Source organism: Ranitomeya imitator, chromosome 2, assembly GCF_032444005.1.
Source record: "Ranitomeya imitator isolate aRanImi1 chromosome 2, aRanImi1.pri, whole genome shotgun sequence".
NCBI classification, from domain to species: Eukaryota; Metazoa; Chordata; class Amphibia; order Anura; family Dendrobatidae; genus Ranitomeya; species Ranitomeya imitator.
The window spans coordinates 459,669,199-459,813,377 of record NC_091283.1 but is presented as its reverse complement, the minus strand read 5'-3'; the positions used below and the strand labels follow the sequence as shown (position 1 = coordinate 459,813,377).

The window sequence follows — 144,179 nt, the reverse complement described above, 5'->3', positions numbered from 1 at the left end:
TTGTGTCCCCTAGGTGTGTCATGGCTGGGATAGACCTAAAAGATGCCTACTATCATCTTCCCATACATACCGAACACCAGCAGTACCTAAGAGTAGCAGTCATCCTGGCGGGACAGGTTCGTCACTTTCAGTATGTAGCAATGCCCTTTGGGCTTTCAATGGCTCCACGCATCTTCACGAAAGTGATATTAGAAGTGATGGCTTATCTACGCCAACAGGACACTTTGATAATACCTTACCTGGATGATTTTCTGGTGGTAGGAGATTCTATATCTCAATGTAAAATGCGATTATCTAACGCAATCTCGTCCCTACAGGAGTTGGGCTGGATCGTCAACTTCCAAAAGTCCAGACTGAACCCAGACACCGTTCAGATATTTCTAGGGATCCAGCTAGACTCCGTAAGTCAAAAAAGCTTCCTCCCACATTCTAAAAAAGTAACCATTCAGTCAAAGGTGTCAAAGGCAATAAAAAATCCCCATATGACTCTAAGAAAAGCTATGTCCTTATTAGGATCATTATCTTCATGTATTCCAGCTGTACCGTGGGCTCATTTTCATACCCGTCAGTTACAGTATGAAGTTTTATCAGTCCAGGGGAAGAAGCCACATCTGGAGAGTAAACTAACTCTTTCCAAAAATGTCATAGAATCCCTATCATGGTGGCTAGATATGGGACACCTTTCAGAAGGTGTACCTTGGATAGTAGACCCTTCTAAAATAATTACTACCGATGCCAGCCCTACCGGGTGGGGTGCACATATGGAGGATTATGTGGTCCAAGACACCTGGAATCAGACAGAGTTGTGATGTTCTTGCAATTGGAAGGAATTAAGAGCGGTGGAAAATGCCTTAAATCATTTTCTTCCACAGATCCAAGGAGCACAACAGACAAGTAAAAAGATTCGCTTCTCTGAACCTCGGAGATCATCCAGACATGTTGGACTCTCTACACCATCCCTGGAAGTTCAAACTGGCGTACGCCTTTCCTCCAATGTCTCTGATTCCACTAGTGGTCAGAAAGATCAGGAGAGAACAAGCGAGGGTAATCCTAATCGCACCCTTTTGGCCAAAGAGACCATGGTTCTCTTGTCTCCAGAGCATGTGTCTATGCGACCCGTGGATTCTTCCGTCAGACAAGAAACTATTGTTCCAGGGGCCCTTCTTCCACCCGCAAGTGAAAGGACTTCACTTGACGGCGTGGAATTTGAGCGGCAATTGCTAAGCTCAAGGGGATTCTCAGAACAATTAGTGAATACCCTGCTACTAAGTAGAAAAAGATCTACCACCCTAATATACAGTAGGGTCTGGAAAAAATTCTTAAACTTTTATACGTTACCATTCACTAGACAGGTTCCAGTGACACCTATTCTAGAGTTCCTACAAAAAGGCAGAGAATTAGGATTATCAGTGAACACCTTGAGAGTCCAGGTCTCAGCATTGGGAGCTCTATATGGTTCTAATATAGCAGCTGATAGATGGGTCTCCAGATTTATTAAGTCTTGTGAACGTAGTAACGGACTCTCAATTCTAAATATTTTTCTATCCACTGGCTAACACGGTACCAAGATATATTTCTTTCCTGTATCAAAATGGAGGATACCAGAATGTACCGCATCCTTATGGAACTAAAACCACTTCTGAAGAAACGTGCACAACTGGACAGCGACATTTTTTTCCTATCTAAATGCAAAAAGGAGAATCTAATTCCCAAAGGACTCTGGATTACAAACCCAATTCTTCATACCTACAATACCGATTATGCACAGAACCTGTGTCGCAGGACTTCTGAGAGATTAAGGAATCATCTTTTGCATGTCTGCTACAGCATAAAGAGTAAAGTCCAAGGGCAATTTGAAACTCTGAGGAAAACACTTACAGAAGACGCAGAGCAAAAATTACAACAATATTACAACAAACTACGGACCCATCTAATTCATAACAAGGAAAAGAAACTGCACAGATTGAGCCTCAATTCAGGACTCTATGCAAACAGATACAAAAAGCCAAAATCTGACAACTTGGACAACCACTCCATTCCAGGCACAAATAACTGTGTCATTAATCTCTCAGATTATAAACCCAACAAAGTGGAGCTGGCCGTGCTTTCCAGAGGACTCTCATTTTGTCCCACTAAGGCCCTGGATAAAACTGAACTCTGCAGTGATATGGAACATTTTTTCAGGAGACTGCGCCTGAGGGAATATTTCAGTGATGCAGAAGATTCAGGACCCACCTGGACGGAAGGAAAAGGGATCCTAACAACAAAGAAGAGGTCAGAGTGGACACCTCCACCTGGACGCAATCCTCATTTGGATAACTATATAGACTCCTTCAGATATTTGATAAAATCCACCATCATAGATACTAACAGGAGACAAGCATCCAACATCAGTGCCCAGGAGAGAAAGGCCATACAGTCTCTGAAAACCAGCAAAGAAATCATCATCAAACCTGCTGACAAGGGCAGTGCAATAGTCATGATGAACACATCAGACTATATGAGGGAAGCAAACAGACAACTTATGGATACGCGCTACTACAAAAAATTGGAGTCGGATCCTACACAGGATTATTACAAGGAACTAAACAAGTTGGTATCTTGTCTGCCCGACGAATCCATAAGAACCAATGACCTGATACCAGAAAGTCCAAGAACAGGGACATTCTACATGCTTCCCAAAATCCACAAATCTGGAAACCCAGGAAGACCAATTATTTCGTGTGTGGGCACCCTTACTGAGCAGGTATCTGGATGGGTAGAGGGTATTCTTAAACCCCTGGTAAAAGATACACCCAGCTTCATTCAGGACACAACTGACCTATTGAATAAACTATCAGCAATAGGTCTTCTACCAGAAGGAACCATCCTGGCCACCATGGATGTGGAATCTTTGTACTCCAATATCCCACACCAGGATGGATTAAATGCCTGCAAATTCTTCCTGGAAAACGCAGGGACTGATGCAATTCTGTGGTGAAACTTATAAAATTCATCCTCACCCACAATTACTTTGAGTTTGACAAGAAGATCTATCTACAGGAGACTGGCACAGCAATGGCAAGTTAAATGGCCCCACAGTATGCAAATGTTTTCATGGCCAAGCTTGAAAGCGACTTTTTGTCCTCATGCCCCATCAGGCCTCTGGCGTACTACCGCTACATTGATGACATTTTAATCATCTGGACGGAGTCTGAGCCACAGCTAAAGATGTTCCATGATCAGTTTAATCAATTTCACCCTACCATCAACTTGACACTCAACTACTCCTGCACTGAAATTAACTTTTTGGACACCATCATTAAGCTGCAGAACAATAAAATAGAGACATCCCTGTATCAGAAGCCAATCGACCGCCCAACATACCTTAAATGGGACAGTTTCCATCCAAAACACATAAAAAACTCTATTGTCTACAGCCAAGCCATCAGATACAATCGTATTTGTTCCAACTCCATGGATAGGGATGAACACCTTGGTCGCCTCAGAAAGATCTTTTTGAATCAGGGCTACCATCCAAGAACAATTGAAAATCAGATCACAAGAGCCACCAGAATATCAAGGAATCACCTGCTACATTACAATAAGCTAAAGAAGAAAATAACCGGGTACCTCTAGTAGTTACCTACAATCCAAATCTGGAGGTGCTAAGGGGAGCTGCACGGAAATTGCAACCTTTACTGCAAAAAGATGCCCACTTACAATCCATTTTTCCAGACCCCCCACTACTGTGTTTTAGGCAGCCCCCACATCTAAGAAGCATCATTGTCAAGAGCTCCCTGTCCTCTCCAACAGCTGCAGGAACCTTTCCTTGCAACCAGAAAAAATGTAAAACCTGTCCATTTATAATGACCACAGACAAGATAAAGATCCCCAATTCACATCAGGACTACAAGATCCCAGGTACTTTCAGCTGCGTCACTTCTAATGTGGTGTACCTAATTATATGTACTAAATGTCCAACTGGGGGTCTGTATGTGGGGGAGACAGGGCAGAAGCTTAGAACAAGAATGAACTCCCATCACCATACAATAAGAGAAAAAAGAATGGATCTACCGGTGGCAATACATTTCTGTCTCCCAAATCATAACATTATGGACATGAAATTACTTGTATTGAAAGGAAACTTCAAATCGCAGAAAGACAGGAGAGTCTGGGAATATAAACTGATGACGACCTTTGACACTCTTAATGCAGGAATGAATGTGTCACATGGATTTATGTCTTTTTACATCAACTAAGGAACTTGCCCCTCAGACCATGAAGGGTCATTACAACAGAGACCCTAATCACAGGACAATAAAACAATCCTTATCTAAGAATTGGCCCAATATTTATGGACGTAACTGTTTATCACCCATGGTAATTCTGCTTCATGTCACCTGGCTTATCCATCGTTTTTTTTCCCCTCTTTTTTTTTTTCCTCTATACTATGTTGTGCATAAATATGTGATTCTTCAGAATTTGTTTTAGTCTTTGCCTGATGAAGAGACCTGTGTAGTCTCGAAAGCTTGCAATTTGTTACCATCTTTTCAGTTAGCCATTAAAAGGTATCAACCACTGAGGACTCTCAATTCTAAATATTTTTCTATCCACTGGCTAACACTGTATCAAGATATATTTCTTTCCTGTAAACAAGAATGAATACTAACACTTTTGCGGTTCCCTTTTTATACTCTGTAAACTAAACTGAGGAGGAGAGGGGACCGCCTCCTTTTATTCTGTAGGTTTCCTGTTCCTATGGGCGGATCCCTCTCTCTCATGTGGGGTGCTGTCGTGGACTCACTAAAAGAGTATTACCGGTACGTAATCCGGCTTTTCTTGCCTTATAAATGGAGTTGGGATCATCAGTTGTGTTGTGCAGAAGTCTGGTGGATACACAGCTGATAGTCCTACTGAATAGACTGTTAGAATTTGTATTATGGCAAGAAAAAAGCAGCTAAGTAAAGAAAAACGATGGCTATTATTACTTTAAGAAATGAAGGTCAGTCGGTCCAAAAAATTGGGAAAACTTTGAAAGTGTCCCCAAGTGCAGTGGCAAAAACCATCAAGCGCTACAAAGAAACTTGCTCACATGAGGACCGCCCCAGGAAAGGAAGACGAAGAGTCACCTGTGCTTCTGAGGATAAGTTTATCTGAGTCACCAGCCTCAGAAATCGCAGGCTAACAGCAGCTCAGATTAGAGACCAGGTCAATGCCACACAGAGTTCTAGCAGCAGACACATCTCTACAACAACTGTTAGCAGGAGACTTTGTGCAGCAGGCCTTCATGGTAAAATAGCTGCTAGGAAACCACTGCCAAGGACAGGCAACAAGCACAAGAGACTTGTTTGGGCTAAAAAACACAAGGAATGGACATTAGACCAGTGGAAATCTGTGCTTTGGTCTGATGTGTCCAAATTTGAGATCTTTGGTTCCAACCACTGTGTCTTTGTGAGATGCAGAAAAGGTGAACGGATGGACTCTACATGCCTTGTTCCCACCGTAAAGCATGGAGGAATAGGTGTGATGGTGTGGGGGTGCTTTGCTGGTGACACTGTTGGGGATTTATTAAAAATGGAAGGCATACTGAACCAGCATGGCTACCACAGCATCTTGCAGCGGCATGCTATTCCATCCGGTTTGCGTTTAGTTGGACCATCATTTATTTTTCAACAGAACAATGACCCCAAACACACCTCCAGGCTGTGTAAGGGCTATTTGACTAAGAAGGAGAGTGATGGGGTGCTGCGCCAGATGACCTGGCCTCCACAGTCACCAGACCTGAACCCAATCGAGATGGTTTGGGGTGAGCTGGACTGCAGAGTGAAGGCAAAAGGGCCAACAAGTACTAAGCATCTCTGGGAACTCCTTCAAGATTGTTGGAAGACCATTCCTAGTGACTACCTCTTGAAGCTCATCAAGAGAAAGCCAAGAGTGTGCAAAGCAGTCATCAAAGCAAAAGGTGGCTACTTTGAAGAACCTAGAATATAAGACATAATTTTAGTTGCTTCACACTTTTTTGTTAAGTATATAATTCCACATGTGTTAATTCATAGTTTTGATGCCTTCAGTGTAAATATACAATTTTCATAGTCATGAAAATACAGAAAAATCTTTAAATGAGAAGGTGTGTCCAAACTTTTGGTCTGTACTGTATGAGGTATCGGTGTACTCAGGAGAAATTGCCCAAAGCATTTTAGGATCCATTTTATCCTGTTGCCCAGGTGGAAATGAACAAATTGAGGCTAAAAGAAATTTTTTGTGAAAAAAAAGTACTTTTGCATTTTTACGGATCAATTTGTGAAGCACCTGGGGGTTCAAAGTGCTCACTATGCATCTAGATAAGTTCCTTGGGGGGGTCTAGTTTCCAAAACGGGGTCACTTGTGGAGGAGCTCCAATGTTTAGGCACACAGGGGCTCTCCAAACGCGACATGGTGTCCGCTAAAGATTGGAGTCAATTTTTCATTGAAAAAGTCAAACGGCGCTCCTTCCCTTCTGAGCCCTGTCGTGCTCCCAAACAGTAGTTCCCCCCCCCCCACATATGGGGTATCGGCGTACTCAGGACAAATTATACAATAGCTTTTGGGGTCCAGTTTCTCTTTTTACCCTTGGGAAAATAAAAAAATTGTTGCTAAAAGATCATTTTTGTGACTAAAAAGTTAAATGTTTATATGGTATAATGTTGAGTGTTGATCAGGGCCCCACATGCATGTGGCCCGCCTTGTAAAACATTCCTTACTGTTATAAGCGTCCAGTGCCCATAACCGTGATAACCTTTATGAATAATTGTTTTGCCTCACTGCCCATATTGTTATGTTTAACTCTGAATTTAATCCAGACAGTTTCGTCTGTTAGTTACGAAGTTTGATTTGACTTTTCATTACTTAGGTTGCGGGGGTGGCGAATAGGGGCGGGTTCTCACCTTTGGCCTCTTCCCACCCCGATTGCTGTATTTGGTGGCTCCCACCAGATGACCGCATTATGACTTCCTACCCTAGGTGTTAATTCACCATGCACTCAGTTTCATATCACCACTTTCAGTTCACTCATTTCTTTTCTTCTCTCTTCTTTCCTTTCTACACCCTTCTTTCCCCAACTCCCTAACCTGCCCTCATCCCAACAAACACTTAGAATCCTTCTCAGGTTCTGGTCCCGGTGTCCACACTACCAATTCATTGGAATTCACATCAGTCATGACTGGAATTAAATTTTGTTCCCATAATGTTAAAGGGTTAAATGTGCCCGAGAAAAGGAGGCAGATCATGTACTCCAATCATAAACAACATGTATCAATTCTGATGCTCCAGGAGACACACTTTAAAACAGGGGTGACTCCCAACTGCACCTCCTACCACTACCCAAAATGGTTCCATAGTTCCAATCCTTGCTCTAAATCTAAGGGAGTGTCTATAGGCTTTCATAAATCCTTTCAACCTGAGATTCTTGACTCATCAATAGACACGGAGGGACGGTACATTTTCTTGAAGGTGGCCTGGGGCACACGCACCCTGGTTTTGGCGAATGTATATTTCCCCAACCAAGGCCAACAGAAGTATAGCTTCATATGTAAAAGACTTTTGGAAAAATTTGCAGGTGCACTGCCGATAATCCTTGGAGGTGACTTTAACCTCCCAATGGATCCCCAGGTTGATGTCTCATCGGGCAGGTCCTCCTACCCCCCAACCTCCATCAAAAAAGTGAAAAAACATATGTATGACTTACATTTGGTGGACGTGTGGAGGGTCCTTCACCCAGGCGCAAGGGACTATAGTTTTTATTCTTCAGTACACTCCACTTACAGTAGAATCGACTACTTTTTTATATCCCATTGCCTATTAGACTCTGGGGTGAGGGCAGATGTGGGGTCTGTGTTGTGGTCTGACCATGCGCCCATCTACTTCTCGATCCAGTTGGACCCCTCCATGAGGTTCGGCTTCTCGTGGCGGCTAAATGATGGGCTACTACAGGACCGGATTTGCTTGGTAGAGGTGAAACGTGCGATTGAGGGTTTTGTGGCGGATCATGCTGGGGACCCAACATCCCCCTCCATACAATGGGAAGCCCTAAAGAGTGTACTTCGGGGCGTAGTTATCTCACAGGGAGCTCGTCTAAAGAAGGAACGCCTGACAGAAATAGCCGACCTTTCATCACAGATCCACGAACTAGAAAAGCAACATAAAAAGGACCTCTCCCCGCTTACGTTGTCAAACTTGTCCACAGCTAGACAGAAATTACTTACAATCCTAGACCAGAAATCTCGCTGTTTTCGAGAAAAAGTCAGAAGCCGTTTCTACCGTCTAGGGAACAGAAGTGGCAAATTCCTGGCACGAGCCTTACACCCTCGAGGCCCACAAACATTTATCTCACACATTAAAAATGCTAAAGGTAAAGAGGTTCATAGACCTGGGGATATACTAACTAGTTTTCATGATTATTACAGATCCCTCTACAACATTAACGGCCAATATAAAGATCTCCCTGTCCACTCCCTGAAAGAGAAAATCAAACTTTACATCCACCAAAATAAATTACCCACAATTTCTGAGGAACTCCTAGCTAATCTAGAAGACGATTTTACCTTAGAAGAGGTCTCCTCTGTAATAAAAAACCTAAAGCTAGGCAAAAGCCCGGGCCCTGACGGCTACACAGCAGGCTTCTATAAGCAGTTCGCGGATTTACTGAGCCCCCCATTCTTATCAATGTGCAACTTTGTTTCCTCTGGGGGCTCTTTCTCTCCACAGGCCTTAATTGCCCATATCACAGTTATTCCTAAACCAGGAAAGGATCCGTCCCTCTGCAGCAATTATCGCCCCATCTCACTCATAAACTTGGATGTAAAAATCTACGCCAAAATGATCTCAAAGAGACTCAATAATCTCTTGCCCCACTTGGTTAACCAAGTTCAGGTGGAGTTTGTACCCGGAAGGGAAGCAAGGGATAACACTAGTAGATCTATCTCTTTGATTGATAGCGCAAGTAGAAGGGGTGATCCCTTATGTATTTTATCGATCGATGCAGAAAAAGCATTCGATAGAGTGGGGTGGGAATTTATATACCAAACGCTTGAGGGAATCGGTTTGCGGAGAAGGGCATTGTGGAGTATCAGGGCCCTCTACGAGTCTCCTTCTGCTCAGGTCAGGGTAAACGGCTTGCTGTCAGACCCTTTTCATATTCATAACGGTACAAGACAGGGGTGTCCCTTGTCCCCCCTGCTATACGTACTAACCATGGAGCACTTGGCAACTGCAATCCGTAACAACCCATCTATAGCGGGAGTGAGGATCCAATCGGAAGAACATAAACTAGCTCTGTTTGCTGACGATGTACCAGCCTACCCAATATCCTATCAGAATTACATAAATTCGGCTCATTAAGTAATTTCAAAATAAATTCACATAAGTCTGAAATACTAAACATCTCATTACCGCCCTCTCTAGTCTTCCAGTTAAGCTCCTCTTTTCCATTCCAATGGCGATCCGACTCGCTTGACTATCTGGGTATAAAACTAACAGCCAACCCTCTACAATTATAAGATGCCAACTATAAAATAGCCCTGAATAAAGCAGAGCTTGATCTGAAGAAATGGAACAAACTACATCTATCATGGCTGGGCAGAATCAATGCCATTAAAATGGATTTACTCCCACGTCTCCTTTACTTCTTCCAGACCATTCCTCTGTTCCTACCAGTGTCATTCTTCTCCAGGCTCAAGACAGCAATAACAAGGTTTGTTTGGTCAGGGAAGCATCCACGCCTGGCATACCGTCTCCTGAGCAGAACTAAATTAACTGGTGGGTTGGGCCTCCCGGATTTCTCACTCTACAACTACGCATCCCTCGGAACCTGTCTCCTAGATTTATTCCACCACAAATCCAATAAGAAATGGGTTGGTTTGGAAATGAGGCTCACAAGCAAAAACCCTCTAACCTATATTTGGAGGGGGGAATCACGAATGCCCAACGAAACGACCTACCTTATATAACAAGGAACCTAATTGGAGCGCCCCCAGATGCAGGGCCGCGGATTACTCGGTACCGGTCCACTGCTGGCTCAGTTCTAGGGATGTCACGGTGGCTGGACCCGGTCCGTGACCCTGCTAAGGGGTGTCCAATGAAAGGTGATGGGTGCGTGGTGCGAGGAATAACGAGGACACAGAATTGCAGTCTCTTTACCTTTTACTGAAGGTTTCAGGATCCTCAATCCAGGGCACGGTCAACAGGGCTGTCTGAGACCGGCCGGTCCGAAGGCACATTCAGAGTTCCCTTTGCAGGTGGGAATCAGTGCCTACTACTAGCGCCTGTGTGTTGTAGTTCTTCCCTGCTGGGCATTCGGGATAGTTCTCACAACTTCTGTTCTCGTTCTCTCTAGATCTTTCTCTCTCCGTCCCCCAAGTTTGTTATGGCTAGGACGCACCTTTATGACAGGTAGGCCTGAAGTTATACTGGGACCCTAGTGTCGCCCCTCTCCCACGATTGCCCCCTATGGCCTTCTTAGGTGATGTTTGGTAGACAGCCAACCTGTAATTAACTGTCCTGCCGCTGTTTGAAGTAATGCGTGGAGACTGTTACTTCCTCGGTGCTCCGGCCACCGGCTATGCGCCTCAGTAGGATGTTGCCGTTCTTGGGGCACGACTCCTACTGGTTCTCCTTTGTACTTGATCTCTTTTCTCACTGTCCACAATATCCTTCGCAATGTCCTTTCTTTAGATACCGCCGCAAGGTAGTGCAGGCGCGGTTCCGTAACAATCTGTCCTTTCAGCTAGGTACCTGCCAGATTCCCCAGTTCTGACAGGTCCTCCCTGGAGCTCTCCCAGGCTGTGTTCTCCCTGACTTCCTGTCCAACCCCTAGTTTTACCAGTGTGAGGAGTGACCTAATAAATAGGCCTTTTGCTCCCCCTAGTGGCCGGAGTGTGAAGTGTAATGTGTGCTGTGATACCTGGTCAGAAGAACTCCTTTAGTGCCATCAGACGTACCATCACTCCCCTTAGTGGCAGAGCGACGTTACTGCAACAACCAGATCTCTGGGGCGCTGCAAAAGCTTAACACCTCTTCCATTCCAGGCCCCTTAACCCCAATCTCCGATAATTTAGACTTCCCAGTGGGCCTAGACAAAATAAATTTTTTACACAAACATAAGGACGACTATCCAGTAGTCCATGACTATTTAGATCAGGACTCGGTAAGACCCCTGAGGATGATTTTTGCGGGAGCTGAGCCACCACCGGGCTCTTGGTTCCTCCACAAACAAATTAAAAGCTACCTCATCAGGCTATCCAAACAGACTGACATCTACAGACCACTTACTCCCTTTGAGTCTGCGTGCCTGGGTGGGGACCCTCCAACACACACGGTATCATTATTATACAAAATGTTTCAGGGTCACCAAATAGCCCCAGATAACGCCACTGTATTCTTTTCAAAATGGGAGAATGAACTAGGTAAACAACTATCTCCGGAGGATCGCCATAAAAGCCTCCTCTTCACCCTCAGGTCCTCTCTTTGTTCAGACTACCAGGAGAGAAGCAATAGACTTCTGTCTAGGTGGTACAGGTGTCCATCAAATATCCATATTATCTACCCCACCACCCCGGATACTTGCTGGAGGTGCTGGGAGGCTGAGGGGACATATTCACATGTCTGGTGGTCCTGTCCACCTATACATGATTTTTGGGTAGACATCTTTGAACTTCACAATAAACTATCCTTCCACAAAATCCAACCTACAATGGAATTAGCCTTATTATCCATTTGTGACCTCTCCATTTCCAAATTCAAGAAAGGCCTGTTGAGACACTTCCTAACGGCAGCTCGTAACCTGATTCCCCGCTACTAGAAGCAATCTAAATCCCCTACGTGCTCTGATTTCATAATGGAACTCAATCACATCTTTGGAATGGAGCAACTGATTGGTCAAGACACTGGAACCTTGGAAGGAGTGTTTGGGGTCTGGTCTCCTTGGCTCGCCTTCAGGGAAACTGATAATAATAATAATAATAATCTTTATTTTTATATAGCGCTAACATATTCCGCAGCGCTTTACAGTTTTGCACACATTATCATTACTGTCCCCAATAGGGCTCACAATCTAGATTCCCTATCAGTATGTCTTTGGAATGTGGGAGGAAACCGGAGTACCCGGAGGAAACCCACGCAAACACGGAGAGAACATACAAACTCTTTGCAGATGTTGTCCTGGGTGGGATTCGAACCCAGGACCCCAGCGCTGCAAGGAAGAGCTAAATAATTGGTTACACTAAATAACTAGCCCAGTTCACCAGAGACCCATACTCACCATTTACCCTGACAATGGGACTAATATTATACCATCATGAAAAACCTTAGACTCCAGTTCACTTGGACCAGAAACCGGATTCTTATTCCCATCCAACTACACCCTCATCCTCTCCACCCATATCCCTTCTCCCCCTCCCCCCCCCCTTTTTTTTCTCTCTCATTTTCTTCTTTCTTCTTCCCTCTTCCTCCTTTCATCTCATCTTCTTTCTTCCGACTGCTCGTCTTCTCTTTTCATAACCTAGGTCATCCATAGAATCTCCTATAGGAGTCAAGCACTATGGAGAGCCTAGTCTCCACTACTCCAACTTAATAAACTAATAATATCTCTGTAACTCATAATAGTGGAGTAGCGGGAGTTCGGGGATTGTAATGTCTACAAACCTTTCCTACAATCATTAATAAATCCTTAACGTTCTAAATGTATTATGTCCATGTTCATAGGACTAGAATTATAATAATTAGCTTGCAATACCGACTTCCTTTTCCTTTTTTTATTTTCTTTATACTCTCTTTGTTGAGACAGTTACATTTTTATTACAATATTGTAAGAGTGACAAATATTAGATATACATTGTGATTTGAATAATGATTATCTTACATTTATGTACGTGTTTATAAATGCAAATTACTACTGTGATTTTCATGTTTTACCATAAACAACTCAATAAACCTGATTTACAAAAAAAAAAAAAAAAGTTAAATGTTCATTTTTTCCTTCCATGTTGCTTCTTCTGCTGTGAAGCACATGAAGGGTTAATAAACTTCTTAAATGTGGTTTTGAGCACCTTGAGGGGTGCAGTTTTTAGAATGGTGTAACTTTTGGGTATTGTCAGCCATATAGACCCCTCAAACTGACTTCAAATGTGAGGTGGTCCCTAAATAAAATGGTTTTGTAAATTTCGTTGTAAAAATGAGAAATCGCTGGTCTAATTTTAACCCTTATAACTTCCTAGCAAAAAAAAAATTTTGTTTCCAAAATTGTGCTGATGTAAAGTCGACATGTGGGAAATGTTATTTATTAACTATTTTGTGTCGCATAACTCTCTCGTTTAACAGAATAAAAATTCAAAATTTGAAAATTGCGAACTTTTCAAAATTTTTGCCAAATTTCCATTTTTTTCACAAATAAACGCAAAAATTATCGACCTAAATTTACCACTAACATGAAGCCCAATATGTCACGAAAAAACAATCTCAGGACCGCTAGAATTCGTTGAAGCATTCCTGAGTTATTACCTCATAAAGGGACACTGGTCAGAATTGCAAAAAACGGCCAGGTCATTAAGGTCAAAATAGGCTGGGTCATGAAGGAGTTTAAAAGAGAAAACACAGTATTTTGACAATCAATGGATTCATCCATCCACTAATCATGAGTGGAGAAAAAGGTTTAGTAAACCCTTTGAGCACAGCTGTACATCTGACCCCACTGGGCTTTTTTTCCACTAAACTCAGGGCCTATTGGACAGGGCCTGTAACATGGTTATCATAAAAACACAAGAGAGGAAGTTTGTATGGGTAGAACATCCGCTAACATCTACGTTCTACATGCTGCCCAAAGTGCACAAGAACATCTCTAAACCTTCCGGCCATCCTATTGTGTCCAGTATTGGCAGCCTGTGTGAGAAGGCTTGCACATTTGTAGACTTCTTTCTGCTGGCAATGGTGAAGCTGCTTCCCTTATTTGTGAAGGACAACTCACACTTTATCAAGATCTGTTGCGACATAACCCTCCCTGCCCAGGCACTTCTGGTCACATGTGATGTGGAGTCATTCTATTCCAACATCAATCACTCTGGTGGGATGAAAGCAGTTATTTATTTTTTTGACCAACAACTGAATTCTGACAGGATGCATGACTCCTTTGTTATCTATCTGCTTGATTTTGTCACAATTAATTTCTGTTTGATATGTCCTCCTATTTGCAGGAGTGGCCATGGGGGCCCTCAGCGCCCCAGCCTTTGCTAACCTATTCTTGAGATGGTGGGAGTCCATGATGGTGTACCCTTCTACTGGTTCAGGAATAGGGTTTGATACTGGCTACGTTATATCGACAACATATTTTTTTGTCTGGTCAGATACGCAACAATAATGCCTCATGTTTCTAGAATTCTTGAACCAGAATTCCTTCAACATATTCCTTACCTATTTCATGTCTCTTGTTTCAGCAATTTTTCTGAACCTTACCATCTTAGCGCAGGACGGTCAATTGATGACCAACCTATATCGCACACCCACTTCAACAAACAGTCTTTTGCAATATCACAGTTTTCATCCGCTGCATACAAAAAAGAGGTTGCCATTGGGCAGATTTTGAGAACCATAAGAAATTTCACGAGGGACACGGACTTTCGCAACCAGACACAAGAGCTGACGGATAGATTCGGTAGAAGGGGCTACCCTAGCAAATGCATCTCATCAGTCTATCAATGTGCCAAGTCACATGCACAGGACTCATTGTTGACCACCAATTATAGACTGCAGAATGGACACAGGTGAGACAGATTCTACAAAAATACTGGAGTATTCTTACAGCTGATCTCCAAACTACCAATATTGTGAGTGATCAACCATTGCTCAAAGCAAAAAGGCCTCCTAACTTTAGGGACATTCTCACTAAGAGCCATTACTCCAGGTCTACAGCCAAGTAGAATCACGGTGTGAACTTGAGGGGGGTCTTTCCCTTGTGGAGACTGCAACATCTGCCAGTACATGCACCCAACACTGGACACGTTTTTAAACCCACAGGACTTGGTACAACACTCTTTTTGAAGCCTTACAGCAACTGCAAAACCACACATGTGATTTATACTACAGCTCTGGCAAGAATTAAGAGACCACCACATCAAAACCCTGTCATGGGCAGCCCAATCTCCAGACCTGAACCCCATTGAAAACCTCTGGAATGTAATCAAGAGGATGCTGGATAGTCACAAGCCATCAAAGAAGAACTACTTAAATTTTTGCGCCAGAAGCAGTGTGAAAGACTGGTGGAAAGCATGTCAAGATGCATGAAAGCTGTGATTAAAAATCATGATTATTCCACAAAATATTGATTTCTGAACTCTTCCTGAGTTAAAACATTAGCATTGTTGTTTCTAAATGATTATGAACTTGTTTTCTTTGCATTATGTGAGGTCTGAAAGCACTGGGGTTTTTTTTAATTTTGACGATTCCTCCTTTTCAGAAAAAAAATACAAAATTTAGTGCTTGGAAATTCGGAGACATGTTGTCAGAAGTTTATAGAATAAAAGAACAATTTACATTTTACTCAAAAATATACCTATAAAGAGAAAAATCAGACAAACTGAACATTTTGCAGTGGTCTCTTAATTTGTGCCAGAGCTATATTTTCTGTCCCTGTCAACAGGTCTACTTTGGATAAACATCTCAGGAACTGAGGAGGAAGATCCAAAAGCACTTCTCCACCATCAACCTGGCCTTCATTGACCTTCACAAAGGTAAAACTCTTACCTCTGTGGCCGCACATTTTCTGACCTATCATTCAGGGAGATATACTAACATGCATGTGGTTGGCCTAGACAGAATTATAGGATCATGGAGAGGTGGTAATCTACAGAGACCCCTATTACAATCAGAGTCACAATGGATTTTTCTATTGGGCTCTATATGTCCGACAGGACTAAATGAGGAACTGCTCTTCAGAGGATTTCTGGGCTGACTTTGATGTACCCTGTACTTGGCTGCACAGATATATCTTTGTTTACTCACAGGACCCCCAGGTTGGAGCACAGTCTATCTTCATGATGATCTCAGATTCAACTTCCAGCAAACATTGGATATATTACCTACTCATGGATCCTCCACTTGTTGCCAAAGATATTCAATCCCTACCACATCTATACTCAATTGCTGCCTGTGTGCCTCTCCATAAGTTCCATGGGATGTTCCATACCTGGGCACTTGGGGCCTAGCTCAGCTACTCTGGTGTCAGGCTTCACACCAGGGTTCCTCCCCCCTATATTAGCCCTTTACTCAATAAATTACCGTTATCATCTTTCTGTGGACAGCAGGCTTATTTTGGTTCTTTTTGGCCCACATGCTTTCTTAACAAACCATCTGCATTTGTTTACATCCGTTATTCTTTTTTAATAGTTCTTGTGCTTTACTCTGGCATACATGGGTTTATATTCACAGCCTCCATGCATGCATTTTTGGTTGCTGCCAGTTTTTTCTTTTCCTTTCAGTTACCATTGGCATGTACGGTAAAAAAAAAAATTTGGTTATTACTCTGCTGTTATACAGTGGAAAGAGTTACACCACAACCGGTTAACAGCTTGTTCGAAGTTCACTGGTCAGGCTTAATATATGCCTCATGTTACCTGTTATAGGCAGTATCTATGCATGCCTCATTTCACCTTCTATGGGTTATATTTATTCTTGGCCTTTCTCCATATCCCGCATTTTGAATGGACTACAAAGCATAGTAGGTAGCAACGATCTTTTATGGACACTTATAGTGGTTGACATTTATTGGCTTTATTCCCCCCACTATATACACATAGTAACATAGTAACATAGTTAGTAAGGCTGAAAAAAGACATTTGTCCATCCAGTTCAGCCTATATTCCATCATAATAAATCCCCAGATCTACGTCCTTCTACAGAACCTAATAATTGTATGATACAATATTGTTCTGCTCCAGGAAGACATCCAGGCCTCTCTTGAACCCCTCGACTGAGTTCGCCATCACCACCTCCTCAGGCAAGCAATTCCAGATTCTCACTGCCCTAACAGTAAAGAATCCTCTTCTATGTTGGTGGAAAAACCTTCTCTCCTCCAGACGCAAAGAATGCCCCCTTGTGCCCGTCACCTTCCTTGGTATAAACAGATCCTCAGCGAGATATTTGTATTGTCCCCTTATATACTTATACATGGTTATTAGATCGCCCCTCAGTCGTCTTTTTTCTAGACTAAATAATCCTAATTTCGCTAATCTATCTGGGTATTGTAGTTCTCCCATCCCCTTTATTAATTTTGTTGCCCTCCTTTGTACTCTCTCTAGTTCCATTATATCCTTCCTGAGCACCGGTGCCCAAAACTGGACACAGTACTCCATGTGCGGTCTAACTAGGGATTTGTACAGAGGCAGTATAATGCTCTCATCATGTGTATCCAGACCTCTTTTAATGCACCCCATGATCCTGTTTGCCTTGGCAGCTGCTGCCTGGCACTGGCTGCTCCAGGTAAGTTTATCATTAACTAGGATCCCCAAGTCCTTCTCCCTGTCAGATTTACCCAGTGGTTTCCCGTTCAGTGTGTAATGGTGATATTGATTCCCTCTTCCCATGTGTATAACCTTACATTTATCATTGTTAAACCTCATCTGCCACCTTTCAGCCCAAGTTTCCAACTTATCCAGATCCATCTGTAGCAGAATACTATCTTCTCTTGTATTAACTGCTTTACATAGTTTTGTATCATCTGCAAATATCGATATTTTACTGTGTAAACCTTCTACCAGATCATTAATGAATATGTTGAAGAGAACAGGTCCCAATACTGACCCCTGCGGTACCCCACTGGTCACAGCGACCCAGTTAGAGACTATACCATTTATAACCACCCTCTGCTTTCTATCACTAAGCCAGTTACTAACCCATTTACACACATTTTCCCCCAGACCAAGCATTCTCATTTTGTGTACCAACCTCTTGTGCGGCACGGTATCAAACGCTTTGGAAAAATCGAGATATACCACGTCCAATGACTCACCGTGGTCCAGTCTATAGCTTACCTCTTCATAAAAACTGATTAGATTGGTTTGACAGGAGCGATTTCTCATAAACCCATGCTGATATGGAGTTAAACAGTTATTCTCATTGAGATAATCCAGAATAACATCCCTCAGAAACCCTTCAAATATTTTACCAACAATAGAGGTTAGACTTACTGGCCTATAATTTCCAGGTTCACTTTTAGAGCCCTTTTTGAATATTGGCACCACATTTGCTATGCGCCAGTCCTGCGGAACAGACCCTGTCGCTATAGAGTCACTAAAAATAAGAAATAATGGTTTATCTATTACATTACTTAGTTCTCTTAGTACTCGTGGGTGTATGCCATCCGGACCTGGAGATTTATCTATTTTAATCTTATTTAGCCGGTTTCGCACCTCTTCTTGGGTTAGATTGGTGACTCTTAATATAGGGCTTTCATTGTTTCTTGGGATTTCACCTAGCATTTCATTTTCCACCGTGAATACCGTGGAGAAGAAGGTGTTTAATATGTTAGCTTTTTCCTCGTCATCTACAACCATTCTTTCCTCACTATTTTTTAAGGGGCCTACATTTTCAGTTTTTATTCTTTTACTATTGATATAGTTGAAGAACAGTTTGGGATTAGTTTTACTCTCCTTAGCAATGTGCTTCTCTGTTTCCTTTTTGGCAGCTTTAATTAGTTTTTTAGATAAAGTATTTTTCTCCCTATAGTTTTTTAGAGCTTCAGTGGTGCCATCCTGCTTTAGTAGTGCAAATGCTTTCTTTTTACTGTTAATTGCCTGCCTTACTTCTTTGTTTAGCCACATTGGGTTTTTCCTATTTCTAGTCCTTTTATTCCCACAAGGTATAAACCGCTTACACTGCCTATTTAGGATGTTCTTAAACATTTCCCATTTATTATCTGTATTCTCATTTCTGAGGATATTGTCCCAGTCTACCAGATTAAGGGCATCTCTAAGCTGTTCAAACTTTGCCTTCCTAAAGTTCAATGTTTTTGTGACTCCCTGACAAGCCCCCCTAGTGAAAGACAGGTGAAACTGCACAATATTGTGGTCGCTATTTCCTAAATGCCCAACCACCTGCAGATTTGTTATTCTGTCAGGTCTATTAGATAGTATTAGGTCTAAAAGTGCTGCTCCTCTGGTTGGATTCTGCACCAATTGTGAAAGATAATTTTTCTTGGTTATTAGCAGAAACCTGTTGCCTTTATGGGTTTCACAGGTTTCTGTTTCCCAGTTAATATCCGGGTAGTTAAAGTCCCCCATAACCAGGACCTCATTATGGGTTGCAGCTTCATCTATCTGCTTTAGAAGTAGACTTTCCATGGTTTCTGTTATATTTGGGGGTTTGTAACAGACCCCAATGAGAATTTTGTTACCATTTTTCCCTCCATGAATTTCAACCCATATGGACTCGACATCCTCATTCCCTTCGCTAATATCCTCCCTTAAAGTGGACTTTAGACAAGACTTTACATAGAGACAAACCCCTCCTCCTCTCCGATTTTTACGATCCTTTCTAAACAGACTGTAACCCTGTAAGTTAACTGCCCAGTCATAGCTTTCATCTAACCATGTCTCGGTTATTCCCACTATGTCAAAGTTACCTGTAGATATTTCTGCTTCTAGTTCTTCCATCTTGTTTGTCAGGCTTCTGGCGTTTGCGAGCATGCAGTTTAGAGGATTTTGTTTTGTTCCAATCTCCTCACTGTGGATTGTTTTAGAAATGTTCTTACCTCCCTTCTGAGTATGTTTTCCTGGGTCGTCTTTGTTCGAGTCTAATGTTTTTCTTCCCGTCCCCTCTTCTTCTAGTTTAACGCCCTCCTGATGAGTGTAGCGAGTCTTCTCGTAATAATTTTTATTTGCCTCATTGTGGCATCATATCCAGACTGTCCAGACGCTATCCATGATGGGGTCCTGTGCACCGTATACCTCTGTACATATTTTGGTATACCTGTGTCCTGGCCATTAGCAGCTGTATGTTTAATCCTGCCTCCTGAGAGCTGTGCATGCCCTCTATTTGATCATATCTGCACCTGCGCGTCTTGCTACTTTGTTGCCTTCCGCACCATCCACCATCCACACCATCAGCGGTCTGTCCTTTGCAAATATGCACTAATTGTGTCAGGGCAGAAACGCCTGCCCCCATTGACACAGCACGTCATGAAGCATCCGCTTTTATTCAGCAGCCCCACGATCATCACCGGTGTGCTATTATGCTTAATCAGACTTGTATTTAGTTTCTGACTGGCTAGAGTGATGACACTTCCCATGACGAAGCCATGCTTGACACGGCGATACACGTGGGGCCATGTCCTTGGTCCACTCATGCTCTTCTGCTCCATGTGCCAGCAGATGTTTCCTCTGTGCCTAGACTACCTTCTTTAGAGGCTGACCTTCGACACTATCGGCCCCATCGCACTTTACCATGGGTGCCATTGCTTGTCCAGCTTGAACATCTTTTCTATTCTTAGTGGCCAGAGACACATGCATGTCCTTGCCTTACCCCTTCCTGGGTTGGTGCTACCCAAGGTTTTAACCCACCACATGACCTAATAGGAGGGTTCTGGCTTTATTAGCTTTATTTTTGAGGTTGGAGTACTACTGCCTTCTCTTTATTAGTCTCGGTTGGGGACTGTAATATTAATCGGTTCAGATTTGATGACAAATACTGGTCTGGATCTCTATATACTTGACACTGTTGGGGCTCTATTTCATCCGCATACATTGGACGGTACACAACATACTGTAACATAGTAACATAGTAACATAGTTAGTAAGGCCGAAAAAAGACATTTGTCCATCCAGTTCAGCCTATATTCCATCATAATAAATCCCCAGATCTACGTCCTTCTACAGAACCTAATAATTGTATGACACAATATTGTTCTGCTCCAGGAAGACATCCAGGCCTCTCTTGAACCCCTCGACTGAGTTCGCCATCACCACCTCCTCAGGCAAGCAATTCCAGATTCTCACTGCCCTAACAGTAAAGAATCCTCTTCTATGTTGGTGGAAAAACCTTCTCTCCTCCAGACGCAAAGAATGCCCCCTTGTGCCCGTCACCTTCCTTGGTATAAACAGATCCTCAGCAAGATATTTGTATTGTCCCCTTATATACTTATACATGGTTATTAGATCGCCCCTCAGTCGTCTTTTTTCTAGACTAAATAATCCTAATTTCGCTAATCTATCTGGGTATTGTAGTTCTCCCATCCCCTTTATTAATTTTGTTGCCCTCCTTTGTACTCTCTCTAGTTCCATTATATCCTTCCTGAGCACCGGTGCCCAAAACTGGACACAGTACTCCATGTGCGGTCTAACTAGGGATTTGTACAGAGGCTGTATAATGCTCTCATCATGTGTATCCAGACCTCTTTTAATGCACCCCATGATCCTGTTTGCCTTGGCAGCTGCTGCCTGGCACTGGCTGCTCCAGGTAAGTTTATCATTAACTAGGATTCCCAAGTCCTTATCCCTGTCAGATTTACCCAGTGGTTTCCCGTTCAGTGTGTAATGGTGATATTGATTCCTTCTTCCCATGTGTATAACCTTACATTTATCATTGTTAAACCTCATCTGCCACCTTTCAGCCCAAGTTTCCAACTTATCCAGATCCATCTGTAGCAGAATACTATCTTCTCTTGTATTAACTGCTTTACATAGTTTTGTATCATCTGCAAATATCGATATTTTACTGTGTAAACCTTCTACCAGATCATTAATGAATATGTTGAAGAGAACAGGTCCCAATACCGACCCCTGCGGTACCCCACTGGTCACAGCGACCCAGTTAGAGACTATACCATTTATAACCACCCTCTGCTTTCTATCACTAAGCCAGTTACTAACCCATTTACACACATTTTCCCCCAGACCAAGCATTCTCATTTTGTGTACCAACCTCTTGTGCGGCACGGTATCAAACGCTTTGGAAAAATCGACATATACCACGTCCAATGACTCACCGTGGTCCAGCCTATAGCTTACCTCTTCATAAAAACTGATTAGATTGGTTTGACAGGAGCGATTTCTCATAAACCCATGCTGATATGGAGTTAAACAGTTATTCTCATTGAGATAATCCAGAATAACATCCCTCAGAAACCCTTCAAATATTTTACCAACAATAGAGGTTAGACTTACTGGCCTATAATTTCCAGGTTCACTTTTAGAGCCCTTTTTGAATATATACTGTATACTGTAGCGTCCCTAATACTCGACAAATCCCTATCACCTTTTTTGATTTCGGAGGTTTATTTTGCACATTACCGTATATTGTTCTGAGCATTAGGACCTGAACCATTGTATGGTTTTACTTCTTTTTAAATGTACCGTAAGTCTCTTGTTTGCCAATAAACACTGTGTATATTTTTCTGTATATTCCTGAGTGTGCACAGTTTATTTTTTTCTTCTTTCATATTGCATTCTTGTCCTACTACTGGATGTAGCACCCACATTTTACTTGTATATTATTGTGGTGCACCCTGCTCTCATTACTTTCATTTGCAGATCTCTGTCCATCCTGTCATTACCATAATTCCACAACTTTTTTTTCTTGATGTGGCAATTTCATTGTTGAGGAGTGTATACAATATGTTCTAAAGTTGCAGTTCTTTAATTCTTCATCGTAGTCACGATGGTGTGTGGGCAGTTATGCCCATTAGTTAAGGTTCAGGAGTCATCTGCCCTGGTGACAGGCTACCTTTTGCATGTGCATATCATTAAGGTAGAGGGTCAGTATGTAGCAGCAATGTCCATCAACTTTACTAAATTAATATTGTCTCCTTCTGGCACATACAGTTGCGTTTTGGTAGGTAGGAGACAGTAACAGAACATCGAACAGGTCATGTGCATCTCTTCGCTGGCAGCCGTCCGATGCTGTGCTTCTACCTTTATTACTGCCAGTGTCCCTTCTCATTAGCAATTACATGAATAGTCTTCTGTGCCCAATTGTTCTAGCGGGACTGTGTAAAATTGATCCATACTCGCTTTTATCAGTCGGCTTTCATCTCTTTATCTTTTGTATGTCACTTATGCTGTCACCTGCCAAGCCTGAAATAGCATCATTATATAGAGAAAAGGCGGGGTGATATACCAGATAGTCACCATCCTCTGCCTTTGAGTCTTTATTGAGTTATCAGTAAATGGGAAAATCTATGTCTGGCTATGTGAGTGTGTAAGAGACATGTTTAGCATCTATTACGTCAGTGGCCGCGGTAATGAGTAATAATGTTTTTTTTGTGCATATCATCTTTTTTTCTAATTTAGACTACATTTGGAACCCCAACCATAAGTTGAATGTTCATCCCATAGCCACAGTTCATTGATTTTTAAGCCACCAGTCTCTCCATAGAAGTTAATGAATGGAAGCTTCACATGCTTGGCTCTTTTCATACTCCTAATTGACTTTGATAGGGAGGCCTGTGTAAGAGTTGTGAACTGTGCTTTTTCTCAGAAGAGGCAATTTCCATATAGAACTGTGCTATGGCATTCCTACACCTGTAGACACCAATCACGTTATGTGTTGTATTGTAGTGTGAATAATGTCTTGTGTTGTGAATTCTGCTCTTGGGTTCCCTCCAGTGGTTGTAGGTGGGAATGCAGTTGTCTCTGAGTCGCAGTCCTGGCCAGGTGAATCTGCTGATTGCAGTTCTGACTGGGATATTTGGGTGTGCAGGATTCATTGGTCCTTGCCAGTTGTCAATGTTTCTTGTGAAGTGTTGGATCACTTTCTGGCTTCTCCTGCTTAGCTGCCAATTCAGCAAAGATAAGTGTCTGGTTTTTGTTTCTGTGGCACACATGCAGTGTGCTTATATTCTGTGCTATTCATTTGTTTTTATTTTGTCCAGCTTAGACTGTGTCAGTGTTTTCGCAGTCTTGTTGGATTCTCTGGAGTTGCAGATATACGCTCCACATCTTTAGTTAGGCTACGTTCACATTTGCGTTCTGCCGGGCTGCGTCGGGAGCAGCCGCGGCGACGCATGCACCATGCGCCCCTATATTTAACATGGACATGCGTTGTGCTGCATTTTGCGATGCATGTGTTTTTTTGCCGCAAGCGTGGGGCGCAGAAAACGCAGCAAGTTGAATTTTTTTTTGCGTCCAAATTTCGGCAAAAAAGGACGCATGCGTCGCAAAACGCTGCGTTTTAGCGTGCATTTTGTTGTGTTTTTGTTTGCAAATGTGAACGTAGCCTTAGATGGTGGAGTTTATGTATTTTCTGCTGTGGATATTTTTGGAAGGATTTTTAATACTGACCGCTTAGTATCCTGTCCTATCCTTTCCTATTTAGCTAGTGTGTTCCTCATTTGCTAAATCCTGTTTCCTGCCTGCGTGTGTCTTTTCCTCTACTACTCACAGTCAATATTTGTGGGGGGCTGCCTATCCTTTGGGGTTCTGCTCTGAGGCAGGGTAGAAATTCCTGTTTCCATCTATAGGGGTGTTTGGTCCTCCGGCTGTGTCGAGGTGTCTAGGTTTTGTTGGGCATACCCCATGGCTACTTCTAGTTGCGGTGTTAAGATCAGGGTTTGCGGTCAGTATAGTTACCACCTACTCCAGTGAAAGTTATTCATGCTGCTCCAAGGTCACCTGATCATAACAGTACAACTGGCCCATAATGAGTTAAATGCATCTCAGAAGAAGGGAAGAAAGGTCTTGAGCCATTTTTTTCCTTCAGTCTACTTTGTCCTCTCCTCCCTCTTTATCTCTGGGTGGCTGAAAAGCCTTGTGCTAGCATGAATGTTCAGGAATTAGCTTCTCGTGTAGACCAGCTTGCTGCTAGGGTACAGGGTATTTCTGATTATATTGTTCAGACTCCTGTTTTAGAACCGAAGATTCCTAATCCTGATTTGTTTTTTGGTGACCGGTCCAAATTTTTGAGTTTTAAAAACAACTGTAAACTGTTTTTTGCTTTGAGACCTCGATCCTCCGGTGATTCCATTCAGCGGGTTAAAATTGTCATCTCCCTGCTGCGTGGCGACCCGCAGGATTGGGCATTTTCCCTGGAATCTGGGAATCCGGCTTTACTTGATGTAGACTCCTTTTTTCAGGCTTTGGGATTGTTATATGATGAACCTAATTCTGTGGATCAAGCTGAGAAGACCTTGTTGGCCCTGTCTCAGGGTCAAGAGGTGGCAGAATTGTATTGTCAGAAATTCAGAAAATGGTCGGTGTTGACTAAATGGAATAATGATGCTTTGGCGGCAATTTTCAGAAAGGGTCTTTCTGAATCCGTTAAAGCTGTTATGGTGGGGTTTCCCACGCCTTCTGGTCTGAGTGATTCTATGTCTCTGGCCATTCAGATTGACCGGCGCTTGCGGGAGCGCAGAACTGTACGCGCTGTGGCGTTATCCTCAGAGCAAATTCCTGAGCCTATGCAGTGTGATAGGATTCTGTCTAGAACGGAACGACAAGGTTTCAGACGTCAGAATAGGTTGTGTTATTATTGTGGCGACGCTTCTCATGTCATTTCTGTCTGCCCTAAGCAGACAAAGAGGGTCGCCAGTTCAACTACCATCAGTACGGTACAACCTAAATTTTTGTTATCTGTGTCCTTGATCTGCTCATAGTCATCATTTTCTGTCATGGCGTTTGTGGATTCAGGCGCCGCCTTGAACTTAATGGACTTTGAGTTTGCCAAGCGTTGTGGTTTTCCCTTGCAGCCTTTGCAGAACCCTATTCCTTTAAGGGGCATTGATGCTACACCCTTGGCTAAAAATAAGCCCCAGTTTTGGACACAGGTGACCATGCGCATGGCGCCAGTCCATCAGGAAGATTGTCGATTTCTGGTGTTGCATAATTTGCATGATGCTATCGTGCTGGGTTTTCCGTGGTTGCAGATACATAATCCTGTGTTGGATTGGAAGTCCATGTCTGTGACTAGTTGGGGTTGTCGGGGGGTTCATAATGATGTTCCTTTGATGTCAATCTCCTCTTCTTCCTCTTCTGAAATTCCGGAGTTTTTGTCTGATTTTCAGGATGTATTCGATGAGCCCAAGTCCAGTTTCCTTCCACCACACAGGGACTGCGATTGTGCTATTGACTTAATTCCAGGCTGTAAGTTTCCTAAGGGTCGACTTTTCAACCTGTCTGTGCTTGAACATACCGCCATGCGGAGCTATATTAAGGAGTCTTTGGAGAAAGGGCATATTTGACCATCTTCTTCACCGTTGGGAGCGGGGTTCTTTTTTGTTGCTAAAAAAGATGGTTCCTTGAGACCCTGTATTGATTATCGCCTCTTGAATAAGATCGCGGTCAAGTTTCAATACCCTTTACCTTTGCTTTCTGATTTGTTTGCAAGGATTAAGGGAGCTACTTGGTTTACTAAGATTGACCTTCAGGGGACATATAATCTTGTTCGTATTAAGCAGGGTGATGAATGGAAAACTGCGTTTAACAAGCCCAAAGGCACTTTGAATACCTTGTGATGCCATTCGGACTCTCTAATGCTCCATCTGTTTTTCAGTCCTTCATGCATGATATCTTCCGGACTTAACTTGATAAATTCTTGATTGTATATTTGGACGATATTTAGATTTTTTCTGATGATTGGGAGTCTCATGTGCAACAGGTCAGGATGGTATTTCAGATCCTTCGTGACAATGCTTTGTTTGTGAAAGGGTCTAAGTGTCTCTTTGGGGTGCAGAAGGTTTCTTTTTTGGGCTTTATTTTTTCTCCCTCGTCTATAGAGATGGATCCGGTTAAGGTTCAGGCCATTCATGATTGGATTCAGCCCACATCCGTGAAGAGCCTTCGGAAATTTTGGGGTTTTGCAAATTTTTATCGCCGTTTCATTGCTAATTTTTCCAGCGTGGTTAAACCCTTGACCGATTTGACAAAGAAAGGCGCTGATGTGGCGAATTGGTCCTCTGCGGCTGTTTCTGCCTTTCAGGAGCTTAAATGTCAATTTACTTCTGCTCCGGTGTTGCGCCAACCGAATGTTTCTCTTGCGTTTCAGGTTGAGGTTGACACTTCTGAGATTGGGGCAGGGGCCGTTTTGTCTCAGAGGGATCCTGTTGGTTCCTTGATGAAGCCGTGTGCCTTCTTTTCCCGTAAGTTTTCGCCTGCTGAACGCAATTATGATGTGGGCAATCGAGAGTTGTTGGCTATGAAGTGGGCGTTTGAGGAGTGGCGACATTGGCTTGAGGGAGCTAAGCACCGTATTGTGGTCTTGACCGATCATAAGAATCTGATTTACCTCGAGTCTGCCAAACGGCTGAATCCTAGACAGGCTCGATGGTCCTTGTTTTTTTCCCGTTTTGATTTCGTGGTCTCGTACCTTCCGGGTTCTAAGAATATTAAGTCTGATGCCCTCTCTAGGAGTTTTTTGCCTGATTCTCCTGAGGTCTTAGAACCGGTCGGTATTCTGAAAGAAGGGGTGGTCCTTTCTGCCATTTCCCCTGATTTACGACGGGTTCTTCAGGAATTTCAGGCTGACAAACCTGACCACTGTCCTGTGGGGAAACTGTTTGTTCCTGACAGATGGACTAGTAGAGTGATTTCTGAGGTTCACTGTTCACTGTTCACTGTTGGCTGGTCATCCTGGCATTTTTGGTACCAGAGATTTGGTTGGTAGGTCCTTTTCGTGGCCTTCTTTGTCGCGTGATGTGCATTTTTTTTGTGCAGTCTTGTGGGACTTGTGCGCGGGCCAAGCCTTGTTGCTCCCGTGCTAGTGGGTTGCTTTTGCCATTGCCAGTCCCTGAGAGGCCCTGGACGCATATTTCGATGGATTTTATTTCTGATCTTCCGGTCTCCCAGAAGATGTCTGTTATCTGGGTTGTTTGTGACCGCTTCTCTAAGATGGTTCATTTGGTGCCTTTGCCTAAATTGCCTTCCTCTTCAGATTTGGTTCCGTTGTTTTTTCAGCATGTGGTTCGTTTGCATGGTATTCCGGAGAATATTGTGTCCGACAGAGGTTCCCAGTTTGTTTCTAGGTTTTGGCGGGCCTTTTGTGCTAGGCTGGGCATTGATTTGTCTTTTTCTTCTGCATTTCATCCTCAGACAAATGGCCAGACCGAGCGTACTAATCAGACTTTGGAGACTTATTTGAGATGCTTTGTGTCTGCTGATCAGGATGATTGGGTGGCCTTCTTGCTATTGGCCGAGTTTGCCCTTAATAAATCAGGCTAGTTCAGCTACTTTTGTTTCACCTTTCTTTTGTAATTTTGGTTTTCATCCTCGTTTTTCTTGTGGGCAGGTTGAGCCTTCTGACTGTCCTGGTGTGGATTCTGTGGTTGACAGGTTGCAGCAGATTTGGGCTCATGTGGTGGACAATTTGGTGTTGTCTCAGGAGGAGGCTCAACGTTTTGCTAACCGTCGTCGGTGTGTTGGTTCCCGGCTTCGGGTTGGGGATCTGGTCTGGTTGTTTTCCCGTCATGTTCCTATGAAGGTTTCTTCCCCTAAGTTTAAGCCTCGGTTTATTGGTCCTTATAAGATTTCTGAGATTATTAATCCGGAGTCTTTTCGTTTGGCGCTTCCGGCCTCTTTTGCTATCCATAATGTCTTCCATAGATCTTTATTGCGGAAATATGTGGTGCCCGTTGTTCCCTCTGTTGATCCTCTGGCCCCTGTGTTGGTTGATGGAGAGTTGGAGTATGTGGTTGAGAAGATTTTGGATTCTCGTTTTTCGAGGCGGAGGCTTCAGTACCTTGTCAAATGGAAGGGTTATGGCCAGGAGGATAATTCTTGGGTTTTTGCCTCTGATGTTTGTTGTTAATTCTGCTTTTGGGCTCCCTCCGGTGGTTGTAGAGGGTAATGCAGTTGTGCCTGGACTGCAGGAGTGGACAGGTGTATCTACTAATTGCAAACTGACTGGGGTATATAGCTTTGAAGGATCCTTTAGTCAGTGCCAGTTTTCCATTGTTCTTGAAGGATTCACTTCCCTGCTGGTCTCTCCAGTTTGCTGTGTTTTTCTACAAAGATAAGTCCTGGCTTTGTTTTTGCTGTCCACCTGCTGTGGACCTTATAGTGCTGTGCATTTTCATGTTTTTGTCTTGTCCAGCTTAGTCTGTGAAGGATTTTTTGCAGTTTAGCTATTTCTCTGGAGATGCAGATATACCCCCCATGTCTTTAGTCAGATGTGGTGATTCGTATTTTCTGCGGTGGATATTTTCTAGTGTTTTTATACTGACCGCATAGTACTCTGTTCTATTCTTTCTTTTTAGCTAGTATGGCCTCCTATGCTAAAATCTGATTTCATATCTGCGTGTTATTTCCCTCTCCTCTCACAGTCAATATTTGTGGGGGGCTATCTATCCTTTGGGGATTTTCTCTGAGGCAAGATAGGTTTCCTGTTTCTGTCTTCAGGGGTAGTTAGACCTTAGGCTGTGCCGGGGGGTCTAGGGAGTGTTAGGTACCCCCCACGGCTACTTCTAGTTGCGCTGCTAGGTTCAGGGTTTGCGGTCAGTACAGGGACCACCTTCTCCAGAGTCCATCTCATGCTGCTCCTAGGCCACCAGATCATAACAGATGTCCATGCTGCTGATTTGGTCCGTGCCTTTCATCTGGCTCATCCTGATCGTCCTGGGGGCCCTGGTGAGGGTTCGGTGACCCCTCCTCAAGGGGGGGGGGTACTGTTGTGAATTCTGCTCTTGGGTTCTCTCCAGTGGTTGTAGGTGGGAATGTGTTATGTTTACTAATGACAGGTGTTATGAAGGCAATCCAGAAACACAGTGTGCTTAGCGATCAGAGCGCAAACAGTGATCTGACAAATACCCAAAAATACAAGAACGAGCTCTGAGACGTGGAAACTCTGTAGACTGCACACCTGATCCTATCCTAAACACAACTAAAAGCGGCTGTGGATTGCGCCTAACAACTACCTAGGCAACTCGGCACAGCCTAAGAAACTAGCTAGCCTGAAGATAGAAAAATAGGCCTGACTTGCCCCAGAGAAATTCCCCAAAGGAAAAGGCAGCCCCCCACATATAATGACTGTGAGTAAGATGAAAAGACAAAACGTAGGGATGAAATAGATTCAGCAAAGTGGGGCCCGATATTCTAGGACAGAGCGAGGACAGTAAAGCGAACTTTGCAGTCTACAAAAAACCCTAAAGCAAAACCACGCAAAGGGGGCAAAAAAAACCCACCGTGCCGAACTAACGGCACGGCGGTACACCCTTTGCGTCTCAGAGCTTCCAGCAAAACAAAAGACAAGCTGGACAGAAAAAAAGCAACAAAAAAGCAAAAAGCACTTAGCTATACAGAGCAGCAGGTCACAGGAACAATCAGGAGAAGCTCAGATCCAACACTGAAACATTGACAAGGAGCAAGGATAGCAGCATCAGGCGGAGTTAAGTAATGAAGCAGTTAACGAGCTCACCAGAACACCTGAGGGAGGAAGCTCAGAAGCTGCAGTACCACTTGTGACCACAGGAGTGAATTCAGCCACAGAATTCACAACAGTACCCCCCCCTTGAGGAGGGGTCACCGAACCCTCACCAGAGCCCCCAGGCCGACCAGGATGAGCCGCATGAAAGGCACGAACAAGATCGGAAGCATGAACATCAGAGGCAAAAACCCAGGAATTATCTTCCTGAGCATAACCCTTCCATTTAACCAGATACTGGAGTTTCCGTCTAGAAACACGAGAATCCAAAATCTTCTCCACAATATACTCCAATTCCCCCTCCACCAAAACCGGGGCAGGAGGCTCAACAGATGGAACCATAGGTGCCACGTATCTCCGCAACAACGACCTATGGAATACATTATGTATGGAAAAGGAGTCTGGGAGGGTCAAACGAAAAGACACAGGACTGAGAACCTCAGAAATCCTATACGGACCAATAAAACGAGGTTTAAATTTAGGAGAGGAAACCTTCATAGGAATATGACGAGAAGATAACCAAACCAGATCCCCAACACGAAGTCGGGGACCCACACGGCGTCTGCGATTAGCGAAAAGTTGAGCTTTCTCCTGGGACAAGATCAAATTGTCCACTACCTGAGTCCAGATCTGCTGCAACCTATCCACCACAGAATCCACACCAGGACAGTCCGAAGACTCAACCTGTCCTGAAGAGAAACGAGGATGGAACCCAGAATTGCAAAAAAATGGAGAAACCAAGGTAGCCGAGCTGGCCCGATTATTAAGGGCGAACTCAGCCAACGGCAAAAAGGACACCCAATCATCCTGGTCTGCAGAAACAAAACATCTCAGATATGTTTCCAAGGTCTGATTGGTTCGTTCGGTCTGGCCATTAGTCTGAGGATGGAAAGCCGAGGAAAAGGATATGTCAATGCCCATCCTACCACAAAAGGCTCGCCAAAACCTTGAAACAAACTGGGAACCTCTGTCAGAAACAATATTCTCAGGAATGCCATGCAACCGAACCACATGCTGAAAGAACAAAGGTACCAAATCAGAGGAGGAAGGCAATTTAGCCAAGGGCACCAGATGGACCATTTTAGAAAAGCGATCACAGACCACCCAAATGACTGACATCTTTTGAGAAACGGGAAGGTCAGAAATGAAATCCATCGAAATATGTGTCCAAGGCCTCTTTGGGACCGGCAAGGGCAAAAGCAACCCACTGGCACGAGAACAGCAGGGCTTAGCCCTAGCACAAATCCCACAGGACTGCACAAAAGTACGTACATCCCATGACAGAGATGGCCACCAGAAGGATCTAGCCACTAACTCTCTGGTACCAAAGATTCCAGGATGACCAGCCAACACCGAACAATGAAGTTCAGAGATAAGTTTATTAGTCCACCTATCAGGGACTAACAGTTTCTCTGCTGGACAACGATCAGGTTTATTCGCCTGAAATTTTTGCAGCACCCGCCGCAAATCAGGGGAGATGGCAGACACAATGACTCCTTCCTTGAGGATACCCGCTGGCTCAGATAAACCCGGAGAGTCGGGCACAAAACTCCTAGACAGAGCATCCGCCTTCACATTTTTAGAGCCCGGAAGGTACGAAATCACAAAGTCGAAGCGGGCAAAAAATAACGACCAACGGGCCTGTCTAGGATTCAAGCGCTTGGCAGACTCGAGATAAGTCAAGTTCTTATGATCAGTCAATACCACCACGCGATGCTTAGCTCCTTCAAGCCAATGACGCCACTCCTCGAATGCCCACTTCATGGCCAGCAACTCTCGATTGCCCACATCATAATTACGCTCAGCGGGCGAAAACTTCCTGGAAAAGAAAGCACATGGTTTCATCACTGAGCAATCAGAACCTCTCTGTGACAAAACCGCCCCTGCTCCAATCTCAGAAGCATCAACCTCGACCTGGAACGGAAGAGAAACATCTGGCTGACACAACACAGGGGCAGAACAAAAACGACGCTTCAACTCCTGAAAAGCTTCCACAGCAGCAGAAGACCAATTAACCAAATCAGCACCCTTCTTGGTCAAATCGGTCAATGGTTTGGCAATGCTAGAAAAATTACAGATGAAGCGACGATAAAAATTAGCAAAGCCCAGGAACTTTTGCAGACTTTTCAGAGATGTCGGCTGAATCCAATCCTGGATGGTTTGGACCTTAACTGGATCCATCTCGATAGTAGAAGGGGTAAAGATGAACCCCAAAAATGAAACTTTCTGCACACCGAAGAGACACTTTGATCCCTTCACAAACAAAGAGTTAGCACGCAGGACCTGAAAAACCATTCTGACCTGCTTCACATGAGACTCCCAATCATCTGAGAAGATCAAAATGTCATCCAAGTAAACAATCAGGAATTTATCCAGATACTCACGGAAGATGTCATGCATAAAAGACTGAAACACAGATGGAGCATTGGCAAGTCCGAACGGCATCACTAGATACTCAAAATGACCCTCGGGCGTATTGAATGCAGTTTTCCATTCATCTCCTTGCCTGATTCTCACCAGATTATACGCACCACGAAGATCTATCTTAGTGAACCAACTAGCCCCCTTAATCCGAGCAAACAAGTCAGATAACAATGGCAAGGGATACTGAAATTTAACAGTGATCTTATTAAGAAGGCGGTAATCAATACACGGTCTCAGCGAACCATCCTTCTTGGCTACAAAGAAGAACCCTGCTCCCAGTGGTGATGACGATGGGCGAATATGTCCCTTCTCCAGGGATTCCTTCACATAACTGCGCATAGCGGCGTGTTCGGGCACGGATAAATTAAATAATCGACCTTTAGGGAATTTACTACCAGGAATCAAATTGATAGCACAATCACAATCCCTATGCGGAGGTAGAGCATCGGACTTGGGCTCTTCAAATACATCCTGATAATCAGACAAGAACTCTGGGACCTCAGAAGGGGTGGATGACGAAATCGACAAAAATGGAACATCACCATGTACCCCCTGACAACCCCAGCTGGATACCGACATGGAATTCCAATCCAATACTGGATTATGGGTTTGTAGCCATGGCAACCCCAACACGACCACATCATGCAGATTATGCAACACCAGAAAGCGAATAACTTCCTGATGTGCAGGAGCCATGCACATGGTCAGCTGGGCCCAGTATTGAGGTTTATTCTTGGCCAAAGGTGTAGCATCAATTCCTCTCAATGGAATAGGACACCGCAAAGGCTCCAAGAAAAACCCACAACGTTTAGCATAATCCAAATCCATCAGATTCAGGGCAGCGCCCGAATCCACAAACGCCATGACAGAAAACGACGACAAAGAGCATATCAAGGTAATGGACAGAAGGAATTTGGACTGTACAGTACCAATGACGGCAGACCTAGCGGACCGCTTAGTGCGCTTAGGACAATCAGAAATAGCATGAGTGGAATCACCACAGTAGAAACACAGACCATTCAGACGTCTGTATTCCTGCCGTTCAACTCTAGTCATAGTCCTATCGCACTGCATAGGCTCAGGTTTAACCTCAGGCAGTACCGCCAAATGGTGCACAGATTTACGCTCGCGCAAGCGTCGACCGATCTGAATGGCCAAAGACAAAGACTCATTCAAACCAGCAGGCATAGGAAATCCCACCATGACATCCTTAAGAGCCTCAGAGAGACCCTTTCTGAACAAAGCTGCCAGCGCAGATTCATTCCACTGAGTGAGTACTGACCATTTCCTAAATTTCTGACAATATACCTCTATCTCATCCTGACCCTGGCACAAAGCCAGCAAATTTTTCTCAGCCTGATCCACTGAATTAGGCTCATCGTACAGCAATCCGAGCGCCAGGAAAAACGCATCGACACTACTCAATGCAGGGTCTCCTGGCGCAAGATAAAATGCCCAGTCTTGAGGGTCGCCGCGCAAAAAAGAAATAATAATCAAAACCTGTTGAATAGGATTACCAGAAGAATGAGGTTTCAAGGCCAGAAATAGCTTACAATTATTTTTGAAACTTAGAAACTTAGTTCTATCTCCAAAAAACAAATCAGGAATAGGAATTCTTGGTTCTAACATAGATTTCTGATCAATAGTATCTTGAATTTTTTGTACATTTATAACGAGATTATCCATTGAAGAGCACAGACCCTGAATATCCATGTCCACACCTGTGTCCAGAATCACCCAAATGTCTAGGGGAAAAAAAAAAAAGTGAACACAGAGCAGAAAAAAAAAAAAATGATGTCAGAACTTTTTCTTTCCCTCTATTGAGAATCATTAGTTGGGCTCCTTGTACTGTTATGTTTACTAATGACAGGTGTTATGAAGGCAATCCAGAAACACAGTGTGCTTAGCGATCAGAGCGCAAACAGTGATCTGACAAATACCCAAAAATACAAGAACGAGCTCTGAGACGTGGAAACTCTGTAGACTGCACACCTGATCCTATCCTAAACACAACTAAAAGCGGCTGTGGATTGCGCCTAACAACTACCTAGGCAACTCGGCACAGCCTAAGAAACTAGCTAGCCTGAAGATAGAAAAATAGGCCTGACTTGCCCCAGAGAAATTCCCCAAAGGAAAAGGCAGCCCCCCACATATAATGACTGTGAGTAAGATGAAAAGACAAAACGTAGGGATGAAATAGATTCAGCAAAGTGGGGCCCGATATTCTAGGACAGAGCGAGGACAGTAAAGCGAACTTTGCAGTCTACAAAAAACCCTAAAGCAAAACCACGCAAAGGGGGCAAAAAAAAACCACCGTGCCGAACTAACGGCACGGCGGTACACCCTTTGCATCTCAGAGCTTCCAGCAAAACAAAAGACAAGCTGGACAGAAAAAAAGCAACAAAAAAGCAAAAAGCACTTAGCTATACAGAGCAGCAGGTCACAGGAACAATCAGGAGAAGCTCAGATCCAACACTGAAACATTGACAAGGAGCAAGGATAGCAGCATCAGGCGGAGTTAAGTAATGAAGCAGTTAACGAGCTCACCAGAACACCTGAGGGAGGAAGCTCAGAAGCTGCAGTACCACTTGTGACCACAGGAGTGAATTCAGCCACAGAATTCACAACAGGAATGCAGTTGTCTCTGAGTCGCAGTCCTGGCCAGGTGTATCTGCTGATTGCAGTTCTGACTGGGATATTTGGGTGTGCAGGATTCATTGGTCCTTGCCAGTTGTCAATGTTTCTTGTGAAGTGTTGGATCACTTTCTGGCTTCTCCTGCTTAGCTGCCAATTCAGCAAAGATAAGTGCCTGGTTTTTGTTTCTGTGGCACACATGCAGTGTGCTTATATTCTGTGCTATTCATTTGTTTTTCTCTTGTCCAGCTTAGACTGTGTCAGTGTTTTCGCAGTCTTGTTGGATTCTCTGGAGTTGCAGATATACGCTCCACATCTTTAGTTAGATGGTGGAGTTTTTGTATTTTCTGCTGTGGATATTTTTGGTAGGATTTTTAATACTGACCGCTTAGTATCCTGTCCTATCCTTTCCTATTTAGCTAGTGTGTGCCTCATTTGCTAAATCCTGTTTCCTGCCTGCGTGTGTCTTTTCCTCTACTACTCACAGTCAATATTTGTGGGGGGCTGCCTATCCTTTGGGGTTCTGCTCTGAGGCAGGGTAGAAATTCCTGTTTCCATCTATAGGGGTGTTTGGTCCTCCGGCTGTGTCAAGGTGTCTAGGTTTTGTTGGGCATACCCCACGGCTACTTCTAGTTGCGGTGTTAAGATCAGGGTTTGCGGTCAGTATAGTTACCACCTACTCCAGTGAAAGTTATTCATACACTCCAAGGTCACCTGATCATAACAGTCTTGCGTCTTTTATATATATTGTGTATTGTGCATTGTAATGTACTGTGGTATGGTTATGTATAGTGTGTAGTAATGTAGGATAAGTAATGTTAGTGATGTACAGTACAGACCAAAAGTTTGGACACACCCCATTTAAAGATTTTTCTGTATTTTCATGACTATGAAAATTGTACATTCACACTGAAGGCATCAAAACTATGAATTAACACATGTGCAATTATATACTTAACAACGTGTGAAACAACTGAAATTATGTCTTATATTCTAGGTTCTTCAAAGTAGCCTCCTTTTGCCTTGATGGCTGCTTTGCACACTCTTGGCATTCTCTTGATGAACTTCAAGAGGTAGTCTCCGGGAATGGTCTTCCAGCAATCTTGAAGGAGTTCCCAGAGATGCTTAGCACTTGTTGGCCCTTTTGCCTTCACTCTGCGGTCCAGCTCACCCCAAATCATTTCGATTGGGTTCAGGTCTGGTGACTGTGGAGGCCAGGTCATCTGGCGTAGCACCCTATCGCTCTCCTTCTTGGTCAAATAGCCCTTACACAGCCTGGAGGTGTGTTTGGGGTCATTATCCTGTTGAAAAATAAATGATGGTCCAACTAAACGCAAACCGGATGGAATAGAGTGCGACTGCAAGATGCTGTGGTAGCTATGCTGGTTCAGTATGCCTTCAATTTTGAATAAATCCCCAACAGTGTTACCAGCAAAACACCACAACACCTGTTGTGAATTCTGCTCTTGGGCTCCCTCCGGTGGTTGTTGATGGTAATGCAGTTATTCCTGAGCAGCAGTCTTGGACAGGTGTTTCTGCTAATTGCAATTCGGACTGGGGTATTTAGCTGTGCAGGACTCATTAGTCCTTGCCAGTAGTCAATGTTCCTTTGGAAGTGTTGGTCCTCTGCCTGGCCCCTCCTGCTTGCTGCCAATTCAGCAAAGATAAGTGTTTTCTTCATTTTTTTAGACACACTGCTGTGTGTTTATTTTCTGTGCTTATCTTGTTTCTATTTTGTTCCTGCTAGACTGTGCCTGATGTTTTTCTCCGTCAAGTTGGACTCGCTGGAGTCGCAGATATACTCTCCACATCTTTAGTTAGGTGGTGGAGTTTTTGTATTTTTCTGCTGTGGATATTTTGTAGTGTTTTATGCTGACCGCATAGTATCCTGTACTATCCTTTCCTATCTAGGTAGAAGTGGCCTCCTTTGCTTATCCCTGTTTTCTGTCTGCGTGTGTCTTTTCCTCTCCTACTCACAGTCATTATTTGTGGGGGTCTACCTATCCTTTGGGGGTCTACTCTGAGGCAAGAGAGTTTTCCTATTTCCATCTTTAGGGATATTTAGTCCTTAGGCTGTGTCGAGGTGTCTAGGTCTGGTTAGGCACACCCCACGTCTCCTTCTAGTTGCGGTGATAGGATCAGGGGTTGCAGTCAGTAAAGTTACCACTGCTCCAGCGAAGGTCATTTCATGCTGCTCCAAGGCCACCTGATCATAACAGTACTACTGGCCAACAATGAGTTAATTGCATCTCAGAAGAAGGGAGGAAAGATCTTGAGCCATTTTTTTTCTTCAGTCTGTTTTGTCTTCTCCTCCCTCTTTATCTCTGGGTGGCTGAAGAGCCTTGTGCTAGCATGAGTGTTCAGGAATTAGCTTCGCGTGTAGACCAGCTTGCTGCTAGAGTACAGGGTATTTCTGATTACATTGTTCAGACTCCTGCTTGAGAACCGAAAATACCTACTCCTGATTTGTTTTTTGGTGACAGGTCCAAATTTTTGAGTTTTAAAAACAACTGTAAACTGTTTTTTGCATTGAAACCTCGATCCTCCGGTGATTCCATTCAACAAGTTAAAATCATCATTTCCCTGCTGCGTGGTGATCCACAGGATTGGGCATTTTCCCTGGATTCTGGGGATCCTGCTTTTCTTAATGTAGACTCCTTCTTTCAGGCGTTAGGATTACTGTATGATGAACCTAATTCGGTGGATCAAGCTGAGAAGACCTTGTTGGCCCTGTCTCAGGGTCAAGAGGCGGCAGAATTGTATTGTCAGAAATTCAGAAAATGGTCTGTATTGACTAAATGGAATAATGATGCTTTAGCGTCAATTTTCAGAAAGGGTCTTTCTGAATCCGTTAAAGATGTTATGGTGGGGTTTCCCACACCCTCCAATCTGAGTGATTCTATGTCTCTGGCCATTCAGATTGATCGGCGCTTGCGGGAGCGCAGAACTGTGCGCGCTAGGGCGTTATCCTCAGAGCAAATTCCTGAGCCAATGCAGTGTGATAGGATTCTGTCTACAACGGAATGACAAGGTTTCAGACGTCAGAATAGGTTGTGTTATTATTGTGGCGACGCTTCCCATGTCATTTCTGTCTGCCCTAAGCGGACCAAGAGGATCGCCAGTTCATTTACCATCAGTACTGTACAGCCTACATTTCTGTTATCTGTGTCCTTGATCTGTTCATTGTCATCATTTTCTGTCATGGCGTTTGTGGATTCAGGCGCCGCCTTGAACTTAATGGACTTTGAGTTTGCCAGGCGTTGTGGTTTTCCCTTGCAGCCTTTGCAGAACCCTATTCCTTTAAGGGGCATTGATGCTACACCCTTGGCTAAAAATAAGCCCCAGTTTTGGACACAGGTGACCATGCGCATGGCGCCAGCCCATAAGGAAGATTGTCGATTTCTGGTGTTGCATAATTTGCATGATGCTATCGTGCTGGGTTTTCCCTGGTTACAGGTACATAATCCTGTTTTGGATTGGAAGTCCATGTCTGTGACTAGTTGGGGTTGTCAGGGGGTTCATAATGATGTTCCTCTGATGTCTATCGCCCCTTCTCCCTCTTCTGAAATTCCGGAGTTTTTGTCTGATTTTCAGGATGTATTCGATGAGCCCAAGTCCAGTTTCCTTCCACCACACAGGGACTGCGAATGTGCTATTGACTTGATTCCAGGCTGTAAGTTTCCTAAGGGCCGACTTTTCAACCTGTCTGTACCTGAACATACCGCCATGCGGAGCTATATTAAGGAGTCTTTGGAGAAAGGGCATATTCGGCCATCTTCTTCACCGTTGGGAGCGGGGTTCTTTTTTGTTGCTAAAAAATATGGTTCCTTGAGACCCTGTATTGATTATCGCCTCTTGAATAAGATCACAGTCAAGTTTCAATATCCTTTACCTTTGCTTTCCGATTTGTTTGCTAGGATTAAGGGAGCTAGTTGGTTTACTAAGATTGACCTTCGGGGGACATATAATTTTGTTCGTATTAAGCAGGGTGATGAATGGAAAACTGCGTTTAACACGCCCGAGGCCATTTTGAATACCTTGTGATGCCATTCGGACTCTCTAATGCTCCATCTGTTTTTCAGTCCTTCATGCATGATATCTTCCGGACTTAACTTGATAAATTCTTGATTGTATATTTGGACGATATTTTGATTTTTCCTATGATTGGGAGTCTCATGTGCAGCAGGTCAGGATGGTATTTCAGATCCTTCGTGACAATGCCTTGTTTGTGAAAGGGTCTAAGTGTCTTTTTGGGGTGCAGAAGGTTTCTTTTTTGGGCTTTATTTTTTCTCCCTCGTCTATAGAGATGGATCCGGTTAAGGTTCAGGCCATTCATGATTGGATTCAGCCCACATCCGTGAAGAGCCTTCAGAAATTTTTGGGTTTTGCTAATTTTTATCGCCGTTTCATTGCTAATTTTTCCAGCGTGGTTAAACCCTTGACTGATTTGACGAAGAAGGGCGCTGATGTGGCGAATTGGTCCCCTGCGGCTGTCTCTGCCTTTCAGGAACTTAAGCATCATTTTACTTCTGCTCCTGTGTTGCGTCAACCGGATGTTTCTCTTCCATTTCAGGTTGAGGTTGACTCCTCTGAGATTGGGGCAGGGGCTGTTTTGTCTCAGAGGGATCCTGTTGGTTCCTTAATGAAACCGTGTGCCTTCTTTTCCCGTAAGTTTTCGCCTGCTGAACGCAATTATGATGTCGGCAATCGGGAGTTGTTGGCTATGAAGTGGGTGTTTGAGGAGTGGCGACATTGGCTTTAGGGAGCTAAGCACCGTATTGTGGTCTTGACCGATCATAAGAATCTGATTTACCTCGAGTCTGCCAAACGGTTGAATCCTAGACAGGCTCGATGGTCCCTGTTTTTTTCTCGTTTTGATTTCGTGGTCTCGTACCTTCCGGGTTCTAAGAATATTAAGTCTGATGCCCTCTCTAGGAGTTTTTTGCCTGATTCTACTGAGGTCTTGGAACCAGTCGGTATTTTGAAGGAAGGGGTGGTCCTTTCTGCTGTTTCTCATGATTTACGACGGGTTCTTCAGAAATTTCAGGCTGACAAACCTGATCGTTGTCCTGTGGGGAAGCTGTTTGTTCCTGACAGTTGGACTAGTAGAGTGATTTCTGAGGTTCACTGTTCTGTGTTGGCTGGCCATCCTGGCATTTTTGGTACCAGAGACTTGGTTGGTAGGTCATTTTGGTGGCCTTCTTTATCACGTGATGTGCGGTCTTTTGTGCAGTCCTGTGGGACTTGTGCGCGGGCCAAGCCTTGTTGCTCCCGTGCTAGTGGGTTGCTTTTGCCATTGCCGGTCCCTGAGAGGCCCTGGACGCATATTTCTATGGATTTTAATTCCGATCTTCCTGTTTCCCAGAGTATGTCGGTTATCTGGGTTGTTTGTGACCGATTCTCTAAGATGGTTCATTTGGTGCCTTTGCCTAAGTTACCTTCTTCTTCTGATTTGGTTCCGTTGTTTTTTCACCTTTTGTCCGTTTGCATGGTATTCCTGAGAATATTGTGTCCGACAGAGGTTCCCAGTTTGTTTCTAGGTTTTGGCGGGCCTTTTGTGCTAGGCTGGGCATTGATTTCTTTTTCTTCTGCATTTTATCCTCAGACAAATGGCCAGACCGAGCGTACTAATCAGACTTTGGAGACTTATTTGAGATTCTTTGTGTCTGCTGATCAGGATGATTGGGTGGCTTTTTTGCCATTGGCCGAGTTTGCCCTTAAAGGGAACCTGTCACCCCGAAAATCGCGGGTGAGGTAATCCCACCGGCATCAGGGGCTTATCTGCAGCATTCTGTAATGCTGTAGATAAGCCCCCAATGTTACCTGAAAAAGGAGAAAAAGACGTTAGATTATACTCACCCAGGGGCGGTCCCGCTGCTGGTCAGGTCGGATGGGCGTCTCCGGTCCGCTCCGGCGCCTCCTATCTTCATTCCATGTCGTCCTCTTCTGATCTTCAGCCAGAGGCTAAGGCGCAGGCGTACTTTGCTCTGCCCTGTGGAGGGCAGACAAAGTACTGCAGTGCGCAGGCGCCGGGCCTCTGACCTTTCCGGCGCCTGCGCACTGCAGTACTATCCTCTGCCCTCAAGAGGGCAGAGCAAAGTACGCCTGCGCCGGAGCCGTGGCTGAAGATCAGAAGAGGACGTCATGGAAAGAAGATAGGAGGCACCGGAGCGGACCGGAGACGCCCATCCGACGTGACCAGCAGTGGGACCGCCCCTGGGTGAGTATAATCTAACGTCTTTTTCTCCTTTTTCAGGTAACATCGGGGGCTTATCTACAGCATTACAGAATGCTGCAGATAAGCCCCTGATGCCGGTGGGATTACCTCACCCGCGATTTTCGGGGTGACAGGTTCCCTTTAATAATCGGGCTAGTTCGGCTACTTTGGTTTCGCCTTTTTTTTCTAATTTTGGTTTTCATCCTCGTTTTTCTTCTGGGCAGGTTGAGTCTCCTGACTTTCCTGGTGTGGATTCTGTGGTTGACAGGTTGCAGCGGATTTGGGCTCAGGTGGTGGACAGTTTGGTGTTGTCTCAGGAGGAGGCTCAACGTTTTGCTAACCGACGTCGCTGTGTTGGTTCCCGGCTTCGGGTTGGGGATCTGGTTTGGTTATCTTCCCGTCATGTTCCTATGAAGGTTTCTTCTTTTAAGTTTAAGCCTCGGTTTATTGGTCCTTATAGGATTTCTGAGATTATTAATCCGGTGTCTTTTCGTCTGGCGCTTCCGGCCTCTTTTGCTATCCCTAATGTCTTCCATAGATCTTTGTTGCGGAAATATGTGGAGGCTGTTGTTCCCTCTGTTGAGCCTCCGGCCCCTGTGTTGGTCGATGGGGAGTTGGAATATGTGGTTGAGAAGATTTTGGATTCTCGTTTTTCGAGGCAGAAGCTTCAGTACCTTGTCAAATGGAAGGGTTATGGCCAAGAGGATAATTCTTGGGTTTCGGCCTCTGATGTCCATGCCGCTGATTTGGTTTGTGCCTTTCATCTTGCTCGTCCTGACCGGCCTGGGGGCTCTGGTGAGGGTTCGGTGACCCCTCCTCAAGGGGGGTACTGTTGTGAATTCTGCTCTTGGGCTCCCTCCGGTGGTTGTTGATGGTAATGCAGTTATTCCTGAGCAGCAGTCTTGGACAGGTGTTTCTGCTAATTGCAATTCAGACTGGGGTATTTAGCTGTGCAGGACTCATTAGTCCTTGCCAGTAGTCAATGTTCCTTTGGAAGTGTTGGTCCTCTGCCTGGCCCCTCCTGCTTGCTGCCAATTCAGCAAAGATAAGTGTTTTCTTCATTTTTTTAGACACACTGCTGTGTGTTTATTTTCTGTGCTTATCTTGTTTCTATTTTGTTCCTGCTAGACTGTGCCTGATGTTTTTCTCAGTCTAGTTGGACTCGCTGGAGTCGCAGATATACTCTCCACATCTTTAGTTAGGTGGTGGAGTTTTTGTATTTTTCTGCTGTGGATATTTTGTAGTGTTTTATGCTGACCGCATAGTATCCTGTACTATCCTTTCCTATCTAGGTAGAAGTGGCCTCCTTTGCTTATCCCTGTTTTCTGTCTGCGTGTGTCTTTTCCTCTCCTACTCACAGTCATTATTTGTGGGGGGCTACCTATCCTTTGGGGGTCTACTTTGAGGCAAGAGAGTTTTCCTATTTCCATCTTTAGGGATATTTAGTCCTTAGGCTGTGTCGAAGTGTCTAGGTCTGGTTAGGTACACCCCATGGCTACTTCTAGTTGCGGTGATAGGATCAGGGGTTGCGGTCAGTAAAGTTACCACTGCTCCAGCGAAGGTCATTTCATGCTGCTCCAAGGCCACCTGATCATAACACACACCATCACACTTCCTCCTACATGCTTCACGGTGGGAACCAAGCATGTAGGGTCCATCCGTTCACCTTTTCTGCGTCATACAAAGACATTGTGGTTGGAACCAAAGATCTCAAATTTGGACCCATCAGACCAAAGCACAGATTTCCACTGGTCTAATGTCCATTCATTGTGTTCTTTAGCCCAAACAAGTCTCTTCTGCTTGTTGCCTGTCCTTAGCAGTGGTTTCCTAGCAGCTATTTTACCATGAAGGCCTGCTGCACAAAGTCTCCTCTTAACAGTTGTTGTAGAGATGTGTCTGCTGCTAGAACTCTGTGTGGCATTGATCTCGTCTCTAATCTGAGCTGCTGTTAACCTGTGATTTCTGAGGCTGGTGACTCGGATAAACTTATCCTCAGAAGCAGAGGTGACTCTTGGTCTTCCTTTCCTGGGGCGGTCCTCATGTGAGCCAGTTTCTTTGTAGCGCTTGATGGTTTTTGCCACTGCACTTGGGGACACTTTCAAAGTTTTCCCAATTTTTCGGACTGACTGACCTTCATTTCTTAAAGTAATGATGGCCACTCGTGTTTCTTTACTTAGAATTTGTATTATGGCAAGAAAAAATCAGTTAACAGTCTCTTCAGTAGGACTATCAGCTGTGTATCCACTAGACTTCTGCACAACACAACTGATGGTCCCATCCCCATCTATAAGGCAAGAAATCCCACTTATTAATCCTGACAGGGCACAGCTGTGAATTGAAAACCATTCCCGGTGACTACCTCTTGAAGCTCATCAAGAGAATGCCAAGAGTGTGCAAAGCAGTCATCAAAGCAAAAGGTGGCTTGTTATGATTAGGTAATTCAGAACCACAATGGACCTTGAAGTTCAGAGCACACAAAGTGACCTGACAATAACCAAAAGACATAGGACAAGCTCTGAGACGTGGGAACTCTGCTGACCGCAATCCCTAATCCTATCCAACCACACTAGAGGCAGCCGTGGATTGCGCCTAACGCTCCCTATGCAACTCGGTACAGCCTGAGAAACTAGCTAGGCCTAAGATAGAAAAACAAGCCTACCTTGCCTCAGAGAAATACCCCAAGGGAAAAGGCAGCCCCCCACATATAATGACTGTGAGTAGAGATGAAAATACAAACGCAGAGATGAAATAGATTTAGCAAAGTGAGGCCCAACTTACTGAACAGACCAAAGATAGGAAAGATAACTTTGCGGTCAACACAAAACCCTACAAACAACCACGCAGAGGGGCAAAAAGACCCTCCGCACCGACTAACGGTACGGAGGTGCTCCCTCTGCGTCCCAGAGCTTCCAGCAAGCAAGAAAAACCAATTAAGCAAGCTGGACAGAAAAAATAGCAAAACAAAAATAACACAAGCAAAACTTAGCTTATGCAGAGCAGACGGCCACAGGAACGATCCAGGAGGAAGCAAGACCAATACTAGAACATTGACTGGAGGCCAGGAGCAAAGCACTAGGTGGAGTTAAATAGAGCAGCACCTAACGACTTCACCACATCACCCGAGGAAGGAAACTCAGAAGCCGCAGTACCACTCGTGACCACAGGAGGGAGCTCTGCCACAGAATTCACAACAGTACCCCCCCCTTGAGGAGGGGTCACCGAACCCTCACCAGAGCCCCCAGGCCGACCAGGATGAGCCACATGAAAGGCACGAACAAGATCGGCAGCATGGACATCAGAGGCAAAGACCCAGGAATTATCTTCCTGACCATAACCCTTCCACTTAACCAGATACTGGAGTTTCCGTCTCGAAACACGAGAATCCAAAATCTTCTCCACAATATACTCCAACTCCCCCTCCACCAAAACCGGGGCAGGAGGATCAACAGATGGAACCATAGGTGCCACGTATCTCCGCAACAATGACCTATGGAATACGTTATGGATGGAAAAAGAATCTGGAAGGGTCAAACGAAAAGACACAGGATTAAGAACCTCAGAAATCCTATATGGACCAATGAAACGAGGCTTAAACTTAGGAGAGGAAACCTTCATAGGAATATGACGAGATGACAACCAAACCAAATCCCCAACACAAAGTCGGGGACCCACACAGCGTCTGCGATTAGCGAAACGTTGAGCCTTCTCCTGGGACAAGGTCAAATTGTCCACTACATGAGTCCAAATCTGCTGTAACCTGTCCACCACCGTATCCACACCAGGACAGTCCGAAGACTCAACCTGCCCTGAAGAGAAACGAGGATGGAACCCAGAGTTGCAGAAAAACGGCGAAACCAAGGTAGCCGAGCTGGCCCGATTATTAAGGGCGAACTCAGCCAAAGGCAAGAAGGACACCCAATCATCCTGATCAGCAGAAACAAAGCATCTCAGATATGTTTCCAAGGTCTGATTGGTTCGTTCGGTCTGGCCATTTTGTCTGAGGATGGAAAGCCGAGAGAAAAAGACAAATCAATGCCCATCCTAGCACAAAAAGCTCGCCAAAACCTCGAAACAAACTGGGAACCTCTGTCAGAAACGATGTTCTCTGGAATGCCATGTAAACGAACCACATGCTGGAAGAACAATGGCACCAAATCAAAGGAGGAAGGTAATTTAGACAAGGGTACCAAATGGATCATCTTAGAGAAGCGATCACAAACCACCCAAATGACCGACATTTTTTGAGAGACGGGGAGATCCGAAATAAAATCCATAGAGATATGTGTCCAAGGCCTCTTCGGGACCGGCAAGGGCAAAAGCAACCCACTGGCACGAGAACAGCAGGGCTTAGCACGAGCACAAATCCCACAGGACTGCACAAAAGAACGCACATCCCGCGACAGAGACGGCCACCAAAAGGATCTAGCCACTAAATCTCTGGTACCAAAGATTCCAGGATGACCAGCCAACACCGAACAATGAACCTCAGAGATAACTTTATTCGTCCACCTATCAGGGACAAACAGTTTCTCCGCTGGGCAACGATCAGGTTTATTAGCCTGAAATTTTTGCAGCACCCGCCGCAAATCAGGGGAGATGGCAGACAAAATTACTCCCTCTTTGAGAATACCCGCCGGCTCAGACAAACCCGGAGAGTCGGGCACAAAACTCCTAGACAGGGCATCTGCCTTCACATTTTTAGAGCCCGGAAAGTACGAAACCACAAAGTCAAAACGGGAGAAAAACAGCGACCAACGAGCCTGTCTAGGATTCAACCGTTTGGCAGACTCGAGATAAGTCAAGTTCTTGTGATCAGTCAAGACCACCACGCGATGCTTAGCTCCTTCAAGCCAATGACGCCACTCCTCGAATGCCCACTTCATGGCCAGCAACTCTCGATTGCCAACATCATAATTTCGCTCAGCAGGCGAAAACTTCCTGGAAAAGAAGGCGCATGGTTTCATCACCGAGCAATCAGAACTTCTCTGCGACAAAACAGCCCCCGCTCCAATTTCAGAAGCATCAACCTCGACCTGGAACGGAAGCGAAACATCTGGTTGACACAACACAGGGGCAGAAGAAAAACGACGCTTTAACTCTTGAAAAGCTTCCACAGCAGCAGAAGACCAATTGACCACATCAGCACCCTTCTTGGTCAAATCGGTCAATGGTTTAGCAATACTAGAAAAATTACAGATGAAGCGACGATAAAAATTAGCAAAGCCCAGGAACTTTTGCAGACTCTTCAGAGATGTTGGCTGAGTCCAATCATAGATGGACTGGACCTTAACAGGGTCCATCTCGATAGTAGAAGGGGAAAAAATGAACCCCAAAAATGAAACCTTCTGAACACCAAAGAGACACTTTGATCCCTTCACAAACAAAGAATTAGCACGCAGGACCTGGAACACCATTCTGACCTGCTTCACATGAGACTCCCAATCATCCGAGCAGACCAAAATATCATCCAAGTATACAATCAGGAATTTATCCAGGTACTCTCGGAAGATGTCATGCATAAAGGACTGAAACACCGATGGAGCATTGGCAAGTCCGAAAGGCATAACCAGGTACTCAAAATGGCCCTCGGGCGTATTAAATGCAGTTTTCCATTCATCGCCCCGCTTAATACGCACAAGATTATACGCACCATGAAGATCTATCTTGGTGAACCAACTAGCCCCCTTGATCCGAGCAAACAAATCAGATAGCAGCGGCAAGGGGTACTGAAATTTGACCGTGATTTTATTTAGAAGGCGGTAATCTATACAAGGTCTCAGCGAACCATCCTTCTTGGCCACAAAAAAGAACCCCGCTCCCAATGGCGACGATGACGGGCGAATATGACCCTTCTCCAAGGACTCCTTCACGTAACACCGCATAGCGGCGTGCTCAGGTACAGATAAATTAAACAGTTGACCTTTAGGAAACTTACTACCAGGAATCAAATCGATAGCACAATCACAATCCCTATGCGGAGGTAGGGCATTGGACTTGGGCTCATCAAATACATCCCGGCAATCAGACAAGAACTCTGGGACCTCAGAAGGGGTGGATGACGAAATAGACAGAAATGGGACATCACCATGTACCCCCTGACAACCCCAGCTGGACACAGACATTGATTTCCAATCTAATACTGGGTTATGGACTTGTAGCCATGGCAACCCCAACACGACCACATCATGCAGATTATGCAACACCAGAAAGCGAATATCCTCCTGATGAGCAGGAGCCATGCACATGGTCAGCTGGGTCCAGTACTGAGGCTTATTCTTGGCCAAAGGCGTAGCATCAATTCCTCTCAATGGAATAGGACACTGCAAGGGCTCCAAGAAAAACCCACAACGCCTAGCATACTCCAAGTCCATCAAATTCAGGGCAGCGCCTGAATCCACAAATGCCATGACAGAATAAGATGACAAAGAGCAGATCAAAGTAACGGACAAAAGAAATTTTGACTGTACCGTACCAATGGTGGCAGACCTAGCGAACCGCTTAGTGCGCTTAGGACAATCGGAGATAGCATGAGTGGAATCACCACAGTAGAAACACAGCCCATTCTGACGTCTGTGTTCTTGCCGTCCAACTCTGGTCAAAGTCCTATCGCACTGCATAGGCTCAGGTTTATGCTCGGATAATACTGCCAAATGGTGCACAGATTTACGCTCACGCAAGCGTCGACCGATCTGAATGGCCAAAGACATAGACTCATTCAGACCAGCAGGCATGGGAAATCCCACCATGACATCCTTAAGGGCTTCAGAGAGACCCTTTCTGAAAATAGCTGCCAGCGCACCTTCATTCCATTGAGTGAGCACGGACCAATTTCGAAACTTCTGACAATAAATCTCTATCTCATCCTGACCCTGACACAGAGCCAGCAAATTTTTCTCTGCCTGATCCACCGAATTAGGTTCATCGTACAGCAATCCGAGCGCCAGGAAAAACGCATCAATATTACATAATGCAGGATCTCCTGGCACAAGGGAAAATGCCCAGTCTTGAGGGTCGCCACGTAATAAAGAAATAATGATGAAAATACAAACGCAGAGATGAAATAGATTTAGCAAAGTGAGGCCCAACTTACTGAACAGACCGAAGATAGGAAAGATAACTTTGCGGTCAACACAAAACCCTACAAACAACCACGCAGAGGGGCAAAAAGACCCTCCGCACCGACTAACGGTACGGAGGTGCTCCCTCTGCGTCCCAGAGCTTCCAGCAAGCAAGAAAAACCAATTAAGCAAGCTGGACAGAAAAAATAGCAAAACAAAAATAACACAAGCAAAACTTAGCTTATGCAGAGCAGACGGCCACAGGAACGATCCAGGAGGAAGCAAGACCAATACTAGAACATTGACTGGAGGCCAGGCGCAAAGCACTAGGTGGAGTTAAATAGAGCAGCACCTAACGACTTCACCACATCACCTGAGGAAGGAAACTCAGAAGCCGCAGTACCACTCGTGACCACAGGAGGGAGCTCTGCCACAGAATTCACAACAGTGGCTACTTTGAAGAACTTAGAATATAAGACATAATTTCAGTTGTTTCACACTTTGTTAAGTATATAATTGCACATGTGTTAATTCAGTTTTGATGTCTTCAATGTGAATGTACAATTTTCATAGTAATGAAAATACAGAAAAATCTTTAAATGAGAAGGTGTGTTCAAACTTTTGGTCTGTGCTGTACATTAAAGAATATATAGTGTAAGGTATAGTGTTGTAGAACAGGTAGCATAGATAGTGATGATACAGTAAGTTAGGATACAGTTGATGTTGAGTAGCCCACAAGGGTGGGGTTAGTGTTAAGGCAAGTCACTGCTTCCTGTGAGTTAGTGAGTTCAAGTTTGAAGTGCGAAGTGAGCAGTGCTGTCTAAAGGGTGATCTGGGATGAGAAGAAACTAAGGACAAGTGATAATGTGATCCTGAAGAAAAGTGACTGATATGTCTGAGTGGCCTCCAGAGACGTGTCCTTGGAGAGGACGCCAAGTCATGAACCTCAGAGCTTGCAATGCAGATGGTAACAGACCTAAGCAGGACTGGGTACCATAGACTAGTAGGGATCCAGAGTGTAAGGGTTTCAGGGCACCAGTAGTGGAAGAAATAGGATGTGAAACCGCTGGGCAAGTAAGGAGACTTACTGATTAGGACTGTAGCATTAAAAGCTGACTTGTGAAGGAGTAGAGTGTGGGGTTGCACGCGTTCAGCAAAGCATCGCATTAGCTAAGCATCAAGTTATAGCACTTATTCCATGGCAAAGAACTAATATCTATCTCCTCTCCTCTCTTCACACAGGTATGCAGTGAATATCCCAAACTCTCCCTGGATCCTGAATATCTCTCTATTTTGCAATGATTTTCTGTGTGTCAGCAAGCACCCTGAATGGTATGCAGTGAATATCCCCAGCTTTCCCTGGATCCTGAATGTCTCTGTATTTTGCAATGATTTTCTGTGTGTCAGCAAGCACCCTGAATGGTAATTTCATGTCATTCAACTCCTGTGCTAGAATTCATCATCAGTTACATGGTTTTCAGTACTTGCTGTTGTAGCTCCAGGGGGGGTCTCTGTAGATGCTTATCACAGAAGAGGTGTTAGTATAGAGATGTTATCAAGACTGCATCTTTGATCATCTATCCACACCAGGATGTGTTGAGCAGCTGTCCCTAATTTATAACTAACCAGCTCCCATAATCCCGCTGTCCTCTCCCTGCACTGGGGCCTATAAATTTAGATTCATTCTTAGAGGTGCACGCATGTGTGGGGTTGCACGCATTCAGCAAAGCATCGCATTAGCTAAGCATCAAGTTATAGCAGTTTTTCCATGGCAGTCAGGGCAGGAGTCAGGTAACCCACACTCTGCTCTCCCTTCTATCCATGTGCTATATTCCTATCCTCCTATGTTCCCTTGCAATCCACATCCACCGCCCAATCCCTTCTCCATCACAACTCATATACATCAGCCCCTCTATACTTCCCTCTCCCATGTACAGCTCCCATGCACTTCTCACCTTCATGAAAAACCTCAGTCCATCTTGCCAAAACACACTGCACAAAAAAACTTCTTACAATTCCAAAAACTTCTTGCTTTTTATCTTTTTACTCCTACTGATTTCAGGGGACATCTCCCCCAACCCCGGTCCACCATCCACCAACCTCAACCCCTACCCTACCTCACATCAAAACCATTCTTACCTTATTAATATTACTTGCACGCCCTCATCTCCTTCTTTTAATTGTGCCCTTTGGAATCCACGGTCTGTATGTAACAAGCTTCCTTTCGTACACAATTACTTTCTGAACAACTCTCTAAATCTATTGGCCCTTACTGAAACCTGGATACAGGATTCTGACACGGTCTCCCCTGTTGCCATTTCACATGGTGGCCTACAATTCTCCCATTCCCCGAGACCCACAACCAGACCTGGTGGTGGAGTCGGCATACTCCTCTCCCACAATGCACCTTCCAGGTCGTCCCACCAACTACATCACTCTCATTCCCTTCTTTTGATGTCCACACACACCATCAGGTTCTTCCGTCCCCTCTCCCTCAGAGTAGCGGTCATATACCGGCCCCCAGGCTCACCCACCCACTTCCTGGACCATTTCTCTGCCTGGCTGCCGCACTTCATGTCCTCAGAACTCCCAACCCTTATCCTGGGAGACTTCAACATCCCCATAAACAGCCCCACTTCTACATCTGCATCCCAGCTTCTATCACTAACCACTTCGCTCGGCCTCTCACAGCTCTCAAGCTCTGAGACACACAAGGACGGTAACACCCTTGACCTGGTCTTTGTCCGGCTGTGTTCAATCTCCTAGCTAAATAACTCACTGCTTCCCCTCTCTGACCACAACATTCTCTCCTTCATGCTCACAAATCCTCGCTCACCCCAGCACCCTCCTACCTACCATTCAGTCAGAAATCTATAAGCCATTAACCCTCAAACACTTTTAGACTCCTTACACTCATCACTGTCCCCAATCTCCTCTTTTTCCTGTCCTGATCTGGCGGTACATCACTACAATGACACTCTTAGAAGCACCCTAGCCAAGTAGCTCCCCTCACCCTCAGAACCTCCAAACACAGAGTAAAACAGCCCTGGCTCACATCACAAACCCGATTTCTCCAGCGATGCTCTAGGAGTGCTGAATGCTTATGGAGGAAAACTTGCACACCAGAAGACTTCATACACTTCAAATTTATGTTAAAAACCTATAACTCTGCCCTTGAACATCGCCAAACAGACCTATTTCACCACTCTGATCTCCTCACTATCCAACAACCTCAAGAAACTTTTTGACACCTTTCACTCCTTTCTCAGGCCAAAAGCTCAAGCACCTATCACAGACATTTGTGCTGATGACCTGGCCTCCCACTTTATAGAGAAAACAGACAATATCCGTCAGGAAATCCGCTCCCAATCACCAAGTTCAGTGACTCTCATCCCTCCCTGCATCTTCCCTGGCTCACTCTCCACATTTGATCCCATAACAGAAAAAGAAGTCTCCAGGCTCCTCTCTTCTTCTCATCCGACTACATGCTCTACCGACCCCATTCCCTCTCATCTCCTCCAGTCTCTCTCTCCAGTCGTCACTACTCACCTAACTACAATCATTAATCTCTTACCTCTCCTCTGGCATTTTCCCATCCTCCTTCAAACACTCTATCATTACTCCGTTACTAAAGAAACCCACCCTCGACCCATCCTGCACAAACAACTACAGACCGTTCTCCAATCTCCCCTTCATCTCTAAACTCTTGGAGCACTAAGTCTACTCCCGCCTTACCCGTTACCTCTCCATTCACTCCCTCCTAGACCCTTCACAGTCCAGCTTCCGCCCCCTACACTCGACAGAAACTGCACTCATCAAAGTGACCAATGACCTTCTGACAGCAAAATGTAACAGTGACCACTCTCTGCTCATTCTTCTCGATCTTTCTGCAGCTTTCAACTGCAAGTCACTTGGCATTAAGGACACTGCTCTCTCCTGGTTCTCCTCCTATCTTTCTGACCGCTCCTTCAGTGTTCTGTTCTCTGGCTCCACTTCATCTCCTCTTCCTCTCACTGTCGGGGTACCCCAGGGCTCAGTCCTTGGCCCCCTTCTCTTCTCCCTCTACACGGCCCCAATTGGACAGACCATCAGCAGATTTGGCTTTCAGTACCATCTTTATGCCGACGACACACAACTATACACGTCATCCCCTGGCCTTACTCCTGCTGTACCGCAGAACACCACTGACTGTCAGTCCGCAGTCTCCAACATCATGTCCGCTCTCTATCTGAAACTCAACTTCTCCAAAATTTAACTTCTTCTGCTCCCACCATCTACTAACCTCCCTAAACCTGACACTTCCTATGTTGGGTGGCACCATAATAACACCCCGGCAGCAGGCGCGCTGTCTGGGTGTTATGTTTGACTCCGATCTCTCCTTCATCTCCCATATACAATCTCTTGCCCGCTCATGCCGCTTACACCTAAAGAACATCTCTAGAATCCGCCCTTTTCTCACTATAGAAACAACAAAAACCCTCACTGTCACCCTGATCCACTCCTGCCTGGACTACTGCAACGCTCTATTACTTGGCCTCCCCCTCACTCGACTTTCCCCTCTCCAGTCTATCCTTAATGCAGCAGCCAGGGTCGTCTATCTAGCTAATTGTTACTCAAACGCGTCCGCTCTTCGTCAGTCATTACACTGGCTGCCCATTCATTACAGGATACAATTCAAAGTACTTGTTCTCACCCACAAAGCTCTTCACAGTGCGGCACCCCCTTACATCTCCTCCCTCATTTCTGTCTATCAGCCTAACCGACCTCTGTGCTCTGCAAATGACTTTCGACTAACCTCTGCACTAATCCATACCTCCTACTCCCTACTACAAGACTTCTCCCGTGCTGCACCAATCCTCTGGAATGCTCTACCCCAAGAAATTAGGACCATCCACAATTTGCATAGTTTTAGGCACTCCCTCAAAACACATTTGTTCAGAGCAGCCTATCATGTTCCCTAATCAGTTATTTTGTTTGTGTGTAGCCCATTCACTACTTCCATCTATCCCCAACTCCCTGAAGATGGCTGGACCATCATTGTAAATACATAATTGTAAATACACACCTGTACTTTGAATCTCCTCACCTCATTGTAGATTGTAAGCTCTCACGAGCAGGGGCTTCTTGTGTTGCTTTAATTATTGTATTGTTAACATTGTTACTTATGACTGTTGTGATTGAAGCTGTTAAACTGTAAAGCGCTGCGGAATATGTTGGCGCTATATAAATAAAGATTATTATTATTATTATTAGAGACAAACAGTGTGCCTCACTAGCCATGAAGCAAACTACAGAGGAAAGGATACTGAAAGTGGAAAATGCTTTATACGATAAAGGAAATGTCCATGAGACTTTGTACCCCATATCCCTTATATAAAACCTTTCTCAAGTTACCGTTCAGTCAAGAGTTTGTTTTGGAACGGAACTCTCTCTCATTGAACTGTGAAACACATGGTCCTGCCCAGCCCTCAACACTGGCTTCATGCAGCTTGCAAAGGCGTAAGGCCCTCCCAGCAGAAGTCCACACACACAGCAAGGACTCGCACTTTCATATAGCGCGCTAGGGCGTAAAAGGAGATGAGTGCATCAACCACGGCTATCTCATCGCTCTGCTTTACACATGGCGTAGTCAACAAGATCGAGTCTGAGAGAGAAATGCAGTGCAGGGAAGACTCGAGTTACAAGAAGGATAGCGACCGGTATGTGGTCTAAGATTGAGCCGCACTACAAAATGGCAGTGAGTGGCGTGGTACAGCGAGAAGGACCCTCCCTTTGTGGGAGTTTGGGAGGTAAAATGGCATGAGGGGGTGTCCAGCCTTTCAAGACGTATGCCTACAGAGGGGACTGCTGGTACCAAGAGCGATGTTCCACAGCAGTCATTGACCTTTGTCACAGAGTGAAGAGGAAAGAAGATCCGCCCAGTAAGGTGTGGCCTGAGGAAACAGGCAGGGATAATTGAGAAATGGGCTGGTGAGTCAGAGAGGACTCCACCCACTGAAAGGCTGGTCCATGATTGGCCTCAGGAGACAAAATAGATGGTGCCATTGTGACCTGGGGCATCATGATGTACTTCAACCTTGGGCGGGTGTTTGGTTTTGTAACAGAGGAGAATCATACCTAACAGACCGGACATTCAGCGTCTCCCACTCACACACCACCTCCTCACCTCACCCCCCCATATCTGTCGGAGTCGAACAAGGTTCAGTCCTTGGGCCCCTGCTCTTCTCCATTTACACCTGGGACAGCTCATAGAATCTCATGGCTTTCATTATCACCTCTATGCTGATGACACACAGATCTACATTTCTGGACCAGATATCACCTCCCTACTAACCAGAATCCCTCAATGTCTGTCCACTATTTCATCCTTCTCCACTAGATTTCTCAAACTTAACATGGACAAAACAGAATTCATCATCTTTCCCCCATCTCACGCGACCCTCCCAACGAACCTATCCATTACAGTAAATGGCTGCCCACCCTCCCCAGTCCCACAAGCTCGCTGCCTCGGGGTAATCCTTGACGCTGATCTCTCCTTTAAACCACATATCCAAGCTCTTTCCACTTCCTGCCGATTTCAACTCAAAAATATTTCACGAATCCGTTCATTCCTCAACCAAGAATCTGCAAAAACCCTAGTCCATGCCCTCATCTCTCGCCTTGACTACTGCAACCTCCTGCTCTGTGGCCTCCCCTCTAACACTCTCGCACCCCTCCAATCTATTCTAAACTCTGCTGCCCGACTAATCCACCTGTCCCCCCCGCTATTCCCCAGCCTCTCCCCTCTGTCAATCCCTTCACTGGCTCCCCATTGCCCAGAGACTCCAGTACAAAACCCTAACCATGACGTACAAAGCCATTCACAACCTGTTTCCTCCATACATCTGTGACCTCGTCTCCCAGTACTTACCTACACGCAACCTCCGATACTCACAAGATCTCCTTCTCTACTCCCCTCTTATCTCCTCTTCCCACAATTGTATACAAGATTTCTCTCGCGTATCACCCCTACTCTGGAACCCTCTACCACAACACATCAGACTCTCGCCTACCATCGAAACCTTCAAAAAGAACCTCTTCCGACAAGCCTACAACCTGCAGTAACCACCAATCGACCAAACTGCATGACCAGCTCTATCCTCACCTACTCTATTCTCACCCATCCCTTGTAGATTGTGAGCCTTCGCGGGCAGGGTCCTCACTCCTCCTGTACCAGTTATGACTTGTATTGTTTAAGATTATTGTACTTGTTTTTATTATGTATACCCCTCCTCACATGTAAAGCGCCATGGAATAAATGGCGCTATAACAATAAATAATAATAATTATAATAATAATACAGTGCACAAAGTATACGGAAATACTAGATCTCTCCAGTGGAGAGCCGGTCAACGGGAGGATGAGAGTGCCCAATCCATAATGGAGGACAGACTCCAAGGCTGGTTCGGAATCGTGCTCTCCAGGATGCGGTTGGCGGGCAAAAAGACATCTTTGACCATTCAGCCTTGCTTGAAGGTGACCGCTCACAAGGGCAAATTTGGAAACCCCAGTGGAGAGACCGCCCCAAGCTCCTGTAAAACCTCAATAGAAGGCGGAGTCACTGAACTGACAGAGGCAGCAAGTAATCCGTCTATGATATATGTGGTCTAAGGACCTCACTGGCAGTCAACGTGATAAGAGTGGAGGCCAGGGAAACCTAAGTCTGAACACGGCCACCTGAGGGTTTATCACAGAAGAAACAGAGGAGTCAGAGATTGAGTGGGCCCAGTTGTGCAGGTTGCATGCTTGTTTCTTGGCCCTGAGGGTGAGCGGTTTGAAGACCTACAGAACTCCCACATGTTGATAGCCGCGGACGACCAAGAAGTTGGTGATTTTCCCCTTCCTGGTTTTGTTGTGCTTGTTGTGCATCTCCATGCTGGATTGCAGAGACAATGCAGCCATTGGAGAGTTCTAAACTCTCAGTCAAGAACTGGATCATATTCAGTAGCGAGGGAAGGGAATGTCTCTGAAGGACTTAGTCACCGTCCTACGGACGGGCAGGGGCAGTGGACTAGTATCAATGGACTCAGTCTCCACCCACATGGACTGTGTATCCTGATCATAGAGACCAATGTTTGGGGGAAAGATGAAGGAAAACCTGACATCCCAACCGGATTGATTAAATTTGGACTGTGCTTGTGGACTGTAGGGGTGCTGTGGTGTTAACCTGAGGGCAGTTGTCCTAAAAAGAAATAGAACTCTATGTTCAATGGTCCTAACCTAGTGGGACCGGGCTCATGCCAATCCACCAAGGAAAAAGACCTTACTTGCCTCCGCAAAGAAGATTGTTGTATATGTGGTATGGTGCCTTGCATTGATGTCTTCCAGGTGTCAAGATGGTCGAGGACGACCATCATTATTAAAGATGGGAGGAATCATTATTTGCTGCTCTTGTATGTAATGAGGGGAGGGGAAGGGTGGGAATTTCTGAAACTAATGATCATTGTTAATGTAGTTTCTATTATAATTTTTTTATTGCTTTGTACCTTAAATGAGGTTAAATAAAAATTTATCTGATTTAAAAAAAGGGGAGGAATGTAAGGGTGTGGACTGCACTCTTGTGTTCCTACCCCTGTAGACACCAATTGCGTTATGTGTCGTAGTGTGAATGTCACGCGTCTTTTGTATATATTGTGTAATATGTATTGTAATGTATTGTGATATGGTTATGTATGGTGTATAGTAATGTAGGATAAATAATGTTAGTAATATACAGTATAGGATGTAAAGTGTAAGGCAGTGTTCTCCAACACCAGTCCTCAAAAGCCACCCACACGTCATATTTTCAGGATTTTCTTAGTATTGCCCAGGTGATAATTACATTACCTGCTCAAGCAATAATTCCATCACCTGTGCAATACTAGGGAAATCCTGAAAACATGACCTATTGGTGGCTCTTGAGGACTGGAGTTGAAGAATACTGGTGTAAGATACAGTGTTACAGGACAGGTAGTATAGGGATGTAGATAGTTGACTGTAGCATAGGTAGTGACAACAGAGTAAGTTAGGATACAGTTAATGTTTGGGACTAACCCACAAGGGTGTTAGGGCAAGTGAATGCTTCATGTTAGTTAGTGAGTTCAAGTTTGGAGTGCGAAGTGAGCAGTGCTGCCTAAAGGGTGATCCGGAGTGAGAGGAAACTACGGATAAGGGATATTGTGATCCTGAAGAAATGTGACTGACAAAACAGAGTGGAATCCTAGAGGTAGAATTTGCTTTTAACAGCTATAAGCCATTGATGGTGCATGCCCAAAACAAATGATTGCACATGCATCAATTCAACATGCCTAATCTAGGCTGAGAAAGCTAAAGTAATAGACATTAGTGTTCTTCAAACATGTTACAAAGCTATAACTCACATCATACCATGACAGCCAGCAGCTGTCAGGGCATGATGTGAATTATAGTTTTGAAATGTCTGGAGAGCAATAGGTTGGGTCAGGCGATTCAACGTCACACAAAAAATAGGAGCTGGGGTGCAGATAAACATCAGCAGGATCTCTGGACTGAGGAATCACAAGGTGAAATATTTGGCTGTAACAGAAGGCAGTTTGTTAACTGAAGAGCGGTACAATAATAAATGTTTGCAGGCAACAGTGAAGCATGGTGGAGGGTCTTTACAAGTTTGGGGCTGTATTTTAGCAAATTGAGTTGAGGATTTGGTCAGGGAGGTATCTGTTTGGCTCCAAACCTATTTTGCAGAAGAACAATGATTGACAAGATATGGTGGGACAATGACGGACAGGAAATGGTGTGACAATGATGGACAGGACATAGTGGGGCATCCTTGCAAATTTGGGGCTATATTTTAGTAAATGAAGTTGATGATTGGTCAGGGAGGCATCTAATTTACTCCAAATTTAATTTGCAGCAGGACAATGAAGGGCATGCACAGGACATGATAGGACAATGATGGTCATGGTGGAACAATAATGGATATGGTGGGACAATGGTGGACAGGACATGGTGTGGTGTCTTTGCAAGTTTGGGGCTCTATTTTTACAAATGGACTTGAGGATTTGGTTAGGAATTGGTCAGAATTTGGTCAGAGAGTAATCTGATTGGCTCAAAATTTATTCTACAGCAGAACAATGACTCCAAACCTATACCCAATGTCATTAAGAATTATGTTCAGTGTAAAGAAGAACACTGAGTCCTGGAAGTGATGATATGGTCCTCACAGAGACCTGATCTCAATGTCAAACCTTTCTGAAATTACATGAAGAGACAGGATGACTTGCACAAGCGATATCCACAGAAGATCTGTGGTTAGTTCTCCAAGATGCTTGGAATAACTTCCTGGCCAAGATCCCTTAAAAATTGTGATCAAATGTACCGAGAAGATATGATTCTGTTTTGAAGACAAAAGAGCGGTCACACCACATATTGATGTGATTTAGATTTTTCTTTTGATCATTCACTTTGCATTTTGTTAGATTAGTAATTACTAATACTTCTAATTGGAAGCATTCTTACTTTGCAGCATTTTTTCCACACCTGCCTACAACTTCTGCACAGCGCTATATGACACAAGGTTTCTGACATTTCATTAAAAAAAATATAAATGGGCATGTCCTCTTTACACCAGTTTATGGAATGCAATTTGGAAATTATGTTCCTTCAATGAACATCTATAATTTTTTACACAGAGTATTTGTTGGGATGCAATATATATGATAATGAGAACATGTTGAAAGTGATTATTACATTCAGTTAAGGCTGCAAAAAAAAGACATTAGTTGTCTTTATCACATACTGTAAAAATCACTTATTTATATTACGGAAGTAGAATTAAATTATGACATCTTCAGTGATTTGTGAAATAGATGCTATTTAACCCTTTTTAAAGGTACAGAAGCATGGACTTAATATAATATGATTTTAGTGTATGATGTACAGCTCTGGCAAAAATCAAGAGACCACTGCAAAATGTTCAGTTTGTCTGATTTTTCTCTTTATAGGCATATTTTTGAGTAAAATGTAAATTTATTCTATAAACTTCTGACAACATGTCTCCAAATTTTGTATTTCTTTTCTGAAAAAGAAAAATGGTTAAAATTAAAAAAAAAATCCAGTGCTTTCAGACCTCAAATAATGCAAATAAAACAAGTTCATAATCATTTAGAAACAACAATACTAATGTTTTAACTCAGGAAGAGTTCAGAAATCAATATTTTGTGGAATAACCATGATTTTTAATCACAGCTTTCATGCGTCTTGGCATGCTTTCCACCAGTCTTTCACACTGCTCCTGGCACAAAAATGTAAGCAGTTCTTCTTTGTTTGATGGGTTGTGACTATCCATCATCCTCTTGATTATATTCCAGAGGTTTTCAATGGGGTTCAGGTCTGGAGATTGGGCTGCCCATGACAGGGTTTTAATTTAATGGTCTCTTAATTTTTGCCAGAGCTGTATATTCGGCTATCTACAGATCAGGGGACAAAATATGTAAAATGAGTCTTAAAGGTTATTACAACTTTTCGTTCCCCTTTTAATATTTAACACAGAATCTACATAAACAGCTGAGTAATTTTGTAAATATTTTTCTTTCCTATTTTTGTACAGATTTTGCTGGTTACCCATGGAAACTGACGGCGGTTTAGCTGCACCTCTGTCAGACATGTGAAGTGACATCTGAGTTCTATGTATGGTAATTGTTACCTGAGGTCCCATGATGCACTGCTTTATGGTAAGAGGAAACCATCATTTTAGATGTAGCTTTAGTCAGAGAATAAGTCAGGATTTGGGTTCCATTGTTATATTCTTTGCTTTGACTGGAAGAATGACAATGAAAACAGCACAATCCTCCCTGTCAAGTAAAACGAGGATCTAAACTGAATATCTGATGCAAATGTGAACAGAACTCAAAGCAGATTACATGAGTTACATCCTGTATTATACCCCAGGGCTGCACTCACTATTTTGCTGGTGGAATCAATGTGTACATACATTACATTACTTATCCTGTACTGATCCTGAGTTACATCCTGTATTATACCCCAGAGCTGCACTCACTATTCTGCTGGTGGAGTCACTGTGTACATACATTACATTACTTATCCTGCACTGATCCTGAGTTACTGTACATCCTGTATTATACTCCAGAGCTGCACTCACTATTCTGCTGGTGGAGTCACTGTGTACATACATTACATTGCTTATCCTGTGCTGATCCTGAGTTACATCCTGTATTATACTCCAGAGCTGCACTCACTATTCTGCTGGTGGAGTCACTGTGTACATACATTGCATTACTTATCCTGTACTGATCCTGAGTTACATCCTGTATTATACCCCAGAGCTGCACTCACTATTCTGCTCGAGTTCATATGAGGGTGCCCTCTGCTGGTTGTCCTCATATGAACTCGAGCCTGGGAGCTTTCTAGGAAAGTTCCCATGCTCCAGGAACAGCCAGCAGAGGGCGACTCACCGCAAATGAAGGTAAATATAGGTCATTGACCTACTTTACCTTCATTCTTCGGGGTTTTGCAGCCACGATCACCGCTGCATTAACAGAGCTCCTGGCTGCAAAATATTTTAACCCCTTCAGATGGATTTACATCGTGGGACTTTACAGATCTTCGGAAGGTATGTATATTGTTGGTTTATTATTATTTTTTTGTTACAGAGTGAGGGTCTTCAGATGGATTGAGCGTAGAATAAATTATTACAACAACCTTTGTTTTTATTTCATTAAAATACTTTTAAATAATGTGTGTGTTTTTTTTATCCCTTTACTAGTATTGGATTAATAATGGATAGGTGTCATAATTGACGCCTCTCCATTATTAATTTGGCTTAATGTCACCTTACAATAGCAAGGTGGCATTAACCCTTCATTACCCCATATCCCACGTTCCCATCGCTACACGGGAATGGGAAGAGAGTGGCCAAGTGCCAGAATAGGCGCATCTTCCAGATGTGCCTTTTCTGGGGGAGCTGGGGGCAGGTATTTTTAGCCAGGGGGGGGGGGGGGGGGCAATAACCATGGACCCTCTCTAGGCTATTAATATCTGCCCTCAGTCACTGGCTTTACTACTCTGGCGGAGAAAATTGCGCGGGAGCCCACGCCAATTTTTTCCGCCATTTAACCCTTTATTTTAATAGCTAGAACGGCCAAATTTTGCACATACACACTACTAACATTAGTAGTGTGGAATATGCAAAAAAAAATGGTGATACGAGATGGTTTACTGTATGTAAACCATGTCTCATATCATGTCGGGTTTAGGAAGGAGATAGCAAAAGCCGGCAATTGAATTACCGGCTTTAAAGCTATCTAGCGCTGTATGAAATAATAATATATATACATATATGTGTCTCAATGACATATATATATATATATTTATATATATATATATATATATACCTATTCTATGTGTACACATTTATTCTACCTATTCTATTGTAAGCTGTCAGTGTGATTTTACTGTACACTGCACTGAATTGCCGGCTTTTCTCTCTAACACCGCTGCGTATTTCTCGCAAGTCACACTGCTGGTCCGCGTGTAATCCGTATTTTTGGGGCTTCCATAGACTTTCATTGGCGTTTTTTTGCGCAATACGGTGACAAACGCAGCATGCTGCGATTTTCTATGGCCGTAGAAAGCCGTATAATACTGATCAGTAAAATACGGCAGATAGGAGCAGGGGCATAGAGAATAATTGGGACGTTTGTTAGGAGTGCTTTACGGACGTATTTTATGCGCTCATACGTCCGTAAAACTCGCTAGTGTGACGCCTGCCTTATACTCCAGAACTGCACTCACTATTCTGCTGGTGGAGTCACTGTGTACATACATAACATTACTTATCCTGTACTGTTCCTGAGTAGTGATGAGCGAATATACTCGTTACTCGAGATTTCTCGAGCATGCTTGGGGTCCTCTGAGTATTTTTTTAGTGCTTGGAATTTTAGTATTTCTTGCCGCAGCTGAATGATTTACATCTGATAGCCAGCATAAGTACATATGTGGGTTGCCTGTTTGCTAGGGAATCCCCATATGTACTTAAGCTGGCTAACAGATGTAAATCATTCAGCTGCGGCAAGAAAAACTAAAACTCCAAGCACTAGAAAATACTCGGAGGACCCCCAAGCATGCTCAAGAAATCTCGAGTAACGAGTATATTCGCTCATCACTATTCCTAAGTTACATCCTGTATTATACTCCAGAGCTGCACTCACTATTCTGCTGGTGCAGTCACTGTGTACATACATTACATTACTTATCCTATACTGATCCCGAGTTACATCCTGTATTATACCCCAGAGCTGCACTCACTATTCCGCTGGTGGAGTCACTGTGTACATACATTACATTACTTATCCTGTACTGTTCCTGAGTTACATCCTGTATTATACCCCAGGGCTGCACTCACTATTCTGCTGGTGCAGTCACTGTGTACATACATTACATTACTTATCCTGTACTGATCCTGAGTTACATCCTGCATTATACTCCAGAGCTGCACTCACTATTCTGCTTGTGGAGTCACTGTGTACATACATTGCATTACTTATCCTGTACTGATCCTGAGTTACATCCTGTATTATTCTCCAGAGCTGCACTCACTATTCTGCTGGTGGAGTCATTGTGTACATACATTACATTACTTATCCTGTACTGATCCTGAGTTACATCCTGTATTATACTCCAGAGCTGCACTCACTATTCTGCTGGTGCAGTCACTGTGTACATGCATTACATTACTTATCCTGTACTGATCCTGAGTTACATCCTGCATTATACTCCAGAGCTGCACTCACTATTCTGCTGGTGGAGTCATTGTGTACATACATTACATTACTTATCCTGTACTGATCCTGAGTTATATCCTGTATTATACTCCAGAGCTGCACTCATTATTCTGCTGGTGGAGTCACTGTGTACATACATTATATTACTTATCCTGTATTGTTCCTGAGATACATCTGTATTATACTCCAGAGCTGCACTCACTATACTGCTGGTGCAGTCACTGTGTACATACATTGCATTACGTATCCTGTACTGATCCTGAGTTACATCCTGTATTATTATCCAGAGCTGCACTCACTATTCTGCTGGTGGAGTCACTGCGTACATACATTACGTTACTTATCCTGTACTGATCCTGAGTTACATCCTGTATTATACTCCAGAGCTGCACTCACTATTCTGCTGGTGGAGTCACTGTGTACATACATTACATTACTTCTTCTGTACTGATCCTGAGTTACTGTACATCCTGTATTATACTCCAGAGCTGCACTCACTATTCTGCTGGTGGAGTCACTGTGTACATACATTACATTGCTTATCCTGTGCTGATCCTGAGTTACATCCTGTATTATACTCCAGAGCTGCACTCACTATTCTGCTGGTGGAGTCACTGTGTACATACATTGCATTACTTATCCTGTACTGATCCTGAGTTACATCCTGTATTATTCTCATGAGCTGCACTCACTATTCTGCTGGTGGAGTCATTGTGTACATACATTACATTACTTATCCTGTACTGATCCTGAGTTATATCCTGTATTATACTCCAGAGCTGCACTCATTATTCTGCTGGTGGAGTCACTGTGTACATACATTATATTACTTATCCTGTACTGTTCCTGAGATACATCTGTATTATACTCCAGAGCTGCACTCACTATACTGCTGGTGCAGTCACTGTGTACATACATTGCATTACGTATCCTGTACTGATCCTGAGTTACATCCTGTATTATTATCCAGAGCTGCACTCACTATTCTGCTGGTGGAGTCACTGCGTACATACATTACATTACTTATCCTGTACTGATCCTGAGTTACTGTACATCCTGTATTATACTCCAGAGCTGCACTCACTATTCTGCTGGTGGAGTCACTGTGTACATACATTACATTACTTCTCCTGTACTGATCCGGAGTTACATCCTGTATTATACTCCAGAGCTGCACTCACTATTCTGCTGGTGCAGTCACTGTGTACATGCATTACATATCCTGTACTGATCCTGAGTTACATCCTGTATTATACTCCAGAGCTGCACTCACTATTCTGCTGGTGCAGTCACTGTGTACATACATTACATTACTTATCCTGTACTGATCCTGAGTTACATCCTGTATTATACCCCAGAGCTGTACTCACTATTCTGCTGGTGGAGTCACTGTGTACATACATTACATTACTTATCCTGTACTTATCCTGAGTTACATCCTGTATTATAGTCCAGAGCTGCACTCACTATTCTGCTGGTGGAGTCACTGTGTACCTACATCGCTTATCCTGTACTGATCCTGAGTTACCTCCTGTATTATACTCCAGAGCTGCACTCACTATTCTGCTGGTGGAGTCACTGTGTACATACATTACTTATCCTGTACTGATCCTGAGTTACATCCTGTATTATACTCCAGAGCTGCACTCACTATTCTGCTGGTGGAGTCACTGTGTACATACATTACATTACTTATCCTGTACTGATCCTGAGTTACATCCTGTATTATTCTCCAGAGCTGCACTCACTATTCTGCTGGTGGAGTCACTGTGTACATACATTACATTACTTATCCTGTACTGATCCTGAGTTACATCCTGTATTTTAACCCAGAGCTGCACTCACTATTCTGCTGGTGGAGTCACTGTGTACATACATTACATTACTTATCCTGTACTGATCCTGAGTTACATCCTGTATTATACTCCAGAGCTGCACTCACTATTCTGCTGGTGCAGTCATTGTGTACATACATTACATTACTTATCCTGTACTGATCCTGAGTTACATCCTGTATTATACTCCAGAGCTGCACTCACTATTCTGCTGGTGGAGTCACTGTGTACATACATTACATTACTTATCCTGTACTGATCCTGAGTTACATCCTGTATTTTAACCCAGAGCTGCACTCACTATTCTGCTGGTGGAGTCACTGTGTACATACATTACATTACTTATCCTGTACTGATCCTGAGTTACTGTACATCCTGTATTATACTCCAGAGCTGCACTCACTATTCTGGTGGAGTCACTGTGTACATACATTAGATTACTTATCCTGTACAGATCCTGAGTTACATCCTGTATTATACCCCAGAGCTGCACTCACTATTCTGCTGGTGGAGTCACTGTGTACATACATTACATTACTTATCCTGTACTGATCCTGAGTTACTGTACATCCTGTATTATACTCCAGAGCTGCACTCACTATTCTGGTGGAGTCACTGTGTACATACATTAGATTACTTATCCTGTACAGATCCTGAGTTACATCCTGTATTATACCCCAGAGCTGCACTCACTATTCTGCTGGTGGAGTCACTGTGTACATACATTACATTACTTAACCTGTACTGATCCTGAGTTACATCCTGTATTATACCCCAGAGCTGCACTCACTGTTCTGCTATAAATCGGGATCAGTACAAGATAAGCAATGCTATGTATTTATGTCGTTGCAGAACTTTATATGTTGATTATATTTATATGTAAAATGTTTTCTATTTTCCACCTTTTACATTGTGCACTATGTTGGCTGTAGTTGGATACATTAATAGTTTCGAGGACTAGTGAACTATTTTTTAGAATACTAAATTTATGAAACTTTTGAAATATACAAATATTACACTGGAGGAGGGCGGAGGAGGGTGATAAGCAGCAAAGTTTTGGCCACCTAAAACAGAAGGGTGTTTGTGCCTGTGGCCACTTTCCCACCATTTGCTTCCTAACAATGTAGCTTTTCTGGAGCGAGGACTACATTGGAGGTCTGCACAGATTTCCCCAGCCAGTTACAGAGGGGATTGCCAAACAGAACACTCTCCCTCCAAGACCCCCATGACCTAATTTTTCAGACACCACAATTTGGGACAATGGGAATTTTTTATTATTAGGAGCTCTGGCTAATACTATTATTATTATTATTATTATTATTCACAATAAATTCCTAATGAAAATACGGATATTTTATTTAATTGGCAGAATTTGCCACATGGGTTTTTTTTGCCTTCCTCTGGATCAACATGTTAGGGCATGTTAGGTTAGGCTATGGGTTGAACTAGATGGACTTATAGTCTTCCTTCAACCTTAATAACTATGTAACTATGTAACTATGAATCTCCTGAATCCTTGGAATTTGCAGATGTAAAGGTCAGTTCCTCTGGCTTTTTTATATCCAATTTTAAGCCTCTTTGTCTGGGTGGAGTATTGTAACCTGTTCCCGGCTGGAATCTATGAGAATCAGTTTTATGATAAGAAAATATCCTTTATTGTTTCAGAGACGCTGAGCACAGAGACACGACACTTCACATCCAGATGCCAATTTTTCACCTGCTTAGGTTGTGTCTCGTCACATGCAGAGAACACGGATATGACATAAACTTCAATATGAAACACAACATTGTTAGTTTTCAAAGCCGTTTGTTTTCAGAGGCTGCTCTGAAACTGATGGGAAACAGCGGGTACAACGTAGTAGGATGGGTGCAGTAAGGGGTTCTCCAATATCCTCAGTGAGGTTGACCTGTTTGTGCCCTAGTGTCATAGTCATTGATCTACACAGTAGAAGATGCAACCAGTTGTTAAAGAGGCCCTATAAATGACTCCTAGGGGTACATATATAGAAAAAAGGGCACCCGTTGCTAGCGATTACGTATTCTATCACCCAACTCCCTCTCCTTGTTCCACCTTCCCACCTCTTTCGTAAATTCTATTGTGATTTCTCGAGCACGCTCGGGGGTCATCCGAATATTTTTTAGTGTTCGGAGATTTAGTTTTTCTTGCCGCAGCTGAATGATTTACATCTGTTAGCCAGCTTGATTACATGTGATTCCCTAGCAACCAGGCAACCCCGACATGTACTTATACTGGCTAACAGATGTAAATCATTCAGCTGCGGCAATAAAAACTAAATTTCCGAGCACTGAAAATTAATCGGAGGACCCCCGAGTGTGCTCGAGAAATCTCAAGTAACGAGTATATTCGCTTATCACTAATCTTTATAGTAGTCAGAGCTCAGTTTTTCTCATACAAAGTTCCAAACTCCCTGCATAGAAATAAATTCAAAACATAAAATGCATACAACCACCACTAGAGGGAGCATAAAAGCCAACTGCATACTGTTTGTACACTGTACTCAATAGTACCACAGTATGCAGTAAGCTCCCTCTAGTGGCAAATCCCAATATTCAGAATTTTAGTTTTTATACAGTACCTATATATATGCAGGTAATTAGATGCTTTGTATTGGAAAAGCAGCTCAGTTTGCAATAAACCTATATAAAAAAAGGGGAAAACTCTCTGCTAGAAGCTGTGATAGTCATAAAAAAATTAATATAGCCTGCCGCCTTTCAACCACTCCTTTGGTGTCTGACATCATGTTGACAGTGCTGCAGCCAATCAGTGAGCTTTTGCCACCTACATGGGCATAGCTGCTGAGCTCAGTGATTGACTGCAGTGCTGTCAATGGGACTTCAGTGGTAGAGAGCTAGTGCTGCACCCAGGCAGGATACCTAATTCTAAGAAAGTTTTGTAAAAGGGCCTCCTTTTCTAATTTTGGGCCTTCTTTTCTCGTTCTGTGCCTCCCTTTCTCTTGGGCATAATACTACTTTTGCATGCAGCCTGGCTTGGTGGTTTACTTATTGGCTTTATTGCCTTGGATCAAGGTTGTATAGTGACCCAGGGGTACAATCTGCAGGGAGTTACTCCATGTACTCACAGGTGTTTCCTCCATTTACATTGTCTTCCTGCAGAAACATAGTAACTGGCCAATATCTGCATAAGAAAATTGAGCACCATGAGGGCAAGGATCAATGTGAGGGCATTTTCTGTACAGCGCTGCAGTATATTATGGCACTATATAAGGAACAAGAATAAGATAATCAATAGATGGAAACACTAGTATTATATTCATGAGGTGGTAAGATACCTCCACCTGTATGATCCTTATACCCAAAGTCGACGACACCACCACGTGAAGCAGCTATGAAATGAGACATTCTTCACAAGGAACATTGTCTGCTATGGTCTTGAATGGCTTCCTCTAAATGATCTCATTGCCTTGAATGGATCCAATCACCCCATCCTTGATTGTCCCTAAAATCCTTCCATCTGATTGCCCAGCTTCTTCATCTAAACTCCTTTGTGAACTGTGCCTCTTTATTTTTTCCTCTTCCAGTCATACTTTCATCTCTCCCCATAATATGGAATCCAATCTACCGTAACCATGAGTTCCCTCACTTCCAGCAATGGGGGAGTTTGCTATTCTGTTTGAGTTTCAATTTTTGGGGGCACAAAATCTTCCTAAATGCTCTTCTAAAGCTGTAATGGCATAAGGGATACAACATGGGGTTCACTGCTGAGTTTACCCACAGCAGCCAAAACGAGGCTTCATACCAATACTCAGGAATACAGTGCCCTCTGCAGGCTGCCCTTATTATCATCAGTAGGGTGTAAGGAGCCCAGCATAGCCCAAATACACAGACAATAACAGCTAATGACTTTGCTATTTTTTTGTCTCTCGATAACCGAAAACGTTGGGCTATTCCTTGAGAAACGATCCTCATACGTTTCTCTAGAGATGGAGTAGAACTGGACTCGGCAAAACTTCTCCTAGTGCTTCTAGCTTTTCCAAGGACAGTCAATGAAGTCCCATTTAGAGAGGTTCTTTTGACAGCTTTGACCCTTTCCAAGATCTCAGCCTCAGTTGCCTTCAAAGTTGCCTTGGCATCTTTAGATTTCGACCCTTTATGTACCTGCTTCCAACATTTTAGAGAGTTGGATATGATGGGCTCAGCCACAACCCTTGGATTGTCAGTGGTGGTTTGGCTGTGAGCTTCTTGCATCAGCTCCAGCCTGGCTTTTGTCCTTTTCTGAATATTTAGGTAGATACTAACATTGAAGAAAGTCACACTTATGAAGGGTGTGAAAAACTCTATGGTGGAAGCAGTGATTAGGAAGTACCAGTTGTAGAAGAATTCAGCAAAGCATTCTCCTTCCGGAATTATAGTCTTGTCCGCAATGTATTCCCACGTGATAATGGCTGGTCCATATAGTAAGAAGGCCAGGAGCCAGACCATGGACATCTTCAACACCGCATGCTTGCTGTTACTCTGCTGAGCCCTATAGCTAACCTAAGCAGAAAAGACAAAAAATTATCCAGGGTCTAAAAATAAACATTATGTAACACAGTATCATTGTATTGCATGCATATTGTATCGCACGTGTCCAGAAACACCATTCTCCCACAAAAATTATTTTCTAGTGTAAAACAGAAATTGAGAAAGAGGATGAGGAGGATGGAGTTGCAGGTTTTATTTAGAATTATAGAGAAATGGCATCATGAAAAGGTGGAAAGGGACCAGCAGAGAGGAAGTATCTGATGGGCTCAACAACTGCTCTAGCAACTCAATTACAACCATATTGGCAGATACTCAGCTTTCCTACAAGATACAACTGATAAAATGGCTCAATAGAATTCAGCAGTGGATGACAACACAAGGACTCAATTTTTCAAACCCTATTCATAAAACGAGCTTCCCTGTTCGGACTTTGACAACATGATGGATGAGTGACTTCTCATTTCATGCACTGACATCCATCATGTCAGCGATTATTAAGTTTAAGCTTATGCAACAAAGTTTAAATACATTACTGTAAATGGGAGCAGGCAATTGTGGAATGGTGACATCTACATAACTCAAGACTAATAACAGGAAAGTATGTGAAAACCTATTCAGCACTATGTATGGGATGATGTTCCTCCCCTACTGTAAATCATAAGACTATTAGACATTAGTTTAGAAACCTCATTCTCATATACCCTATCACCATGTTAATGGTGGGGTCCTCTGTTCAGAATCCTAATCTTTTGGCCAGAGCAGAGGGCAATTATGAAAAGCTTTTTTTTTTGCTTTGGAGGATCCATCTGTTCCTCATTACACAATGATCCTATTGAGTTGAATGGGTGCTGTGTCATACTTATTTTTTTTCTCATAGTGGAGCTGCAGGAAGATTAAACAATCATTGCCAGGTTTCCCTACAGAATAGAGTTGATATCTTGGGGTCCCAACAGGGGGAGATTTTGTAATGAACCCTTCAGATAAGTGTGGATCAAGGAGTTCATGGAAGAGGCTGCAGAGAAAGTACTTGATACAAATCCCGGGACTCTGAATATTCTCCATCATTTATAGTAGGAATACAGCATTACCTATAAAACACTGCTGTAGCTACCACTGAACCGGTTTTTTAAAGTTTAAAGCGGAGCTGTATTTAAACAGGAAAAAAAAGTCTGTTTCAGCTAAGGGTCGTCTTGTGATGCTCTGGATCATCCAACACAGGGCTGGCTCCAGGTTTTTGTGGGCCCCAGGCGAAAGAGTCTCAGTGGGCTCCTTAAACATATACTACGATTCATGATGCACAGATAGGAAATATAAATCTAGTACATTGCCAAAGACTTCACCTACTTCTTACATTACATGAGTGATATCTATTGTAAATTCTACAATGGCTCAGAAACCGGCAAGTCCTCACAGCGCACAGTGCGAGCCCTGGGGGGATTCAAAAGTTTTCATGAAAGACAGTATAGTACTCTATACAGTATTATGGAGACCACGTAGTGCTCCATACAGTATTATGAACACCACATAGTCCTCTATACAGTATTATGGGCACCACATAGTCCTCCATACAGTATTATAGGCACCACATAGTCCTACATATAGTTTTACGAGCACCACATTAGTCCTCCGTACAGTATTATGGGTACCACATAGTCCTCCATACAGTATTCTGTGCACAACATAGTCTTATATATAACTTCATTCAGTAAAATTAGCCCCATTTATTGCTCCATACAGAATAATGGGCTCCATATAGCTCTCTATACAGAATAATGGACCCCTTATAATGCTTCAAACAGAATAATGGACCCCTTATAATGCTCCATACAGAATAATGGACTCCCTACATTGCTCCATACAGAATCCTACATATAGAATAATGGACTCCATACATTGCTCCATACTGAATAATTGTCCTCTTATAATACTCCATACAGAATAATGGACTCCATATATTGCTCCATACAGAATCCTACATATAAAATAATGGACCCCATACATATAGTCCTCCATAGAGTATTCTGTGCACAACATAGTCCTATATATTACTCCATTCAGTATAATGAGCCCCATTTATTGCTCCATACAGAATAATGGGCCCCATATAGCTCTCTATACAGAACAATGAACCACTTCTAATACTCCAGACAGAATAATGAACTCCTTCTAATGCTCCATATAGAATAATGGTACCTATATATTGCTCCATACAGAATACTGGACCTCTTCTAATGTTCCATACAGAATAATGGACCCCTTTCGATTCTAATGCTCCATACAGAATAATGGACCCCATATATTGCTCCATACAGAATAATCGACCCCTTCTAATGCTCCAAACAGAAAATGGGCCCCTTGTAACGCTCCATACAGAATAATTGACTCCATATATTGCTCCATACAGAATGAGTCCCATATATTGCTCCATATAGAATAATGGACCCCTTATAATGCTCCAAACAAAGTAATGGACCCTTTATAATGCACTATACAGAATAATGGACCCCATAAAATGCTTCCTACAGAATAATGGGCCCCATATATTGCTCCACAAAGAATAATGGGTCCCATATAATGCTCCATATAGAATGGGCCCCAGATAATGCTTCATACATAAATAAATAATCAAATACTCACCTCTTCTTGTTCCCCGCTGACTGAAGGTCTTGACTCTTCAGCCTATTTCGACTCTCTACAGTGCTTAGCGCAGAGGGCATGCTATAGTGACGCCATCACGCCATCTGCCCTGAGACGTCACAGAGTCAGGAGGCGCACAAGAGCCCAGACCTGCGGCCTGCGGGGAACAAGGAGAGATGAGTACTTCAAACAGCTTAAAGCACGGGGGAAGGGGTCCGAGCGCGGTCATCTGGCTTCCCCGACTCACGGACCCCATAGTGTGCCGCCGCTTGCTCAGGGCCCCTGCACTTGTCCAAGAGCGCCGGGTGGTGACACCATCCCTGATCCAACATGTGTATTGTGAGGTTCTGCAGCAGCTGATGTGTATAGTATGATAATCTAAAGCAGATGGGTATGCATAATGTTCTGCAGCTGCTGAGGATTGGTGTATGAGGTTCTGTAGCGGCACAGTGCTGTATTTTGGTGTCGTACAGCATTTGAGCTATGTATTATAATTAGTGATGAGCGAATATACTCGTTACTCGAGATTTCTCGAGCACGCTCGGGGGTCCTCCAAGTATTTTTTAGTGCTCGGAGATTTAGTTTTTCTTGCTGCAGCTGAATGATTTACATCTGTTAGCCAGCATAAGTACATGTGGGGGTTGCCTGGTTGCTAGGGAATCCCCACATGTAATCAAGCTGGCTAACAGATGTAAATCTCCGAGCACTAAAAAATACTCGGAGGACACCCGAGTGTGCTCGAGAAATCTCGAGTAACGAGTATATTCGCTCATCACTAATTGATGAATCCTGAAGAAGATGTATAAACATACCACATCTGCCACCAGTTTTTGATACCTCATTAAAGAGCAGCATAATGTAGGATAAGAGACCCTGATTCCAATAATGTATCACTTAATTTACTGGGTGTAGCAGTTATGACAGAATAATAATTTTTAGATGTAGCATCTAGCAGAGGTAAGAAAGATAACCCTGCCCACAATAGGCTCTGTGTACATTGTCATTTGACAGTGAGTTGCTAATGAGAGGAGAAGGAGTGGTCAGAACAGGGTTCATGTACCAAGCATATAGTTTAGGCAGTGATAAACTCCTGCTGATAAAAGACTCACTATATGAAAACGACAGCACACAGCCTAAGGCTAGTTTCACATTTGCGTTAGAATCCGCAGCGTTTAATCTGCATCCGCAGGTGCAGGAAAAAACGCATAGAAAAGAGTACAAACGCGGCGTTTTTTTGACACATGCGGGAACACATGCAGTTAAAAAACACCGTGTTTATACGCTTTTCTATGCGTTTTTGTCTGCGTTTGCGTTTTTTGTGCGCATGGTGACAAATTTTACAGGAGAAAAATCTAGATAACCAGACACCGCCAATGGGACTACAGAGGGCGTGTATTATGGGATATCTATATATAGACCCTAGGACTGCTGAAATCTTAACAGTGTGCTACTGTATCCTGTGTCATGATGGATCTTCGCATGGAGAGCTTTTATTTCAACCTGGATTTAAGCATCAAGTTGTTTCTTGACTGTGCGTTTGCTTGGGAGCAAGACAGAAATCGCGAAAGATGGAGAAGGAGACGGCGTAGGCGTTTTTGGAGACACCCCATTATTGAATTACGTGAGAGACGTGGGGCCTATCACACGCTGTATGGTGAGTTTAATGAGAACCCTGACAAATTCCCGGAATACACAAGGATGTTGCAAGACTCGTTCCGGGATTTACTTGCTCGTGTTCAAGGAGCCATACGGAGACAGGACACCCAGCTCCGTAGAGCGATTCCACCCGAGGAACGTCTGCTGGTTACATTAAGGTACGTAAGAAATGTAAACCAATGTCAGTGCTAATTTTGGGTGTTCTGACATGTGTTTTTTTTTGTTTGGTATTTTCCTTTATGTCTTTAGCATAACCACACCATAAATAGAATTGATTGCAATTTTTCTGTATTATTAATTTTCTTCCAGATTTCTGGCAACCGGAGAGAGTTTATCATCCCTCCATTTCCAATACCGGCTTGGAATATCCACCTTGTGGGGAATAGTTGCGGACACCTGCCGGGCTTTGTGGAATGTACTCCAGGATGAGTTTATACCCCTACCCACCTTGGACATGTGTATTGGAATTGCGGAAAAATTCTGGAGTGTGTGTGATTTCCCCAACAGCCTCATGAATTAACTATTTCTGACACATGTGCAGGTGAGCATAGATATGCCATGTATGACCACCATCATCCCTTCAGTTTGTGTGAAATAGATTATGTACACAGAAGAGAAAAAGGAGGCTATACAATGCACTTCTCTACTCACCAGGTCAGGCGTCCCAACTAATGAGTTTTTGGACACCTGACCTGTAGAGTATAGTTTTGCATTGTATTGCCACCATTTTCTCTTCAGTCTGCAACACTAGTCACAGACTAAGCAGAATGAAGAGATTAAGGAGAAAATACAAGTATAAATTTTTTGGTCCACCTCATAGCTCTATACTATAGACACACAAAATCTTGTACTTGCTAACTACTGGAGCTATGATGTGGCCAAAAAATAAAGTGTGCGGCGCAGTGTTTTATTTGGCACACAGTGTGTGTTGCCGGCGGCGAAAGACACAATAAACCAAACATAATTGGGGGCAAAAAACTTGTATTTATTTTTTAACAACGAAAATATTTATTTAACTGCGCCTGCTTGGGGTAGAGTGATGGAAACGGGGGGTGTGAAGCAGTGAGGCCTGGCTAAGTGTGGACGACGCAGGGGTGGCAGGAGAAGGGGCAATGAAACTTGTGGGGTCTGGTAGTTCGGGGATAGGGCTTGACACATGAGAGGCCTGAGACGCACTGGAAGGGTGAGACAAACCTGACATAACAGACACACTGGGAGGTGAGGGGGGAGGAATACTAAGAGTCTGTTTTTTTAATTTTTTCTCCCTTTCTGGGATCGCCGGGTTCTGGTAAGCCTCGGTGGGCTCATATGTCATGGCATGGTCGTGGTTGATGACCCGTCAGGGTCCGGCTGCACTGTGCCAGAGTCCATAGTGCTCGTAGAGCGTGCAGCCATGCCAGAGTCCATAGTGCTCGTAGAGCGTGCAGCCATGCCAGAGTCCATAGCGCTTGTAGAGCGGAAGGCCATGCCAGTGTCCTACGGCTTCATCGTGGTGGAGGCGGTACGGAAAACCATGCCAGGGTCCTGCTGCAGCATCGTGGTGGAAGCGGTACGAAAGGCCATGCCAGGGTCCTGCTGCTGCATCGTGGTGGAGGCGGTACAGAAGGCCATGCCAGGGTCCTGCTGCTGCATCGTGCTGTCAGTGGAGGAGGTCCAAGCAGGAGCAGCGGTTGTCATGGTGGTGGCGGTGGGCTGTCCTACAGCACTCGGCATGGTGGTGGTGCTGTACTGGTGTCTGGCAGTGCTAGGAATAGAGGTGGCCGTGCAGTGGTATGCAGCAGAGGTCGGCATTGAGGTTAATCGTGACAGTGAGGGCACAGGTGGATATGACGACACTGTCTGCTGAAAGTACCGACTCAGCTGCATAGCCTGCACGTAAGCCGCATTGCAGGCCTGCATGACACTAAGCTGGAGATCAGGAGTAAGGTGTTCCAACATGCCCTGCTCAATTTGGTTAAAGAAATGATGAGCTGGCCTCTGGAGGTTCGGCTTTTACTTGGTCAAGGCTTTTGGTGACCTCCTGGATACGTGTATTCATGTGGCTAAGGGAAATATCCATTCGGTCACCCAAAGCCATGAGTCCTTCGTGAAAAACCGAGCTCAAGTGCAAAAACTCGTCTGATGCCCTCTGCCGCTGCCGGGAGGAGCCCCCAAAAAAGGGGGCAGAGGCAGAGGACTGGGAAAGGGGAACACCTGATGGACCAGCTTCCTGGTCTCCAGGTAGTGTGGCAGGCACACTTGCTACAGCGCTGCTGGATGGTTGGGATGGGTCCGTGGCTGTCTGATGAAGGACCGCTCCAGAACCTGGGCCAACAGTACTGCTCCATGTGCTGTGAAAAAAGAAAAAAAACATTAGTACCAAAAATTAACCAGACGCCAACTCCTGTGGAATAGAAAGATACAGATTATGGCAATACAACACAACCAAATGCACAAGATAAATACTTACATTCTCTGGGCAAGGGCCGGTCTTAAAAATGCCAGAATACGATGGTATTTGTACTTTCAGATCCTTGCTCCTGAACCACTGGGAACATGGCTCTCTTGACGCAGGTCCTTGTTGAAGCGGTCCTTCATTGAACGCCAACGTGTTTTGACTTTCTGCACTGTTGAAAAAATAAAAAATTATGGTTACACAATGTACTTTTGGCCGTGCTCACACAACTGTGTGTGATGAGAGAAACTCCTGAGAGTTTCTATCATCACACAGTTGTGTGAGCACGGCCAAGGTCACTGCTGCTTCACACTGCATTGCAATACTTACAAAATGCACTTCGGACCCGAGCAGGGGCGTTGTCCCTGCCATCCCACATCGCTTTGGCCACCTCATTCCATAGGCGCCGGATCGTCACATTGTCCGAGTGCTGTGGAACCCAGGTGTCCCACAACGGGACTCGCTCCTGGACCAGGGAGATGAGGAGGTCATTTTCTTCATCCCGTTCTGGAACCTAAAAAATATATAAAGACATTAATGTTGGATACATTAACATAAGGAAAAGAAACAAAACAGAGGATGAGAAATGGCATGAATAAGGAAAGTCAAGATACAAAAGGAGTGCAGAAGACAAATGTAAAGAAAGAGTAAAGTAAAGAAAGGAAGATTCAAGAATACTAAAGTGAGGATACAGTAAACAGTCAGCCTTGTATACGTACACGCTGCCGCCTTGCCACCCGACTGTGAGTCCGCTGTTCCTGCCCAGCCTCTGCCGCAGTAGAAGAAGAACTCTAAAAAAAGGAAAAAAAAATTGTCATGTGTTGATGTGACAGTGAATACTTACCAATCTGACGAGGTGAGTACTCACTTCACTGACATGTTCGGCTTCAGAGGGCCCAGGACGTTGCTCCTCATCAGAAGAAGAAGACATTCTGATGCATGCATGCAGAAAGAAATGGAAGATATTAGGACATGTAGAGACAGAAATTAGAAAATACAGGCATTGGCTTTGATATACTCACATTGTTCAGAGTCTTTTTTCCTCCAAGTTGCTTTCCTCTGTGTGGTCTGCTTCCCAGTCTGCTGTATAGTGACCTGGCAATGCCCACTCCCTCCCTTTATCACCTTGTATGTGGAGGGTGGCTAATCAGTGTCTAGACATGTTTTTCTCTGGTTCAACGCATGCGTTCACGAACGCAAGCAAACGCATGTGCTTGCGGCAACATGCGTTAACATAGACAGCAATGCGTTTTTTTTGCACATTTGTGCCGCTAACAACCGCATACGTTTCTAGGCGGCTATTTGACGCCTACAAAATTACTACATGTAGCGTTCACCGCGCCAAACCGCAGACGACGAAACGACGCATGCATCGTCAAACGCGGTCAAACGCAATCAAACGCATACACTTGCGTTTATAATGTTAAATATAGGAATACACAACGCATGTGGATTACTGCGGATGAAACGCTGTGGACACAACCGCAAATGTGAAACCGGCCTAACACAGTAGTGTTCAAAATAATAGCAGTGTGTTCAAAAACATGAGCTGGCGCTTCTCACAAAATTTGGAATATCATCAAAAAGTTAATTTATTTCAGTTTTTCAATACAAAAAGTGAAACTCATATATATTCTATAGAGTCATTACAAACAGAGTGATCTATTTCAAGTGTTTATGTCTGTTAACGTTGATGATTATGGCTTACAGCCAATGAAAACCCAAAAGTCATTATCTCAGTGAATTGGGATCCAAGAAGTATAGTTTCTCCTTGCGGAGAGTGACATGTTAAGCATGTCGAGGTGAGGAGACTTAAAGCCGCAATGCTTCTCTGGGAAATGTGCAAATTGTCTCTTCAGAGAGGAAGAGGACTAGAACTCTAGTGCCACCTACTGGAAGTAGAATTCCTAACAGTCAATGTCGACCCTTTAACGAGCCTTGTCACATGACTTAGGATAAAAGCCAAACCAGAATCTCAATTTGCAGACACTGTGTTTCGGGGTACTGCCCCTCGTCAGTGCAAAGTGGAGATCTGGTTTGGTTGTGTGAGAGGCATCCGACCGATATCCAAGAAGTATTGTTTCTCCTTGAGGAGAGTGACATGTTAAGCTCAGTGAATTAGAATACTTTATAACACCAGCTTGAAAAATTATTTTAAAATCCGAAATGTTGTCCTACTGAAATGTATGTTTAGTAAATGCACTCAATACTTGGCCGGGGCTCCTTTTGCATCAATTACTGCATCAATGCGGCGTAGCATGGAGGCGATCAGCCTGTGGCACTGCTGAGGTGTTATAGAAGCCCAGGTTGCTTTGATAGCAGCCTTCAGCTCGTCTGCATTGTTGGGTCTGGCGTGTCTCATTTTCCTCTTGAAAATACCCCATAGATTCTCTATGGGGTTAAGGTCAGGTGAGTTTGCTGGCCAATCAAGCACAGTAATACTGTTATTTGTAAACCAGAAATAGAAGGAGAAACGGGAGCATATAGTAATAATGTAAAACAATCTTTATTAATATAATAAGGCTAAAAAAGGGGTATAGGACACACAATGAGCGTAATCGTGTAGACCATGACATAACATAAAAAAGGGGGAGAAAAACATCCCACATTCCACCACCCCCACGCAGAGTAATTAGATGGATGTAATCTGGCAATAAAAGAGAGCACCTCTGCAAAAAATGTAATACCATAAACTTGGATAAATGGGGTCACAGTACTAAATATGTCCCACCAGGCAGGCGGGGGCCAAATGTGCACTGGCCAGAGAAAAACCCCTGCAGCGGTGGCAGTGCCTGGCTAGTGAGTGACTAAGCGTGTACAGAGCCTAGCAGCATGTTTGTAATAACACCCCTGACGTTCCCTATCACACCAATAAGAACAAGTAAATCATATAGTAAAAGTAATATGGTGTGAGAGGGGATCGCCGCTGCACTGACACTCAATGCAGAGCGCACAGCCAGTGACCATGAGTGACCAGAACGGCCCCAGTGTAAAGCACATAAATGCAAGGAAAGCTCACCTGATGCCCGTGGGGGGAGAGGGGTGAGGGGATCTCGCCGGTGAGAACGCCCCGACGCGCGTTTCGCGGCGTAAACACGCCGCTTCCTCAAGGGGAGTATAGGGAAAAGTGACACAGGACCTGCCTATAACCTCCCTGACCCTGGTCACCTGTCCTATCTAGACCAATCCAAGTGGCGCTATCGGCGCATGCGCGCTGCGGCGGGAAAGCCCGGCAGGAGGACCTGGCGCCCAGCCCAGTGCATAGGTCAGGAGAAAACGCCCCCAAAAACCACGCACTGGACAGATAGGACGCCAGCCCACATACCGATGCCGCCCACACGCAGGGCGATGCGCACGGCCGCAAGGTGGCGTGCTCAGCTGATGTGGTCATAAGAACAGGTACAGAAAAGAGGTGACGTAAGTGTAACAAATCCCCAACTGTGTGTAAAAACATCATGCCGAAATATACAGAGAATTACACTGGGATACAATATACAATAACTAGAAGCAATGCTCGGTGATCGACCGATCCGCCATGGAGCCGGAATCATATCGCTTGTGCTGCCGATGTTCCATACGCTCTGTAGACAGGGCGCTTGGTTGTTGTCCGCACGTGTGGCAAATGTAGATAACAGCACAGTGTATAAAGGGATGGACGCAACCCAAAGCCAGGGGAGCCACAGACAGGGCACACATAGAGTAGAGAGCTAATAACAAAGAAGAAAATAAAAACATGATTAAAAACAAATTAGAAACAAAAAACCACCGGAGGGACTAAAAAACCCATATGATGGAATATACCACACCAAGAGAAAAAGATTCAAACACCTACCTCAAGCTGTCCTCCAATCCCACGGCTCCCTTTCTACGGGAATTGCAGAATATTTTGGTTGGAGCTCTTGATGCAAATGTGATCACCAAGCAGGTGTTTGAGGGTTTGGTGGTTAAGTCACCGAGGGTCCCAACCTTTTACCTGTTGCCCAAAGTCCATAAGGATGCCCTCGACCCACCGGGACGTCCTATCGTGTCTGGGATCGACAGCATCTGTGATCCTGTCTGTCGTTTCATTGACTACTACCTTAAACCATTAGTGGAAACGTTACCATCCTTTATTAAAGACACGACGGACGTCCTGGCTAGGGTCGATGGCATCCTTGTGGACGAGGGCACGATATTTGTGACAGCCGACGTCGAGAGTCTGTACACTTGCATAGATCACTCTGATGGTTTGGCAGCTGTCCGCCGCTACCTGGGGGCCTCCGACCTGGGCGGCCCTTTGTGTGAGCTGATCCTCGAGCTGGTGGGGTACATCCTCACCCACAATTTCTTCGTCTTTAAAAATACTTTTTACCTTCAGAAGCGTGGCACGGCCATGGGCGCGGCTTGTGCGCCCTCGTACGCCAACCTCTTCCTTGGCGCCTGGGAGAGGGAGGTTTTTGGCGACGGGGGCTCACCGCTTGCTGCCCATGTGCTGTGCTGGCTTCGTTATATTGACGACATTTTGTTTTTGTGGGGGGGGGGTCTGCCCGCCAGCTCGAGGAATTCATGTTTAGCCTTAATAAGAACCCGTTTAACATACGGCTCACTTACAACTCTAGTGAGGCTGCGGTCGACTTCCTGGATGTCCGTTTGGAGGTCGATGGTGACCGGCGCATCCAGACGGATGTGTACAGGAAGCCGACCGCTGTTAATTCTCTACTGCATGCCTCTTCCGCTCATTATTCTGCCACCATTAGGGCCGTCCCGGTCGGACAGTTCCTCAGGGTGCGGCGGATTTGCTCTACTGAGGCCCTTTTTGAGTCGCGGGCCTTGGATTTAAAGGAGAGATTTGCGGCTCGTGGGTACAGCCGCAGATCCATTAAAGCTGCGTACGATCGGGCCCGCAATACACCACGGAGTGATCTTTTGCACTCCAACATTCGACGTCGGTCTGTGGGTGGTGATGAACGTATTAGGTTCATCTCCACCTACAATCATGAATGGGAGAGCATGAGGTCTATCCTGAAAAAACATTGGCCTGTCCTCCAGGTTGAACCTTCCTTGCGTGCTGCCCTGGGCTCCTTTCCCCTCATGACCCCGAGGAGAGGCACCAACCTTAGTAACTTGTTGGTGAGGAGCCATTATATCCCAACCCCGGAAAAGAATTTCTTTGGTTCCAGTGGTCCCCGTCCAGGGTGTGTTCCGTGCGGGCACTGTCTTGCCTGCGCCAATGTCCTGCGCTGCTCTGACTTTACTTCCAGCGATGGGTCTAGAACATTCCAAATTAGACAGCGTATATCCTGCGGCTCCACTAATGTCATATATTATGCGACGTGTCCGTGCCCCAGGATATACGTTGGTCTCACTACGCGCGAACTGAGAATTCGCGTACGGGAGCATGTGCGGGACATTGGCGCGGCCAGGACGGTGTCCGCCGTGGTGGACCTTAAAACTATTCCCCGCCACTTCAAGTCGCACCATAATTGCAATGAGAAATTACTTGGGCTACGGGGAATTGATTTACTTCATTTGGGGATTAGAGGTGGGGATAATAAGAAAAGACTGGCACAAATGGAAACTAAGTGGATTGTCATTCTTGACACTGTAACCCCTAAGGGTCTCAATGAATCCCTTAGTTTTGCTCCGTATCTCTAGTCTCCATGATTTTCTCTTGGTGTGGTATATTCCATCATATGGGTTTTTTAGTCCCTCCGGTGGTTTTTTGTTTCTAATTTGTTTTTAATCATGTTTTTATTTTCTTCTTTGTTATTAGCTCTCTACTCTATGTGTGCCCTGTCTGTTGCTCCCCTGCCTTTGGGTTGCGTCCATCCCTTTATACACTGTGCTGTTATCTACACTTGCCACACGTGCGGACAACAAGATCTTTGATCACCAAGCGCCCTGTCTACAGAGCGTATGGAACATCGGCAGCACAAGCGATATGATTCCGGCTCCATGGCGGATCGGTCGATCACCGAGCATTGCTTCTAGTTATTGTATATTGTATCCCAGTGTAATTCTCTGTATATTTCGGCATGATGTTTTTACACACAGTTGGGGATTTGTTACACTTACGTCACCTCTTTTCTGTACCTGTTCTTATGACCACATCAGCTGAGCGCGCCACCTTGCGGCCGTGCGCATCGCCCTGCGTGTGGGCGGCATCGGTATGTGGGCTGGCGTCCTATCTGTCCAGTGCGTGGTTTTTGGGGGCGTTTTCTCCCGACCTATGCACTGGGCTGGGCGCCAGGTCCTCCTGCCGGGCTTTCCTGCTGCAGCGCGCATGCGCCGATAGCGCCACTTGGATTGGTCTAGATAGGACAGGTGACCAGGGTCAGGGAGGTTATAGGCAGGTCCTGTGTCACTTTTCCCTATACTCCCCTTGAGGAAGCGGCGTGTTTACGCCACGAAACGTGCGTCGGGGCGTTCTCACCGGCGAGATCCCCTCACCCCTCTCCCCCCACGGGCATCAGGTGAGCTTTCCTTGCACTTATGTGCTTTACACTGGGGCCGTTCTGGTCACTCATGGTCACTGGCTGTGCGCTCTGCATTGGGTGTCAGTGCAGCGGCGATCCCCTCTCACACCATATTACTTTTACTATATGATTTACTTGTTCTTATTGGTGTGATAGGGAACGTCAGGGGTGTTATTACAAACATGCTGCTAGGCTCTGTACACGCTTAGTCACTCACTAGCCAGGCACTGCCACCGCTGCAGGGGTTTTTCTCTGGCCAGCGCACATTTGGCCCCCGCCTGCTTGGTGAGACATATTTAGTACTGTGACCCCATTTATCCAAGTTTATGGTATTACGTATTTTGCAGAGGTGCTCTCTTTTATTGCCAGATTACATCCATCTAATTACTCTGCGTGGGGGTGGTGGAATGTGGGATGTTTTTCTCCCCCTTTTTCATGTTATGTCATGGTCTACATGATTACGCTCATTGTGTGTCCTATACCCCTTTTTTAACCTTATTATATTAATAAAGATTGTTTTACATTATTACTATATGCTCCCGTTTCTCCTTCTATTTCATGTTTAGCATTTGGAGCGATTACATAGAGTCTGGGTGACTACTACATATACTTGTTCAATTTTCCTTCCCAGATCTCTGATATTATGTACTCGGTATCCTGTTTGGTATTTGTAAACCAGGTATTGGTACTTTTGGCAGTGTGGACAGGTGCCAAGTCCTGCTGGAGAATGAACTTTCTATCTCCAAAAAGCTTGTGGCAGAGGGAAGCATGAAGTGCTCTTAAAATTTCCTGGTAGATGGCTGCGCTGACTTTGGTCTTGATAAAACACAGTGGACCTACACCAGCAGATGACATGGCTCCCCAAACCATCACTGATTGTATTTGTCTATATCTGCCCCGTATTCACACGTAAAGCGCCATGGAATAAATGGCGCTATAAAAATGTATAATAATAATAATAAATTGTGGAAACTTCACACTAGACCTCAAGCAGCTTGTATTGTGGCCTCTTCACTCTTCCTCCAGACTATGGGACCTTGATTTCCAAATTAAATGCAAAATTTACTTTCATCTGAAAATAACACTTTGGATCACTGAGCAACAGTCCAGTTCTTTTTCTCCTTTCCCGGGTAAGACGCTGCTGGCATTGTCTATTGGCCATGAGTGGCATGACACAAGGAATGCGACACTTATAGCCCATGTCCTGGATACATCTGTGTGTGGTGGCTCTTGAAGCAATGACTGCAGCTGTAGTCCACTCCCTGTGAATCACCCCCAAATGGCCTTTCCTTAACAATCCTTTCAAGGCTGCGGTTATCCCGGTTTCTTGTGCACCTTTTTCTACCACACTTTTTCCTTCCACTCAACTTTTCATTAATATGCTTAGATACAGCACTCTGTGAACAGCCAGCTTTTTTAGCAATGGCCTTTTGTGGCTTATCCTTTTTGTTGAGTGTGTCAATGACTGCCTTCTGGACATCTGTCAATCTTCAAAATTAACCCCTTTCTGACATTAGACGTACCGTCGAGGTGGTATGGGCCCTTATGACCACCAACGGGATAATACGTCTAGCGGGATCAGCCACGCCCACAGGGGGAGCGCGGCCGATCGCGGCCGGGTGTCAGCTGACTATCGCAGCTGACATCTGGTACTATGTGCCAGGAGCGGTCATAGACCGCTTCTGGCAGATTAACCCCCAGAACACTGCGATCAAACATGATCGCAGCGTTCTGGCGGCATAGGGAAGCATCACGCAGGGAGGGGGCTCCCCGCGTGCTTCCCTGAGACCCTCGGGGAGCAACGCGTTGCTCCGAGGGTCTCCTACCTACACCTCCCTGCAGGCCCCGGATCCAAAATGGCCGCGGGGCTCCTTCCGGGTCCCGCAGGGAGGTGACTTGCAAGCACCTGCTTAGAGCAGGTACCTGCAAGCCTCCTTCAGTGCCTGTGTGATCGCTAATCTGACACAGTGAACTGCAAAGTGTCAGATCAGTGATCTGACCCTAAAACATGATGTCCCCCCCCCCCGGGGCAATGTTATAAAGTAAAAAAAAAATTTACATATGTAAAAAAAAAAAAAAGTACACATATTTAGTATCGCCGCGTCCGTAACAACCCAACCTATAACACTGTCCCACTAGTTAACCCCTTCAGTGAACACCGTAAAAAAAAGAGGCAAAAAACAACGCTTTATTATCATACCGCCGAGCAAAAAGTGGAATAACACGCGATCAAAAAGACGGATATAAACAACCATGGTACCGCTGAAAACGTCATCTTGTCCTGCAAAAAATGAGCCACCATTCACCTTAATCAGCAATGCAAAAATAATAATTTTTTATATAAAATAGTTTTTATCATATAAAAGCGCCAAAACATAAAAAATGATGTAAATGAGGTATCGCTGTAATCATATTGACCTGAAGAATAAAACTGCTTTATCAATTTTACCAAACGTGGAACGGTATAAATGCCCCCCCAAAAAAATTCATGAATAGCTGGTTTTGGGTCATTCTGCCTCACAAAAATCAGAATAAAAAGCGATCAAAAAAGTCACGTGCCCGAAAATGATACCAATAAAAACGTCAAATCGTCCCGCAAAAAAAACAAGACCTCACATGACTCTGTGGACCAAAATATGGAAAAATTATAGCTCTCAAAATGTGGAGACGCAAAAACTATTTTTTGCAATAAAAAGTGTCTTTTAGTGTGTGACAGCTGCCAATCATAAAAATCCGCTAAAAAACCCTCTATAAAAGTAAATCAAACCCCCCTTCATCACCCCCTTAGTTAGGGAAAAATAATAAAATTTAAAAAATGTATTTCCATGTTCCCATTAGGGTTAGGGCTAAAGTTAGGGTTGGGGCTAAAGTTAGGGTTAGGGCTAAAGTTAGGGTTAGGGTTGGGGCTAAAGTTAGGGTTAGGGTTGGGGCTAAAGTTAGGGTTAGGGTTGGGGCTAAAGTTAGGGTTAGGGCTACAGTTAGGGTTGGGGCTACAGTTAGGGTTGGGGCTACAGTTAGGGTTGGGGCTAAAGTTAGGGTTAGGGTTGGGGCTAAAGTTAGGGTTGGGGCTAAAGTTAGGGTTAGGGTTAGGGTTGGGGTTAAAGTTAGGGTTAGGGTTGGGGCTAAAGTTAGGGTTAGGGTTGGGGTTAAAGTTAGGGTTAGGGCTAAAGTTAGGGTTAGTGTTGGGGCTAAAGTTATTGTTAGGGCTAAAGTTAGGGTTGGGGCTAAAGTTAGGGTTAGGGTTGGGGCTAAAGTTAGGGTTAGGGCTACAGTTACGGTTGGGGCTACAGTTAGGGTTGGGGCTAAAGTTAGGGTTGGGGTTAAAGTTAGGTTTAGGGTTGGGGTTAAAGTTAGGGTTAGGGTTGGGGTTAAAATTAGGGTTTGGATTACATTTATGGTTGGGATTAAGGTTGGGATTAGGATTAGGGGTGTGGTTAGGGTTATGGCTGGGGTTAGGGGTGTGTTGGAGTTAGGGGTGTGGTTAGGGTTGGGATTCGGGTTAGGGGTGTGGTTAGGATTAGGGTTAGGGGTGTGGTTAGGGTTATGGTTAGGATTGGGACTAGGGTTAGGGGTGTGTTTGGGTTAGGGTTTCAGTTAGAATTGGGGGGTTTCCACTGTTTAGGCACATCAGGGACTCTCCAAACGCAACATGGCGTCCAATCTCAATTCCAGCCAATTCTGCGCTGAAAAAGTAAAACAGTGCTCCTTCCCTTCCAAGCTCTACCGTGTGCCCAAACAGGGGTTTACCCCAACAAATGGGGTATCAGCGTATTCAGGACAAATTGGACAACTTTTGGGGTCCAATTTCTCCTGTTACCCCTGGGAAAATACAAAACTGGGGGCTAAAAAAATAATTTGTGTGGAAAAAAAATGATTTTTTTATTTTCACGGCTCTGCATTATAAACTGTAGTGAAACACGTGGGGGTTCAAAGTTCTCACAACACATCTAGATAAGTTCCCTGGGGGGTCTAGTTTCCAATATGGGGTCACTTGTGGGGGGTTTCTACTATTTACGTGCATCAGGGGCTCTGCAAATGCAATGTGACGCCTGCAGACCATTCCATCTAAGTCTGCATTCAAAACGGCGCTCCTTCCCTTCCGAGCTCTCCCATGCGCCCAAACGGTGGTTCCCCCCCCACATATGGGGTATCAGCGTACTCAGGACTAATTGTACAACAACTTTTGGGGTCCAATTTCTCCTGTTACCCTTGGGAAAATACAAAACTGGGGGCTAAAAAATAATTTTTGTGGAAAAAAAAGATTTTTTATTTTCACGGCTCTGCGTTATAAACTATAGTGAAACACTTGGGGGTTCAAAGTTCTCACAACACATCTAGATAAGTTCCATGGGGGGGTCTAGTTTCCAATAAGGGGGTCACTTGTTGGGGGTTTCTACTGTTTAGGCATATCAGGGGCTCTCCAAACGCGACATGGTGTCCTATCTCAATTCCAGCCAATTTTGCATTGAAAAGTCAAACGGTGCTCCGTCCCTTCCGAGCTCTGCTATGCGCCCAAACAGTGGTTTACCCCCACATCTGGGGTATCAGCATACTCAGGACAAATTGCACGACAACTTTTGGGGTCTAATTTCTCCTGTTACCTTTGTTAAAATAAAACAAATTGGAGCTGAAGTAAATTTTTTGGGAAAAAAATTTAAATTTTCATTTTTTTTTAAACATTCCAAAAATTCCTGGGAAACACCTGAGGGGTTAATAAACTTCTTGAATGTGGTTTTGAGCACCTTAAGATGTTTAGGTTTTAGAATGGTGTCACACTTGGGTATTTTCTATCATATAGACCCCTCAAAGTGACTTCAAATGTGATATGGTCCCTAAAAAAAAATCGTGTTGTAAAAATGAGAAATTGCTGGTCAATTTTTAACCCTTATAACTCCCTAACAACAAAAAAATGTTGGTTCCAAAATTGTGCTGATGTAAAGTAGACATGTGGGAAATGTTATTTATTAAGTGTTTTGTGTGACATATCTCTGATTTAAAAGTATAAAAATTCAAAGTTGGAAAATTGCAAAATTTTCGCCAAATTTCCATTTATTTCACAAATAAACGCAGGTAATATCAAATAAATTTTACCACTATCATGAAGTACAATATGTCATGAGAAAACATTGTCAGAATCATCAGGATCCGTTGAAGCGTCCCAGAGTTATAACCTCATAAAGGGACAGTGGTCAGAATTGTAAAAATTGGCCCTGTCATTAATGTGCAAACCACCCTTGGGGGTAAAGGGGTTAACAGAAATAAACACTTGAAATAGATCACTCTGTTTGTAATGACTCTATATAATATATACATTTCACTTTTTGTATTGAAGAACTGAAATAAATTAACTTTTGGATGATATTCTAATTTTGTGAGAAACAGCTGTATATAATTTTAACTGAAGAAAATAACACAAAAAGAACATTGGGCTGTTCTAAAAAAATAGCAGTGTCTGCATTTGTCTTTACAAACTCACAATATGTACTTTTTTGTGAATTTAGCATTCTTGTAAATCACTAACCTAATATTTAGTTGTATACCCACCATTTTTAAGAGCTGTTTCACATCTATGTTTCATAGAGTCACCCAACTTCTGGCACTCGTCATCCGTTATTCCAGCCCAGGATGCTTTGACTACATCCAACAATTTTTGGAATTTGTTGGCTTTGCCTCAGAAACGGCATTTTTAATGTCACCTCACAAGTGTTCATTCAGATTTTCTGGGGTTTGGGCTGGCCACTCCATAACCTCAATTTTGTTGGACTGGAACCAAGATTTTGCTCGTTTACTGGTGTGTTTAGGGTCGTTGTCTTGTTGGAACACCCATTTCAAGGGCATATCCTCTTCAGCATAAGGCAACATGAGCTCTTCAAGTATTTTCATATATGCAAACTGGTCCATGATCCATGGTATGCAGCAAACAGTTCCGGTACCATAGTAAGAGAAACATGCCCATATCATGATGCTTGCACCACCATGCTTCACTGTCTGCAGTGTACTGTGGCTTGAATGGGGGTTGTCTGACAAACTGTCAGCGGCCCTTGGACTCAAAAAGAACTTTTTTTTTCTTTCAGTCCACAAAATGCTCCTTCATTTTTCTTTAGGTCAGTTGATGTGTTCTTTGGCAAATTGTATCCGCTTAAGTACATGTCTTTTTTTCTTTTTAACAGTATGACTTTGTGGGGATTTCTTGCTAAGAGATTAGCTTCACACAGGTGTCTTCTAACTATCACAGTACTCACAGGTAACTTGAAACGGTCTTTGATCATCCTGGAGCTGATCATTTGCTGAGCCTTTGCCATTCTGGCTATTCTTCCATCCATTAGAATGGTAGTCTTCCATTTTGTTCCTTGTCTCTCTGGTTTGGCTTTCCATTTTAAAGAATTGGAGATCATTTTAGCTGAAAAGAATATCATTGTCTGCTCTTCTTTATACATTTTACCCTCTACAATCAACTTTTTAATCAAAGTGTGCTGTTCTTCTGATCAATTTCTTGAAGAACCCATATTTCTCAGGCTTTCAAGGAGAAATGCATGTACAATATGTACTGACTTCATCCTTAAATAAGGGCCATCTGATCCACACCTGTTTCTTCACAGAATGATTGACCACCTCACTAATTGAACTCCACACTGCTATTGTTTTGAACACCCCTTTCAATTAGTTATTCTAATAAACAGACTCAAAAACATGCAGATAGTTAATATGGAGTCTGTTGGTTTTCTTGGGATCTACTGCACCAACTAGTAACTTGTTTGACATGTGGTAATATCATTTATACCAAAAACAGCAATAAATCTGGTTAGTCATATTGAACTGCTATTATTTTGAACACTACTGCCTCACACTGTCCTTAGGCTAGGTTCACATTGCGTTAGTGCAATCCGTTTAGCAGATACGCTAACAGATTGCGCTAACGTAATTTCCAAAAAGGGATTGCGTTCGGCAATCCCACTAGCGCAGATGCCTGATCTGCGCTAGCGAGGAATGGACCCTGAACACTGCAAGCAGCGTTCGAGGTCCGTCCAAAACTAACGGCACATTGCAGATGCATGCCAAATATGGCATACGTTTGCGATTGCGTTAGGGATCTGTTAGCACATTGCAGTCAATGGGTGCGCTAACGGATCCGTTACATAGCGTTAATTGTGACAATTGCGCCATGTAACGGAGTCCGTTAGCGGACACCCATGAACGCAATGGGAACCTAGCCTAAGATTACATAGCAAAAACCTGCTAACTGATTAGGTGAAAGAACATCCTACAATGGTGATCAGTGAAAAACCTGTTCTGCAGGAAGACATAAGTTGTGCCTTTGTACCACTCCTCATCTCTATAATTGTCAGGTTGTGACATCAGAATGTGATGATTATGCCAATATTATAAATATTGTATATACCTATGTCATCTCCTCCTGTATATAGTATATACCTGCATGTCATCTCTTCTGTATATACTATATACCTGTATGTCATCTCCTCCTATATATAGTATATACCTGTATGTCATCTCTTGTATATAGTATATACCTGTATGTCATCCCCCCGTATATAGCATATACCTGCTGTATGTCATCTCCTCCTCCATATACCTGTGTCATCTCCTCTTTTATAGAGTATATACCTGTATGTCATCTCCTCCTGTATATAGTATATACGTGTGTCATCTTCTCCTGTATATACCTGTAAGTCATCTCTTCCTGTATATAGTATATACCTGTGTGTCATCTGCTCCTGTATATAGTATATAACTGTTTGTCATCTCCTCCTGTATATAGTATGTACCTGTATGTCATCTCCTCCTGTATATAGTATATACTTGTGTGTCATCTCCTCTTTTATATAGTATATACCTGTATGTCATCTCCTCCTGTATATAGTATATACGTGTGTCATCTCCTCCTATATATAGTATATATCTGTGTGTCATCTCCTCCTGTATATAGTATATATGTGTGTCATCTCCTCCTGTATATAGTATATACCTGTGTGTCATCTCCTCCTGTATATAGTATATATCTGTGTGTCATCTCCTCCTGTATATAGTATTTACCTGTATGTCATCTGCTCCTGTATATAGTATATACCTGTGTGTCATCTCCTCCTGTATATAGTATATACCTGTGTGTCATCTGCTCCTGTATACAGTATATATCTGTGTCATCTCCTCCTGTATATAGTATATACGTGTCATCTCCTCCTGTATATAGTATATACCTGTGTGTCATCTCCTCCTGTATATAGTATATATCTGTGTGTCATCTCCACCTGTATATAGTATGTACCTGTATGTCATCTCCTCCTGTATATAGTATATACCTGTGTGTCATCTCCGGTATATAGTATATACCTGTGTGTCATCTGCTCCTGTATATAGTATATATCTGTGTGTCATCTCCTCCTGTATATAGTATATACGTGTATCATCTCCTCCTGTATATAGTATATACCTGTGTGTCATCTCCTCCTGTATATAGTATATACATGTGTGTCATCTCCTCCTGTATATAGTATATACCTGTGTGTCATCTCATCCTGTATATATTATATATCTGTGTGTCATCTCCTCCTGTATATAGTATGTACCTGTATGTCATCTCCTCCTGTATATAGTATATACCTGTGTGTCCTCTCCTCCTGTATTTAGTATATACCTGTGTGTCATCTCCCCTGTATATAGTATATATGTGTGTGTCATCTCCTCTTGTATATAGTATATACCTGTATGTCATCTCCTCCTATATATAGTATATACCTGTGTGTCATCTCCCCTGTATATAGTATATATGTGTGTGTCATCTCCCCTGTATATAGTATATACCTGTGTGTCATCTCCTCCTGTATATAGTATATATACCTGTGTATCATTTCCTCCTGTGTATAGTATATACCTGTGTGTCATCTCCTCCTGTATATAGTATATATCTGTGTGTCATCTCCACCTGTATATAGTATGTACCTGTATGTCATCTCCTCCTGTATATAGTATATACCTGTGTGTCATCTCCGGTATATAGTATATACCTGTGTGTCATCTGCTCCTGTATATAGTATATATCTGTGTGTCATCTCCTCCTGTATATAGTATATACGTGTATCATCTCCTCCTGTATATAGTATATACCTGTGTGTCATCTCCTCCTGTATATAGTATATACATGTGTGTCATCTCCTCCTGTATATAGTATATACCTGTGTGTCATCTCATCCTGTATATATTATATATCTGTGTGTCATCTCCTCCTGTATATAGTATGTACCTGTATGTCATCTCCTCCTGTATATAGTATATACCTGTGTGTCCTCTCCTCCTGTATTTAGTATATACCTGTGTGTCATCTCCCCTGTATATAGTATATATGTGTGTGTCATCTCCTCTTGTATATAGTATATACCTGTATGTCATCTCCTCCTATATATAGTATATACCTGTGTGTCATCTCCCCTGTATATAGTATATATGTGTGTGTCATCTCCTCCTGTATATAGTATATACCTGTGTGTCATCTCCTCCTGTATATAGTATATATCTGTGTGTCATCTCCACCTGTATATAGTATGTACCTGTATGTCATCTCCTCCTGTATATAGTATATACCTGTGTGTCATCTCCGGTATATAGTATATACCTGTGTGTCATCTGCTCCTGTATATAGTATATATCTGTGTGTCATCTCCTCCTGTATATAGTATATACGTGTATCATCTCCTCCTGTATATAGTATATACCTGTGTGTCATCTCCTCCTGTATATAGTATATACCTGTGTGTCATCTCCCCTGTATATAGTATGTACCTGTATGTCATCTCCCCTGTATATAGTATATACCAGTGTGTCATCTCCTCCTGTATATAGTATATATCTGTGTCATCTCCTCCTGTATATAGTATATACCTGTGTGTCATCTCCTCCTGTATATAGTATATACCTGTGTGTCATCTCCTCCTGTATATAGTATATATCTGTGTGTCATCTCCTCCTGTATATAGTATATAACTGTGTGTCATCTCCTCCTGTATATAGTATATACCTGTGTGTCATCTCCCCTGTATATAGTATATACCGGTTTGTCATCTCCCCTGTATATAGTACATACCTGTGTATCATCTCCCCTGTATATAGTATATACCTGTGTGTCATCTCCTCCTGTATATAGTATATACCTGTGTGTCATCTCTCCTGTATATAGTATATATGTATGTCATCTCCTCCTGTATATAGTATATACCTGTGTGTCATCTCCTCCTGTATATAGTATATACCTGTGTGTCATCTCTCCTGTATATAGTATATATCTGTGTGTCATCTCCTTCTGTATATAGTATATATCTGTATGTCATCTCCTCCTGTATTAGACTGCGTTCACACGTTATATAGTCAGTATTTTTACCTCAGTATTTATAAGCTAAATTGGCAGCCTGATAAATCCCAAGCCAACAGGAAGCCCTCCCCCCTGGCAGTATATATTAGCTCACACATGCACATAATAGACATGTCATGTGACTGACAGCTGCCGTATTTCCTATATGGTACATTTGTTGCTCTTGTAGTTTGTCTGCTTATTAATCAGATTTTTATTTTTGAAGGATAATACCAGACTTATGTGTGTTTTAGGGCGAGTTTCATGTGTCAAGTTGTGTGTGTTGAGTTGCATGTGGCGACATGCATGTAGCGACTTTTGTGAGATGAGTTTTGTGTGGCGACATGCGTGTAGCAACTTTTTGTGTGTCGAGTTGCATGTGACAGGTTAGTGTAGCAAGTTGTGTGCAGCAAATTTTGTGCATGGCGAGTTTTGCGCGTGGCGAGTTTTATGTGTGGTGCGTTTTGAGTATGTGCAAGTTTGGTGTGAGGCAACTTTTGCATGTGTTGCAACTTTTGTGCATGTGGCAATTTTTCTACGTGTGCAAGTTTTGCGTGTGGCGAGTTTTCCATGAGGTGAGTTTTGCACGTGTGGCGAGTTTTTTGTGAGCCTAGTTTTGCATGTAGCGAGTTTTGAGCGGCAACTTTTGTGTTTCGACTTTTATGTGGCGAGGTTGGTGTATGTGTGGTGAAATGTGTGCTGAGGGTGGTATATGTGTTCAAGCACGTGGTAGTGTGTGGCGCATTTTGTGTGTGTGTTCATATCCCGTGTGTGGTGAGTATCCCATTTCGGGGCCCCACCTTAGCAACTGTATGGTATATACTCTTTGGCGCCATCGCTCTCATTCTTTAAGTCCCGCTTTGTTATGATCCAGTGACCTTGGAGCTGCATGAGAACTTTCACTGGAGAAGGTGGCACTATACTGACCGCAATCCTGAACTTAACACCGCAACTAGAAGTAGCCGTGGAGTGTACCTAACACACCTAGACACCTCGTCACAGCCGGAGGACTAAATACCCCTAAAGATGGAAATTGGAATACTATCTTGCCTCAGAGAAAATCCCCAAAGGATAGACAGCCCCCACAAATATTGGCGGTGAGTCGGAGAGGAAAAAACATACACAAGCAGAAAAACAGGATTTAGCACAGGAGGCCACTCTAGCTAGATAGGACAGGATAGGACAGAGTTCTGTGCGGTCAGTATTAAAACCCTTCAAAATCATCCACAGCAGAAAATACAAAAAACTTCCTACATCTAACTAAAAAATGTAGGAGCGTAAATCTGCAACTCCAGTGAATCCTACAATCAGAGCAGGAATAAAACTGAAACAAGCACACAGCAGTGTGCCACAGATACAAAAAAACAAACACTTATCTTTGCTGAATTTGGCAGCAAGCAGGAGAAGCCAGAAAGTGATCCAACACTTCACAAGGAACATTGACAACTGGAAAGGGCTAAAGGATTCTGCACACCTAAATATCCCAGTCAGAATTGTAAATGTGGCACCCCTAGGGGTATTTGCCACAAAAATAGTTACTGACAGTAAATGCAAATACTAAAATAGCAAGACTGCACTACCACCTCCGGCCAGAAGGGGGAGCTCCAGAGACTCCCCTTGATCCATTCTGGTCTGAGAGAAAAACTGGCAGTTGGGCTAAGGAGCTGATAGTGAGAGATCATACAGCTGAATTTCTAACAGCCCTATGACGGTTTCCAGGCCCAAATCACCGGCCTGAGGAGAAGAGGGACAGAGAAAAGGGACATTGTGAGAAACGGGTAGCATTAATCACTACCCAGAACAGGCGCAAAGACGGATACCGGATCCGTGGCTGTATTCATTATATGTAATACAGCAACCGGAAAAACGTGAGGTGATATCAGCTTCACTAGGGTCGGACGTAGCAACAGACACAGAGTTCAGCGGTACTCCCGGAGGGGGTAAGCCGATAAAAGGACTCGGGTTGCCCGTCGAACCAGGACCCGGAGGGGACAGATTGGGCCGGCAGCCAGTTCACATACAGCAGCAGGGCCACACAGAAATTGCGCACAATAAGAGGCGAAGATCCCGGCAGGGTCAAAGTAACTCAGAGTTCCCATACAGACTCCGGTGACAGGACTGGTTGTAAATCTTTTTATGTTAAAGTAAACTGGTTAAACGTTTCAGTGCCTCAATCTTTCATTTGGACAATAGCCATCTATCCAGGATCGGGATCGTCACCGCTGGGAGAACCTGCTGCTGATCAAGTAAGTGCCTGTCCCCTCACGATACCCCTTACACTGTGCATTGCCTGAGGCCACAGCACCGGGTCAAGCCACCCGTGACATCCCCCTCAAGAGACAGACCCCATTGGTCCGGTGCTGGGTATCCCGGTCTCTTGGGCGTCACAATTGGCGTCACGAACAGGATCTAGCCAGCCCGTATAACGGGTATTGTGTGCCGTGATTGGAGCCCAAAACTGTGAAAACTTGGATGAAAAATCTTGAAAATTGACTTTATTAAAGAAAAATCCATTCCCCATTGAAAACTATTGAAAGTGACTTTTCCCCATTGGTTATAATGGAGTAAAGATGGCCGCCATCCCCTGAGGTAATCACTTCATAACCGTTAGGCACGAGACTGTTAATTGAGCTACGCCATCACCTGAGCCCCAGTCTAACTGAAAAACTTCAGAATCCGCCATTACAGAGCGCGGTGGGTGGGAGCAGCAGGGGGCGTGTCATTGTGGGCGGCACCAAGCTGAGCGCTCTGACATCTGAGCAAGGGGAAAATCGATCCTGCTACACAGCGGAACGAATCTACACTATCCCGACGGAAGCGGAGGACCGGAAGGGTCCGGATTAACTAAGGGGGCACAGTATGTCGCAGCACGGAGACGCCGCAGCACCCGGCGACGCTAATGCAGCTGAAAGACAGAGTATCGATAGAGCGTCTGGTAGCGCAGCGGTGCAAGGAGTGGTGCCCATCATGCCGGTGCTGATGCCATATACCCCGGGTGGCCCATGGCTTCCAATGTATGAAGGTGAGCCTAATACCCTTGACGATTTCAGAGAAAAGATGCTGGCCCATTTTGACATGTTCCCTGTGGGTGAAGTTCAGCGTGTTAGTCTCCTGATGCTCCTGACGAAGCCACGCTAGGTGGCGATACGCGTCGGGCCTTCTGCCCCCTGGACCTCTGGTGATAGGTAGCTATGGTTATGGTCCCTGCATAGGTCTTTTTGGGTCCAGCTTCGCAGTCTCGCCTTCTTTTACTCGCTACATGTGCACTCTTAGTGGCTATAGTTTTCCATTGGGCTCAGTATATTTGTGGGGGTTTGTCTATGACATCTGGGCAACCCACTTATTCTCTTTGGTATTACATTATTCATCAAGCCTATTAGCCTATGATGCGCCATGTTCATGTAGAAGCAATTAGGTAGCGTCTATTTTATGTCTTGTCTATCCATGATTGGGAGACTTTATGTATATATTTGGTTGCAACATATTCATGTCTACATCCATATAATAACAACTTTTTGTATTGACATCATGTTTTAGGCGAGCTGTGCCAGGCTACTCTATACAATTTATGAGATATATACAAATTGTGAGATTTGTACAGGTTATACATATGTGTGTATTTTCTTGTCTACTATTATATATATTGTATTGTGTATATTATACAGTGTGCATATTATTTGTATACTCCTATATATGCTCATTATTCACCATGTCCAGGGGTGGTGGTTCCTTTTTGGTACCCAATACTCACTGTAGTTGAGGTTTTAAATGTTTTTATTTGTGGGTGTCTATGTGGTTTTTTGGCTGACTAAATAAATTATATTTGTATTAGAAGTGGTGGTCCCCGCTTTATAACTTGACGCTGTCTCTTTTCGTGTTATGGTACTTAGATTGTCGAGTTTGGGTTGACCCCCTTTTTCTGTATGTTCTCCATTTATAGATGGATGGTGCCCTCCACCCCCTTTTTGTGTTAGTCTCCTGATGATGCAGTTAAGTGGCCATGCTAAGCGAGAAGTCACAGCATGGGCAGCTGATCTAAAAGGCACTGTTGAACGCATATTTGCTGGATTAAAAGCTACATTTGAAACCACTGCCAGCAGCAAAGCTAAAGTACGATTCTTTAATTGCAAACAAAAAGTTAATGAGGGCGTGAGAGACTTTGCCTTAAACCTGCAGGAAGCCCTTAAATCACTTACACTGGCTGAACCCATTTTTAACACCGGAGCGGATAAACTGCTAAGAGATCAATTTATTGAGGGACTCTACACCCCTTCTCACCGGGGGCATGTGAGCATGCTTGTTTTTAAGAACCCTGAATTGACATTTGCCCAATTAAAGGAGAGCGTTATACGTCTCCAGCTGGCAGAGGCACCTCGGGATCAGGAGCCTGCGCAACTCATGGCAGAGGCTCCTCAACAACATGGAGTACCAGTGACATCAGCTATGTCCGGGGCCATTGCTAAGCCCCTGGGGCCCAGTACTAATGAGGCTCTTCAACAAAAGCTTGACTCTTTAACTGATGTTGTTGCTTCAATGGCTAAAACCATGCAGGAGATGAGAGGACCCAAGATGGAGTTGTCAAACCGTAGAGAAGGTGTTCCATGGATGAGACCCCGGAGATACCCGACATGGAGAGGACGACCCCGCGACCGCTACCAACCGGATGGACAGCCCATTTGCCGCCGTTGCCAGCAGCCAGGCCACTTTGCACGAGATTGTGATTTAAACGGGAATCCCCTGGGAATGCGGGCCGCTTCGCAGGAATGAACTTTCAAGGCCCAACACCCTGGCACGACAGGTACATCGGAGGACGACCCATTATCCCTATCGTGCTGGACGGGATGCCCCTCAACGCTTTGCTGGACACAGGTTCCCAGATTTCATCTATACCGTATATCCTTTATAAGAGGTACTGGGCTGATGCAGATATTGATAAAGGGCCCTCTGATGTTGAACTAGATATATGGGCCAGTAATGGTAAGTTGGTACCGAAACTAGGATTCAGGGAGATGACCATAAAGATTGGTAAAGTAGAATTGAAGAAACAGGGTATAATTGTTGTTGATGTTGACCGGCGGAACTGTGAACCAACTGTATTGATAGGAATGAATGTGTTAGAGAACTGCTTTTCCGAAGTCATTTCTGTCTTACAGCAAATTGCTGAAACTGCCCAATCCTGCCAGCAGAGAGTTCTCCGGAGGGAAATAAAAGTATTGATGTTAAGGCAACAGGTAGAAGTTGCAGGTGGAGAAATCGGCAGTGTGAGGGTAAGTGATTCAACGTCTATTGTAATCCCACCAAAAACAGAAATGCTGGTATGGTGTAGAGCAGCCATTGGTACTAAGGGACGAGATTATCAAGCCTTAATAGAACCAGTGTACACCGACAGCAGGCCCACTATACTCACAGCACGAGGGATAGTCGAGGTACACCGGGGACGAGTGCCGGTACGACTTTTGAACTGTGGAGAGGAAGAGGTCACTTTGCCAAGGTATGCTACAATGGCAAAGCTATATACTGTTGACAACAATGCCATCACAACCATTGAGCCCTTAGAACCAACCTGTCAGGTGGAAGGCAATGGCTCAGATGGAGAAATGGAGGATTGGTGCCAACAGCTACACGTGGGCATAAATTCAACACCTACCCATCAAAAACAAGGGGTGTATAGGCTAGTGACGGAATATGAACAAGTCTTCAGTAAACACCCATTGGACTTCGGACGGATAGAAGGGGTAGAACACACAATCCCCACAGGTGACCATCCCCCAATAAAAGAAAGATATAGACCCATACCGCCCGCTCACTATCAATGTGCAAAAGATATGCTGAGGGAAATGAAACAGGCCGGGGTAATAAGAGACAGCTGTAGCCCCTGGGCGGCCCCTCTAGTGATTGTCAAAAAAAAAGATGGAACTATGAGAATGTGCGTAGACTACCGGCAGATTAATAACATCACCCATAAAGATGCCTACCCTTTGCCTAGGATAGAAGAGTCCTTGACTGCTTTGAAATCTGCTAATTATTTTTCCACCTTAGACTTAACAAGTGGGTATTGGCAAGTCCCTGTGGCTGAGAGAGATAAGGAAAAGACGGCATTCACCACACCAATGGGTCTAAGTGAATTTAATCGCATGCCGTTCGGACTCTGCAATGCATCCGGTACCTTCCAGCGGCTGATGGAATGCTGCCTCGGACACAAGAACTTCGAGACCGTCCTCCTGTACCTAGATGATGTGATCGTCTACTCAAAGACTTACGAACAACACTTAAAAGACTTGGCAGAAGTGTTCGAAGCCTTATCCAGGTATGGCATGAAAATCAAGCCATCCAAATGTCACCTTCTCAAGCCAAAGGTACAGTACCTGGGACACATCGTGAGTTCGGAGGGAGTAGCACCGGATCCCGAGAAAATAACCGCCATAAGGGATTGGCCGAGACCTACCAGCGCAAAAGAAGTGAGGCAATTCCTGAGATTGGTGGGTTACTATCGCAGATTTATAAAAGGATTTACCAAGTTGGCAGCACCCTTGCAAGACGCCTTGGTAGGGCAGACGAAGAAACCTTCAAACCGAAACCCTCCTTTTCAGTGGAACGACGAAAGGGAAGACTCCTTTGAACAACTAAAGAAGGCACTAACCGGAGAAGAGGTTCTGGCATACCCAGATTACCATCAACCTTTCATCCTCTACACCGATGCCAGTAATGTGGGACTAGGAGCGGTGCTGTCACAAAAGCAAGAAGGTCGGGAGAAAGTCATCGCCTTTGCAAGTAGAAAGCTCCGGCCTACTGAAAGAAATCCAGAAAATTATAGCTCCTTCAAATTGGAACTACTGGCAGTAGTTTGGGCTGTGACGGAACGTTTCAAACACTATCTGGCCGCTGCAGAATTTATTGTCTATACTGACAACAATCCGTTGACCCACCTGGACACAGCCAAATTAGGTGCGTTAGAACAGCGATGGATAGCCCGGTTATCTAATTACAACTTCAAGATCAAGTATCGAGCAGGTCGCAAGAGTGGAAATGCCGATGCCCTATCCCGGATGCCACACTTGAGAGATGTAGAAGAAGAAACGGGGGAGCTTGAAGAAATTGAACTACCAGCCTTCCATCATCCCAAGGCAAAACATCATCAGTCAAGTACCTATCAGAAACAACAAGAGGTGAATTTTAATCCGTTAGCACACCATAGATGGGCTGACACCCAAGACAGCAATCCGGCTGTGAAGTTGGTGAAGGAACTGTTAACTGAGCAAAGTGCATATCCCGATGAGGATGCCCCAGAAGAGACGCATCAACTCTGGAAAGAGAGAGGCAAAATGTTCCTGTATCAAGGGAAGCTCTGTAGAAGGTACACCAATCCGAAAACACATGAATTGGTTTGGCAGATTATCGTGCCTAAACAAGATGTCAAGATGGTCCTCGAAGCTTACCATAATGGTGCTGGTCACTTTGGTTGGAAAAAGTTAGAAGTACTTCTAAGAGAAAGATTTTATTGGGTCGGGATGAGAAAATCAATCGAACAGTGGTGCAGAAATTGTGGCCCGTGCAACCTCAGAAGAAACGATCAAAAGAACCAAAGAGCACCACTGCAGCCCATAATCACCAAACAACCACTTGAACTTGTAGCCATAGACCACGTGAAGTTAATACCAAGCCGGTCCGGCTATGTCTATGCCTTGACCATCGTGGACCATTATTCACGCTTCTTGGTAGTAGTACCCGTAAAAGATCTGACAGCAAAAACAGCAGCCAAAGCGTTCCAAACGTACTTTTGTAGACCCCATGGATATCCGGAACAGGTTCTCACCGACCAAGGTACAGCCTTTGAATCAGAGATCTTCAGAGAATTCTGTAATATGTATGGTTGCAAAAAGATCAGGACGACGGCCTATCATCCACAAACAAACGGCTTATGCGAGAAGATGAACCATATTGTAATAGACCTACTAAAGACTTTACCTGAGACAGAAAGGAATCAATGGCCAGAGAAATTGCCTGACTTGGTGGATCTGTATAATCATGTCCCGGTGAGCTCCACCAACTGCACCCCAGCTTATCTTATGCGTGCAAGACCCGGCCAATTACCAATCGATCTAGAAATGGGAATTCTGAAACCAGACGCAGAAGTTCAAGACTCCAATTGGGATATCATACGGCAAAAGCAGTATCGCCAAGTGCAAGAGAGTGTGGAAAGAAGCCTTCAGCAAACTAGAGAAAGACAAGAGCGAACTTTCAACCAGAATGCTCTAGCGACCCCATTAAGACCGGGTGACCAAGTGCTCAAGAGAAATCGTCGAACCAATAAACTAGACAATCAGTGGGAAGCCGTACCCTACACAGTTTTACCAACAAGAATGGATAATCCTAAAATGTGTCTCATTAGCAAAAACGGAGGCTTAACATCTGTATTAGTGTCAAGAGACAATCTTAAATTGTGTCCTGAAGCATTGAAAGAGCCAGAAGTTGTCCAGCCAGAATCAGAAGTTATTCAACCCATACAGGTTCAACCAGTAAAGGAAAAAGAAGAGGAAATGTATCACACCTGTATAAGAGACTTTCCCAAAACCCTACTAACATACCATGGTGCAGTAGTGGTTCCCATGGTGGCCTTTTACCCAACACCGAACCCAATACCAGAAGTCCCAAGACAGGAAGAGGCTGACCCCGTACTACGGGAGGTTCCAGGTCAGGAAGAACAGATTCCTGATCAGAGTAATCCCATTCACGGTGGACTTGCCAATTCCATAGTCGTGGAATTATCTTTAGCCGAGCGGGCAGATACTACATCCGCAGTAGACAGTAGTACACCACATGAAGAGATACCGCTATTACGTAGATCACAGCGTAGTACCCAGGGTCAATTACCGGCCAGGTATGCAGATTACCAACTATAAAGCTCATAATGTGAATTGTATATATGTTATGCCGTATATAGTTAAACAGAAAATGTAGTATAGTCATTGTTATCAGTCTGCAACGTTTAAGCCCAGTACCTACAGAGACTTGTCTGTATGAACTTCTTGCATATTCTTGAACTTGTTATCAGCCCGGAGGCACTAAATCAAAGCTCCGGAAAGACTGCTTTTTGAACTTTGCTTTTTGCTCTTTTTGAACATTCTTTAGACTTTATATTGAGTACCTTCAAGGGTAGAACTGTATTAATGGACGCTATTTGAAGTGACTTTTTACAGAACTCTATTTTTGTTTCCTTGAGTGGTTTTTGTAACTTTTCATTTTTAAGACTCTGTACATATTAATTGTTATTTCAAAATGTTATCGTCCCACAGTCCCGGAGTACTGTTCTTAACTAAGGGGGAATGTGGCACCCCTAGGGGTATTTGCCACAAAAATAGTTACTGACAGTAAATGCAAATACTAAAATAGCAAGACTGCACTACCACCTCCGGCCAGAAGGGGGAGCTCCAGAGACTCCCCTTGATCCATTCTGGTCTGAGAGAAAAACTGGCAGTTGGGCTAAGGAGCTGATAGTGAGAGATCATACAGCTGAATTTCTAACAGCCCTATGACGGTTTCCAGGCCCAAATCACCGGCCTGAGGAGAAGAGGGACAGAGAAAAGGGACATTGTGAGAAACGGGTAGCATTAATCACTACCCAGAACAGGCGCAAAGACGGATACCGGATCCGTGGCTGTATTCATTATATGTAATACAGCAACCGGAAAAACGTGAGGTGATATCAGCTTCACTAGGGTCGGACGTAGCAACAGACACAGAGTTCAGCGGTACTCCCGGAGGGGGTAAGCCGATAAAAGGACTCGGGTTGCCCGTCGAACCAGGACCCGGAGGGGACAGATTGGGCCGGCAGCCAGTTCACATACAGCAGCAGGGCCACACAGAAATTGCGCACAATAAGAGGCGAAGATCCCGGCAGGGTCAAAGTAACTCAGAGTTCCCATACAGACTCCGGTGACAGGACTGGTTGTAAATCTTTTTATGTTAAAGTAAACTGGTTAAACGTTTCAGTGCCTCAATCTTTCATTTGGACAATAGCCATCTATCCAGGATCGGGATCGTCACCGCTGGGAGAACCTGCTGCTGATCAAGTAAGTGCCTGTCCCCTCACGATACCCCTTACACTGTGCATTGCCTGAGGCCACAGCACCGGGTCAAGCCACCCGTGACATCCCCCTCAAGAGACAGACCCCATTGGTCCGGTGCTGGGTATCCCGGTCTCTTGGGCGTCACATAATCATCCGATACACCTTGCCAGGACTGCGAGTCAGAGACAACTGCATTCCCACCTACAACCACTGGAGGGAACCCAAGAGCAGAATTCACAACACCCCTTGTTCACATCTGGCAGCTGTCAATTTGCCTCCAACACTTTTTCTTTCACTTTTTCCCCATTATGTAGATAGGGGCAAAATTGTTTGGTGAATTGGAACGCGCAGGGTTAAAATTTCGCCTCACAACATAGCCTATGACGCTCTCGGGGTCCAGAGTGTGACTGTGCAAAATTTTGTGGCTGTAGCTGCGACGGTGCAAATGCCAATCCCGGACATACACACATACACACACACATTCAGCTTTCTATATTAGATAGGCTTATGATACTGGCATCTTTTTTTATTCCACATCTATATTTTACTGGTAATTAGTGACTGGGTTAAGCGAGGTCCTGACCTTGTGTAATGGGTCATTCTGTGTCTTGTGAACTTTTTATCTGAGAGCCAGAGAAAAACAATTTTCAATTAAAGAGTTTTCTGTTGTGTCTGCTGGTGTAATTGTTCTGGTTTTCTTGCCTTGCCAAGCATTTCATTTGATGTGCAGAAACCCATTAAGAATTCCCCTGAGTCTAAGGATTACCTGCCTCAGCACAGCCCGGATCATGTTCTGCCCGACAGTGACCATTTCCCAGGGGGATATACAGGTCCTTCTCAAAAAATTAGCATATAGTGTTAAATTTCATTATTTACCATAATGTAATGATTACAATTAAACTTTCATATATTATAGATTCATTATCCACCAACTGAAATTTGTCAGGTCTTTTATTGTTTTAATACTGATGATTTTGGCATACAACTCCTGATAACCCAAAAAACCTGTCTCAATAAATTAGCATATTTCACCCATCCAATCAAATAAAAGTGTTTTTTAATAACAAACAAAAAAACCATCACATAATAATGTTCAGTTATGCACTCAATACTTGGTCGGGAATCCTTTGGCAGAAATGACTGCTTCAATGCGGCGTGGCATGGAGGCAATCAGCCTGTGACACTGCTGAGATGTTATGGAGGCCCAGGATGCTTCAATAGCGGCCTTAAGCTCATCCAGAGTGTTGGGTCTTGCGTCTCTCAACTTTCTCTTCACAATATCCCACAGATTCTCTATGGGGTTCAGGTCAGGAGAGTTGGCAGGCCAATTGAGCACAGTAATACCATGGTCAGTAAACCATTTACCAGTGGTTTTGGCACTGTGAGCAGGTGCCAGGTCATGCTGAAAAATGAAATCTTCATCTCCATAAAGCATTTCAGCCGATGGAAGCATGAAGTGCTCCAAAATCTCCTGATAGCTAGCTGCATTGACCCTGCCCTTGATGAAACACAGTGGACCAACACCAGCAGCTGACATGGCACCCCACACCATCACTGACTGTGGGTACTTGACACTGGACTTCAGGCATTTTGGCATTTCCTTCTCCCCAGTCTTCCTCCAGACTCTGGCACCTTGATTTCCGAATGACATGCAAAATTTGCTTTCATCAGAAAAAAGTACTTGGGACCACTTAGCAACAGTCCAGTGCTGCTTCTCTGTAGCCCATTTCCTGCACACGCCTGTGCACGGTGGCTCTGGATGTTTCCACACCAGACTCAGTCCACTGCTTCCTCAGGTTCCCCAAGGTCTGGAATCGGTCCTTCTCCACAATCTTCCTCAGGGTCCGGTCTCCTCTTCTCGTTGTACAGCGTTTTCTGCCACATTGTTTCCTTCCAACAGACTTACCATTGAGGTGCCTTGATACAGCACTCTGGGAACAGCCTATTTGTTGAGAAATTTCTTTCTGGGTCTTACCCTCTTGCTTGAGGGTGTCAATGATGGCCTTCTTGACATCTGTCAGGTCGCTAGTCTTACCCATGATGGGGGTTTTGAGTAATGAACCAGGCAGGGAGTTTATAAAAGCCTCAGGTATCTTTTGCATGTGTTTAGAGTTAATTAGTTGATTCAGAAGATTAGGGTAATAGGTCGTTTAGAGAACCTTTTCTTGATATGCTAATTTATTGAGACAGGTTTATGGGGTTATCAGGAGTTGTATGCCAAAATCATCAGTATTAAAACAATAAAAGACCTGACAAATTTCAGTTGGTGGATAATTAATCTATAATATATGAAAGTTTAATTGTAATCATTACATTATGGTAAATAATGAAATTTAACACTATATGCTAATTTTTTGAGAAGGACCTGTATATCCAGGCCTTATCATCCCTGACCCATGAGACACAAGCAGAGATCTGGGACCAGAAAGACAGAAAGATCTATGGCTGTGTGTATAGCGAGGTTCTCTAGTATACAGCAAAAACATTTAAATTAATTTTCTAGTTTTCTGGAAATAAATCTTAACGGGGTTTTCCCAAGAACAAAGACACCTGTAATTTTAAAGTTGATTTTAATAAATAGTAAAACGCTGCAGAATATGTTGGCGCTATATAAATAAATATTATTATTATTATTATAATAAATACATCTTGACATAATAATAATTTCCACAATTGGATGTGTTTGAAAAAAAATGTTCCTGTGCAGAGATAATCTTATAAATGTGCCTCTGCTCTGTACTGTGTAATGGCTGTGTCTGACCGTGTAGGGACATGATCTGATCATACCACATCTCCTGGGCAGGGAGGAAGTAAAAAAGTATAAAGACATTACAGCTCGGGATTGTAAATAAATCTTTCTTCGAGGTAAAGCATTTTCTAAAAACAGGCATGGAAATGTTTTCCTCACCAAAAGAATCAGATGAAACCCCATGCTGTAGTGTCTGTATACCTGTATACTCTCTTTTGCTTCCTCTTTATCTCAGCGCAGGAACATTTTTTTTAAACACTTCTGATTGTGGAACTTATTATTATGCCAAGATCTATTCATTAAAATGAACTTCATTCATGGGACAGCTCCTTTAATAGGAATGTTTATCTCCAATTGTTCCACTGATTCTAACTGTTCTTGCACAGTTTGGAATCTACAGCTGTTATGTAGCCATGGTAACAGACTACAAATAAACTCAGCGTTGTCAGATCTTGTTTCCTATTTGCACTCTACCTCCAGATAACCTTCTGATTGTATTAAAACAGATGGAAGAATAAATAAGAGGCGACAGAAGGAGTGTGGACTGCATCATCAGGCTACACAGGGCTTGGATATAGTCTGTTATCTTGGAGATTCATAGGTCTGCATAAGAGCTTAGAGGGAAAAAAAAATTATTTCTAAATTAGGATTCTCAAACTCTCTTCATTTTTTTTAGATGAAGATGGACCTTCCCTTTAATCAGACTCTGCAACTTTCCAGTATACTTTGGAGCAGATTTATTAATAGTTCTAGATTACGACAACATAGAATGAGACTAAAGTGGTGTCAGCCTGTGTACCAGAAATTCTGCTTTAATTATGGACTAGATTAGTTTTTCTTGAGTACAAAGCATTAATACTTTTGATGAACCTAACTGGAAGTATGGCCAAGTCCCATTTTGGCTCCACCCATTTTTGCAGAGTTTAGTCAAACTGTCAAAAATTTGCCAAAAGTTGCAAAATTGTTGTTGTGACTTTTCTGGCTTAAAAGCTTTTATGAATCTGCCCCACAATTTTGAAAATTTTATTGGACTTTTATGGATCTGGTGAACTCTCCCTATTCCTCCCCTCCCTTATGTATCTAACCAGTTAGATGCTGAAGTCGCAATTGACATCATCATCTAAGAGATTACAGTGAATCTGTCAGTAAGATCAACCATCCTAATCCATCTATATGGTATGGTCATATACAGTCATTGCCGAAAGCGTTGGCACCCTTGAAATTGTTCCGAAAAATTAAGTATTTCTCCTAGATAATTGTTTATTCTCTTTGTGTGTATTGGCACAACACAAAAACAGAAAAAAAATGGCAAATTGGACATAATGTCACACAAAACGCCAAAAAAGGGCTGAACAAAATTGTTGGCACCTTCCAAAAATTGTGAGTAAACAACTTTGTTTCAAGCATGTGATGCTTGTTCAAACTCACCTGTAGCAAGTAATAGGTGTGGGCAATTTGAAAATCACACTTGAAACCAGATAAAAAGGGTAGAAGTTGACTCAATCTTGGCATTATGTGTCTGTGTGTGCCACACTAAGCATGAAGAACAGAAAGAGAAGAGAACTGTCTGAGGACTTGAACACCAAATTTGATCTTGATGTTCCTTTGTCCACGGTGTGCAACATAATCAAGACGTTTACAACCCATGGCACTGTAGCTAAGCTCCCTGGACATGAGCCACAGAAAAATTGATGAAAGGTTACAAGTTAGGAAAGATGGTAGATAAGAAGCCCCAATCAAGTTCCCAAAAAGCTTCAAGCTGTTCTGCAGGCTCAGGGTGCATCAGTGTCAGCACGAACTATCAATCAACATTTGAGGGAAATGAAATGCTATGTCAAGAAACTCAGGAGGACCCCACTGCTGACACAGAAGCCTAAAAAGCTAGACTGCAATTTGCCAAAATTTACGTGAGTAAGCCAAAATCCTTCTGATAAAGCATCTTGTGGACAGATGAAACCAAGATAGAGATTTTTGGTAAAGCACATCATTCTGCTTTTTAACGTAAACAAAATGAGGCCTACAAAGAAAAGAACACAGTACCTACAGTCAAACATGGTGGAAGTTCAAAGATGACTTGGGGAAGTTTTGCTGCCTCTGACTGTGTGTAAGGTATCATGAAATCTGAAGATTACCAAAGGATTTGGGACGAAATGTAGTGCCCAGTGTCAGAAAACTGGGTTTGCATCCTAGGTCATGAGTCTTCCAGCAGGACAATAACGCCAAACATACTTCAAAAAGGACCCAGAAATGGATGGAAAAAAAACGCTGGAGAGTTGGAAAGTGGTCAGCAATGAATCCGCATCTGTGGGGAGATCTTAAAATTGCTGTTGGGAGAAGGCACCCTTTAAACATGAGAGACGTGGAGCAGTTTGAAAAAGAAGAGTGGTCCAAAATTCCAGTTGAGAGGTGTAAGAACCTTGTTGATGGTTATAGGAAGCGATTGATTGCAGTTATTTATTCCAAATGGTGTGCAACCAAATTTCAACTTAATCGTGCCAACAATTTTGTCCTACCCATTTTTGGGGTTTTGTGTGACATTATGTCCAATTTGCCTTTTAACCTGTATAAATAAAACTGGAATGACAATAAGTGCAATAGGGTCTTATATGGATTACAAGGGATGGAGTAAAATTGGGATTTGCACACCTGAAGGATAGCTTGATAGCTTGTATGAAAACATCTGCTGCAGATTCACCAAAAAGATAGGGCACAAACTTGGAGATGAAAGTGGATGTAAAACCGCGCTGCCGAGGATCAATCACGCGATAGGAGACTAGATGCAGTATGGATGCGGTTTTATTTGTCAACACATTTCCAGGGAATCATACCTCTTCATCAAGACAGGATCATTGTAGTTTGTCCTGATGAAGAGGCATGATTACCTTGAAACGCGCTGACAAAAAACCTGCATCCATACTGCATCTGGTCTCCTATCGTATATTGGATCCTCGACAGCGCGGGTTTACATCTATTTTCATCTCCAAGTTTCTACCCAATTTGTCTTTTTTTCTCTGCTTTTTTCTGTTGTTCAAATAAACATGTGTATAACAAAACATGTGTAATTGCAATAATTTTCTGGGAGAAATACTTCAGTTTCTGGAACAATTTCAAGGGTGACAACACTTTCGTCTATGAATGTAGGTCATAGGAAGCTGAATAAAATGATACTTTGATATCTGTAATTTGACGTCTTATTACAGAAAAATCCGTAGAGTTTTTAACGCCTTTCTGACATTAGATGTACTATCCCGCCGAGGTGGGGTGGGCCCGTATGCCCACCGATGGGATAGTACCTCATAGCTAACGGCCACGCTCTCAGGGGGAGCGTGGCCAAGTGTCAGCTGGCTATCGCAGCTGACATCCGGAACTATGTGCCAGGAGCGGTCACGGACCGCCCCCGGCACATTAACCCCCGGCACACTGCGATCAAACATGATCGCAGTGTTCCAGCGGTATAGGTAAGCATCGCGCAGGGAGGGGGCTCCTTGCGGGCTTCCCTGAGACCCTCGGAGCAACGCGATGTGATCGCGTTGCTCCGAGGGTCTCCTACCGTATTCTCCCTGCAGGCCCCGGATCCAAAATGGTCCACAGTGCACAGCAAAATGTCAGATCAGCGATCTTACACTATAGCATGATGCCCCCCCCCCCCCCTCCGGGGCAATGTTATAGTGTAAAAAAAAATATTTACATGAACAATAAAAGTACACATATCTAGTATCGCCACGTCCGTAACGACCCAACCTATAAAACTGTCCCACAAGTTGACCCCTTCAGTGAACACCGTAAAAAAAAACAACGCTTTATTATCATACCGCCGAACAAAAAGTAGAATAACATGCGATCAAAAAGACGGATATAAATAACCATGGTACCGCTGAAAACGTTATCTTGTCCCGCAAAAAAACGATCTACCATACAGCATCATCAGCGAAAAAATAAAAAAGTTATAGCCCTCAGAATAAAGCGATGCAAAAATAATTATTTTTTCTATGAAATAGTTTTTATCATATAAAAGCGCCAAAACATTAAAAAGGATATAAATGAGGTATCGCTGTAATCGTACTGACCCGAAGAATAAAACTGCTTTATCCATTTTACCAAACGTGGAACGGTATAAACGCCCCCCCAAAAAAGAAATTCATGAATAGCTGGTTTTTGGTCATTCTGCCTCACAAAAATCGGAATAAAAAGCGATCAAAAAATGTCACTTGCCCGAAAATGTTACCAAGAAAAACGTCAACTCGTCCCGCAAAAAACAAGACCTCACATGACTCTGTGGACCAAAATATGGAAAAATTATAGCTCTCAAAATGTGGTAACGCAAAAAATATTTTTTGCAATAAAAAGCGTCTTTTAGTGTGTGACAGCTGCCAATCATAAAAATCCGCTAGAAAACCCGCTGTAAAAGTTAATCAAACCCCCTTTCATCACTCCTTAGTTAGGGAAAAATTAAAAAATTTAAAAAATGTATTTATTTCCATTTTCCCACTAGAGTTAGTGCTAGGGCTAGCACCTTGATAAAGAGGCGAAACGCGCGTCGGTGGCGGCGTGGGTACGTGTCCTGACTTGGCACAGTATGGGTAAGCACACTTGTGAGCATTTAACCAGGTCTTATTTATGATGTAGCGTGCTATTTATTACATTAAGTCTGACACTTGTTCATGATTAATCACTGTTCAGACCTTACGGTTTTTTCTTGCGGCACTTTAGCATTTCTTGCCCATAATTAGTAAGATCATCTTTGTCAGGACATATTGCCCAAAACTTTTTCCTGATCCTAGTCAATGTATATGTGTATATGTTATTTATGTATTCTAATAAATTTATACTTTGTGATTATATTGGACTACATCTCCATTTTTCTGATGCTATATAATATGCTTGGGAGAGTCCCGTAGGTGCACCTATATGAGACATGTGCACTGGCTTTGGTCTCAGTGGCACTACTACACTAATGGTACCTTGTATGGGCTATGTTTATTTATAGGGTTAGGGTTAAGGCTAGGATTAGGGCTAGGGTTAGGGCTAGGGTTAGGGCTGGGATTACGGTTAGGGGTGTGGTTATTCTTGGGATTAGGGTGTGTTGGGGTTAGGGGTGTGTTTGGGATTAGGGTTAGGGGTGTGTTTGGGTTAGGGTTTCAGTTAGAATTGGGGATTTCCACTGTTTAGGCACATCAGGGGCTCTCCAGATGCAATATGGTGTCCCATCTAAATTTCAGTCAATTTTGCATTGAAAAAGTCAAATGGTTCTCCTTCCCTTCCGAGCTCTGCCATGCGTCCAAACAGTGGTTTACCCCACATAAGGGGTATCGGCGTACTCAGGACAAATTGTACAACAACTTTTGGGGTCCAATTTCTCCTGTTACCCTTGGTAACAATTGGTAATGATAAAACAGGTGTATAGCCTTGTTAATCACATCCATGACTTGTCCCACTCTCTTGGATAAAGGCAAAAAGATCTAAGTAAACAGCATGTTACAAAGGAACGAAACCTCAGCGCTACGAAGTCACAGCGCTTTTTAAAGAAAAAATATATACATATATAAACAAAAAAATAAATGTACAGTGGTGTTATAGCATGATTATAATTATCATTACCAATTGTTGTTTAAATGCATATTTTTCAATGCCTTCTTTATCTATATCTATGCACTGCACTTTATGTGATGAATAATTCCTGTATCACTGCCTGCACTGTTTGCATGTTAATTATAATGTAAATACATGGTCTTAGAATGATGATTAATGCAAATGATTATAATTACCGTATATACTCGAGTATAAGCCGAGATTTTCAGCCCAAATTTTTGGGCTGAAAGTGCCCCTCTCGGCTTATACTCGAGTCAATGTGGGTGGCAGGGTCGGCGGGTGAGGGGGTGAGGGCGCTGAGGTATACTTACCTAGTCCCAGCGATCCTCGCGCTGTCCCTGCCGTGCCACGGGCTTCTGTGCTGCAGCTTCTTCCCCTCTTCAGCGGTCACGTGGGACCGCTCATTAGAGATATGAATAAGCGGCTCCACCTCCCATAGGGGCGGAGCCGCCTATTCATTCCTCTAATCAGCGGTGCCGGTGACCGCTGACAGGAAGAGCTGCGGCACCGAAGACCAGGCAGAGGGACAGCGCGAGGATCGCCAGGACTAGGTAAGTATAGCATATTCACCTGTCCTCGTTCCAGCCGCCGGGCGCCGCTCCATCTTCCCGGCCGGCGCCTCCATCTTCCCGGCGTCTGCGCTCTGACTGTTCAGGCAGAGGGCGCGATGACGCATACAGTGTGCGCGGCGCCCTCTGCCTGATCAGTCAGAGCAGAGACGCCGGGAAGATGGAGGCGCCGGAACGAGATGCCGGGAGCTGCAATCAAGGGAGGTGAGTATGTGTTTTTTTTATTGCAGCAGCGGCGGCAGAGATTTCTATGGGGCACAATGAACGGTGCAGAGCACCGTATATGGCACAGCAATGGGGCACAATGAACAGTGCAAAGCACCGTATATGGCACAGCAATGGGGCACAATGAACGGTGCAGAGCACCGTATATGGCACAGCAATGGGGCACAATGAACGGTGCAGAGCACCGTATATGGCACAGCAATGGGGCACAATGAACGGTGCAGAGCACTGTATATGGCACAGCAATGGGGCACAATGAACGGTGCAGAGCACCGTATATGGCACAGCTATGGGGCACAATGAACGGTGCAGAGCACTATATGGGGCACAGCTATGGGGAAATAATGAACGGTGTAGAGCACTATATGGCACAGCTATGGGGAAATAATGATCTATTTTTATTTTTGAAATTCACCGGTAAATGCTGCATTTCCACCCTAGGCTTATACTCGAGTCAATAAGTTTTCCCAGTTTTTTGTGGCAAAATTAGGGGGGTCGGCTTATACTCGGGTCGGCTTATACTCGAGTATATACGGGTATGTATACTCTTTATATACCTGGCACTTTTACATGTTCACTGCTTGAGAAGGTTCCTGTTGGGACCGAAACGTCGCTTTCTGGGCTGATTAAATAAGCTATTTTAAACTACAGACGGTGTGCTGCCTCCATCTTTATATATATATATATATATATATATATACACATATATATATATATATACATAGATATATATATACATACTTTAGTACATACTAGCTGAAGAGCCTGGCGTTTCCTGAGCATAGTAAATATCTGTGGTTAGTTATAGCACCTCACTTCTCTTATTTTGCCATTACGCCTCTCATTTTCCCCCTCATATATTTCATTTTCCCCCTCACTCCTCTCATTCCCCCCTAACACTTGTCATTTCGACCTCACATCTGTCATTTTCTGATCACTCCACTATTTTCCCTCACTCCTCTCATTTTGCACTCACACCTTTTAATTTTCACTTAACACTTCTCATTTTCACCTCACACCTCTCATTTTCACCTCACACCTCTCATTTTCACCTCACACCTCTCATTTTCCCCTCAGTATATACATATTTGTCATCTCCCTTATATATAGTATACACTTGTATGTCATCTCCTGTATATAGTATATACCTGTATGTCATCTCCCCTGTAAATAGTATATACCTGCTGTTTCATCTCCTCCTGTATATTGTATATACCTATGTGTCATCTCCTCCTGTATATAGTATATACCTGTATGTCATCTCCCCTGTAAATAGTATATACCTGCTGTGTCATCTCCTCCTGTATATTGTATATACCTATGTGTCATCTCCTCCTGTATATAGTATATACCTGTATGTCATCTCTTCTGTATATAGTATATACCTGTATGTCATCTCCTGTATATAGTATATACCTGTTTGTCATCTCCCCTGTATATAGTATATACCTGCTGTATGTCATCTCCTCCTCTATATACCTATGTGTCATCTCCTCTTTTATATAGTATATACCTGTATGTCATCTCCTCCTATATATAGTATATACCTGTATGTCATCTCCTCCTGTATATAGTATATACCTGTAAGTCATCTGCTCCTGTATATAGTATATACCTGTGTGTCATCTCCCCTGTGTATAGTATGTACCTGTATGTCATCTCCTCCTGTATTAGACCTCGTTCACACGTTATTTGGTCAGTATTTTTTACCTCAGTATTTGTGAGCTAAATTGGCAGCCTGATAAATCCCAAGCCAACAGGAAGCCCTCCCCCTGGCAGTATATATTAGCTCACACATACACATAATGGACAGGTCATGTGACTGACAGCTGCCGTATTTCCTATATGGTACATTTGTTGCTCTTGTAGTTTGTCTGCTTATTAATCAGATTTTTATTTTTGAAGGATAATACCAGACTTGTGTGTGTTTTAGGGCGAGTTTCATGTGTCAGGTTGTGTGTGTTGAGCTTTGTGTGGCGACATGTGTCTAGCAACTTTTTGTGTCGAGTTGCATGTGACTGGTTAGTGTAGCAAGTTGTGCGCAGCAAGTTTTGCACATGGCGAGTTTTATGTGTGGTGCGTTTTGAGTATGTGCACGTTTTGTGTGAGGCAACTTTTGCATGTGTTGCAACTTTTGTGCACGTGGCAATTTTTCCGCGTGTGCAAGTTTTGCGTGTGGCGAGTTTTCCATGAGGTGAGTTTTGCACGTGTGGCTAGTTTTGCGTGAGCCGAGTTTTGCATGTGGAAAATTTTGCGCGTGGCGAGTATTGAGCAGTGACTTTTGTGTTTTGACTTTTATGTGGCGAGGTTGGTGTATGTGTGGTGAAATGTGTGCTGAGGGTGGTATATGTGTTCAAGCACGTGGTAGTGTGTGGCGCATTTTGTGTGTGTGTTCATATCCCTGTGTGTGGTGAGTATCCCATGTCGGGGCCCCACCTTAGCAACTGTATGGTATATACTCTGTGGCGCCATCGCTCTCATTCTTTAAGTCCCCCTTGTTCACATCTGGCAGCTGTCAATTTGCCTCCAACACTTTTCCTTTCACTTTTTCCCCATTATGTAGATAGGAGCAAAATTATTTGGTGGATTGGAAAGCGCAGGGTTAAAATTTCGCCTCACAACATAGTCTATCGTGCTCTCGAGGTCCAGGCGTGTGACTGTGCAAAATTTTGTGGCTGTAGCTGCGACGGTGCAGATGCCAATCCCGGACATACACACATGCATACACACACACATTCAGCTTTATATAATAGATAGGAAATATGCTCCAGCACACTAAGTGCTGAGAAAGGCTGTATTTAAGTTTTCTGGTGACATGGTTTATGAGGACTGAAATAAACCAGCTGGACTTTAAATAAAAACTGTTCCTGTGTCTACCTCCTTTAAGAAGTCAAGTGAGTCGACCTTCCACATTTGGTGGAGAATGTAGGCAACGTTCCAAGGGAAAACGTGTGAATGCTACTGAAGTACTGCATGTCTTAGGCGAAGGTGGCTATAGGTCAGGGAGCAGCATCAGACAGCATGGAGGACCTGATTAAACACCTGGTGCAAGCCCAGAAGCAGCAGCACCAGCAACAGTAGCAACAGCTGGCACAACAGGAGATAAGTAAGCTGCTTATGCAACAGCTCAAGCAGCAGCACCAGCAACTCTACTGACAGCAGCAGCAGATTGATTTCCAAGATCAGATTAATATTTTTCTATCTGAAAAGCGGTGAGGAAAGCCTTGCAGAAAATGATCCTGGGGGACAATATAGAGGCCTTTTTAACAGTTTTTCAAAGGGTCACCAATAGAGAGAAGCTCCTGCCAAAGCAGTGGCCGAAGTCCTGGAGCCATACTTAATGGGGGAGCCACAAAAGGCCTACTATGTTTTAACCTTACAGTACACCAAAGAATTTTGAAAATTGAAAATAGAAATTTTGGAGCTCTTGGGGATGACACTGTCTGTCAAGTCACATCGGGTTCACCACTGGGCATATCACCATGACAAACCCCCTCACTCCCAAATGTTTGATCTGCTGCATCTTGTCCAAAACTGGTTGCACCTGGAGTCCTCTACCCCAGGGAAGATGGTGGAGTGAGTTGTAATGGGCAGATTTGTGCCCTCCCTTCTGAGCCTAATGTAGACTTGGGTTGCCCAGGGAGATCCCCAGAATGCCGGTGACTTGGTTGGACTGGTCAAAAGGTATCAGGGATCGCCAGCTCCTTGGGGAGGCAGCCCACTCCATCCTGGGGGTAAAGGAGTAGTTAAAAAGGGAGTGGGGTGTGGTCAAAGTCCAAGGGGGCGGTGGAGGTCATGCTTAGAGTCTCATCGTGGGATGTAGTTGCTGGAGATGTCACTGCTCAGGTCATATAGCTGTCCATTGTCCCTTGACCACTGACAAAATGGACTGTAGCATGGCACACCAGGGATTCATTCTATGCATATCCAGCCTGCAGAGTGGACTATCCACCTGGTGAGGGGACCCAATCTTGTCCGGTAAAAGTGAATGGTCTGCAAATGACTGGACTACTAGACTCATGGAGTTCGGTGACTCTCCCTCTCCAATTGATCTCTGGGAAGAAGGTGAGCATCCGCTGCATTCACAGGGATGCTAAAGACTATCCGGTAGCCAAAGTAGACACTGAGACATCCTGAGGTACTGAACCACATGAGGTTGGCGTGGTCCAAGATTTGTTGCACCCAATTATCATAGGTTGAGACTTTGTGTTGTTTTGGGACATGTGGGGGGGGGCAAAGACCTCGATTGTTTGGGTAAGAAACGGGGTGGCCTTAAAGAAGTCTCACCAACCCCAGAGCCTGATGGTTTCCGTCTGTGTAATGGTGGGATAAGACGAGGTAGTATCCTCTGAGGCCAACATTCCTGATATAGAGGTGACCGGAGGAAAGTTTGGGTCCTCCCAACATATGGACCTAACTTTAAAAGAAGAGCCAGGGACTAACACCAGGTTTCCATATTTCATGTTGAGTGGGGACTTATTGTACCTGGCTACTAAGGTGAGGGAGGAGATAGTGGAGCAATGGTTGGACATGACCCATTCACATGTCTTGGGTGGCAATCTGGGGGTGGACAAAACTCAAGAACGGGTCACGCAGAGGTTCTAGTGTCACCGCCGGGAAATCCTAAGGTATTGCAAGTCTGGTCCCACCTGCCAGTTAACTGCTCCTACCTCTCACTTCCGAAATCCCCTTGTGCTGCTACCCACCAAGGCAGTACAAGACAGGGACCCAGTTGAAACTCCATGTTTGCTGATTAAGCCGAAGGGGACATTGAAGACATCAAAGTTGTCGAAGACCCAAAAGCAGCAATGTTGAGAAATGCTGCAGCAGAAATCAGGATTGTTTTTCAGATTTGCCGGTGTGTACAGATGTCATAGAACACGAGATTTTGACAAACCCCAGGTGCGGGTGAATTAGAAGCAATACCGAATTCCGGAGGCCCGCCGAGAACTGATCTCCAAAAAGGTGAAGTGTGTGCTGAATCTCAAAGTCAGTGAAGAATCTAAGAGTAGGTGGTCTAACCTGATTGTCCCAAAACCCCCTATGGAGAATAGATATTCGGTATTATCAAAAGCTGAATGAAGTCTCCAGGTTCGGCACATATCCAATGCGGCTTGTTGATGAGCTGATCAAGAGACTTGGGTCGGCAAGATACATAACCACTTTGGATCTAACAAAGGGATATTGACAAATCCTCATGTCTCAAGAAGCCAAGGAGAAAACTGCTTTCTCTACGCCCGATGGTTGTTTCCAATATGTCCGGATATCGTTTGGGCTGCAGGGAGGTCCGGCCAGCTTCTAGAGGGCCATGGTCTGGATCCTAGCACCGCACAAGAATTAGACAGCATCATACATGGACGGCATCATAAAATTCAGCCCGGATTTGGGAATTCATCTGGGAAAGGACCACTCAGTGTTTAATCTACACAGAAAGGTGTGGTTCTCTGTAAATCCAATAAAAATGTTCCATGGGGAAAGAGGAGACTAAATACCTTGGAAATGTAGTCGGTCGAGGCAAAATCAAACTCAGAACTGGCCAAAACCACTCTCAAAGAAGCGAGTTAGGGCTACACTACAGGTTGCAGGAGCGCCACTCATCCATCCCTCAAGGATTCCATACCTATATGCCTCTATACTCACTAGGAAGACGCTAATGCGCCGCTGAAACTAAAGGCTACTAAATAAGGTTTTTCACTCTGAGACGGATAATCCATTAGGCCATACAAATAAAGAGCTGTATCTGCCCCTGGATATTACAAGGACAACGTCTTCAATACTATAAGAATTGCTCACAATACCTGGATTAAGCGCGACCTTAGACTTAAGACCCGGGAGGGTCGAAATGTCAACCATTCTGTGTCGCATGTACTTTTTTTGTTTAAACTGCTTTATGTTTGATCCGATATATTTGATTGATTCTATCTGTATCTAAATAAATTAGCATTTTCAAAGATCCACATTTTTGCATAAGATATTCCACTTAGGGAGTGAGGTAGATTTGGTATACTACCTTGGAAATGTAGTCAGTCGAGGCAAAGTCAAACCCAGAATTGGCCAAACCACTCTCAAAGAAGCGAGTTAGGGCCTTTGTGGAAATCGTGGGGTACTACAGGAGGTTCATTCCAAACTTTGCCAAACTCCTTAAAGCAGGGCTCCCCAACCTGTAGCTCGGGAGCCACATGTGGCTAGCAGCCCCATGAATTATGGCTCGCGACTGTCTGCCAGCTTGATGCATTAGGTCCAGGTCTATCAAACAGGTATGAAGACCACATCTCAAAATGGTGAATTTTGTGAGTAGCCCTGCACAGAATTGCAGATCTGGATGTACATTTACTGGTCTTAGGGGTTTAGAGGTGTTTTAGGTATGGTACGCTGGAGGTTGGTACTACATGTTAGAGGAGGTGCTCAAAGCTGGATGTGACTGTGTGTTGGGAGAATACTTAATGGGGGTATTATTGTGGGAACCCCTGGATCTCAGTGTACTGCTCTGGAGTGATTTCTGTGGAAAAGCTTTGTTTCCATTATGCCTGTAAGGGGGGGCATTGGTTGACACTAGGGCTGAGCGAAACGGGTCGGCCACTTTCAGAAGTCGCCGACTTTTGGCAAAGACGGGTTTCATGAAACCCGACCCGACCCCTGTGTGGGGTCGGCCATGAAGTCGGCGATCTTCTGAATGTGGTATCGGAATTCCGATCCCGATTCCCGATATGTTTGCAATATCGGAAATCGGTATCGGAATCCATATTTAATGTAAAATAAAGAATTAAAATAAAAAATATTGCAATGCTTACCCTCTGACGCGCCCTGGTACTAACCGGAACCTTCCTTCCTTCGAATCAGCGCTTCCAGGACCTGGCGGTGACGTCACGGTGACGTCGCGGCTTGTGATTGGTCGCGCGGCCGCCCATGTGACCGCTCGCGCGACCAATCACAAGCCGTGACGTCACCGCGACGTCACCGAAGGTCCTGGAAGGGCTGATTCGAAGGAAGGAAGGCTGCCGGAAAGAAGCAGGGCGCGTCCGAGGGTGAGTATATTCCTATTAGGTATATACTCACCCTCGGACGGGCCCTGCTTCTTTCCGGCAGCCTTCCTTCCTAAGAATCAGCCCTTCCAGGACCTGTGGTGACGTCGTGGCTTGTGATTGGTCGCGCGAGCGGTCACATGGGCGGCCGCACGACCAATCACAAGCCGCGACGTCACCGCGACGTCACCGCCAGGTCCTGGAAGCGCTGATTCGAAGGAAGGAAGGTTCCGGTTAGTACCAGGGCGCGTCAGAGGGTAAGTATTGCGATATTTTTTATTTTAATTCTTTATTTTACACTTAAATATGGATCGCAGGGCCTGAAGGAGAGTTTCCGCTCCTTCAGACCCTGGGAACCATTGGAAACCCAATGCACTGCATTGGGTTTCGAGTTTCGGCCGACCCCGACTTTTTTATAGGATCGGCCGATTTCACTCGACCCGACTTTTGAAAAAGTCGGGTTTCGTGAAACCCGACCCGATCCTATAAAAGTAAAGGTCGCTCAACCCTAGTTGACACTACTTTGAAGGGGGTGGGAGCTGGATGTGGCTCGCGACCCTCTCTCAGTGCTGGATGTGGCTCTCAAGGTCAGAAAGGTTGGGTACCACTGCCTTAAAGGGACAAAATCAGTCATGGCCAAGTGGACATCGGAGATGAATACGGCCTTTCAAGAACTGGAAGTAGCTCTGTGTAATTAGCCAGTCCTGACTGCCACCACTTTAGGAAGGAATTTGTATTCCAAACAAGTTAGATTAGGAGCGGACCTTTCTCAGGAATACACGGAGAGGAGCGACCTGTTCTCTACCGGATTAGGAAACTGTCGGCATGTGAGAAAAATTATTCTATGGTAGAAAAGGAATATTTAGCCGTAAAGTGGCCTGTGGACACATTGCAACACTATCTCTTAGGGAGAAAATTAAATTTAGTGTCAGACCATGCCTCACTTAAGTGTAACAGGAAAAAGGTGGAAAATGCTTGTGTCACTCGGTTGTTTATAGCCCTGCAGGATTTCTGCTTCCATGTAGAACATAGATTCGGGACTTACAGGATAATGATGATGCCCTTCCGAGAAACACGTGTAGTGGTAGAAGGTGAAAAGTCCACGGCTTTAAACAGAGGGAGAAGTATGTAAGATGGCTGTCGGATACCTAGTGTTTGGGAAATAAACTTGAAGTAATGCTTTAATATATATAGGAAAATGCTCCAGCACACTTAAGTTCTGAGAGGGCTAAGGCTACTCTCACACATCAGGTTTTTTGCATCAGGCACAATCTGGCGAATGTCGGAAAAAATGGATCCGGCGCAAATTGTGAAAAACTGATGCGACGGATCCTACTAGCATATCCAGATAATTGGCTAAAAAAAATGTGGAGCATGCTCAGTTTAAAAAAATGGAATCCGGCACCGGAATCCGTCATTTTCCAGATCTGGCACCTTTCAGCTCCCATAGGCTTCCATTCTATTAACACATTATATAGTTTGGCATATAGATTGTTTGCACAAAACAATTTTATAATTTTACTCACTTATATAGCGCCATTATTTCCACGGCACTTTACAAACATTATTGACACTGTCCCCATTGGGGTTCACAATCTACATTCCCTATCAGTATGTCTATGGAGTGTGGGGGGAAACCGGAGAACCCAGAGGAAACCCACACAAACACGGGGTGAACATACTAACTCTTTGCAGATGTTGTGCTTGGTGGGATTTGAACACAGGACCCCAGCGTTGCAATGCTAACCACTGAGCCACCGTGCTGATATATATCTATACATGTATAGATATATATCTCCACTATATGGTCTATGCCAGAGATATGAGCCTTTTTCCTTACTGCCTTTTACCAAAGGGGCATGGCTTACGGTAATAATGCATAGCACAATAGAAAAGACACGATTATGCCAATACCAAACTTGCATATTCAGTTTGAAGAAAAAATATAGAATTTTTTTTGTTGTTTTTTTGTTTAATTGCCATTTTCCAAGACCCATAACGATTATTTTTCCTTCTATGCTTGGTGAGCTGACATTTTTAAGGATAACCATTTGGGGTGCATGAGATATTTTTATTGGTTTTTATGGCATTTTTTTAGGGAAGCGCGGCAACACTTTTATTTTGTGATTTTTAATGTTGGAAAAAGCAGAGTAATTTGAATTGTTAGTGTATATTTTTACAAACTTTATTTAATTTTTTTCACTCATTCTTTTCAGTTGCCTTAGATTACTTGAACCTGCAATCGTCCGATCGCTTTTGCTATATAATGCAATACCACAGTATTGCAATATATAAGGATACATCATGGCCTCTATGAAGTGTAGTTGGTAACTCTGGAGAGCCAAAATTGCAGCGATAGGAGTCTTGAGCATACCTCTGGCTGCCACTGTAAACCATCGATAGCCTGTGATCGTGTCACCGGTGACTGGAAATGATTATCAGCAGCGAACAGAACTTAGCTCTGGCCACTGCTGTTAAAGACTAATGCCAGCTGTGTAACAACAGCAGACGTTTAACTTTTGTGGAGAAAGCTGAGCACCTAGGCCCCGGTCCACACCCCTCAACACATTCTGCGGAGATACCAAGACCGAGTATTAGGCCATGGTCAAAGTTGCAAGTGCAATTCGAGAAACTCACGCGAGTCTCTTGCATAAATTCTGGGCACTGCGGCCGGCAGTCGAAACCAGAGTGTGTGGCTGCATGTACTTCTATGCAGCTGAACGCTCCGCTCCGAAGTGCCGGCGGCAGTGTCGGGTATTAATGCGACTTGCGTTAGTTTCTTGCATTGCACTCGCAAGTGTGACCCTGGCCTTAGGCATCTACCCGCCACCCGAGGCGCAATGCTCCACAGCAGAAGTGGCCCTGGATACAGTTGTCTTCCAACAGAAATCTAATAACAACAAGGTCAGACAATTTGGGGTTATGTTTTGTTGTTTTTTTTTTTCTGGGGGGGGAAATTAATGGTATCAATAAAAGTAGAAAAGAAACAGCACCCATCTTGCCTGTGGGCGGTGTCTGGTGTTGTAGCTTGGCCCATTAGAGAAAATGAGGCTGAGTTGCAATACCAGACACAGCCACATATACAGGAGAGCGCTATTAAAAAGTATATACAGTGTTGTAGAATATATTTGCATTATTTAACTGTTATAATAAATGTTCATCAATTAACACATTATATAGTTTGGCATACAGACTGTTTGCACAAAACAATTTTGATCTAATTGCATGGATGGTTTAAAGGTAAAGTATATTCTAAGAAAAATGAGTAAATTTTTTTTTTCTCCAAAAACAGCGCCACACTGATTCCTAGGCTGTGTTTCGTATTGCAGCTAGGAATATGAGAATGATTTGCAATATTTGTTAAAGCCTGTGGGAAAAAGTGGTGCTGGTTCTGGAAGACGATGCAACACCTTTTTCTTCTTCTAATGTTTATGACTACCACAACACACTGACTAATTCTCTGAGTTCATCCTAGAAATGAATGTTCTTTTCACGGTTTCTCTTCTGAAGGACGCACTTTCTGAACCATCTCACTGTTACCGCTGTCAGCTGCCAATGTGAAGTTTTTCTTCTGGAAGCTTTTTGCTTAATGCTATTCATACGTAGTAATTGCATATGCCCCTGTACAGATTGGTGTGAAATTCATGCTCAAGTCATTCAATCATCTCTATGGGAATATCATTGCCTCTATAACCTGAGCTGAATAGTTCCTACAGATTTCTTATAATTGACATAATAATATTGCAGAGGCTCAGCCGGATAGCAAAAAAAATGAACGGATCTCTATTTTTCTCTCCTTTTATAGTGGATGGGTTCTGGTAGCAAAGGAGTTAAGCGTCGGCGATGTCGGACACTAGGGATACATGCATTCACCCATTGCCTGTAAAATGATGGATTGTACATTATTGTCCCCTTCTCGTTATTTGCATCCAGATGCATAGATTTGCATCCAAAGCGGCAGATGCATATTATATTAACCCGTTCAGCGCCGGCCGTAGGGAGGGTGGGTTTACTTACAGCTCTGGTCACCGAAATGAACCTGTCGTAGCTGATGAGAACGATATTGAATACCGACGAGGTGCACAGTAAGTAGTCGAGTACCAGCCACAGTTTGCAAACACTTCTACCAAAGCTCCATCTCCCAGTCAGCACGTAGGGCACATAGAGAGGGATGCACAAAGCCCCTGTAAGAAGCAAAAGATAAATCCTATTACTGCCTGATACACGGAGATCAGCAACTTTCATGTATATTTAATGCTGAAATCTGGATGCTCCGCTCCTTACAAAACTCTTGCATCTCCTCAATAACATATATCCATTGCATGGACTTGGGTTGGATGTTGGGAGTCCGAATGTCATTACCCCACAGCCGATTCCAGCCATACCCACACGAACAGAGCAGAGTAAGAAGATGGAGAGTTGGATACTTTACCTACTAGAAAGTCAGAGATAGCCAGGTTGAGTAGGAAGTAGTTGTTCTGCGTCCTAAGACTGGAGTCCACCACAAATGCCAACATGACCAACGCATTGCCCAAGACAGTGGTCACTATCAAAATCCCCATGAGTACAGCCAAAACCACAGTCCAGATGTAGTCAAAGTTGCCTGGTAAGGCTGTGGTACCTCCATTGCTCTTCCAGGAGTCATTCAGATGCCAGGTCTGCTGGGTGCTGGCCATTTCAGCACCCACAGCGGTCTTTAGGCTGACAGCATAGTATCCAATGGTACTGTCAGTAGATTGGGCATCTTTCTATAAAAAAGGGGTGACCAATCTAATACGATATCCAGAGGCATCCGTTTACCCCATAGTCCGTGCACATCAACTTTACAATATGCAGAAACTGCATCGCTCTCCCCCTGCGTCTGCGCACCTATTTATTATCGGTCTGAACCCATCTGCTTCCTTCGCCACCTGAATCCCTACCCCACTTCAGTAATAAAGAAACACCACCTCCCAATATCTCTAGTGCTGGACTGCACCTCCTCCATGCCTCCCCCCATCCAGCCCCAGCCAAACCGCCTCACACACAATTCACACACTCTACAGCCTCCCTGGCACAGAGAGAGGAGCTCGGTTATAAATATCAGACACAATCAGCTGGAAATCAGCTTTGGAAGAAAAAAAAAATCTGATTAACCCTATCGTCTCTGGCACCAGAGGTAGGGGTCAGAGAAAAAGGGGGCAATTCTTAAACAGGAGCCTGTCCTTCCTGTTCAAAAGAATGATACAGTTGAATTTATATTGTCACGTAATATGTTCAATATTGTGATATCCACTAATTCAATATCACCATCCAAGTGCAAATATACAATACAATGTAAACAAAGTGATTTATTGCTCTAATGTCTGGTTGTAGTTCAATAGTAAATCATGTTCTTGCATTAGACCCCGTAAAGCATGGTCTAATATACTACAGCCCCCCATGCCACCTCCTGGAAACTCATTTACATAACAATAACCCTTTGATTTTGCAGATCATATTTGATTTGTTTTAATGAGGCAGCAGACAGCCGGGCTCTTGTAGAAGGTCCAATCCATTCCTTGGCAGATATACATCAGCCTGCTGTTCATTAAGTCTGGGATTAGCTCCCTTGCTGTTCCTTCAAGGAACAGCGATATTGGCCAGGGCTATGGACAGACATTCATGAGTTAATAGGGACACAGTGGCCGCTGCTGGGATGTATGAATGTCTTGTGTTATTTATTTATTGCATTGGCTTACTCTTATCAAGGACTGTGAATGTAGAGGCACACAAGGATGTGCACAACATAGAGGCAGACAAGGTGGCTGCTATGAGACCCATGAGAACGGGGGCTTTCGTGATTAGGATAAACCTGTTGCAGATTTCATCTGTCAGCAGAATCGTTCAGCACTAAAACATTGTGTCCTTGTGTGCAGAGTCTCACCTGTTCATTCACTGTGTTGAGAAGATAACGACTCCGGTATGTTCCAAATAAAACAGCTCATTCTCTCATAATGTATGAGTGCTGATGATTCTGCTGAAAGCTGAAAGCTGCAACGGGCTCAGACTCAGAGATTATCGTCATCATCATCATCTCCATCAACCATCATTATCTCCATTGTCATCATCTCCATCATTATCATCATTATCTCTATTATACATCATCATCTCCATCATCATCATCTCCACATCATTATCATCATTATCTCTATTATAAATCATCATCATCTCCATTATGCATCATTATTCTCTCAATCATCCATCATCATGTCCATCATCCATAATCTCCATTATCATCATCACCTCAATCATCTCCATCATCCATCATCCCAGGTGAGACTCTGCACACAGACTCAATGGGCCAGATTCATCATTTTATTGAAGTCACTTTTCGTAGACTTTACTCCAGTCAAGGACTTGAGTGAGATTCGCCAAAACAAATTGACGTTGGTTAAAAGTTAAAAGTCACATTTCATAAATTTGTTTAAAACATTTGGATAAGCAATGTTGTTAAAGAAAAATAAAAAAGACTTAAAAATGAAAGACAACTTAAAAAGTGGTATAAAAAGGTATAGAGAACAATTACAATAGCCACCAAAAAAGCAACCAATTAATCCAGAAAAGTAGAGAAACAGCAATGATGAATTAGGGCAATGTCTTATACAAGTGTTGAATATTTCTGCTGAAATCTGCAACAAATCCTACACCAAGCTCCCTCTACATAGTGACCTCCACATTAGCACATAAGTAAAAGGAGAAAATACCACCAGGCTCACTGCCATGAGGGTACCCACATTCCTTCTAGCAGTAGGGAATGTGGTTCAGTTTCATCATATCACCTTGAATGATAGCACTCTGCACCCCATCCCCCAAGATATTTTCATATTCTTGTCTATTGCTCCATCTAGTAATACTGCTTAGCCACATTGCAATACCTCATAGTCTATACACAAGGGTATGGCGCGGTTTCTTAAAGACAATTAAAAAAAAAAAGACTGTACAGCATTTGTATCTTACAGTTACTTCTACATGTGCATCTCAGGCCATGTTCACACGTTCAGTATTTGGTCAGTATTTTACCTCAGTATTTGTAAGACAAGACCAAGAGTGGGTGATAAATACAGAAGTGGTGATATGTTTCTATTATATTTTTCCTCTAATTGTTCCTCTCCTGCTTTTTGCTTACACATACTGGTATATAATACTGACCGTGTGAACATGGCCTTAGGCTACATCCATGCTTTGTGTAATTTGTACAGAATGATCTACTACATATTCTCGTCAATATTCCCGAAAATGATACCCGGGTTTGCATACTTAATACTTTTAATGACTCGTTAGGTCACTTTACTCATTTTGTGAGCTGTGTTCATGTCTGCCTGGAATTGATGGGAAATAACAGGAGCTGTTTGTGGTTGATCGCCTATTAGTTCCAGGCAGCTACTTACCATGGTTTCTCTGCAGGGAAAGCAGCAGCACGCCAGGAGATTGTAATGTTCTCAAGACATACTGCCCTCTTCTGAAAGTATAGGGTTTAATTTCATTTTTTTTTTTTTAAAACCTTCTGATCATGGGGACAGACTTGTGTAAGAGATGAACAGATAGCGATTTCAGCTTGCTCTCAACACCTCATTACTCTTATCTCTCTAGTTAAAATACACAGATCATATATCAAGTTGTGATGGTGTAGTTTAGAAATGTGGAGCAATGCAGATATTCAGGCAAAAGTGGGTCCATTTTTTTTTGTCTATTGGCCTTTGGCTCGATTTTGAGCCATGGCGACTTGATGGATGAACCCTCTGCTCTGTAGGAAGATTGATCTTCTGAAAGCCTAGATAGGTCCACCAGGGTCTTCTCTGCCGATAGGTTGATAGTGTCAAGCTATTGGGTTGCTGGTCTTCCTCTTCGCCTTGTTCCTTCTCGTCTTCGAACCATGATGTCCTTCTCCAGTGATTGCTCTCTTGGTATGATGTGAGCAAAGTAGGCAAGTAATAGCTTGATGATCCTTGCTTCAAGTGATATATCTGGCTTGATTTATTCCAAAATTGATTTATTTGTTTTTTTTGCCATCCACCACAATTAAGGTCATATAATTAATATAATCTGTGTTCTTGCAGAACATACAGTCAATAGGAGCGGCATAGTCCATAGGTGTCCAAGGAATCTGCATGGTGCAAATCACCACAATATACAGTAAAGACAACGTTCTTCCAGGAGGTTCCAAAAATACAAAGAAAATCTTTATTGCAACCACACAAGTAGATAATGGCAATATTTCGAAATATCTGGTCATTATCAAGCTTAAAGACCAGAAAGGGTGAATATCTTGATATTAACTACGGTACTTGTATGGGGAAATAAAGAGTGTTTTGTACTTTTGGAATCTCCTGGAAGGTGTGTAGAAAGCCCATTGTAGTATTATGTTCATTGTATTAATGTACCTAAAATGAAAAATAGAAAATGAAACAATTTTGCCAATAATGATCAAACTTTTCTACTGATTGTGTCTAGAGCTCCTGTGTCAACTAATGCATTTCTATGGTTACCGACCACAGAGCGCAAACATTCTCTTAAGCTGCTACGTAACTACAACTCCCAGCATATCATGATAGTCTGCTACTGCCAGGTTATGCTGAGGTGCAGCTACACAGCAGCTGGAAAGCCCCAGGTTATAGCCCACCATACTGTTTCTCCAGCTATTCAGCATATCCTTGGAGAAGGAGCACATGTCACCATCGCTGGCTCTACAGAGATGGCGTGGGATGCCAGGCTTTCCGAAAAATGAGTCTTCTTTTGTGCAATGTTTACATATCATATGGATGACAGTCTGAAGTCCTGTCTCGCTGACAACGTAATTTCTCAGCCTTCAATATAACCTTTTATTGTCGGGTCAAGTCTACTTTCATTTCTTCCCTCAGAAGGGAAAATTATTTTTTTTTTTCAATAACCAAGACAAGGAAATAGTAACTTTCGTAAAAAAACATTTCAAACAAACACACAAGATGTAAGGGACCTCGGTTCAGGGTGCAAATGATGAATTAACCGGTCAGCAATAAAGCTTTGCCGCAGCTTTAATCTCATCCATTGTTTTACTCCTACACCGCCACTCGAAAGGCTTAGTCCCTGCAGTTCTCAGAAAACCCATATACAGTGTCTATGGAAAGCCAAGATGAATTAAAGGAAGTTTACACTTGCAATATATTAACCCCTTTACCCCCAAGGGTGGTTTGCACGTTAATGACCGGGCCAATTTTTTTACAATTCTGACCACTGTCCCTTTATGAGGTTATAACTCTGGAACGCTTCAACGGATCCCAGTGATTCAGACAATGTTTTCTCGTGACATATTGTACTTCATGATAGTGGTAAAAATTCTTTGATAGTACCTACGTTTATTTGTGAAAAAAAACAAATTTGGCGAAAATTATGAAAATTTCGCAATTTTCCAACTTTGAATTTTTATGCAATTAAATCACAGAGATATGTCACACAAAATACTTAATAAGTAACATTTCCCACATGTCTACTTTACATCAGCACAATTTTGGAACCAAAATTTTTTTTTGTTAGGGAGTTATAAGGGTTAAAAGTTGACCAGCAATTTCTCGTTTTTACAACACCATTTTTTTTTAGGAACCACATCTCATTTTAAGTCATTTTGAGGGGTCTATATGATAGAAAATACCCAAGTGTGACACCATTCTAAACACTGCACCCCTAAAGGTGCTCAAAACCATATTCAAGAAGTTTATTAACCCTTCTGGTGCTTCACAGGAATTTTTGGAATGTTTAAATAAAAATGAACATTTAACTTTTTTTCACAAAAAATTTACTTCAGCTCCAATTTGTTTTATTTTACCAAGGGTAACAGGAGAAAATGGACCCCAAAAGTTGTTGTACAATTTGTCCTGAGTACACCAATACCACATATGTGGGGGTAAACCACTGTTTGGGCACATGACAGAGCTCGGAAGCGAAGGAGCGCCATTTGACTTTTCAATGCAAAATTGACTGGAATCGAGATGGGACACCATGTTGCGTTTGGAGAGCCCCTGATGTGCCTAAACATTGAAACCCCCCACAAGTGACACCATTTTGGAAAGTAGACCCCCTAAGGAACTTATCTAGATGTGTTTTGAGCGCTTTGACCCACCAATGGCTTCACAGAAGCTTATAATGCAGAGCCGTAAAAATAAAACAAAAATTTTTTCCCACAAAAATGTTTTTTAGCCCCCAGTTTTGTATTTTCCCGAGGGTAACAGGAGAAATTGGACCCCAAAATTTGCTGTCCAATTTGTCCTGAGTGCGCTGATACCCCATATGTGGGGGGGGAGGAACCACCGTTTGGGCGCATGGGAGGGCTCGGAAGGGAAGGAGCTCCATTTAGAATGCAGACTTAGATGGAATGGTCTGCAGGTGTCACATTGCGTTTGCAGAGCCCCTAATGTACCTAAACAGTAGAAACCCCCACAAGTGACACCATTTTGGAAACTAGACCCCCTAAGGAACTTATCTAGATGTGTTGTGAGAGCTTTGAACCCTCAAGTGTTTCACTACAGTTTGTAACGCAGAGCCGTGAAAATTAAAAAAAAAAACTTTCCCCCCAAAATTAATTTTTAGCCCCCAGTTTTGTATTTTCCCGGGGGTAAAAAGAGAAATTCGACCCCAAAAGTTGTTGTCCTATTTGTCCTGAGTACGCTGATACTGCATATGTTGGGGTAAACCCCTGTTTGGGCGCACAGGAGAGCTCGAAAGGGAAGAAGCACTGTTTTACTTTTTCAACGCAGAATTGGCTGGAATTGAGATCGGACGCCATGTCGCGTTTGGAGAGCCCCTGATGTGGCTAAACAGTGGAAACCCCCCAATTATAACTGAAACCCTAATCTAAACACACCCCTAACCCTAATCCCAACAGTAACCCTAACCACACCCCTAACCCTAATCCCAACCCTATTCCCAACTGTAAATGTAATCTAAACCCTAACCCTAACTTTAGCCCCAACCCTAACTGTAGCCCTAACCCTAAACCTAGCCCTAACACTAACCCTAACCCTAGCCCTAACCCTAGCCCTAACCCTAACCCTAGCCCTAACCCTAGCCCTAACTTTAGTCCTAACCCTAGCCCTAACCCTAGCCCTAACCCTAGCCCTAGCCCTAACCCTCGCCCTAACCCTAACTCTAGCCCTAATGGGAAAATGGAAATAAATACATTTTTTAATTTTTCCCTAACTAAGGGGGTGATGAAGGGGGGTTTGATTTACTTTTATAGCGGGTTTTTTAGCGGATTTTTATGATTGGCAGCCGTCACACACTGAAAGACGCTTTTTATTGCAAAAAATTGTTTTTACGTTACCACATTTTGAGAGCTTTAATTTTTCCACATTTTGGTCCACAGAGTCATGTGAGGTCTTGTTTTTTGCGAGACGAGTTGACGTTTTTATTGGTAACATTTTCGGGCATGTGACATTTTTTGATCGCTTTTTATTCCGATTTTTGTGAGGCAGAATGACCAAAAACCAGCTATTCATGAATTTCTTTTGGGGGGGGCGTTTATACCGTTCCGCGTTTGGTAAAATTGATAAAGAAGTTTTATTCTTCGGGTCAGTACGATTACAGCGATACCTCATTTATATCATTTTTTTATGTTTTGGCGCTTTTATACGATAAACACTATTTTATAGAAAAAATAATTATTTTTGCATCGCTTTATTCTCAGGTCTATAACTTTTTTATTTTTTTGCGGATGATGCTGTATGGCGGCTCATTTTTTGCGGGACAAGATGACGCTTTCAGTGGTATCATGGTTATTTATATATGTCTTTTTGATCGCGTGTTATTCCACTTTTTGTTCGGTGGTATGATAATAAAGCCGTTACGGATGTGGCGATACTAAATATGTGTACTTTTATTGTTTTTTTTTTTTATTTAGATAAAGAAATGTATTTATGGGAATAATATTTTTTTTTTATTTCATTATTTAGGAATATTTTTTTTTTTTTTGTACACATTTGGAATTTTTTTTGTAAACTTTTTTACTTTGTCCCAAGGGGGGACATCACAGATCGGTGATCTGACAGTTTGCACAGCACTCTGTCAGATCACCGATCTGACTTACAGCACTTCAGGCTTCACAGTGCCTGCTCTGAGCAGGCTCTGTGAAGCCACCTCCCTCCCTGCAGGACCCGGATGCCGCGGCCATCTTGGATCCGGGTCTGGAGCACGGAGGGAGGTAGAGAGACCCTCACAGCAACGCGATCACATCGCGTTGCTGCAGGGGGCTCAGGGAAGCCCGCAGGGAGCCCCCTCCCTGCGTGATGCTTCCCTGTACTGCCGGCACATCGCAATCATGTTTGATCACGGTGTGTCGGGGGTTAATGTGCCGGGAGCGGTTCGTGACCGCTCCTGGCACATAGGGCCGGATGTCAGCTGCGATAGGCAGCTGACACGCGGCCGCGATCGGCCGAGCTCCCCTGTTGTGAATTCTGTTATCGAACTCCCTCCTGTGGTCATGAATGGTACTTCGGCGAGTTCTGTCCATGGACTCCCTCTGGTGGCTGTGAGTGGAGCTGCTGCTTCTGAGGTTCCTTCCACAGGTGACGTAGTTTATTCTTTGGCTGGCTGTTCTATTTAACTCCACTCATATCGTTACTCCATGCCAGCTGTCAATGTTCTTGTACTGGTTCAGTTCGCTCTTGGATCTTTCTGGTGACCTGTCTACTCCAGCAGAAGCTATGTTCCTGCTAGTTATTTATTTGTTCATTGTTTCCTTGTCCAGCTGGCTATCATGATCTTGCCCTGCTAGCTGGAAGCTCTGGGATGCAGAGTGGCACCTCCGCACCGTGAGTCGGTGCGGAGGTCTTTTTGCACACTCTGCGTGGTCTTTTTGTAGGGTTTTGTGCTGACCGCAAAGATACCTTTCCTATCCTCAGTCTGTTTAGTAAGTCTGGCCTCCCTTTGCTAAAACCTGTTTCATTTCTGTGTTTGTGACTTTCATCTTATCTCACAGTCAATATATGTGGGAGGCTGCCTTTTCCTTTGGGGAATTTCTCTGAGGCAAGGTAGGCTTTATTTTCTATCTTTAGGGCTAGTTAGCTCTTAGGCTGTGAAGAGGCGTCTAGGTCGTGTTAGGTACGCTCCACGGCTATTTCTAGTTGTGTGATAGGATTAGGGGTTGCGGTCGGCAGAGCTCCCACTTCCCAGAGCTTGTCCTGTGTGAGTTTAACCATCAGGTCGTTCCGGGTGCTCCTAACCACCAGGTCATAACAGTACAGCTGGCCCAAAGTAATAATACATCTCAATAGAGGGATAAGAGAAGTTTTGAGACCATTTTTTTTTCTTTGCAGTGTTTTTTGTCTTTCTTTTCCCCTAAGCCTCTGGGTGGTTCAGGCCACAGGTGTAGATATGGACATTCAAGGTCTGTCCTCTTGTGTGGATCATCTCACTGCAAGGGTACAAAACATTCAAGATTTTGTGGGTCAGAATCCAATGTTAGAGCCTAGAATTCCAATTCCTGATTTGTTTTCTGGGGATAGATCTAAGTTCCTGAATTTCAAAAATAATTGTAAACTGTTTCTAGCTTTGAAACCCTGCTCCTCTGGTGACCCCGTTCAACAAGTAAAAATCATTATTTCTTTGTTGCGTGGTGACCCTCAAGACTGGGCATTTTCCCTTGCGCCAGGAGATCCTGCATTGCGTGATGTAGATGCGTTTTTTCTGGCGCTTGGATTGCTTTATGATGAACCAAATTCAGTGGATCAGGCAGAGAAAATCTTGCTGGCTTTGTGTCAGGGTCAGGATGAAACGGAGGTGTACTGTCAGAAGTTTAGAAAGTGGTCTGTGCTTACTCAGTGGAATGAGTGTGCCCTGGCGGCAATTTTCAGAAAGGGTCTTTCTGAAGCCCTTAAGGATGTCATGGTGGGATTTCCCACACCTGCTGGTCTGAATGAGTCTATGTCCTTGGCCATTCAGATCGATCGGCGCTTGCGTGAGCGCAAAGCTGTGCACCATTTGGCGGTATTCTCTGAGCATAGGCCTGAGCCTATGCAGTGTGATAGGACTTTGACTAGAGCTGAACGGCAAGAACACAGACGTCGGAATGGGCTGTGTTTTTACTGTGGTGATTCCACTCATGCTATCTCCGATTGTCCTAAGCGCACTAAGCGGTTCGCTAGGTCTGCCACCATTAGTACGGTACAGTCTAAATTTCTTTTGTCTGTTACTCTGATTTGCTCTCTGTCGTCCTATTCTGTTATGGCATTTGTGGATTCAGGCGCTGCCCTGAATTTGATGGACTTGGAGTTTGCCAGGCGCTGTGGTTTTTTCTTGGAGCCCTTGCAGTATCCTATTCCATTGAGAGGAATTGATGCTACGCCTTTGGCCAAGAATAAGCCTCAGTACTGGACTCAATTGACCATGTGCATGGCTCCTGCACATCAGGAGGATATTCGCTTTTTGGTGTTGCATAATCTGCATGATGTGGTCGTTTTGGGGTTGCCATGGCTACAGGTCCATAATCCAGTATTTGGTTGGAAATCTATGTCTGTGTCCGGCTGGGGTTGTCAGGGGGTACATGGTGATGTTCCATTGCTGTCAATTTCGCCTTCCACTCCTTCTGAAGTCCCTGAGTTTTTATCAGATTACCGGGATGTATTTGAAGAGCCCAAATCTGGTGCCCTACCTCCTCATAGAGATTGCGACTGTGCTATTAATTTGATTCCTGGTAGTAAGTTTCCTAAGGGCTGTCTGTTTAATTTATCTGTGCCAGAGCACGCCGCTATGCGGAGTTATATAAAGGAATCCTTGGAGAAGGGTCATATTCGTCCGTCGTCGTCACCATTGGGAGCAGGGTTATTTTTTGTGGCCAAGAAGGATGGTTCTTTGAGACCTTGTATTGATTACCTCCTTCTTAATAAGATCACAGTCAAATTTCAGTATCCTTTGCCGCTGCTGTCTGATTTATTTGCTCGGATTAAGGGGGCTAGTTGGTTCACCAAGATAGATCTTCGAGGGGCGTATAATCTTGTGCGAGTTAAAGAGGGTGATGAATGGAAAACAGCATTTAATACGCCCGAGGGCCATTTTGAGTACCTGGTTATGCCATTCGGGCTTTCTAATGCTCCATCTGTGTTTCAGTCCTTTATGCATGACATCTTCCGAGAGTACCTGGATAGATTTATGATTGTATATTTGGATGACATTTTGGTCTTTTCGGATGATTGGGAGTCTCATGTGAAGCAGGTCAGAATGGTGTTTCAGGTCCTTCGTGCGAATTCCTTGTCTGTCAAGGGGTCAAAGTGTCTCTTTGGAGTTCAGAAGGTTTCATTTTTGGGTTTCATTTTTTCCCCTTCTACTATCGAGACGGACCCTGTTAAAGTTCAGGCCATTTACGATTGGACTCAGCCGACATCTGTGAAGAGCTTGCAGAAGTTCCTGGGCTTTGCTAATTTTTATCGTCGCTTCATCGCTAACTTTTCCAGTATTGCTAAACCGTTGACTGATTTGACCAAGAAAGGTGCTGATGTGGTCAATTGGTCCTCTGCGGCTGTAGCGGCTTTTCAGGAGTTGAAGCGTCGTTTTGCTTCTGCCCCTGTGTTGTGCCAGCCAGATGTTTCGCTCCCTTTTCAGGTGGAGGTTGATGCTTCTGAAATTGGAGCAGGGGCTGTTTTGTCGTAAAGAAGTTCTGATGGCTCGGTGATGAAACCCTGTGCCTTCCTTTCTAGAAAATTCTCGCCTGCTGAGCGCAATTATGATGTGGGCAATCGGGAGTTGTTGGCCATGAAGTGGGCATTCGAGAAGTGGCGTCATTGGCTTGAAGGAGCTAAACATCGCGTGGTGGTCTTGACGGATCACAAGAATTTGACTTATCTCGAGTCTGCTAAACGGTTGAATCCTAGACAGGCTCGATGGTCGCTCTTTTTCTCCCGTTTTGATTTTGTGGTTTCATACCTTCCGGGATCTAAGAATGTGAAGGCTGATGCCCTGTCAAGGAGTTTTGTGCCTGACTCTCTGGGTGTTCCGGAGCCGGCGGGTATTCTTAAAGAAGGGGTAATTTTGTCTGCCATTTCCCCTGATTTGCGGCGTGTGCTGCAAAAGTTTCAGGCTGATAGACCTGACCGTTGTCCTACGGAGAAACTGTTTGTCCCTGATAGATGGACTGGTAGAGTTATCTCGGAGATTCATTGTTCAGTATTGGCTGGTCATCCTGGAATCTTTGGTACCAGAGATTTGGTGGCTAGATCTTTTTGGTGGCCTTCTTTGTCACGGGATGTGCGTTCTTTTGTGCAGTCCTGTGAGATTTGTGCTCGGGCTAAGCCCTGCTGTTCTCGTGCCAGTGTGTTGCTTTTGCCCTTGCCGATTCCGAAGAGGCCCTGGACGCATATTTCCATGGATTTTATTTCTGATCTCCCTGTTTCTCAAAAGATGTCGGTCATTTGGGTGGTTTGTGATCGCTTCTCTAAGATGGTCCATTTGGTACCCTTATCTAAACTGCCTTCCTCCTCTGATTTGATGCCATTGTTTTTTCAGCATGTGGTTCGTTTGCATGGCATTCCGGAGAACATCGTCTCGGACAGAGGTTCCCAGTTTGTTTCGAGGTTTTGGCGGTCCTTTTGCGCTAAGATGGGCATTGATTTGTCTTTTTCTTCGGCTTTCCATCCTCAGACTAATGGCCAAACCGAACGAACTAATCAGACTTTGGAGACATATCTGAGATGCTTTGTTTCTGCTGATCAGGATGACTGGGTGTCCTTCTTGCCTTTGGCTGAGTTCACCCTTAATAATCGGGCCAGCTCAGCTACTTTAGTTTCTCCTTTTTTCTGCAATTCTGGTTTCCATCCTCGTTTCTCTTCAGGGCAGGTTGAGCCTTCGGACTGTCCTGGTGTGGATGCGGTGGTGGACAGGTTGCAGCAGATTTGGACTCATGTGGTAGACAATTTGACATTGTCCCAGGAGAAGGATCAACGTTTCGCTAACCGCCGGCGCTGTGTTGGTCCCCGACTTCGTGTTGGGGATTTGGTTTGGTTGTCATCTCGTCATGTTCCTATGAAGGTTTCCTCTCCTAAGTTTAAGCCTCGTTTCATTGGACCATATAAGATTTCTGAAGTTCTTAATCCTGTGTTATTTCGTTTGGACCTTCCAGCTTCTTTTGCCATCCATAATGTGTTCCATAGGTCGTTGTTGCGGAGATACGTGGCGCCTATGGTTCCCTCCGTTGATCCTCCTGCCCCGGTGTTGGTCGAGGGGGAGTTGGAGTATGTGGTGGAGAAGTGTTGTGAATTCTGTGGTCAGGCTCCCTCCTGTGGTCATGAGTGGTACTTCGGCTGGTTCTGTCCATGAGCTTCCTTTGGTGGATGTGAGTGGGGCTGCTGTTTCTGAGTTTCCTTCCTCAGGTGACGAGGTTAAGTCGTTAGGTGCTGCTCTATTTAACTCCACCTAGTTCTTTGTTCCTGGCCTCCAGTCAATGTTCCAGTATTGGTCTTGCTCTCTCCTGGATCGTTCTTGTGGCCTGTCTGCCCTGCATAAGCTAAGTTCTGCTTGTGTTACTTTTGTTTGCTATTTTTTCTGTCCAGCTTGCTATATTGGTTTGTTTTGCTTGCTGGAAGCTCTGTGACGCAGAGGGAGCACCTCCGTACCGTTAGTCGGTGCGGAGGGTCTATTTGCGCCCTCTGCGTTGTTGTTTGTAGGTTTTTGTGCTGACCGCAAAGCTATCTTTCCTATCCTCGGTCTATTCAGTAAGTCGGGCCTCACTTTGCTAAAATCTATTTCATCTCTGTGTTTGTATTTTCATCTTTACTCACAGTCACATTATATGTGGGGGGCTGCCTTTTCCTTTCGGGAATTTCTCTGAGGCAAGGTAGGCTTATTTTTCTATCTTCAGGGCTAGCTAGTTTCTCAGGCTGTGCCCGAGGCGCCTAGGTCTGGTCAGGAGCACTCCACGGCTACCTCTAGTGTGGTGTGATAGGATTAGGGATTGCGGTCAGCAGAGTTCCCACGTCTCAGAGCTCGTCCTATGTTATTAGTAACTATCAGGTCATTTTCAGTGCTCTTAACCATCAGGTCCTTGTGGTTCTAAATTACCAGTTCATAACAGAGAAGATTTTGGATTCTCGTGTTTCGAGACGGAAACTCCAGTACCTGGTCAAGTGGAAGGGTTATGGTCAAGAAGATAATTCCTGGGTTTTTGCCTCTGATGTTCATGCTGCCGATCTTGTTCGTGCCTTTCATTTGGCTCATCCTGATCGGCCTGGGGGCTCTGGTGAGGGTTCGGTGACCCCTCCTCAAGGGGGGGGGTACTGTTGTGAATTCTGTTGTCGAACTCCCTCCTGTGGTTGTGAATGGTACTTCGGCGAGTTCTGTCTATGGGCTCCCTCTGGTGGCTATGAGTGAAGCTGCTGCTTCTGAGGTTCCTTACACAGGTGACGTGGTTTATCCTTTGGTTGGCTTCTCTATTTAACTCCACTCAGATCGTTACTCCATGCCAGCTGTCAATGTTTTAGCATTGGTTCAGTTCGCTCCTGGATCTGCCTGGTGACCTGTCTTCTCCTGCAGAAGCTAAGTTCCTTATTGTAATTTTTGCTCATTGTTTCTTTGTCTAGCTGGTTATCCTGATTTTGTCTTGCTAGCTGGAAGCTCTGGGATGCAGAGTGGCCCCCCCCCCCCCCCGTACCGTGAGTCGGTGCGGAGGTCTTTTTTGCACACTCTGCGTGGTCTTTTGTAGGTTTTTGTGCTGACCGCAACGATTCCTTTCCTATCCTCTGTCTATTTAGTAAGTCTGTCCTCTCTTTGCTGAAACCTATTTCATTTCTGCGTTTGTGACTTTCATCTTTTCTCACAGTCATTATATGTGGGGGGCTGCCTATTCCTTTGGGGAATTTCTCTGAGGCAGGGTAGGCTTTATTTTCTATCTCTAGGGCTAGCTAGCTCTGAGGCTGTGACGAGGCGCCTAGGGAGCGTCAGGAGCGATCCACGGCTATTTTTAGTGTGTGATAGGATTAGGGCTTGCGGTCAGCAGAGCTCCCACATTCCAGAGCTCGTCCTGTATGAGTTTAACTATCAGGTCGGGTGCTCCTAACCACCAGGTCATAACAGTTGGGGATTTGGTTTGGTTGTCATCTCGTCATGTTCCTATGAAGGTTTCCTCTCCTAAGTTTAAGCCTCGTTTCATTGGTCCGTATAAGATTTCTGAAGTTCTCAATCCTGTGTCATTTCGTTTGGCCCTTCCAGCTTCTTTTGCCATCCATAATGTGTTCCATAGGTCATTATTGCGGAGATACGTGGCGCCTATGGTTCCCTCCGTTGATCCTCCTGCCCCGGTGTTGGTCGAGGGGGAGTTGGAGTATGTGGTGGAGAAGATTTTGGATTCTCGTATTTCGAGACGGAAACTCCAGTACCTGGTCAAGTGGAAGGGTTATGGTCAGGAAGATAATTCCTGGGTTTTTGCCTCTGATGTTCATGCTGCCGATCTAGTTCGTGCCTTTCATTTGGCTCGTCCTGATCTGCCTGGGGCTCTGGTGAGGGTTCGGTGACCCCTCCTCAAGGGGGAGGTACTGTTGTGAATTCTGTTATCGAACTCCCTCCTGTGGTCATGAATGGTACTTCGGCGAGTTCTGTCCATGGACTCCCTCTGGTGGCTGTGAGTGGAGCTGCTGCTTCTGAGGTTCCTTCCACAGGTGACGTAGTTTATTCTTTGGCTGGCTGTTCTATTTAACTCCACTCAGATTGTTACTCCATGCCAGCTGTCAATGTTCTTGTACTGGTTCAGTTCGCTCTTGGATCTTTCTGGTGACCTATCTACTCCAGCAGAAGCTAAGTTCCTGCTAGTTATTTATTTGTTCATTGTTTCCTTGTCCAGCTGGCTATCATGATCTTGCCCTGCTAGCTGGAAGCTCTGGGATGCAGAGTGGCACCTCTGCACCGTGAGTCGGTGCGGAGGTCTTTTTGCACACTCTGCGTGGTCTTTTTGTAGGGTTTTGTGCTGACCGCAAAGATACCTTTCCTATCCTCAGTCTGTTTAGTAAGTCTGGCCTCCCTTTGCTAAAACCTGTTTCATTTCTATGTTTGTGACTTTCATCTTATCTCACAGTCAATATATGTGGGAGGCTGCCTTTTCCTTTGGGGAATTTCTCTGAGGCAAGGTAGGCTTTATTTTCTATCTTTAGGGCTAGTTAGCTCTTAGGCTGTGAAGAGGCGTCTAGGTCGTGTTAGGTACGCTCCACGGCTATTTCTAGTTGTGTGATAGGATTAGGGGTTGCGGTCGGCAGAGCTCCCACTTCCCAGAGCTTGTCCTGTGTGAGTTTAACCATCAGGTCGTTCCGGGTGCTCCTAACCACAAGGTCATAACACTCCCCCCGTGAGCGTGGCCGATCGCGTATGACGTACTATCCCGTCGGTGGTCATAGGGGCCCACCCCACCTCGACGGGATAGTACGTCTGATGTCAGAAAGGGGTTAAAGAACCCCTTTACTAAAAAAACATAACTTTGGTTGACAACCAATATGGCCCCCGTAATCGTTCCCTGGGAGTTTGTCACTCAACAGGCAAATTTGTACTTGGGCTTAAGCCCTTTTGCAGTATGCAAAAAAAAATCACCAAAAAAGCAGTCAAGCTTACCAATGCCAGGTCACAATGATAATGCACTGCAGGATGCAGCAAGTCCAATGGTAAACAGGCCGAGGTAGAGAAGCATGGCCCTTAAAAACAGTACTTCTACAGGTAGTGCATAGGCAGAGGTATATCTAGGTTTTATGGCACCCAGGACAAGAATTCAGTTTGGCGCCCCCCCTTTCCAAGCACATATGCAATTTGCACACTTAGGCTGGCGTCACACTACCGTAGAATATGGGCGAGTGCTATGCGAGAAAACATTGCATAGCACTCGGACCAGTGTTAATCTATGGGGCAGCTCACATCACCGTTTATTTTCTCGGGCGTATTCAGCGAGTGTGTAAAATCGGAGCATGCTGCAATTGTCACCGAGACTTGGCCGAGACTCGCCAATGCAAGCCTATGGGTGCGAGAAAATAATCACAGCAGTCGGACCATGCGAGTGCTGTCCGATTTTTACGCACCGGTGTCCTTTGCAAAGCGGGCAAGTTAAGTGCCGCATACAGTAAAATCACTCTGACAGGTTAGAATACATATACAGCTCTGGCAAAAATTAAGAGACCACTGCACAGTTTTATAAAAATCAGCTTCTCTACATGTCTGGCAGCCATTCCATTCCAGTGTCAGTTGAATTCCAACCAGAAGACATCTCATTCTACTTAATGTTCTTCTGATTAGGTGATCACCTGAACCAAATCTTATTTAACGAAGGAAACTATAAAAAAAACATTGCTATGGTGTTCACAATCCTCTTGCAATAGGACAAGAAAAGTCTTGAGTGAGGAAAAGAAGTGTTCAATTCTGGCTTTACTAGCAGAGAGACACAGTGAGCTGTTATGACTTGGTGGTCAGGACAATAATGGACCTGGTGGTTAAGAGCACACGGAATGACCTGATAGTTACTGATAATAAAGGACGAGCTCTGGGACGTGGGAACTCTGCTGACCGCAATCCCTAATCCTATCAAACACACTAGAAATAGCCGTGGATTGCGCCTAACGCTCCCTATGCAACTCGGCACAGCCTAAGGAACTAGCTAGCCCTGAAGATAGAAAAATAAAGCCTACCTTGCCTCAGAGAAATTCCCCAAAGGAGAAGGCAGCCCCCCACATATAATGACTGTGAGTAAAGATGAAAATACAAACACAGAGATTAAATAGATTTAGCAAAGTGAGGCCCGACTTACTGAACAGACCGAGGATAGGAAAGGTTACTTTGCGGTCAGCACAAAAACCTACAAAAGGACCACGCAGAGGGCGCAAAAAAGACCCTCAGCACCGACTCACGGTGCGGAGGCGCTCCCTCTGCGTCCCAGAGCTTCCAGCAAGCAAGACAACAATAAAAATAGCAAGCTGGACAGAAAAATAGCAAACCAAAGAAATACAAGCTGGAACTTAGCTTCTGCTGGGAAGACAGGTCACAAGAACGATCCAGGAGTGAACTAGACCAATACTGGAACATTGACAGGTGGCATGGAGCAAAGATCTAAGTGGAGTTAAATAGAGCAGCCAGCTAACGAATTAACCTCGTCACCTGTGGAAGGAAACTCAGAAACACCCACCAGAGGAAGTCCATGGACAGAACCAGCCGAAGTACCATTCATGACCACAGGAGGGAGCCCGACAACAGAATTCACAACAGTGAGCGTCATGTTGCTTTCATCCTTAAAATTTCTAAGACGGCAGCCCATTACAACAAAGTCAAGCAGCAGACATTGGGGACAACAAAGCAACAGACGGGCAGAGGGCGAAAACGACTCTCCACTGACTGGGATGACTGTCATCTTATTTGAATGTCAATCAACAACCGCAGGATAACCTCGAGTGACCTACAAAAGGAATGGCAACTGGGGTGAAGTGCATGGCAAGAACAGTTCACAACAGGCTCTTAGAAGCAGGACTCAAGTCATGTAAAGCTAGAAAAAAAACCTTTAATCTATGAAAAGCAAAAGAGAGCCAGGCTGAAGTTTGCCAAAGACCATAAGGATTGGACCATAGAGGACTGGAGTAAGGTAATCTTATCTGATGAGTCTAATTTTCAGCTTTGCCCAACACCTGGTCATCTAATGGTTATACGGAGACCTGGAGAGGCGTACAAGCCACAGTGTCTTGCACCCCCTGTGAAATTTGGTGGATGATCTGGGGATGCTTCAGCACGGCTGGAATTGGGCAGGTTCTTTGCGAAGGACATATGAATCAAGCCGCATACAAAGTTATCCTGGAAAAACAGTTGATTCCTTCTACTCAGGCAATGTTCCTCAACTCTGAGGACTGTTTTTTTTCCAGCAGGACAATGCGCCATGCTACACAGCTAGGTCAATCAAGGTGTGGATGAAGGACGGCCACATCATATCCCTGTCATGGCCAACTCAATCTCCAGACCTGAACCCCACTGAAAAGCTCTGGAATGTAATTAAGAGGATTATGGATAGTCACAAGCCATCAAACAAAGAACTGCTTACATGTTTGTACCAGGAGTGGCATAAGGTCACCCAAAAGCAGTGTGAAAGACTGGTGGAAAGCATACCAAGACACATGAAAGCTGTAATTAAAAATCATGGTTATTCCACAAAATATTGATTTCTGAACTCTTCCTGAGTTAAAACATTAGTATTGTTGTTTCTAAATGATTATGAACTTGTTTTATTTACATTATTTGAGGCCTGCAAGCAATGCATTTTGTTGTTATTTTGTGTAAATCAAGTTTATTAGGCAAATTCACATATAATGATACATTGCAAGTTGAAATAGTAGCAAATGGAATCAGCTAGAAATCACATGTCATATTCTCAATATTATAACCGTGGAGAGAAAAACAAAGAAAGTACAATAAACTCTTCCATACAATTCCATGTAGTGTCTCCTTCATCTTTTTTAACGTAAAGAAGCTAATCTGGTAACTGTTCAAAGAGAGTCAGGGATCACAAGTAGGTTCCCAAGCGTCACTCAGGAACGCTCCGTCTGCTGACCTTATTATAGCGTATTACCATTGCTGGCAGAATGCATGGTCATTAAGAGTCCAATTTACCCAAAACTATTAACTAGTTTGAATGTATCGTTAAAGTAGGGTAACCAATTAGTATCCTACTTATGAGTATACTGTAACATTAACTATTTTAATGATTAAGAAAAGAAAGGTGAAAAGTGGAGGGGGACAGAAAAAGACTAGACAAGAGGGGGAAGGAGGGCACGGCTTCCGCTATCCTGTTTAACCCAACCTGTAGTTAGTATTAATGTATGTCCGCTCACCACCCAAGAGTCACATGCCCGAGGCTTCAACAATATTTTCCATAAATTAGTTAAGCCAAGTAGTTAGCTCTGTGGTTTCTCTAAAGGTACCTTCACACTAAACGATATCGCTAGCGATCCGTGACGTTGCAGCGTCCTGGCTAGCGATATCGTTCAGTTTGACACGCAGCAGCGATCAGAATCCTGCTGTGATGTCGTTGGTCGGGGCTAGAAGGCCAGAACTTTATTTGGTCGCTGGCTCTCCCGCTGACATCGCTGAATCGGCGTGTGTGACACCGATTCAGCGATGTCTTCGCTGGTAACCAAGGTAAACATCGGGTTACTAAGCGCAGGGCCGCGCTTAGTAACCTGATGTTTACCCTGGTTACCATCCTAAAAGTAAAAAAAACAAACACTTCATACTTACCTTCCGCTGTCTGTCCTCCGGCGCTGTGCTTTCCTGCACTCACTGTGAGCACAGCATCTTTGTCATTTAGAATCTCTAGGAATAGTTTTTGTACCGTAGTATCCAGCTCAGATGGGCTTACGGAATCAGGGAGACCCCGTATTCTAATGTTGTTACGTCTGTTACGGTTCTCTAAGTCCTCTAACCCTGTTGCTATATCCTCCAGTCTCATATTGTGGTTTGTTATGACTTCTCTGTGGGTTTGTAATTCCTGCAAGATAAGTTCCTGAGCTTTCTCAACATCTTCTACTCTGGAGGTAAACTCTGATTTCAGGACCTGCAGTTCTTTTTTATAAGAGTTTTCAATTCTGCAGGCGAATGATTCTAGATCATTTTTAGTGGGGAGAGAT

At 44.0% G+C, this 144,179-nt stretch overlaps 1 protein-coding gene across 1 annotated transcript; it reads right to left on the bottom strand.

Moving 5' to 3' along the window:
• Positions 1-66,945: 66,945 nt before the first annotated feature.
• On the bottom strand, positions 66,946-124,623 carry HRH3 (histamine receptor H3). The gene is made up of 3 exons (XM_069751192.1): positions 124,007-124,623; positions 123,592-123,758; positions 66,946-69,823 (listed from the first exon to the last, which is right to left on the bottom strand). Exons 1-3 carry the CDS (start codon positions 124,248-124,250, stop codon positions 68,927-68,929), a joined length of 1,308 nt encoding a protein of 435 aa, XP_069607293.1. The 5' UTR covers positions 124,251-124,623; the 3' UTR covers positions 66,946-68,926.
• Positions 124,624-144,179: the final 19,556 nt, after the last annotated feature.

What these genes read in the sequence shown, in the direction of transcription:
- HRH3 (XM_069751192.1), bottom strand. Translation starts at nt 124,250, where the DNA reads ATGGCCAGCACCCAGCAGACCTGGCATCTGAATGACTCCTGGAAGAGC. An exon ending in TATCTCTGACTTTCTAGTAG is followed by an intron (nt 123,759 to 124,006) that starts GTAAAGTATCCA and finishes TGCTTCTTACAG; the next exon opens with GGGCTTTGTGCATCCCTCTC. An exon ending in TCATTTCGGTGACCAGAGCT is followed by an intron (nt 69,824 to 123,591) that starts GTAAGTAAACCC and finishes TTTTCTGCTTAG; the next exon opens with GTTAGCTATAGGGCTCAGCA.